Source organism: Homalodisca vitripennis, chromosome 5 (assembly GCF_021130785.1).
Source record: "Homalodisca vitripennis isolate AUS2020 chromosome 5, UT_GWSS_2.1, whole genome shotgun sequence".
In the NCBI taxonomy this organism is placed as follows: Eukaryota; Metazoa; Arthropoda; class Insecta; order Hemiptera; family Cicadellidae; genus Homalodisca; species Homalodisca vitripennis.
Window position 1 is genome coordinate 136,336,162 of NC_060211.1, and position 144,179 is coordinate 136,480,340.

Consider the following 144,179-nt stretch of genomic DNA (forward strand, 5'->3'; position numbering starts at 1 on the left):
TTGTATTTGAATCTCGTTTCTGTCGCATATGTGTTTAAAATATCAAACTAACATATGATCGAAAAACTATACGCCTGTCAAACGAGTTTTATCTACATTCATTCACTTTGTATAATTCATAATAGCCTGATTAATTACAATACATACTATATTGAAAAATATGTTGCAACTAAACGTTTTTTACAATTAAATATTAAACTTATTGTCTCAATCATAAACAACATTTTTGTTATGCTTATCACTAAACAAATTACTATGGTAGGCCTATGTTGTAAATTTGCATTTCTAGAAGAGGGTATTGAAACAATTTAAACACATAATTCTATACAAGTGTTTTTATTTATTTATCGTAACCATTGGTACATTATTCACAGTTGCAAAATATCTGTAGTTATGTCTACTTAATGACAGTGTACACTTATAAAACTGTATATACTTGTTTAACATCAGCTTGACTGCGAGTTGTTTATGGTGATATATAAATAATTTGAACATAAAACTTATCTTAAAATACACATATATTATAAATACACCTATATGCTAGTTTGCAGTTTCACTAATCTATCCAAACTGAAAACATCTAATTACGCACTATAAAATGACTATGCAGCACAAGTCTTCCACAAACAAAGACTCCTAAACTTCATATTATAGCACTAACTATATGGTACATTTAAATTAGCAATGTAATTACAATCGATATTTACTGACAGCCTCTGACTGCCTTTACACCAGTTCGGTGGCTATTTATAAGATTGTCCACTCAATAAATACAGAATCACTATAGACGGCTCGCACGACTGTGTGTAAGCCCGTATGGTAGCGGTAAGGTAGCGATTCGGCAGTCTACACAATGTCATTGACTCAGTCATCTTTGGACGGTTCAGTTCGTGGCGTTACACCGGCAGACGCAACAGGAAGGGAAGAGGAACCAGTCCATGAATATGCCCTTGCAGTCGTTGTCCGGGTCGTACGCCAACAGACGGTGCCACTTGTACTTCTGCTCACAACCGCAGTCGGACGAACACCGGTTTGTTTGGGTTTTCCTGTCGACAAACAACATTCGTCACTGTTAATATTTCACTCCAGAGTAAACTATCCAGATAAAGTTCCATGCTAATAAAGTCCAACAGACGGTGCCACTTGTACTTCTGCTCACAACCGCAGTCGGACGAACACCGGTTTGTTTGGGTTTTCCTGTCGACAAACAACATCGTCACTGTTAATATTTCACTCCAGAGTAAACTATCCAGATAAAGTTCCATGCTAATAAAGTCCAACAGACGGTGCCACTTGTACTTCTGCTCACAACCGCAGTCGGACGAACACCGGTTTGTTTGGGTTTTCCTGTCGACAAACAACATCGTCACTGTTAATATTTCACTCCAGAGTAAACTATCCAGGTAGAGAGAGTTCCATGCTAATAAAGTCCAGCTCGAAAATAAAATACCAAAATATACCAACTTGTAATATTGTGTCTCATTTAATATATCCACCCTTTACACAAAATAAAACATTTTACTGTTTAATACGACACCATTTTTAACCCTCAGAATAGTATGACCGCAAATTTCCGAGCTAACAAGTCTTTACTTGGGAATGGAATATACTACAAAACAAAATCTGGTAATTGTTTACTTTAGCCACTTTACACTGTTTGTCAAAATTTCAACTTTAAAAATAAGAAAATAGAAGTATATGAGAGCACTAAAAAAAGAATATATGTATATATATATAAAACATTTTTTTAAATATCGTACTCTATAATAACTAACAAGATGTGTGTGTGTGTGTGTAAAGGAGGAAAAACTAAATTATAACTGAAATTACGTCGGAAATGCATCTGACCTCAAATGCCTAACCCTTCTTGGTTTGTTATTTCCCAACAATACATATATGTTCAATGTGAAATAAAACTCCAATGGTCTGTAAATTTTACAAGGAATTGACCAAATGTTTCAAACGGTTAAAAAGAAATCTAATTCAGCGTATAATTCGAAACATAAAAAGAAAATTCATGAATTAAATTCAAATGTAGTGGCTTTATGTACTAATGTAAAATAATCTGTATTAAGCTAATATCCTAATGGAACTTTACAATTAATAAAAAAGTCCATTGATTCCACGGGAGAACAGCCAGATGAGTAAATTACAAAAGATTTGAAAAAAATCTCTTTATAAGTCGTCTTGCATGTTGCTCAAACTGCCCACCGTTGTACGGCGCAAGCGCACTTATAATAAAACAAGAAAGGAAGAAAAGCCAGGAAGAATAATGTCGAAGGGTGACTACTATGGATCTGCTTGAAGTGCTAGTTGTTGTTAATTGCTCAGAAAATCTGATACTCAGTAAAACATCCACATCGTTAGCTGCTCACCACAGCATGGCATATGAAATATTGCCATTACAACAAGGACAAGAAGAAATGCCAGGAGTAATAAATGATGCTGAAGGACTTACAAGCAAACTTATAGGCGGATCGCCTCCTCGAAGTGTTAGTTATTGACGATCGCTAAGAAAATGTTGTACTAAGAAAAATACCTACATCGTTAGCTTCTCACCACAGTGCGGCATATGAATATTGCCATTACAACAAGGACAAGAAGAAAAGCCAGGATTAATAAATAATGTTGAAGGACTTACGAGCAAACTTCTAGATGGATCAACTACTAGAAGGGCTAGTTGTTGATGGTCGCTTAGAAAATGTGGTACTCAGTAAAATACCCACATCGTGAGTTTCTCACCACAGTACGGCATACGAATATTGCCATTACAACAAGGACAAGAAGAAAGTCAGGATTAATAAATTATGTTGAAGGACTTACGAGCAAACTTCTTGGTGGATCGCTTGCTCGAAGTGCTGGGTGTTGACAATCGCTCTTATTTTACCCGCACTGTTGGCTGCCCAGTACGGGGTGACTATCTCCACTTTAGACTCACAAGCATCCACTCTGAAACAAGCGTCAATCTTTAACATCGCTCTTTAAAATAATACATTGATAATCTTTTATGATGGCATATAAGATAAATTGTACATGATAATTGACATACATGTTCTTTAATTCGCAATTAAAAAGTGTCCTTTAGGTTTTGATCCTATAGAGTGAACATTTACATTAAATACGATACACACGTTAAATACAACATTGCATGCAAATGTCTATGGCTTAATTATGTAGGCGTAAATAAAGAATATTCGATACCAAAATAAAATTAATGTTTTCTGGAACAAAAACAATCTGTTGATAACAAACACATGTCACTATAAGAAATCAAAATTTGTTTATTTAAGAGGAAAGATTAAATATGGTGGCTTCTACTCATAATACAAAATCCTACTACCCGCATTGATTTTATAAAGGAAACAATAATCATTTAACTAAGTATTTATTTACAAAAGAAAACTTATTCGAAAGTCAAGTATTTCATTCTTAGATAACACTCAACTCGTATAAAAATCAGTAGGAAATGGCTTTTAAAACTATCGTGTATTAATTCATAATTTGACAAAACTGTACTCTTCAAAGGGACCTTTTTTGAAATCACAGTAGAAAATTTAGAGTTTAAATCAGTTTTTAAATGACAACTGAACACTATTCAGGATAATCTAAGTTCATGGCGTTTTAAACACTTACTCATTATGAGTTAGTAACTGTTGGGTTTGTAGGATAAAATATAGTTTCAAAAGAACTATATGTCTTAGACTGTATAAAAGTTATATACCTTATGTCAATATCTCAATAATTGTAGCAAGTTATAATCTTTGCTGTACCACAGGCCTAAGTATCTGACAGCAGTAGAACTATCTTTAAAGGATAACAGAGCTGCAGAATGTTGGAAACGGACGGTGTAAACATCACTGGATCGCTATCCAATCCATCGGAATAATATAGGTTCTAAGCCAGAGACTTGGGTTACTCCTGTCTCTGTTGATATAGATCCCGAAACCTGACTGTCACATCGCATCATATGAGATTTTTCACTTATGCGTAAAAAAACCACCATTGGGCTATACATAAAATAAAATTTATAAGTTTCCCCATTCATATTATTAGAAATAAGGGTTATAAAAGCTTACCTTCCAGAGTCAGATGACTGATTGTTGCGGAAAGACTGCCTGGTCTGCCTTAACTTTCCGAAGTAAGTCTCGGTCCCGTCGATCCCCTCCTGTACGGGGTCAGGCGCAGTCGAGTTGTTTGACTTCGGTTTCTCTTTACTCGTTGACGCTCGTTTTTTCCTCGTTCTTCGCTGCGTTTCAAACACTTCCCGCGCCGGTGGACCATACTCTGTGCTCATCTGGAACTCTCCATACATCCGCTTCATCAGAGCCTTGTTCTCGTCTATGAACAGCTCGATTCTATCTCTGTAAACAACAGGATCACCAATGTAAAAATGTGAAAGTTCTGAGTTAAAATTTATTACAGATTGAAAAATTGTTTAAGCTCTTGCAGTATTAAGGCTGATATGAAACTTCGTTCAGTCAATAAGTAGGTAATACCTATTGGCTGTTGTATGAGCAATGTTTTCACTTATTATTTATAGTTCATTTACTACTAAAATACTTAATTACGAACTTGTTTGTACGCTTTCGGTAAAAAATCAAAATACTAAAAGGTTTTGGATTTTTCTAGTTTTAATTTTGCGGTGAACCATACTAGTTTGATATTGTGAAACCCAAAACCATAATACACGATGCATGGGGCTAAAGTAATCACGCTGTTAATTTTCAAATGGTCTACAATTACTTGAGTGCTTTGAATGCATGCACATTTAACTTATTCACAATTAATTAAATTTAAATAGTGTATCTTTTTAAAGTCATTTTAAACAATGCCTTTCACTTGATAATATCAAAAATATTTTAATTATTAATTTTGTCCAGAGTTAGAAGCACTTTAATAGTTCTGAAACCTTCAACAAATATAATAACAAAGGTGGAAGTTATTGAAATAGCCAAAGTTAGTTATATCTTGTGCCGGGCGTTTAACTACGTAGTGAAAGTCGTTCTCTAAATATAAACATCCCTTCAAACTTTCCTATTTAACCTTGAACTGCAAGAAGTCCGAACATTATTATGGTCTGCAGGTGTACTCCAGAAGAGTTGAGCTATTACTGTACTATTAGATAGATCTATTTATATCATTCAACCAACTATAATAAGCCTCTTTAACGCAATTATACACTATTAAGAGCCAGCTGTTATGAAAAGGCCTTGCGCTTTATCCTATTAGTACAATACGAAATCTCGATCACTTTTGGTTTTTATTTTTGAAGTACAATTATGGGAGATGTCTGTTTTAAATACATATTTAATACGTATCCAAAAGATTTCTCGTTTGTATAGTGAGTATTTAAGCGGTATAGGCTAGTACAAGTTTATTACATTTGTTCTGAAACACTAATAAAACTATTGGAAAACAATATAAAAAACGTTTGGATGTGCTTAAATACATATTTAAATGATGAGCCATGATTTTTTATCTTCTATAACTCAACGACCAAAATAAGGGCATATGCGTGTTAGAGGTTTAACGTTTTTTACGGGGCTAAGATCAAAATGGCTGCCAGTACAGCTGGATACAGATTCACCACAAAAAGTAGTTGAATACAAAAAGTTTCGATTTTATTTTTGAGTCATCATCATCATCATCATCGTCAGACGTTTCCGTTCTCACGGGTCGTCGTACACAGCCTCCTCCACTTTAGTCTATCGTTCCAGGTCTCCTCTTCATCCACCTGTATTTTCTGTAGTCCCCTTCTCTCTATGTCTTTCCACACTTGGTCCTCCCATCTTCCTCTCGGTCTTCCTCTTGGTCTTCTTCCTCCTTCCTCCTTCTCCAGTGCTATTCTAGGCATTCTATTATCTCCCATCCTCTTCACATGCCCCATCCACTGTATTCTTCTTCCTTCCATTGTCTCTTGCAGTGAAACTACCTTCAATCTTTCTCTAGTTATTTCGTTCCTTATTCTATCTCTTCTTGTAGTCTTCTCTATCCCTCTTAAAAATCTCATTTCTGCAGCTTGCAATCTGCTTAAATCATTTTTAGTCCACGTCCACGTCTCTGCTCCATATAATAAAATTGGTTGGAAATAAGATTTATACATCAATACTTTTGATTCTTTCCCAATGTTCCAACTCCACACAATCTTCTTTACCATATTGAAAAACTTTCCACTCTTCCATATTCTGTTTCCTATCTCTTCTCTTATTGTGCCCCTATCTGTTATGATACTTCCTAAATAACAGAATTCCTTCACCTTTTCAAGTCTTTTTCCTTCAACTAACACGTCTTTGTTATTTCCATCCCTTCTCTCTACTTTCATTACTTTACATTTTTGTATGTTCATCTCTAAACCATATTTCTTCGCCACTTTTGCCCATTTGTTTAACTCTCGTTCTAACTCTTCTTCCCTATTTTCCCATATCATTATGTCATCCGCATATGCTATTGTCTTAAGTTCTTCTGCTCCTCTGTTTCCTTGTACTTCTAGAATAATTTCATCCATTATAATATTGAAAAGGAAAGGTGACAATATGCTTCCCTGCCTTACTCCTCTCTCTGTTTTAAAAGTATCTGTATATTTTTCTTCAATTCTTTATTTTTGAGTAATCAATAAAAATATTGAAAACTAAAACAAATTCGGTTATCAGATGCATATAAATTATATATTTGAAATCACACACCATCCATAATTATATGAATTAAAAATGGAATAAACGTGTTTGAAGCTAAAGTCAATGTGGCTCTCAGAACAGCTCGTTCTTATCCGACTCTTTCAGAAGTAGATTTGTAAACTACATGACACAACAAATTAATCTGGGGCGACCAAGTTAGACACAATTAAAGTGCCGTTCTAGCAGACTGTAATTTTCTTAATAACAAATAAATTATTTTCTCTTTTCACAACTTTGCAAGTGGTTTATTGCCATGCCATATATTATATGTACGGTTTCAGGTGTATATAATATACGTATTGTTGAAGTACTATTAATATTAATAATTAAAGTCTGTATGTTTTTCTATAGCCTTCGATTTCAATGTCTAAATAGATCGAGCAATACAAATTTAAAGTCGTTATAATCAAGGGATTTCGAGTGTCATTTGTAAAAACTCAGCCATCAGTCTCACTTACCGATTGATTGATTGAAATGCCTACGGCATGAGAAGATCGGAGATTAATTAGTTTGTTTATTAAATTAAATGGAATGTTATAGCTTCGAAGTCGTCAAGTTAGTGTAGGGTTATAATCCAGCAATTCGCAGAAGGTATACATTTAGGAAGTTTGAGATGTCTACTGTTACTCTAAGTGTAAAAATTAAAAGTTACATCACAGACAACTTTTAATCATTTTCGGTAGCATTTATCTCAATGACAATGAATTCGGTCGTTTGCCTGAAAAGAGTAAAAATCCTACAGCCTTTAGAACAAAAATAACAGGTAATACCGAAAACGTGACGTGACAACAGCGATAGCGACAGTGACAGTGACAGTGACGAACTGGACGATGGTCACAACGGAAGCCCGATGCTAATAACGTGTCCGAGGAGCGCTTACTCATGGGCTCTCATCAATTATTTATAAGACTGTAACACTCAGCTTCCCGAGAACTGTTCGAGCCAGTGACTTCACGCTGATTGGGAGATTAATCTACCTGCGGTGACGTCATGCATAGCACGTGACGTCGGGATCTCCCGTCGATAAAAGGAGCTCCACCGTCATCATCCTGAGCATGGATGGGTGGATACAGAATAAAGTGTTTATGTTAATTGAAACGTAATTCAAGTTTTTTAGAGCGGAATTTAAACCAGGCAAAGCAAAAAATGACGTCATTTAGATCTGAACGACTCAATTGATGTACAGAAATAATACGTCACTGACCACTGAAGAAATGGCCCCACTAGGTCTTTATCACTGTGGTTGATGACTGTGGAGGCGTTAGGATTCTTTAAGTTCAAAAGCCTGTGAAGGATTACAACTGAAGAAGACGCATTTGCTTTCTGCGTTTACTGGTAAATACTGGAACAGCGATTGCTTCATTCTTCAATGGTGGCGGTAGTTAAGATCGAGATTGCTTCATAATCTTCCACAGACTGTGTGTCATGGAAGCTCAGAAGCGGCTACCCACCGACCCACCCCTCCGGAAGTAGAGTTCAATATCTCTTAGAGAAAGTGAAAGGAGGTTTTTTTAAGCTCCTCATCCTACATACCATGTGTCAATACCACTTTGTAATAGGATTCAACATTTCAATGGTTTGGAGCAAGTTCCGTCAAACCACGTGTCTCTAAAACAGGCTCAGATGAGATTTCTAGCGAGGTATCAAATCTGTATCTCAATTAATTCCAGAAATGTGTTTTGGAAAGATAGATAGACAGACAATCATACAGAAAAGAAATGTTTACATCTCCGCGGCAAAAAAATAGTGTCAGTCCACTGATGTTTCAACGATGCTCATCTAACTTCCATGGTTGGACATGATCTATCATACAACTATTCTTATCTACGTGGTAATGTAGTTTTATGCGAAATTTAACGCCTACAGGTGAATATTTCTTCTATAACTTTTCATATGATATATTCAAATTTTTGTTCATCAAGTTAGATTTTAAAGGAGAGTTAAAATAGGAAAATTTACAATGAGATACAGTGCGCTGAAATAAAATCATGTCATCTATACAGGAATAAAGTCACCATTGACAGGAAATAACACAATTATAGTAAATTCTGTTGCTGGATACTAGTTGGTAACCTCAGTGGGATGACTGAATATGTGTTGTATTAGGTCTTGAGTCTTTTAGAGAGTTCAGATTATTATATAGAGGTGAAAACAAGAAATTTGACTTGCAGAAATCAGCAGACCAAATGGCTAAGTCCGAAATCACTATGCTCAGATTACATATATGATTTTAGGGCTCCCTTTATTAACGTTGCCTATTGTCTTTTTTAACTAACAATAATAGTTCATAAGAAACTGTCTGTCGTAGTTAGTAACTGTATCTCTTTCATCAATCACACTGATTCTTCACTGAACAGTGTAACGTACTGGGGGTCACATATAGGAGATATTTGATATTTTGTAGTCATAGAATTGTTACAAATCCGTGATCTATTCATTATTTTCAAATAATTAATAAGCCTTCCCGCTTAGTCGGAAGAAATGTAAATTTCCTATATGGCTGCCATCTTGATAAGTAAAATTGAAGATAATTTATTAGATTCAGTGTCTTCTTCAATTGATCATCTCATCTTAGATGCTTACAATATTATATGAGGATCATAACGTAATCTTTATCAAATTCTCTCACGAAAGGTGACGATCACCATCCTAATAAGAAAGTAAAATGGCGTGAAGCAGACACAACAAGTTTTATAGGTGATCTAATACGAAGATTGAGTGTGAACACAAAACTATTGAACTATTCTTGTGGTGACTGCGGCCTTGAACTCTTAGTTTATATCGGTTTAGTTATTTGTTGTTGATTTTGCTGTACAGCTCTAGGATGTAAATATTACGAATACTTTACTTGGACCGCGACAAGTACAAATCCCACTTTCACCTTATTTGTAATTACCTCTTGTGGACTGTATTAAAATAGACTCATAATGTCTGCCTTCAAGAGAGACTGCTAGAAAAATAAACCACCCTTAGTGATAAACACAGTAAGTGGAACACTGAAATTTTTTATGCTAGTAATAAGAAAATAAACTAACGATAAACATTGAGCAACGATCATGTTCAATATCACAATTTCAGTGAATCTACGAGTAGTTTATACTTTAGTGATTGTTTATCATAAAATAGTACTAGTCGTATTAGTCTCACAATAGAAATTCATTTGAAGCTGAAAAATAAAATTGTACCAAAGCGAAAATATTGAGAGTATAATAATATAGTTGATAAACGAATTTTAAGTATTATTTTTAGTGTTGGAACGAAGATTTTACGCAGTATATTTAATTTAGGTTCTTTTTCAAAAGTTTGTATAATTATATTTTAATAATTTTCAAAACTGTTAATGAAACGTATGCTCGCTGCTGTGTATTTTTAAAAGACCTCAAATGAAAAGAGAGAAAAGACTGCGTGAGGAAATATAAAATCATTATATGTTTACATTTTTAGAAATGTGTTCTTTCACACATATTCTTATTCAGTGTTTTCTTATCTCAAACCTATCGTACTGGGAAATACAATCTGCCAGTCGCACACCTTTTTTGAGTAAACCTATTATTCTATTACCATAATCGATTCTCAAACTCAAACTTTGGTTTAATTTGTCAAGAAATAGTCTAATTTCTATATCACCGATATAGGTAATAATTGGTTTGTATTATTATGTTTCATGGAATGAGTTGTTATTACTAAGTAATTATTCAAATTTCGATAAGGCACTTTTCAAACAAACCCGAAATAGATGAAGAGTAACGGTAAGAGTATGTCACAATGAAGAAGTTACCTCTGATCTCAATAGAGACATCTAGAGACGAGATAACGGGCTAATGTATAGAAGACGAAGGTAACTTACATGGGGTAACTGTTTCCAGCGGTGGGGCAGAAGAGCTGATGGAAGCGTTTGATACAGGGCACTCCTCTGATGACATCTCCTCTGATCTCAAGGCCCAAAGCCAACGAAAGTGCCGTCCATAAAATCTGTAAAAAAAAGAAAATGATGATAATAATTTTGATTAATATAACGACTTTATATACTATAATCTACTTAATCTTCTAAGGTTGCAATTTAATTTATAAATATATACAGGGTGGAAAAAAAGTATGGAAACGCTTTCACTAATTTGTATGGCTTCACTTATACAAATTAAATTTTGTACATCACCACTTGTATTAAGAACCTAGTTTTTGAGACCAGTGGGGATATTTTATCTTTTCAGGGGACGGCCCGTGAGGAGTCGGACGAAAATCTTAAATGTAAGCATAGGCCGAGTTTGATATCAAATTAAAGGTCTAGTAAAAGAGAAACTCATTACCGCAAACCGCACTTAAAATGGTTGACCCTATCCAGAGTACGGACCGTATGAATTTCATGACAAAGAAATTGAGTAATTTTGTCTTGTGAAGTAACTAATTTACTTTCAGTAGTATATTAAGTCGGTTATGTAAATTTGAAAAACAATTTCCAACAAAAAATAATTTTTATTGGATAACACTAAATAGGGGTTTTCCTGTCTTGTCTTCAAGAAACTGAGAGTATTCAATAATACCACCGTAACTCCTTATCAACATTGAGGTCAAGGTCCAGTCCCTCCAGCCCTTTTATCTCAGGCAAACATAAACTGGTTTAGGCAATACAAACAGTACTGTCACATCAAAATTCCACAGTTTTGTATTTTTAATATCAACTTGGTTTTTTAGTCTACGTTATAATTTCGTCCACGTAAGTTAAAGTTTAAAGTCTTCACTAGAAGGTACTGCGATAGTTATAAATTTTTTTTACTTAAGTGTTTACATTTTATTCTACTAGTTTTAAAAGCAATGTCACTTAGTGAGTTTGAGACAATCACGCTGCTTATGATGCGTGGGTATGGGAATCTAGTTCGTCCCTATGAAGAAACAGCGCATTTGTTTAATGACACTTTTCTTGATAGACCCCCAATTAGTAAGTCAACAGTGTTTAAGACAGTAAAAAGATTTGAAGAAACTAGAACAGTCAAAGATCGCGAAAGAAGTGGCAGGCCTAAATCGGCTACAAATGAACAAAAATCTTTGGATGTACTCCAAACATTTGTTGAAAATCCCAGCAGCACCTCGGCCAGAGTGGCTGCAGAAGATCTTGATATGAGCCATAGCTCAGTGTTGAATGTTTTACACACAAAAACAAGTATCACCCTTTTAAAATAACCCTAACCTAAGAACTTGCAGAGGATGATTTTGATCGAAGGACTGAATTTTGCGAAATAATGATGAGAAAGTGTGACGAAATTCAAAATTTTTTAAGTTCGATATTGTTTTCAGATGAAGCTACATTCTTTGTTAATGGACAAGTTAATAGGCATAATTGCCGTTACTGGGCCGACCATAATCCACACTGGATGATAGAAGGCCAACACAAAGGCCTCAGAAAGTGAATATGTGGGCTGGAATAATAAACAATAACATTGTAGGACCGTTTGTGATAGATGGAAATCTAACAGGCGAAATTTATTTCAATATGTTGACAAATAACATTTTGCCAGCAGTGCGTGCTCTTCTTGGGGCAAATTTTAATGCAGTATGGTTTCAGCAAGATGGAGCACCGCCCCATTACTATTTGCGGTGTGCGCAATCTGTTAGATGAAGTGTTTCCTAACCATTGGATTGGTCGCAGGGGTACCGTTGAGTGGCCGGCTAGGTCACCGGATCTTAATCCACTAGATTTCTTTTTGTGGGGCTTCTTAAAAGATAATGTGTATAAAACTAAACCAGCCAACATTGAGGAACTGACAAATCGTTTATTAGAAGAAGCAAGAAGAATTTACACCCGAGATGCTTCAAAATGTGACTGCAGTAGGTTTTTATAATAGACTAGCTCATTGCCAACAAGTGTTCGGAGAGCAGTTTGAGCACCTCATTTAAAAGGTATGGTTATTTTTTGTAATACATAGATAATTTTTAATTTAATTCTTTTGGATAATTGTGTACCATAAAGTGTCATTTTCAGTCAGAACAGTTCACTTGAGACTGTGAAATTGCGGAAAAATAATAATTAATCAAAACGTTACTTCTGAAATTCAAACGGCCCGTACTCTGGATAGGGTCAACCATTTTAAGTGCGGTTTTGCGGTAATGAGTTTCTCTTTACTAGACCTTTAATTTGATATCAAACTCGGCCTATGCTTACATTTAAGATTTTCGTCCGACTCCTCACGGGCCGTCCCCCTGAAAAGATAAAATGTCCCCACTGGTCTCAAAAACTAGGTTCTTAATACAAGTGGTGATGTACAAAAAATTTAATTTTGTATAAGTGAAGCCATACAAAATTAGTGAAGCGTTTCCATACTTTTTTTCCACCCTGTATTATATATATATATATATATATATATATATATATATATATATATATATATATATAAAACTGTAATATAGCTTACTAAAATATACCATCACCCTCTTAGATGTCATATAATCTAAAAAAGCTGATATTAACAACATATTATAGTTAAAACATTCGATAGGCGAAAAATCGAGTTTATATACTATTCTATACCCTATCCAGAAGATTGAAGGACTCCTGAAGGATTATGGACCCTCGCCACTCCAAGCGCTCAACCACGCGAACTCGCAGTCCACTTTTACCACAAAAACAAAACACACCTAGGACCCACTGTAGACTACAAAATCAAGTGTGATCTATATCAGTAGTGTTTTCTACTGTTGGTGTCTCAGGTGTCGAAACGATGTAGTTTGTTTTGAGCTTCTTCGTCACCGGTTTTTTGGTTCTTTTCAGACGGACCAGGACTCCAGATTCCAGGAGTCAAGTCTATGACTGTGTCATATTCAAGACGCTGCGCTAAGAGAAAGGTGAAATGGATCTGATTAAATATGTTAATTAAATATGAAACAATTCATAACAATAAAGAAAATGGGTTTTAATATAAAGTTTATGATATGTCCCTGCTACATAATATCTCATTGAGAGTTAAAAAATACTTAACATTAACTTGCCCCATTGTTTTATACAGACAGTTCAATGTACTCTTACTGTACTAATATAACAATATTGGATTTAAGGCAATAACTATTTATACGCTGAGCGTCAGCGATGTCTATCACTCGAGGGTTCAAAAACTTTCAATTATTACTGTTTTGAGGAAATTAGTCTATAAGACTAGAATTTTTGCATAAAGCTTCATTTCTACCCGAAGAACATTCGAATTCGATGAAGGTGCATGTCAATCTAGAGAATTTGGCGTTTCAACCGTGTTTATTTAGGTCTTATGGGTAACCACGATGGCAACAAGACAATCATAGAATAAACCAGTTTGTACATAGGCTTGATATAACTGCATTATGACATAATAAAATGTGATATTTGGAAGATTAATTGGTAAGACTTGCGTTACGTTCTAACCAGTCCTTCGATACTCCAATGTATAAATTTTGGTTATGTAGATAAAGTTAGGTGAAAATTCATGTTCCTCCATGTTATTTGGCTGAGCGCTAGCAAAGCCTTTAACTCAGGGTGATATTTCAATAACGAATTATATGATATGGACTCGAAACTATTCATGTAACGCCATGTCTGTTTAGACAACGTCGTTTTTGAAGTTAATCAATTCCTCTGTAGAATTTAACTGAATATTACTCAGTAGAACCTAGCAGAAATTCTCTTTTGCCTGCCTGAGGGTTGGTTTTTCTTTACGATCGTCTGTCTTTACGCAGGACATATTGGGGATGAAATAAACTATTGACTTACAACTTCAGCGAAGCCTGGTATGGGGTACTCCTAGCTTGTTAATAGTTTTACCTAAATATTTTTCAACTTTTTATATATAGTATACAATAATTTTAACCAAATACACATACGTAATCAACTATTACTGTTCCATTACAACAAAGAAATAGTTTTATTTAAAAGTTAACACAAACTCTAACCCATTTGTGATTATTGAATCCATTTGATTACTTACGTAATCTGCATGTACAGACCTTTCAAACATCTCAATCAATACTGAATGCTGTAACGCTATCACTGTGAAGTATGTCAGTCCTACTTTTATTACATATTATAATACATTCAAATGTCAAAGAAGGACGAGAAATTGTAACTCGCCTTCACCTTCTTATGGAGATATTTGAGTGCCCGGTTTGGCCTTGAGGAGCGCTCAGTATCCATCCAAGAATCCAGAACGTAATAAGGCGAGGCGGACTTAGAGTTGATCAATTTCCATGTCAGGCACTACGGATCGCTGCTTCTCACTCCTAGGAGCTTGACAGAAGTTGTGGACCACACCCACTATAACGTTCAATGCCAACTCCATTACATATGACCATCAATGATAGTAAAACACTACTGGGCGGACAAGAGGTTTAGATCATTCTCATGACATTAATTTACTACAGATGCTTGTTTTACCCAAATATATAAATGAAGTTGTCTTGTAACGGCTACTGGCCACACGCCCACTATAACGTTCAATGCCAACTCCATTACATATGACCATCAATGATAGTAAAACACTACTGGGCGGACAAGAGGTTTAGATCATTCTCATGACATAATTTACTACAGATGCTTGTTTTACCCAAATATATAAATGAAGTTGTCTTGTAACAGCTACTGGCCCACGCCCAATAATGTCTTCCACTGCCTCTCCTTCCGGTGTTTATACCTTCATGTATTCCTTCAATGTTACAGACACTCTAATTGACAACTACATATACCTGTATGTAATTATATGTTTCCATCAGGATGCATCTAAAAGTTTGCCAGATGTTGGTGTTGGCTCACACCATATGATGTCTTCCGCTGCCTCTCCTTCCGGTATTTATACCTTCACGTATTCCTTCAACGTTCCAGACTCTCTGTCAACTACATAGATGTAGTGACATGTTTCCACAAGGATTCATCTAAAGGTTTGCCAGATGTTGTTGTTGGCTCACGCCCTATAATGTCTTCCACTAGCTTGTCCTTCCATTAGTTATACCTTCACGTATTCCATCAACGTTACAGACACTCTAATTGTCAACTACATAGATGTAGTGATATGTTTACACCAGGATGCATATAAAGGTTTGGAATATGCTATTGTTGTCACCTACCCTATAATGGCTTCCACTGCCTCTCCTTCCGGTATTTATACCTTCACGTATTCCTTCATCGTTACAGTCACTCTTATTGGCAACTACATAGATGTAATGATATGTTTTCACCAGGATGCATCTAAAGGCTTGGAATATGCTATTGTTGTCACCTACCCTATAATGGCTTCCACTGCCTCTCCTTCCGGTATTTATACCTTCACGTATTCTTTCATCGTTACAGTCACTTTTATTGACAACTACATAGATGTTGTAATATGTTTCTTCCAGGAAGCAACTAAAGGCTTGGCAGACGTTGGCTGTTGGCGCACGCCTACTAATCTAATGCAGGCCAGTTATCTATCAACGTCGTAAGTTCTCAGACCTTCGCAACATAACCAAGCGAACATAACAATTAATGTAGACGTCAACATCAATTGGTTGCAGTGCAAATTGTTTTTATACACTAGCAAAACTACAGTGTATGTACAGCCTATATTAAAATATGAAACATGTATTACTTTTTTGTAAGTGGCCTTCAACTAATGCCACATTTTTGTAAATATAACTAACAATCAACTAATGTAAATGTTTTGAAATGTGCGCTACTTTACCAGCACCCAATGTTATATTAACTTCCGATACTAGAATATTATCTTGCAACATTAAATAAAACAATTAATTGTTTTTTCGTGAAACAAAACTTTTGAATAGTAGTTCCTACTGTATTTAAAGAATATATTATATGTACTTTCAAAGGGTTCACAGTTCTTAATGAAGACACACAAACAGTTATTTTCACTTGTTTTACATCCAAAAATTTCTACAGCGTTGTATTAAATTTGTAACACAATAATACCATTAACTAAGAAATATTAATTACCAACGTTTATCAATTTTCATGGAAATGAACAATCCGACACATAACATATTTGCATAAAAATCTGTCTTTAATACTACGTTTCACATATTTAAAGATATGTTATCTTCACAAAGGCATATAAATTCTACAAGCAGGATTGAACTATCTGAAGCAAAGATAAAAGAGGAACAAAACATATCCGAATTGCCCAATAAAAAAGACAATGGAGGTCAGGAGCAGGACAGACAGAGCTGCAGGACACGGACCTGAGAGTGTCGAAGGCCGCGAAGTTGTGGGCTCAACAATGTATAGTAAATTGTTGCAAGTGAACAGTGAAGGAACTATCTGTCAGGTTGTCAGAACCTTATGTCTTCTGTAATTGTGTCAAACAGGGGCGGCTCAGGGTCCTTCTTACCGCGTTGTAATATCCGCTTTGTGGTTGGAACACATGCATGGAACTCTACAAGACCCTGGAGCCTTTGGAGGCTGACAAATAAACCACAAATAAAAGCAGTAGATTATTCAATTCAACGTTAGGCAACTTTCGCTCGTATGTTTGCTTATGAGTTATGGGCATTTTCTTAATCTAATGTTTTGACATGAATTTTTCCAGCATGTCTTGTCAGTTGACTTGTAATTTCAGTACATCACTATAAATCTGCTGATCTAATTACTTGATTACAATACACCATACGCTTCACTGGGTAACGATTCTCATCCTTTATCACTGAGCTGTTTTGTTGACCAGTGAACTTCCGTACATAGCAACTGTTTGTCTGTCAGTCTGTCTATCTGTCCGCACGATACCTAGACATCGAACTGACCTCAGTGCTTTTCCTTCTGGTCTCAGAGGGAAGTAAACAATCTAACAAAAGTAATTAATTTAGGTTGAGTGCAAGCATCCCACTCTTAAATCAACATACTTGTCTTACATTCTTGAAGCTCTTTTCTTATTGGAAATTATATATTAATTTAAACAAACTCTCCAATAATATAAGTTTTATTTTTGTGAGGCCTTTCGTACTCAATGAGAACATCTTCGGACCCACACAACTGAATACAAGTAATAATAACATCAACAATTTTGTACTAAATAAAAACATATGTAATTAAAAATACAAAGAGATAAAGAGATAATATTCTATGACAGCACAGTATGTTATATGTATATATAAAAAATAAAGTTGATATTTAGTTAGATCAAATAAAGTAACGGTGAATTTTGAAAAGGCCCATGTTCGTTGTTTACAATACTTGTCTTATTTTAGTTTTGAAAAAACTCATGATATGTTCGATTTAATTTACTGCTTAAGAAAGTATACCTTTGAGGAAACAGGATTTTGCTTTTCTTAGGTAATACTGTTGGTAGTGGAAGGGGCGGCGGTATGTCCAAGTGAATGCGCCAAAGCGAAAAACTAATCCTAGAATTTGGTATTTTATAGGAGACCAACAAATAAAATTTTACATAGTGAAAATCAAGTAATACTTAGTTTCATAAAGTGTACCTGAATGAAATAATCGACACTGAAAGGTTCTTAAGACAGTATCCAAACACGACATTGTCATCAAGATAAATACTCGTAAATTGAGGCTACGAAAATAAAACACAAGGTTGCAAGCAACTTTGTACAAATTAAGATTGTTAGGCGAGTAATGAGTATAAGGAAATGTGGTACAGCACAGGCCACCTGATTGATGATAAGAAGGGCTGACCACACAGTGACGTCATGGCTATTTACATTCCTATTCTTCTCGGCAGTAATTGTTTCTATTCTCTATTTATGTTTGGTCGACGGTGATTCTCTCCTTCCCTAATGACAGGTAGTGCTTCTATAATGGAGCCTGTTTTCTTGGAACTTTGTCTTCAGTGATTCCGCGGCACGGCTTGTCGCACACCGGTTGATATTAGAGTAGTATAAAACTGTAAGCTGTGATTGATACTCTTTGCTGATGTGTTCTTTGAATATGACGAAAATACAAAGAACGCGTTAGTAAAATTATGGCACCATAGCCAAGGTCGGGCTGAATTTGGATAGAATAGATTTCAATCACAACTGGTTTATAGCATCATTTGCTTTTGATACTTAGAAACATCAACTCTTTCTAGGATCTAATAATCTGTAATCTACTTTACAGGTATAAAAATCAAACGACGTTCATTAGTCTCGTTAAAAATCGAGAACGGCTGAAACGATTTGGCTAATTTTGGTTTTGAAATATTCTAAGAAGCCCAAGAATGGTGAGGAACATTGGAAAAGTTTCTCAAAATATTTAATAATTCTGGAAAATGATATTTACGACACGTAATCCAAAGTTAACTGACCCTAAACAGCTGTTAACACTTTCATATGAAGATCACCAAAGTGGCAGAAACATTTGTTTAAATTTAAATTTTTAGAAAATATTGAATAGTTATACCGTGCTTGATCAGCAGTGTTTTACAGATTGCAAAGCTAACTTAGTATCTAAATTTTATTTTAGATCGCACCAGTAACGAATAAACCATCTAATGCATTGAAAATAATATTTAAACGGCATTCTAAACCCACTCCCCATGATGAACAAAGCTGTTAATATTTTGCAGATAAGGTTATCGAAACTGGTTGTCTCCCGTAACAATTTTACTGTAATTAAAGGAAAAGCAAAGGGATGACACACTCTTCCCTTTGGTGTCGAAATATAATTCACTGGAACCAGAAGTACATATAAACGTGCAAAGCCTACGAAATTACGTGCGAAGACGCGGGTAACTGCTAGTTATTAATTAAAGCCTTACATTACATTTTATTGAAACCATTCTACATAACCCAACTAACGAAAAATATATTCTCACTGTTATGACCTATTCACTGATCCACATAAATGAATTTTTTTTTAATATGAAGCATTTCCTTGACCCGACAGGTTCTTCAAATCGTGTCCTTGTCCGTTCGTCTGTGCGATAACTCTTGATAAAAAGGTCCTAGATACTTAGAAAGATACTAGAACATTAGATGGGCTCCTCTTGGTCCAAGTAAGAATGCTATTGAATTTGGGCCAGAAGATCGAAAAGCAGCAAAGTATCAAATTAAATTACATTTTCAGTAAGTTACCAATACATGTAATGAAGTTACTTTGTTGGGTTGGTTAGTTGCATAATAGACGAGATGTTTAAATGAACCTGCATTACTTACGTGGTCTTTCACATATTCTGTTGTACCTGTATATTGTCCCAACCAGACACATATAACTCAGATAGTAAGTAGCTTACTAATAGATAAATGCTCTTAGCACGTTGTGTACCATCGCAGATAAATTATCATTATATGCTAGTAGGTACTACATTGAGATCATCAGAGACGTAAAAGGCAGTCTTAAAATATTAACAACATATTTCACATTGGTTGAGCGGTAGTGAAGCATATCAATCGGAGGGTTGGAAAAAAAAGCTGTATATCTGTGTAACGATATTCTGAATATGAACTGTGGACTTGAAATTTTGCATGAAACCTAATTTTTTATAGGAAACATATAGGCAATAAAATATTAGAGTAAATAAATTTGTAAACAAGTGACATTTTCATTTCTATACAATGAAACAATTATACTCAATGTTAGAATTCGAAGGTAAGTTTTTATTTCAGCACATTCTTGCGTTATAGTACCCTCCCTAGCTCATCTGAACTGCTATTATTTTAACACTCTGCTATGAAAGCTATGTTAATGAACCGAAATGTGAATGTATCATGTGGCAAATTATCTTGAGAATGATTTTATCTGTGACTTTAAGTTGTACATAATAAAACTTTATTTCGAGTACATATACAACCATGGAATATGGCTGAGCGTCATTGAAGCTTGTCACTCACTAGACTGACGCAATATTTGTGTTATTTTTCGGAAGAATGTAAAAATGTCTTTGCTGTATTATTGTCTGTAAAAATATGCATAGAGAAATAAACCTTTAGCTATATAACTTGACCTCGTATGCATATAATGATCCTCATTTTGACAGTTATGCCTAAATTTCACCCCAGAATAAAATTTCTCTACTTTGTTTGAAGTTAGTTTTTCACGATGACAGGGCTGTGAAAAAACAGGAGTTTTCCGAAAATTTGCCACCGTTCAGTGATACAAAAAATCAGTAACACTACGTTTCGACATCTGCAATCTGATCTCTTCTTCACGTAATAACTAACCTAACAAACAGATTGCAAATCTCGAAACGTAGTGTTAATGATTTTTTGTATCACTGAACGACGGCAAATGTCCAGAAGAAAACCTGTTTTCTTCAAATTTCTCTACTTATTATAGTAGGTAGAACTTGTTGAAGGAGTCTTAAAGTTCAGCAAATTACAAAAGACAATTCATTATTACAACACTGGCCGACAAAATTGACATCCTCTCGAGCTGTAATTAGTGCACTACCAAGGACGTGTAATTTATAATAAGCCTGATTATATCAATATTGCGTGTTCTTTAATAGCGAGTTGTTACGAGCGATGTCATGGGCGTATATAAGGAGTTGTCTCAGGGGGCTCAAGCCCCCCCCCCTCAGTCATTTTGAAAGGCAATTATTAAAACTGCACCCAACTATAGCAAATTTATAAGGTCTTAAAGCTCAAAAATTCTAAGGAAGAAGATTCTTGAGCTCCTGTTTTTGAAGCGTATTTTATATTTGCTAAACCATCCAGTGCGTCAGTTCCCCCGAAATAATTTTCTATATACGCCACTGAGTGATGCGCTTCGAAGAATTTGCTTTGTCCTTATACATACATAGAACATTAATGATAAATCTTAAAAATTCAGTTATGTTTTAAACATATACGGTATGTAAAAGTAAAAAAAACCATATTTACCTGTCTAATATAACCCATCCATTCACAACCAACTATATTAGTTCTATTATAATATGATAATTTGTAGTCTGTTATTTTCATACGTCGCATAATAGGGATCTTTTCTAAATTTGGCTCATTTTATTCAAGAGAATTTATTGTCATAGATAGTAGCATATGAAACTGCAGATGATGGTGGCAGTTTTTATGAGTCGCCATTTTATGAATTTTTTATATCGGTTAGGATTTTACAGGGTTTATTCTAATACTGATCCATGATAGTTGAACCTTAATGTATTCTGTTACATACGTTTTCATGTTTTTGTTTCTTAATTTATACTTTTGTACGAATTCATTAATTTTGAATACGTACTAAATTGAAATTTTCAGGAAGGCGACAAACTTACTACGTTGTTTACTACGTAAATAGGATAAAACTAAATATGAGCTAAACATAGTTCGTTCGCTATCAATTGTAATAGGCCTATTTGTTAGTAACTTGTAAATCACAATCAAGGTAATGATTTTGTATTTTCATTATTGATTGTACAATTTATACACTTGAAATGATTGAGAAATAAATACATTTAACAAACAATTATGTGGAATTTTAGTTGTATCTTCGCTATATATTTTTATTGGAGGTGAAATATTAGCATTTAGAGATGTAGCTTGATAGAAAATACCTATATACGATAAAACATATTTAATTTATTTAAAAACCTGTCAACATAATGAGTCAGTGTCTTCAAGTTTGGTTTTCTATAAAATAATTATTTATATGTTATTATTTACTTTTATATTTTAAACTTGCTGTATACTTATATTTTCATTTTCTTCAAATTATCTATTTGCAGGTTATGTTCAATAATTTATATTTGTATAAATTCATTTGTTATAAGAACATGTTTACCCTAGTGTTAGTGGGGAATGATTTTTATGCTTTATTAGATGGGATTTGAAAAACTGGCTTTGCACAAAGAGTCCTGTTAATAAAATTATAAAACTTTGCTCTAAAAAAACTGTCTAAAATAGAATACTAGACATATAATATTCTTAATGAAATAAAAGAAACGAGTGTTAAATTCGTTAAATATTAAATATTTATGCTAACTTTTACATTTATATTTTTGAGTTGTTGACTAAAGGAGAAAAATGAGGAAATGCGATGTTAACGGTAGTAGTGGGTAATCAGTTGCGTATGCGAGGCATTTGTGAGATTTTCATACCAGATACTATATTCTTGTATTGGTTGTAGACCTTGGCTGTATACCGCCTTATGCCAGGGGCGTATACATAGAAGGATCTGGGGGTCGGCCCCCCTCTTTACTAATTTTGCCTGAAATGGTTGCAATTGGTATAACGGTCGAATCGTGGAATCGTGGTATTCGGAAGCAACATAGAGTCTTCGGTGATTAAAACAAACTATCTTAATTATTGGCTTGAATTTTGTTATTGTTATAAGGAACTTAAAACATAATTGAATTCCTTAGAAGCAAAATTATACTTTACTTTGTACTTTATACTTTTACTTACTTGACTTAATTCTTACTTATTATATTTTATTTATACTTGTATAATTATTATACTTTATTATCTGGAGTTTATTATAATGTTGCACGCGTTTAGGAATTTTTAAATCAGCTGGAACCCGATTTGAGGGTGTTCTTAGAACGGGTGCCATTCATTATGGAGGATAAATATCCTATTATTTGATTTTATTAATAAAAAAATAGTAAATAGGCTACACATTTCCTAAATTGGATAAGAGAGAGGACATATAATGACAGAAAACATTTTACTATCCACACAAATTTCTAAACACCCTATTCATATAATACATAATTTAAAAATAAAAATGTCGGTCTACTTTCGACCCTCGTGAAAAATGAATAATGAGTTAGCCCCTCTCCAACGTAAATACCAGATAAGATACTGGTTTGTGTGTAGCCAAATCCTATAACCCACAAGGTAGGATTCCATTTTGAACTGTGGGTTCCTTTATTTCCTTGGGATGTTGATAAATTATCCTTTCTAAGGAGCAGTCGTCCTTCGTGCTTACAGGTTATAGCCAGCCACTCTACACTTCATTCATACACGTCTGGAGTGTACGCCCAGCGCCGCTCTTCCTTATAACGAGAGTACAGAATACACTGTTAACACAGATAACTTGTGTACTTAAAATAAACATTCACTTTATTTTCTTGTTCGTTATGTACCATTAATGTATAAATAAATGAAAAAGATAGAGGGAAATTTGTGTTTATTCAAAGCAAAGACAATCCACTGACTGTTATGTGGTTCAAAGCATTTAATACTGTTGCTAAAGCAACATTGAGAAACAAAAATACACTGAGGCATATGAAACATTGAACAAAAGATGCACATTCCCATAGATCGATTAGTAGGCACGTTTCTTCAACTGACCGAATATGTTCGACTGGATGAATAAAATCACCAACAACTAAAAAATGTTATCTCATTGAGAACGAAGTTAAGTCACAATTAAGCATGTTGACAGCATATTAATTGTACAAAACCCGATTTATGCCTAACCCAAATTTGTTTAAATAAAATATTTAAATTTATAGTATTCTTTATTTTTATTTCCAAATAAATAGAGCTTTAACGGGATTTATAAACCAGGGCAATTTAGTCGTTCGCAAGATGAAAACTTTGAAACCAGAGTGTTGTTTACTAAATCCAAAAATTGAAATTCACGTACCAGAGTGGGCGGCCGAGGTGACATCGCGGTGGGGAGCATCACTGACACGAACACTCGACGGGTCACAGGTCCGACACAGACTGGCGCGACTCGTCTGTCTCGCGTACAACAGACCGACACTGCCACGGACACCGCCTGACTCACTGAGACGACTACTCCACTACGACTGACTCTGTCTGTCTCCACTCCAACTTCCGCCCCCACAGGATGACACGACCGGCGGTTCCGCTCCCAGGCGATATCCGGTCCTCGTCCTGTTCTGCTCAATGCCACCTTTGTCGTGTCACTCCCTGTCAAGATTTTGTCTGTTGCGCGATAATTCGAATCAACACCGAAACACATTTTGTTCCCAAAATACGTGAGTTTCTGCGTATTCATGAAAGATCTGTAATCGGCCATTGTGACGTGCGGCCACAAGGCTAAAAGAAATGGAAGAAACTTGTCATGGGAAATTGTATTTTCCCGAAATATCACACGACTGGTCCTTCTTGGAACTATGTCGTTGGTTGTTCCTGCGCGATGCGTAACTCTTGGTAGACAGGCTCTATAGACTCGAAACTTGGTACTGTACCTAGGTTCTTCTTAGTCCAAGAAAGAACCCTATTCAATTAGGGTCAAAAGATCAAATGACAGCTAGTTGCAACTAACTACGTATAGAAGAAATGCAGTGAAGACGTTATTGTCGGGTCCTTCGATACTCTGTTTTTCGGTTAATATTTTTTTTCGAATTTGACACATCTGTGGGATGTGAGGTAGAAAGAACAGAGCCCTCTTTCTCCTTCAATTTTTAAAAGATATAAACATATTTTTTTAATATTCTCTCCTGCACATCAATATAAAATATAAGGTACAAAAAACCTAAACGTATTTGTCCCAAAGATATTGTAACCGTAACCGAACTAGTAATTCTCATTAAATAACTTAATAAATACGTTACGGCTTGGGAAAACACGTGTCAGTGTCACCAGAAGAAAAAATACCTTTACCAAAAGGAGGAGAAAGAAAGTTAAGTAACAAAAGTTTCAAGAAAAGAACAACAACTATTTTAACCGTTGTTACTGAGAAAATAAAGATACACTTAGAAAAGGCTCTAGCTAAAATATGTAAAGTGAAAAAGGAGAAATCATTGTTTTTGAAGAAGTTTCTTTAAAAAAAGTCTGCTTAAGGTAGTAAAAATACCTTACAGGGAAAAATATTCGAGAAAATTAGTGGCTATCAAAAGGGTTAAAATTCTGGAACGATGACATTTTTCTCAGATCATATCACCCTTGACATCCTTAAAACCAGACACTTAAATAAATGGTAAGTCTACTAACCATATCCTAGACCAATTATTTGTCTGAAAGTGGTGAATTTCAATCTCTTTGTCTAGTTGTCTGACGGTGATATGAGTTTTATTTATGTGTCTGATGGATAGTTGTAAGTGAGTCAGACTAAGAAAATCATTAGCTGTTATTTTTAACACCTTTATTACCCACGAATTTTGACAGCCCTTCGTCGAGATTGTATGTACTGGTCCAGATGGTATGCTATGCTGCGCTCTTGGATAATAGGCTATACTGTTAGGGTGGGTACTTCCTAGGTTTGTGCGAAAAACAGGGGCTAGCTATGAATTAACCCCGTCTTTATAAAATTTGGAGAACGAGAGATTGTTTTCATTTATACGGCTGCGATTTCCCGTTTCTGCTTGGAACTTTGGGCAACGATATGTAGTAAACGATACATTAAGAGGAGTATTTTATAATACCTCATATGGCCGTGTACCGGTTGTTATAAGAGCTTAGGCACGCCAAGGCGAGACAGTGAGGTGTCGAAATCTGTCTGCATTGTTAAAATAACCTTCAGTTCTCCCTTTGCTGACGATGACACCAGTAACATTGAAGAAATATCACAAGCACCTTGACAAACACTCTTCCCTCCAATTCATGTGACTCACTTTTGTTATTACTCTATAACGTGCACCGGCGTATTCAGAGGAGTGGACGAGGGAGAGCCCCCAAACCGTTTAAAGAGCGTCTAAACGCTCATTTTGTGGATATCTATCACTATAACAGTCGTAATTTAGTATCCTAATTTAAATCATTAGCCTATAACAATGTTGTTTATATTATAAATACATTTACTAATAGATAAATTTTTAGAAACAAAATTATACATCGGGTAAATCTGCCATAATCTATTACCTGCTTGTACCATGGAATTTTCTATCGCAGCTAGAATCCTATTGGTGGGTATTCTGAGAGACAACTACCGTTATTATAGGGTTAAGAAAAGTAAAATTGATTGTTAGTTCACACTATCTATCGCAAAATATTATAGAGAAACTTCGCTACATGCACTTTATTAAGTAGGTATTAAGAACGTACGTAAAATGTAGTACGGTTGGTGGATACTCACCTTCGTTAACACAATTATGAAAATTTGGATCCACATTTTTCAAATATACTGAATTTTTGAAACATTATTGAAGAAGATTAAGTTGATCCGTCCTTTTTAACCGCTGAGGAATCTTAAGTTGACAATTATTCCCTCCCCCAACCAAAACTCAATTCCTGGATATGCCACAGCTCACATATCAGTATTGTATTGCTAAGACCACAAGTCTTAATATTAACAGTTTGGAAATAAGTCTACTTAACAAGAAACATATATTGTATTTTATATTGGAACTCTTTAACTCACCACAATCAGATGTTTAAGAACTTCTAAGACTTCCATTTGTTTTACTATGGCGTCCTCACGAAACAAAATGGTTTGGACACTTATGGGCAGCCCAAAATTAGAGTTAAGAGCACACTGTATCTGACATAGATCACCATCTTCACTCAGTAGTTCTCCATAGTTACTGAATTAATTGAAATATGGCGTTTACAGTATATAACTATATATAACTCAAGGGGTGCAACAATACTGTAACAAGCAAATTGACTTCCAAGCAATATTAATTAGCAACATTATCTCTTAGACCACAATTATGGAATGCACTGCTAAATAAATTAAGATCACTGTCATTTGGTAACTTTAAAACAAATTGGCTTTTCCTTTTGGAACACCCATTTTATGAAGTGGATGAGTTTTTTGGGATTAATCATGACTTAAACAATTATTGTTGATCTTAGGAAATTCTTGTATCTGTACTGTAATTAGTTTTTAATTAATTAATTGATTTGTTTTAGTTTATTTTTTATTTATTTAATGTATTGCTTCTTTTAAAGATCTGGACGAACTGGAGGATTTCATTACTCTTAACATTGAAGTGTACGATGATTTGTTTTCATTGTGACAATGTATGATAAACTGCAATTTAATCTTTACCGTAATAAATGAGTATCATATGAGTTGAACTCCAGATTCTCAATATAGGTTTCTTTAAAAGAGTCAATTAACCTATATGAGTAACGCAATATATAGAATTGAAATGCGAAGTTAGCTGAAAAATGTCGATTTTCGCGTTATTACAAAAATAATAAACTAGCCAGTAATAAAAATAAAAATCATAAATAAATAAAAATCATAAATACAAATTTAAATGATTTGCAATATTTTAACAATTATATTTTATCACAGTGGACTATTAAATAAAAAAAATATGTTGACAAACCCTGAAAATAAAAGTTATTTACAAGAACACTTTATTTCATCATATTCATCACTCTATAATACAGTGGCTTGATAATACTGATATTACTCTGAAATATGAACACTCTTGATATTTAAAAGTCTGATTCAACTTTTATCTGTACTCCGCCAGTTTCTTCCACAACCGCAGAGGAAAAGGTTACTGCAAACCACAATAGTTATTTACGTGCTTGGTTTGTTTCTATAATTGCTAGATCGGCTTGTTTATCTCTATAACATATTGAGTCAAGGATGAATATGTGAGGAATGAAAGAGGAAGCTGATCAGTGCTGTATCCAGTATTTGAGTTTGGTGGTCCAAATATATTAACTTTATATCATTGACCCTCCGAGCGTCCATCATATTTTGTAAATGCATACACATTTTGTGAGGTTTTGCAGACTGTCCTTAAAAATGTATAACAAATCTAAATAGTAACTTAAATATGAAGTGTTGTGTACCACTTTTTTTGAAAATAACTGTACTTTCAGACTGAGTAACTATGAAGTTAAAAATCAATTTCTTTGTTTAGAAATCTAAAAAAGTTAAACAAAAACTAAAAATAAAAACAAAATTGGCTAGGAATATGTAGGACCTAACACATTGATATAAATTGTTTTTACTTTTTAAGCAATAAAACATTTAGGACAGCTTACTTGAAACAAATTTTGCCATAAACACATAAAAAATAAACATTGCTGTAAGTTTTTTTAGTAATTCATAATATTTACGTATGTAGAAAAATTGAAAATAATGATTATCTTTTATGAAAAACATAAACAATATTTACAGGCAATAATATAATTTCTAACAATCAGTAACTAGATAACAACAAATTGAAACGAAAACAAGGACAAAAAACAGTGAAATTCACACGTTTGTATCTGAGCAATAACAAACAGTGCAAACACACTTTGCTGGAAACAACAGCTGATGAAAATAATATAGACCAATGTTTGGTACAGAGTACGATAAATCGAAAAACCACTAAACATAAAGAAAAACTCATGGGGTTTCGAACAGTATAGGATATAATGCGATTTGATCGGTATTAGTATCCTCAAAATGAGTTTAAAGACATGAATGTTTATCATAAAAATGATTGATGACGCTTGGAGGATTTTAATGTTAACTCTACGATTCTCCCGACCGACTATTGATATCCTGTTCTCTTCGTTTCAGGTGACACGCCGCGATGCCGCAGGAAGTGCTGATGTTGCCTTCGTCCCCAGTTTCTCACCTTCCCTTGTGCGGCTAACAAGTGTTGTGTAGTGATCTTGGTACTGTGCAGTAAGATTGTCTGTGTTCATCTTCACCATGGATTTACAAGTATGTGCTTGTGTTTGACGCACCACTTATATGGCAAGTTGGACTTTGGCAAGACTTAACCTTGTTTTAAAATTTTGTACACCTGAAAAAGAAGACAGATTCTTATCCTTGAAACGTTGAGTTCTAGTTTTGTAACATGAAGATGGCCAATCTCATCCATATTAAACATACGAATGTCTGGGAAAATTGGATCTAAACGATCGAAAAATCGTTATATAGATTTGGCTAAACTGTGATGAGCTGACAAAGCCCAAAGTCCGGCCTTGGTCACCCCGCTCGGCCAAGGCCAGCGAGTACCTAGCCAGCGTAACATCGTGTACCGTGCCGTGTGGTGCTCACAATTAACCTGTGGGAACTGGATTTGTTTCCGGTGTCTAATCACTTTATCACTCATCGACGCGACGCGCCGCTCTGCTTTTCGTTGTTTTCCTGTCTTCTGTACTTCACACAATTTGATAGACGATTACGATGTGCGAGTATGCTTGGAGGGGGTTTATGATGCGATTGCGTAATTTGTAAAAGTAAATAGAAAATGACAGTAATAGGGAATATTTATGCTGGCTTAGCCGGTGTGCGATGTGGCTACTCCTTAGGTGTGTAATCCTGTTCAGGACAAACGTAAACGTCCTTACCAACTATTATTCGAAGATTATCTTTAACAATACAAAATGCTCCTAGTTGGCGAATGCTGTATACAAATATGAAGTACACAGTTAACTATCGCTGTATAACAGTATAAATTACATTTAGTTAAAAAATTTTAAACTTATACAATTAAAATTAAAGTTTTGATCTAACTATGTGTTTTGAGTTGTTATGCACTATCACTGCATAACAACTTGTATTATCCCTACAAGTAGCATAGAGAAACATAGTTATTTTCCTATGCTTGTAGGCAATCGTTATATAACATGTAATATATGTCTAACTGACTATAGCTGAATAACAACATTCATAGTTACTTTACTTAATATATCAATTTGTTTATGAATTTTATAATCATTTTTGTTTAAGTATAGGATCAAGATTTTGTTTACTAGTTGAACCGTACGAATTCTAATATGTGAGTGAATATATGCGTAATAAAACGCAAACATCTTTCTGCAATGTTTGCAGTTACTAACCGTCCTTTAATAAAACGGTAAGTGTGTAATAACAGTTATTAATTACGGTACCTCAAGAAGAATTACTGTGAAAAAATTGTTCATTACATAATTATGTTGAATTTATGCTTTTAATATGCAAATTTCAAGTTAATTTTGTTTATTTGTAATGAATATTTCAAATAATGAATTTGTAATGTACTGTTAATGACACTGCACATTCGAAGCATGTAACAATGCATTGACTTTTCTATGTTTAAGACCTTAACGAAGTCACAGGATATATAAATTATGGTAAAAGCTGAATTGTTAATATAATGTAATTTTAGTTCATTATTATTTGTTGGCCAAAATTGTTTATTTGACAAATGAATAAAATCACGCTTTAATAAGAAACCATGTTAGTTATTTTGAATGAAATATCAACAATTGCAACTGTTTAGTTTGTTCTTAAATTATTATATTGTTACTAGAGATTAGAGGGAGGAAAACTGCTGCCATCTTCTGTTCATCAACATTATTGTATCATCTGAGGAATGTTCCTCGACCTCCTGTATTTATCAGTCCCTTAAAGTATGGAACTAAGGTTTTGTTTGATGAACTTAATTCTCCATCTTGTTCTCTTGGGAAATATTTAAAATGTTTCTTCAACACTTTTAAAGAGAAAAAGCCATAAATTTTATGTCAGATAAAGATACTAAAAAATTAAACACCGTTCATAATACAATTTTCTAATAATGGGCTGTAAATTTTGTTGCACTTTTCTATAATTCGTAATAGTGGCGTACATTTAAAATTAATTGGGGGAGGTTGATTCACTGGGTGGTTTAGGCAATATAAAATACTTTCAAAAAAGGGATAGTAGAGCTCAGGAATCTTCCGACAGAACATTTTTGAACTTTAAGACCTCATAAATGTGTTCTATCTTACAATAAACTGCTGGGTGCAATGTCTTATGTACGCTGGGTCCCCCTTTATGTACTCCCATGTGATGGATGCATAGTTGATGGTTATAAATCCTCATCAAATAATTTAAACCATCTCCGTTCGACGATACATTAGACTTAAAGTAAGTGAAAGATTAATAAAACTCACAAACCCCTACCTTCATTTGAGAGGGCGAGAGGATATTTTAATTCCAGAAAGGCGCTGGACTGGATCTAATCCCAAGATACACTTAAACTCCCTCGTAATAAATCTAAGAAAGATATTTAAATTAATGTTACGTTCAAGCATTATAGTAAGAGCGAACATTATTATCGTGGTCAAACATAGAACATTCTTGGGTTGTCTGCCTGTGATATTTTCTAGTGCATGAATAACTGCTGAATTTTTTTATAAGGAACTAAAATCAATAAAAGAAACGCCCTTAGTGATAATTTCTTGCTAAACCCTCTACAGTTGTATAGTTCCAAAAGGCACAAGATGTCCTAGGCACTAGTATTTCTATTTATAAATCATTTCAGGAGTTGTCAACCAAACAATTTAAAATAGTTTTTCTACGTGATAATATAATTTAAAAAATACTTAAATTATATATAGCTACTCAGTCAATGCAGCTATAACTAACGAACAATGAACTACCCTTGTCTTCAAAGATGATGTGTGTTTCGACATCAAAACACACACACACATATATATATATATATATATATATATATATATATATATATATCTATATATATATAGAAAATAGACTGGCCATCTGGAAGAGTGACTAACTAGCTGGGAAGAGCCTCGGGAAAATAAACATGATGAGTAATGGGAAAACAAGGGTTGTTTCTACATTAATAGTACAGGTCTAGGGTGACAGGGGTGAGTCAGATACGTGGTGGATGAGAGAAGCGACCTTGTTACTTTCTCTGAACGAACAGTCTAGTTTCTGGTAAAGGATCTATGGATGGACGGAAGAGGTTAACAAACTCGATTCTCATTTGAGCGTTCCTCAAAACCACGGCATCGGCTCTATCCTGTAATTGCAAACTGGAGAGAGGTATCCAAAGGTTATACTAGGTCATAAGGAAATATTTTACTCTCTCATCCCTGAGCAAGCGGTGATAGGGTGAGGAATAATTGTGGAAATAGAGTCCAGTACAAGTTGATCCATTTGAAATTTATTACATTTTCAAGATTGTTTGGTAAATATCTGTATATTTATTAATTACCGAATAAATTAAATATTCCATTGAAGCAACTACACCTTATCAGAGTACAAAATTTCAATAAAAGGTTTTACCAAAACGGGTTTACTTATCTCACATTTCAATTTCACAAACTGATGTGTTTAGGTAGATATACGGGTGAACATACGTTAGTGTTAACATTTTTTAGTATAAATGACATAACACTGGGATATTTATTTTTCTTATCCCAACTATCTATGCTTAATAAACATTTTAATCGTTTTGTTTTAGTAAAAGTTAGTTTCACCATTATTTATTATTTTTCCACTTTTCAAACAATTTTTGAAAAAATCAAAGTTTTACATAGACATAGAGAAAAACTAATTGCTTTAAAAAAGGTTTAATACAAAACCATTATGGCAAAGTAACATTTTAAGTTTTTGTTTGTTTGTTAAGTAAGTATAAGTAACAAAACACACAAGTCGATGACTTCCTTACGGTTGAACCTGAAAATATGCCATACAAGAAAAACTTCCCAGTTTTTTATGCTTTAAAATTATGTAATACAATTTTACCTTTATTCTCTTCTAATGGTAAATACAGATTCTATCCTGAAACTAGTTGTGTAAAACGCCACAGTTCCAAGAACAAAAATACAGTTTTAATGTATATAATTATAAACCTTTTAACACTTTTTAAACTTTTTATTTTCATACTATGTACATTTTGAATTCTGGGAATTCATCTTCAGGTACTAAGGTTAAGTTAAATTATGAAAATAAATAATTAAAATCAAATTGTCTTTGTTTCACTACCTTGGTGGCTAAATTTGTTGTATTTAATTTTATGTGTGATCAATGCATATTGTTTAAAAGTCTGTAGAATAATACATTTTTTTCAGAAAATCTTTGCCATTTAATAATATATTATGATTAATTTTGGCACTTTCGTAAATTTCAAAATGTTCTAAAGTAGACAATAGGCGATTTTTTGGCTAGTGTGTAAAATTTCAGGATTGTTTTCGATGTTAGTGTATGTATGGCCGGTGTTATTTAAATGGTCTGCATATTTTGAATTTGATGATGTTTTCAATGCTCTTATGTGTTCATTAAATCTAATTTTGAAGGATCGGTCGGTTTGTCCAATATAGTGGGATTGACAATCGTTGCAATTTAATCTGTATACTCCACTATTGTTGAATTTTGATTTTGGTTTCTTGAATTGCTTTAGTATTTGATTAAAAGTCCGAGGTTGTTCGAGGTTTTGAAAGCCAATTGATACCCTTCTTTATAAAATGATTTGTTAATTTTGTGACAATGTTTACTAAGGTAGTCTGATTGATTAAACATTTTAATCAAAAAACAAAAGCAATTGTGTAGAAATGGTGTAAAATCAATTTTGCTCAGGTTTGTGTCTTCGAGCTGGCATTATCTTTTCAGCCCATTTCCTATTAATAATTGTTAGTAGAGTGGACGTTGTCACGGTCTTATACACTTAACACGTAAGTATGCGGAGATACATTTTTTGTCTGGGTTTTGTGACGGAAATGTACTGGCTAATCAAAGAGAATACCATTTACGGTATCCAGGTCGTAGAGTTCCTAGTACTCATGTATTTCGAGGCTACATCAGCGTTTGCGAGAGAGAGGAAGCGTGCTCAGGCAGCAAAACGAGATAAGACCTGCCTTCGAGATGCAGGCTTGGATAAACGAGATATAAATTTCGTTCATCAAATTCCTGAAATAAGCAGTCGAAAATTTGCAGATGAAGTTGGTGTTTCTCAGGACAAGATATTAAGTATTTTACACGAAAATGTCTTCCAATCTTACTACTTTACAACAGTTCAATCGTCAGAACCACATGATTATGGTACAATAGTACCGTCTGTCACTGACTGTTCAACATTGATATTGAGCAATATACTTGACGCATTATATAGTGAGCGATATACTTGCTCCTCTATTGAACAATATACAATATAACTTTTTGAAAAACATCCTGTACACTGATGAGTCTACCTTCACTAGGTTGGCGTTATAAACACGCATAACAAGCAACAGTTCCGCCGAAGAAAATTCTAGTTTCCAGAGAAAGTTATTTTCAAAAACGTTTCCAAATCAACGTATGGGCAGGAAACCGTCACCGGAAACCAACTTATAGGTCTACACAATTTACCATAAAATTTCAATGGTCTAAATTATTTAAATTTCTCACAACATAGCTTACCCATAATTTTGGATTGGCTACTTGAGTGGTATTTTTACATTAAGCACAATAGTTTTCAGACTAGATTGTGTATTAAACATTAAAAGGTAAGAACAAAGGTAAAGGTTAGTTATATTATTTTAAAGCTTTAAAACAGGAATGTTTTTCTGGTATTGGCTTCTCTTCAGGATCTACTGTATGGAAGTCATCGGCCTGTATATCGTCTTGCTTATTAAAAAATTTACTTCGCCATACATTGTTTAGTAAACTTAGTAAAAGAACAATAGGTTTCCCTTATTCTTATATAAAATGCCGTGTAGATAAAATTATTTCATATTTAGAAAAATGTTAATAAATAAAGGTAAAAGCAAGGTTTTACTCAAACAAAACACGATTTTCAAAAATAAAAATACTATTACTATTAATAAAAATTAATATTAATCAGATGTGGTTGGAGTGGGAAAAAGTATTTTGAACACACATTTTTATTCACTCTGTATTAAAAAATTTAATTTGGTACAATATAATTTAATTTCTTATATGCATAAGAATTTATCTCAGTAGCTAATTGCTGAAAATAATATAAATGACATAAAAAAACAAACATAAATTAATTTATCAAAGCGAATGTGGAATACTACGAGGCCGTCATAAGTGAGCGGTGATTTAGATACAGCCGTGTACTGCATGTTGCCGCCACAATAGGTACGGCGCTACCAAATATGCACAGTCAAGATCGTGTGAAAACTTTAAATTTATTGATACCTTGTTGATCAATCATCCCTTTCCTTCGAAAAATTACTATAAATTACTCATAATGTTACTTTTAAAATGATGCCGCCGATGAGGAATGCCGCATACACTAACATTTTTGTATTAATCGTTGTCATATTATTTTGTTTGAATTAGTAAAATTCATACTAAGTAGGCCTACAATTGTTTAATTTTCCATTTTGGGGTGAATTAATAACTAAATACCGTATTCAGGGCAGCAGTAAAAATAAAGGCTTCAGCGATGTTCTGCTAATAGGTGACTCGCACATGAGATATTCTAGCAGGGAATGTGTTTCTTCGGGGAGCTTATCTTGAGTGCTGCCCTGGAGGGGAAAATTTTAGACAATTAAGGACCGATTGTTGAACTATATAGGTGTAGATTTAAGTGTAATTTATATTCATGTAGGGGTGTAATAATCTTCGACGAGGCTATCGGGGGGGGGGGTTCGGGGTACAATGGTGGGCATGGGAAGCGTGAGGCACTTCATGCTATGGCGGATCTGCTTTACACTGTTAGGACTAGATTCCAAAATTCAAAAGTTTTCCTAGACAGAGTGTTTTTTAATTCGAAAAGATATTGGCTACACAGGGCCCTCTACGACTTCAACGCCCAGTTGGAGCTCATGTGCAACAACTTTGGTGTTGAATTCGTGGAGGCCAATACTTGTGTGGGTAAGCGGGGATCTTCACCCGGGATGGCGTACACTTCAATAGAAGAGGTGTCGCCCGCTTAGGCTCACTGTTTGTGGAGGCTGTCTCCGCAGCTTTGCAAACTTCCCGATGCACAAAACACCTGTCCGCCGTGTTTTCAGGATGAAGTTGTCTCAAATCTCGGCCTGAGTCCCGAACCCGTGCAGGACATTGATGACAACCACGATGCCTGTGGAAGTTTGGACACACCTCGCGGGTGTCGGGAAACTAGCCGAGAGGGGGGGTGAAAGACGTCTCAAGGTCGCGCATCTAAACATGAGGTCTCTTAATACAGGCTTTGATGAGATGAGTTCTTTTCGTGCGTGACTTTGATTTTGATGCGTTTGGGGTTTCTGAGACCCTGGCTTCGTCCTGAAACCTCATCAGTTGGTTTCAATATACCAGGGTACACGCTGCTTCGTTGTGATCGCCAAAGTACCCTAAAACGACTCCTCTATTGATACGACAGGTGGAGGTGTGGCCCTGTACGTGAGAGAGAGTATTCCTTTCGAGCGATACACTCTAGCGGATGTGGGCCCTGGGAGTTGAAACTCTTTGCATTATTGCCAAAGTGGAAGGGGTGAGGTTTGGTCTGTGTGTGGTTTACAGGCCGCCACACGTGAGGTACACTTCGATGTCAGCTCTTTCTACACTCTCTCTTTGTTTGCCTGGCTATGGAAGTAAACACAGTAATGTGTTTCGGGGATTTTAACATTAATTTATTATCAAAGACATGCCATGAAGCTAAATGTTTACGCCGACTCTTGAAAGAATCAAACGCATTACAACTTATAAATGAACCAACAAGAGTTACTGCAACTTCAGCCACCTTGTTAGACCACATAATCGTGGACAGGTCGGCTGAAATCGAGAGGACCGCGTCATAGACGCACCTAGTATTATAGATCAAAGAGGAATAAAAAATAACGGATCACAGGCTTATTTATTGCACGGTTAAAGTTCCTAAATATAAGAAAAATACGCCTAAAATGATTATCTACAGAGATTTTAAACATTTCAATGAAGAAAGGGCTATAGCTGCAATCGCAAATGTTAACTGGAATAGTGCAACGCAATTAGATGGAATAGATAATATTGAACAATTTATTTCAAGGAATATTAAAAGGTATTTGATGAACACGCCCCTCTTGTTTGTAAAAGAGTCACAAAAGAGAAGGCTCCTTGGAGAAATGATGAAATAATTAAGAATAACAAAAATTAAAAATAAACTGCATAGAAAATATTGGAAGTCCAGAACTAAGGAGACTGGGAACTGTACAAAGAGGCACGAAATAAATTGAACCTGATGATATGGAAAGCAAAAAAGTCATATTTCACTGAAAAATTATCATCTTCAAGTAACCCAAAAGATTTCTGGACGTGCCTCAAGAAATGTAATGTAGTTGGAAATTCTACCAATAACTGTTTGCCTCAAAATTTGAATATAAATGATATTAACAGATACTTTGTTGAGATGGGCAGTGCAAATGAGGTAGCGAAGAAAAAGTAATTTATTTGAACTCGAACAAGTTAAATAATGATGCCGTTTAATTTTAACTTCCATGCAGTCACTGACAAGGAAAAAGAAATCAGCAATGAATGAAATAAAAACCAGAGCAGCGGGCAGCGATGAAATTACTATTCAGATGATTAAAGCCGTGAGTCCATATGCACTAGGTGCCATCACACATTTGATAAATTGAGTCCTTGTCTGAAGGCATGTTTCCACAAAGATGGAAAGAAAGTATAGTTCATCCCCTACCTAAGGTACCCACCCCTCATAGTGTTAATCAACTTAGGCCAATATCGATTTTACCAGCGATGTCTAAAATATTGGAGAAAATTGTTACTAAGCAATTGATGAAGCACATGGATGATAATAACATTCTTCCTAAAACTCAATCTGGCTTCAGACAGACATAATCATAGTACTTGCACTGCCCTGATGAACTTATTTTTCAGATTTTATTGACTCTAAAGACAGTGGAAAATACAACTCCATTGTTATGTTGGATTATTCGCAGGCATTTGACTCAATTAGTCACAAAATGTTGTTGTTGGCCAAGATGCACTATTACAGCTTTTGGAAGAAAACGCTATTGAGTGGGTGAAGTCTTATCTTGGAGGAAGTAGCCAGTTGACAAGGGTTGAGGGCGAGACATCTGCCTCTCTAAGTAGGGAGCGAGGTGTGCCTCAGGGAAGTTTGTCTTGGTCCCTGTACTGTTTAACCTGTACACCTCTGACTTCCCAAAGTGTATTAAACATTGTACGGCTCATATGTATGCTGATGACTGCCAGTTGCATTTGTCTATGACCCTAGCTCAGTTCAGGTGGCTTTTGCCCATAACAAAACTCTGATCTTGAAAACATCAGTAAACGGTCTGTAGACAATTGGTTTAAAGCTCAATGTTGGCAAGTGCACTGTCCTTCATACTATACCACACAACACAATACAGGCCTTGACAGACAGTGGTGTGGGGATTGCTCTTGATGGGGAGTTTTTGACCTTGAGTGACAGGGTGAAAACGCTCGGCATCATGCTTGATAGCGATTTAACATTCTCTGAACACGTCACTTATGTCATACAACGTGCACTTGGCAGATTAAGAGGTCTATACAGATTCAGATCTCTACTGCCGGAATTTGCGAAGCTTCAGCTTGTGCAGTCGATGGTTTTTTCCGTCATTTATTACTGCTATTCAGCCTATGGTAACAGCATCTCGCGGGGGGACGTAGAACGTATTCAGAGACTTCAAAACTCTGCGGTGCGTTTCATTTTCAACTGAAACGTTTTGATCACGTGTCCCCCTTTCGAGATGCTGCCAGCTTGCTACCAGTGGAGTCCGTCTGCTGGATGTTGACTTGCTCATTGGTCCACAAGGTCCTATCACACCAGGAACCGCAGTACCTGAGCGAGCGGTTGTTGTTCCGGGAGGGGGTCTCGCAACGCAGTACCCGCCATGGCTACCTTCTTGACTTTCGAAAAGTCAGGCATGAAGTCGGGAGAAAAAGTTTTTCGTATTTCGGCCCTAAATTGTACAATGACCTCCCCCTTAGCCTTAAGCAATACAGTTGCAATTCTTTTAAATTAAAACTTAAGGACTACATATGTGGTGATAAATAACGTATTTAAGTTGTTAGTGTATAAGTTTTAGTATTTAGTATAATCCAATGTTGTTCCTTTTAGTTTTAATCACAAGTCTTTGGTATTTAGTATTTAAGGCCATTTAAATGACTTGAGTTGTTCTGCAAAACAGTGTATATACTGAGAAACGCTTGTAAATAAAGGCATTTTGATTGATTGATTCAATTGAACGCCTCGATTGTTAGAGAATTGCATTCAGGAGGTAAGTTGATTCGTCACAGTAGCGGATTTAACTTTTCTGGGCCCTAGACCCAAAAGTTTTGCTCTCTAACCTTAAAATATTTGTTTGTGAGTTTGAAAATATATCTCTACCTAAAGGTGACAAAAATAAAATATTTTTTAAACATGCAAACGATGACAAATTTGTTATTGCTTGCTTATCAAAGTATAAAATATGTCAATACACTGTAATATTTCTTTCTTTCTTTGACAAAAAATTCTTATTAGGGTCGTCAAATTCCAGTTCAGATTGTATTTCTACATTTGCATTGACACTAGATATAAATTAAAACTTTCTTTAATTTACAGTTGGCGGCCCAAGCATTGGGGTCCTTTATTATTCCAGGACGTCAGCACAATGAGAAACCTGGATAATAATACATCCCAGGTGATGGAATCCATGAACGGATTTTCCCAACCTTTATCCTGCAGTAGGCCTATATCAGGGGTATCACATACAGCCTCTTTATAACAGGTATCTCAAATATTTCTGAACTAAATATTTGAATTTGTTATCGAAGTCGATATTACAACCACTTTCGAGTCGTTGAATGTTTACTTTTTAAAAGCTTCTGGATGATACAATTTTACAATTTACATTATTATGGAGCATTTCTTAACATTTCGTTGGGTGAAACCTGTGATTTCTCTAGTTAATTATAGATCTTTTACGGCCAATAGGGTGAATCGTCAGGTCGGGAACCATAGCCGGCTGGCTCAAAGGAAGAGCGTATCAGGTACCGTAACCTAAATGTCTATGGTCAATTAAAAGACATTTGTTCAGTAATATTTGAGATTTAATGACAGGAGAGGATGATGACTGAAGTCAGAGAACATTGTTTTTACGTGATCAGTGAAAAATTACGAGTATTGCTGCGAAACTTCATACGATTCGTGCAGAAGTTTATGAGATGTCGTTTGTCCACTAAACAACTTTGAGGGATAGTGGAGTAGACCACACAATTCTGAGATAGAAAATATAACTGCGGTCATAACGTGAATTTTTGTCCAAAATTTATGTGCCCAATATTTTTATATATTTATACTTTTAATATATTTAATATTTACTGAAATTCATAGTTTCAATCGAACCCTTAAAGACCAGTTGAGTAGAGCCTCGAGATCGAAGAGGAGAGCTATTTTTGAGCATTATGAGGTAGTTCACGGTATCAGTTCATTAGTTCTGAAATTTCGTGATAAGGTATTTTTTACATAAGATAAATAATTAATTCTTTACCCATTAGAACTGGACAATGGACACAACTGGAGTCATGTATAGATTTTTCACAAAACTCTAAACTCAAAACTTAAAAATATTTTTAAAATAGTTGAAGTCATATTAATAGTAACCACAGTACTCTGGTTATCGACGTAATCACTGTTGTATCGATAAAATACTATGAAAAAGTAGGATTTTTTCATTCTTTCCGTAAAAGCCCGATCGTCCTCTCTTGCTTTTTATTACGTGCTTGGAATCACATAGTACAGACAGAAAAGTCTGCGTAACATTAATGTACTCGTAAGACGTATCTTTAATTGCAAATGTGCTGTAAATCAGCAGACGTTGGCCTTACAGCTGGCTATAAACATGTAGCCTTACAGTTTATGGAATGCAAATTGTTTAAATGATGTAAAACTTGACTTACGATTGCGATTAAAATTTTCCCCGGTCTCGTCCAGAATTAAAAACTACTTTATAGCTGCAACTATCGGTCAAATTTCGATTATAACTAAAGATATCTTAATGTGTTTTTGGACTCTCCAAACGCTCTGGTGAACTGACGGGTTTCAACTAATATTCTTGTCAGATGGCAACCGTCATTCAGGATAGAAAGAGTATGTAAATACATTAAATTGATTTGTAATATTTTTACAAATAGAATAATTAATAGCAGCTACTTTCACTGGGGTGACCCAAATATAATTCAATTGATATTAATGCTTTTTATAATTAATAACCAATTAAATATTGTTTAATAATAGACCATTTTTCGAAGTCATAAGAGTGTTGGAAAACATTGCCAGTCTGATGGTAATATAGAGAAAACATACACAAATGTTGTGTTTCAATATTATACCTCAAATAACCATAAATGATGGTGTTTTCAGTTTTTTCGTGCATTTAAAGTTTTATTGTTATTGCAAGGAAACATATTTCCTAAATATCACTACTATATGCCCATTTCAAGATCAAGATCTTAATATGTTGTATACATTAACAGCGATCTAAAACTACTGACATAGTGACATAAAAAATAATTCTTCATGATTGTTGGTGTCTAAACGGTCTGACGAGAATAACCCCTGCAATCACGGACAAAATAGACCCCTTGAGGTAGATCATATCACGTAAAAGAACAAAATTATGGAGGATTTGATCGCAAATAAAGGCTGAGAGAGCTATCGATACTTTATATTTATTTGCATAGATGTATTTTAAAGAAAACCATTGGAATCCTAAACACGGCTGACCAGTTTGAAGTCAATGGTCCGGAAACCAAGAAAACGATCGTTAGGGCGAGAAGACTTTTTGATAGTTTTACTGATAATGCTGTAAACCAATTAAGTAGTCGTAGCAATGTAGAATAAAGTATGAAACTGTTTTAGTGTTATTGTTAAATTTTTTTAATATTGGACATGTTTTGGAATTTTAATAGAGTAGGTACAGAATTGCATTTATAGAAAAACAATGCGCAATTTGAAATCAGTGAATACAGTTTATTATCAGCAATAAGTTTTAAAAAATTCCCAAAATACTTGGCATATTTTCAGTTTTGAGCCTTGGAGATAACTTTGAAAAACTTTAACGTTATATTCATATTCAAGTAGAATGTGATTAACCCAGACATATATCTTCCGTAAATGGTTTAAAACTTTAATGTTGAAATATTCTTTTTTCTGGCTTCCTGTACATTTCACGTTTTAATTAGCAATGTCATGCATTTTGTAAAGTTTTAATTGCCTGCATATTTTGCAAGATATTCTTGTAAGAATTCCAGTACTTTTCTGAGATAAATGAAAAACTATTTATTTCTTAATTTTTCAATTAAGTATTATATTTGAATGCTTTTGCCCTCTCCCTGTACGCCCTTAAATATATCGATCATTTCAAATTTTCTCGCTGTTTATAGCGTACACGGCTAGGTATGTTCTGGCTAAACAGGAAATGCCCTATATCAGAGAAAACATATTTAAACATTGTCTCTGCTCATACTCAAAGTGAGTGAATCCCTCCCCCCCCCCCAAAATAAAGAGTAAGAACTTTGATGTTTAGGTAAATTTTTGGTCATTTCAACGTCTTTTACTTACATTTTTGTCTACGAAATTATTCTTAGAAAAAACTATTTGCATTTTCCTGAGAGTTGGGAGAGCAAGAAAAACCAGCCTTCAAGCGACATTTCCGAGAATTCCACCATCACTCAACCGTACGATTGACGGAGAGAGTTGCCGGCCATATCCTTGCTCACTGTTGACCGTTCAGTCATCCGGAAACTTCTGGATTCGTCACATTCCTGACCTGACCTGTAAAGCTATAATTGAGCCTTCAACTTCCTGGTTGATTGTTATCTCTGGTAGAAACATTGATTAGTATGAACTTGATCTAACAAGCTTTAAATAATAAAATTGGAAAGTTGGAAATTGAGTTATATCAAGAACAATATTTAGCCTTGTGAACAACGACCGGTTTCGTTCCCTAGGTGTCCAATCTGGTGCATGTAGGAAAGAAAAGGTGTGGTTGGCCATGGATAAATTATGGAGGCAACATAAACCATTATTAGAAGTAAAACACTACAACTGACTTTGATTTACAATCGTAGATTTGTCATTCTACGTTATGTATATCATATTGTATTGGTTGTTATCGTGTAATATTCAGAAAATATAGCATAAAGAATTAAGGTGGTGCAAGATACTTTTCGTTAGGTTGCATTTATTTAATGTCCGAGTTTCAGTAGTTTAAGATAACGTCTCTTAAATATTTGTTTCGACTGTATTGCTATTGATGAGTGATCTGTAAGATGAGTGTTGCCGTCGTTACATGTTGCAACGATATAACAGTACGTTTCGAAGATTGAAATCTATCTTCAGGTGTCAAAAATCTAAAAAGGGATTAGAACAAGTACCAATCATGTTACTGCACAAACTAAAGAAGGTGAGAAACTAAGGGGAAATTTTTCTATAAAGGATACGAAGAAATAATAAATTTGAATTAAACATTTTTTTATTCAAATAAGTGTCATGGTATTAAAGGATCAGCTATACATGAAATTACCTCCAGAGCTGTTGGAGTGAGCAAAATAAACATTGCAATGATAAAAGCCGTCAGTCCATATGCCATAGAAGCTATAACTTACTTAATGAATGGGTCATTGAAAAATGGTAATTTGCCACGATCATTGAAAAAAAGTAAAGTTCATCAATTGTCAACTATATACAATCCTTCAAAAATCAGTGAACCGAGCCAATATCAGCCCAGCCAACGATTTTGAAAGTGCTTGAAAAATTAGCAATTCGTCAAATCGGTGGATTTCAAAATTCTGAAAATCCTTTTCTAAAACTGCAGTTAGGGTCCAGAAAGCACATCAGCACTGCTAAATATGTTTGCAGGAGAGTTTGTGGTGAGGGACGCCGGCAGTTGTAGCTCTCTAATCATGATTGATTATTCGCAGGCATTTAATTACATAGTTTGCTATTTGCGTAACCGAAGCTCTTTGGCCTCCATGAGAGTGCAATTGTCTGGTTCAGGTCGTATTTGAAATAGAGTGCAGGCGTCAATAGTTAGGGCCCATATCTTACCTCTCCTTGATATATTAAGGAAGGTAGCCCAAGAGGTATTTAGGATCTATTTTTGTTACTATTTACACTGCAGACCTGTTCGGCTGTGTAAGTAAAGGTGCATGAATATGCTGATGTTGTCAATTGCACTTTTCTTATGACTTAAGTTCCATCGACCAACTTTACGCTGGGGTTAACTCTAATTTGGAGAGATTAGAAGACAGGTCACGGAAACACGATCTCAAGTTGAACGCTGGAAATGCATTATTCTCCATATTGCTCCACCTACTATCTATAGAGAAAATGGTCTACACTTGGAGATATGCACGTTGAACTTAGCGATAAAGAGTTGACGGTGAGTGACACTGTCTAGACTTTGGGTGTAGTGCATGACAGGGACCAGCATTACCAGCATTACACAGCATTACCAAGGAGAAAATGTCCCGAGTGCAGATGCTGCAGACACTGCAGTGCGCTTCGTTTACAGTATAGCATTCGTAGGCAGATATATTTTGCCTACCGTAGGGCCGACGGTCTTATACCAATGCCGTGCTCAGAATGCAGTGTGCACCTGCAACCTCATTCATCATAATGTCTTGTACCATTTCACAATAATTTTACTTTAAATTTAAGGCAATGTTTCGCATACATGAAGTTGGAAAATGAAGTGGTTTTTACAAACACCAATAATTTGACTTGAATTTCTGTACAACATTCCATGATATTTGACTGAATAGCTCCAATGATTTCAGCATCACTTGAACTATTTCAGGCGAGTGTAGAGGAATACAAAGCCTTACTTCCTTAACTTTCGTAGTGTAGGCACTTATGATGTAACACGATGGAGTCATACGATTATTTTGAAGCGGAAGTAGGCATATTATTGACGTACTCATTTTTTAAATTGTTAATTAAAAATATCAACACCACCGCATATAGTAGCTTATGCGTGGCAAAACTTTCAATATTGAAACAATCCCGTATTGCATGTAATATTTAAGATTACATAAATTCCTTAATAAGGCACATACGCCCGATTCGAAGGCTAGCCGGCTTGGTATTTATTTGTTCTTGGAATGTATGAATATTGTAAACATGATAGAATACAGTATATGCCTTTGTTTTACAATATTCGTACATGTGCTTTTACTTGGTTCATTCTAAGAATTATATTAATTTTGATTAGTCTAATCGTTATATTATCAATATCATTGCAAAACGGACCTGCTATACATTCGAGAAAAACAAAAAATGCTGCTCCGCCACAAAAAATGTTCTCTGTGGTATCATTGGTTTAATATATCACCGTGCTTCTTTGTTTCGTATTTCGGTCATGGAGAAAACGATTCGTTGAGCTATATTAATATAATAACCGGTCCCTCAGTTTTTATTACCTCAACTATTGTAAATATGCCGTTCCACAATATCAAAGGAAATCAATTTTGAGTACTTTACTTGTAGACATCCAAAGTTTTGTTCATTAAATATCAATGTTGTATTAATATCCAAAAAAAAATCTAAATTGTTTGAATTTATCTTTGCCTTAATTTATATTAAAAGTTAGATAATGCTGCTGATTTTGCTATTCGTACTGGCCTACAACAACTAGTATATATATATATATATATATATATATATATATATATATATATATATATATATATATAAATGAATGTTTGTGTTTGTCCTTTATAGAATCGTAAACTATTTGACCGATCATTACGAAAACTTTTTATGTATATGTATTTTTCCACGAAGAAGGTTTCTATGCTATGTCTATTAATTGATGTAACTCGCCTCCAAAGCGCCTGCACATTATAAACTGCAATTACGAGACAGTTACGAATATTTAATAGCCAAACACTATTTGAAGACGCTAAGTTATGTTGTATATTTGTCTTGAAGATAAATTTCTGGTTGAACTTAAAGTTTGAGTGTTAGACCACTTTATAATAAAACACATGTACGTGTACAATGGCTATAAACATACAGATTTACTTAATCGTGGCAACAAAGCAAACTCTACATCGGCGTTGGAAATATAATTTACTTGAGCCAGAAGTGCACATACACGGGTTGCACATAACGCTTACGAAAAGCGTGCGAAGCCGCGGGAAACAGCTAGTTTGTTCATAAAAAAAAAACAAAATTCTGTGATACTTCCAACATCTGGTGCCCATGATCAGCTGTTAGCAATTTCGACCTTGTTCACAGTACATAATATTTTACTATCGGGTACCTAAATCATTATATGGGTAAGTAAAGGTTTTGATGATGAATGTAGTTTGAATGATGAATACATCTGCGAGGACATACAATGGCCATTCGGACCAAACGGTTAAGCTGGTTCCATTGTTGCATGGAACATCTAATGATGCAATCTGAGGAGCTCTGAAGTACAGAGTGGAGAAGTTGTGCTGATCTAGTGACCTCAGCAGTACAGGGTGTGACGGCGACCTCACACTGTGGCCTAGATATGACAAGTTGAAGGTCTACACTCACATGTACTCGAATACCACACTCGACTGTCTCAGGAGCAAACTCTGTTGGATCATACAGTCTCCGCATCCTAGAACTGTGCGCCTCCACAAAACATATTTTCTTGATGTACGATTTGTGCCGTATGAATGTACTACCGCTACTGAGAATTATATGGTTTTGGGCAGTGTCCGTTTTATTAAAAACGTTATTAAGATATAATTATTAATTATTAATCAAACTGTTTTATTTTTTTTAACAGAGCATGTTATGTTCAAAAAGGAATGCAGTTAACAACTGCTAACTCCGGTTAATGTATGATCATTTCACTAGTTTGTAATAGAAATCAGGACACTATTTGAGAGGTTGACCTAAAAGATATGCTATAATTTTAATTGTGAAGTTTTATTACGTTTAATTATTTATTTTATTAATTGCTTCTAACAAACCTCGAAAACCTTTGTTATGTTTACGCTGGCGTATCTTCCTTCAAAGTTATCGTTTACACAGCGTCAATACATTGCTGACACAAATAATCCTAACACATTTTTAGTAACTTAAAGTGGTTAATCTAAGAAAACACGAGCTTAAGGTATATGGAAAGGATCGGTAGCGATTGAGTACAGTTCAACCAATACGACTTCAATAAGTGATCAATACGACTTCTTTAGCCATCTTTAAAATTCTTGCAAAATTTTCATGATCCAATTTAAAATATAATTTATTAAAGTTGACATCCATAAAAGATTCTGCTATTGTAGGTATAAGGGTTTTAAAGAAAAAATATGTTTTAGTTCAAAACAAATACATAAAGAACACCAAAACTTACAAAAAACCATATTTAAAAATGAGTTTACTATAACTATAGGAACGATCTCCAAAAATATCGTAGACGAGTTCTCAAACACGTTGTATAATTTAGAATGAGTGTTGAGTCAGTTTTGTTTGTAGTAAATCTCGACATTTCTTTGTAATTGTACGTTAAATATATCGTATAAAGAATGAAAACAATCAGGGAAATTCCGAATTGTATGTGAAACACAACTGAATATATGGGGGCACACGGATAGCTTATTGAAATCTAGTACGGAATGCTGAATTCCATCCCTCCATCATCAAAAGGTAATCCGCTCACCTTTACAAGGCTGTGTTATTCATGAGAATAGTGTGGGCGTCGTTCGAGTGACGGGAAGACAGATTACATCAAATCCTAACCTCAAAATCCGCCTCCAAACAGGTAAGTAGCGGGAATACGCTAGCAGTCACAGAATATACTCACATAGAGGAATGACTGAGTTTATATATATCTGGATCCCTGTGGAGCCAGGGGATAGAAGGAGGTCCACTGGAAGCTTTCTCTGATTACACGCCGCGTTTAGCAAAACCGTCACTAACTGGTCGTTTCGTGTGCAAATGTTGGTCTGGTTACGCAACGGACAGGTGACATCTTGATAACGCTCTGCCGCCGCGCCGCGCCGCTGCCGTCCATTGACGTCTCGTCGCACCTGCTCTTGATCATGGACAAAGGTGTCTCATTTTGGCTGAGCGTTAGCGAAGCCTATAACTCAAGGGCTTGGAACATTTTAATTTATGTCTATCTGATTGGCTGTCGGCACGATATCTAAAAACCGAACTAACCTATATACTTAAAATTTTGCATGAAGAGTCATTTCCGTATAAGCAACACGGAGTTCGATGGGATTTGGGGATTTGGCTGAGCGTTAGCGAATATTTTTACATTGGTCTTATACGTAACTATAGTGGCAACTAGAAAATAGCAGAATAAATACAGCAGTGTAAAAACTCAATACAAGATTCAACACATCACAGATTTAAACATCTGATATATATTAACATATGTAACAGTCCCAACACATACATCATTATATAGTGATTGGGAGCGTAGATTTTTATTATTTAAACACGTAAAGAACTAATTTAATGAACAAAAATGTGAATGTATCATGTGGCAGGATATATCGAGAAGGATTTTCTATATGTAGACTTTAAATTTGGCATCAAATACATTTCTACACTAATAAGGGATTTTAACATGTGACATATTAACACATGTAGCCAAACTATCACGACACGACATCATTTTATGGTGGCTTAGTGAGTAGACTTTTATGATTTAAATGCTGATATGAAACACAATTTGACGAAGAAAAATGTAAAAGAATGTGGCAAGATAACTCGGAAAGTATTTCATCTCTAGACTTGAAATTCTTTATGAAACGTCATTTCTACGTAGACAAGAAACAATTCTATGATGATTCTACCATGTCCAACCATGGTATTTAGCTAAATGTCGTTGAAGTCTGTTGCTCAGTAGGCTGACGCAATTTCCTCTTTGTTTGGATGTAAAAGTCTTCTCTTCCGTGTGATTGTCTGACGTTTTGTATTGATTCTCAGCGAAGCCTCTTACGCGACACGTGGTGTTGCGTATTCCTTGTGCTATAAAAGACCGTAAATGATTTTCGAATGTTTCTATAATAATGTCCACACACATATGAGGAGCTCTTTATGAGGACTGTTGACATTTCGTTATGTAAACATCATCCATTCTTGCTTCCAGATATAATAATAAAAGGCATATAGCCTAGGAATCTGGCAGTGTCAATACTCATTAATTCTTTCGCAGGTCTGGTTCAAATGTTGCGCCAAAACTTTTAACCCTTATCCAGAAAATGTTAACAATTACCATACTCTGAAATGGCTTAACTGAAATATTTGCTCTTTTATTTCAGACTTCGTACTTCAAAGCTGGTGATTTTTTCAAAATCACGCCAAAACAGTTGAGTAACTTATAATATACTAACTTTGCTTAATCACACAACCAATTTATGGCAGGGTTGATGTTGAACATGTATATTATATTATACATTTTTAAATGGATTTATATTACATATTATAACATTTTGCAATTTCAAATTAGTTTGTTACAAAGCTCAGTATCTATTTTAATCCAAGGCTTCGCATGATCCTAGGTATGTGCAAACAGAGAAAAGTTAAAGGTTTGCAAGCATTATTTTGCTTGTCTTGTCGTTGTTACAGTTAATGACTGATAATTTCCATCGCATATCTTTAGTTAAATCTTCCATTTTCGTTGTTAAATGACTAGCTTCACAAGAGTGCGAAGACCAGTTACGCAAAAAATTGCAACTACAGTCTTCTAGGAATTGCATCAATAAAATCAATCGCGGATAACATGGCCATGGGTGGCGGCCTTGATAGTGACTACTCTACCACTAGATACAAGCGGGACTTTATTAGGAGAGTAGCCCGCTGCATTTCAAGTTACGTAGGCCAACCTGTTTACGCTTGCGGGAACATAATTTATGTTGTTTTCGTTACAAATGGTACGAGAGATCGGTGTCGACTCGAGTGACAATATAACAGGATGTTATATAACATTTGTTTTTGCCACTTTGTACTTTATGACCTTGCCGAATAACTTTATACGATGCTGACAAAGTTTAAAATTTAACCCGACTTCCCAAATTAGGTTTTGTGTTCTAGATGTAATACTGTTAGCCATTACAACTTTTATTCATTTAGTAGCTGGAGATTAATGTTAATGGTGATATTTATACTCACATTTACAGTACAAGGAAGTTCCTTACATTTTGTTTTGAAAATTTCTTTTATTCGTGATTCTATCTGTGTAATGATACTGTGGTTTTGATTGTTTTCTTTACGGTGTTATTTAAGATCAATCATGATTAAAGACCAAGCATGTTATCTCTTCTTCCATGATTTTTGATTTTGATAACCTTTGTTATTTTCAGTTTTCAAATTTTCTATAATAATTGATAATAATAGTTATTTCTAATGTATGCGTTGATTTTTATATTTTTAACTTTATTATTAAGTATAGCTATTTTAGGTTGCAAAATCTGTATATATATGTAAAAGGGTGTCAATTAAGTCTGGAACCTCTTTTTTAATTTTTGAACCATAATAGAAAGAAATACCAAAGTTCACACGTGCTTAGTGGTGATAGTAACGCACATATCTACCCAATTACCGACCGGATAATCCCTTTGGGGGACGGTCCACAAGGAGTCAGACAAAATTCTTAAATAGCAGCATAGGTCAAGTTTAGTATCAAATTAAAGGTCTTACTTATCAGAGTACAATGCCTCAAACCGGACATAAAAAGGTGGATTCATTCAGTAGTTATAGCTATTTGTATTTTAAAACAATTGAACAATGTAAATTATTAAGTATTACAAGTAAATACCAATTTTTAAGTACCTGTGATCAAAGTAAGTGTTCAAAATGTTCCCCTACCATCATCTGACAATGTAGTAATCGAAGCCAGGAACCAATAATTATTACCAATAACACAACTACTGTTAGAATGTGAAAGTGGCAGATTGAGTCATACACAGCATCTATAGAAACTTAACGTTTGGGCAGGTATTATAGAAAATCAAATTATGGGCCCAATATTTAGCAATGGTAATTTAAATGGTGACTCGTATCTAGCAATGCTCCAAAATGAGATAATTCCTGCACTGCAAGCTGATCTTGGTCAACAATTTCAAAGAATTTATTTCCAACAAGATGGCGCGCCACCACACTTTTCTCTCCTTGTTAGAGAATACTTAGATACAATATTCCTTCACAGATGGATTGGAAGACGTGGTGCAGTAGAGTGGCCTGCTCGTTCCCCTGATTTATCTCTGCTGGATTTTTTTCTTTAGGGATACCTCAAAGATAAAGTTTATCGTACTGAGCCTCGAGATTTGGCGCACCTAAGAAATCTCATAGTCCAAGAAGCTCAAGATATTCCTCGTGACTACCTTCAAAATGCAGTGGATGGCTTTTACAACCGCCTAGGACATTGCCAGACGATGGTAGGGGAACATTTTGAACACTTACTTTGATCACAGGTACTTAAAAATTGGTGTTTACTTGTAATACTTAATAATTTACATTGTTCAATTGTTTAAAAATTCAAATAGCTATAACTACGGAATGAATCCACCTTTTTATGTCCGGTTTGCGGCATTGTACTCTGATAAGTAAGACCTTTAATTGGATACCAAACTTGACCTATGCTGCTATTTAAGAATGTTGTCTGACTCCTTGTGGACCGTACCCCAAAGGGATTATCTGGTCGGTAATTGGGCAGATATGTGCGTTACTATCACCAGTAAGCACGTGTGAAATTTGGTATTTTTTTATATTGTGGTTTAAAAATTAAAAAAGAGGTTCCGGACTTAATTGACACCCTGTATATATATATAATTAAAATAAATATACAACTTGCAGTTGCTTATTCGCATTGGAATATATGAAAGCGGTAGGTCCAAAGAAAAAGTTAATAGTTGTAATAACTTAACCAATATTTTGTTTTAACTGAATATTATTGCACGTAATTTTAAGAAGGTGTACAAATGACATCATTTGACCAAGAAATATTCAAGCCTTTATATTTTGGAATTTTACATTTACTTTAGTCAGTTTATGAACATTCGTGATCAAACAATAATACTTCTAAAAATTCGTTATGAAATAATGCAAAATATTGTAAGAATGTTTCTTATTTAAGGTACATATATGCAGCTAAACAACACGCATGGAGTTAATGATAGAGCGTACAAGGCACTGCCGGCAGGACGTTACGTTCTCATTTGAGGACGTAATTCAACTGCTTACACGAGGACGAAAAGTCCTGCTGGCAGGACCGTTCTTGGTCCCATTAGAAAGAGGGAAATGTAACGAATTAGCGCATGCAAGTCTGAAGTTGGTAGCTCTGACCGTTCAGAAATGGCGGCGATTATAGGAAAGGGTGACCGTGTGTATGTTTTCGCTACTTATTTTGATACTCCAAATAGTGGAAATGCATGGAGTCGCTCGTTATTTGGTAGTAGTTATGATACCACTAAGTGTAATGGTACTGTAATTAAAGTGACGTGTAGTTGTGCAACAGTTCTGTGGGACATTGACAAAAGCACAACTAGATGTTTGCTAAAAGACTTGTTCTCGAGTGATGGTCGAGCTGTCATCGCTGTCGGTGTGACGCCTGCTGCCAGCGCCGCTATAGACCTACCCCGCCAGCTCATATCACCTGCAACGCTATCAGGTAAGAGAAAACTTTTCACTTTCTACCATTTATTAATAGTTGATAAATTAAAACTGGGTTTCTTAGTATATTTTGGTCGTACTTGAATAGTAAAGGTATTCATTACCAGGATAGTTTCAAAGGGGACAAGTATAGATGACGGACTTTTGGCACACGTAAAACTCGTAATATTTGTCACATTAAAAGTTCGGATAAATGTTTGTTTATTATTAAAAAGGCATCATCTGAAACAATTTCTTTGTTTCAGATGATGCCCAGAAAAGTAAAAGGAGGAAGACTACCGTTCAACTGACCAGTGCTGAAAACAGTTCGTCGTCATCATCATGCGATGAATCTAATGATGAAGATGAAGACCTTGATAGCGGATCAAACAATATTATTGATTTACCTGCAGATGCAGAGGAAATCTATAATAATTCAAACTTAGTTTTAGTTAATGACACTGAGTGGGACTTTGGTAAACATGTAAATATTGATCAATTCAAGGACCATCAATACAAACCTCGCTTTCACTTGCTCAATACTAATCGAGAAAATCTATCCCTCAATGAAATGGATTTTTTGGCTAATTTTTTCCCCCATTGATGATATAAACCATATTTTAGTTTGTTCAAATGCTCATTTGAGGGATAGAAGAAAACCAATTTCGAGACATGAGTTTTTCAAGTCAATTAATATTTTGTACGCCATGAGTATAAATATGTTAGGGGTCCGCCGCAACTACTGGTCTACGGAAACCGACGGCCTCTTTCCTGCACCTTTACAAAATTTACAGTAGTTTATTTTTCGCCCAACACCATATCTAAAGTATTACTGCCACTAATGCGCTCTGGTTACCAAAAGTACTGCCGGAAGGACGCGTCCTGCTGGAAGGACAGTTCAAACATTCGCCATAAGTGCCTTAAGTCCTGCTGGCAGGTCGCAACGCTGCGTACAAAAGTACTTCCGGAAGGTCCTTCCAGCAGGACGTGGGACTGTACGCTCTATCATTAAAAGACCATCATCTGTAGGTACAATTCATTTAAGAATAGATGCCTTTAATATTGCGACTATAGATAATTTAGGCACCATCGAATATATTTAAATTTGGAAACCTGACTCACCAAATAAATAAAAAAAAGACAGTATAACCTTTTTGGTGTACTTTGGAATACACATTTTATGAGATATGTAGGAGAGTATGTAAAGCATGTAATGAACAGTATCCTACTCATAAAAACTGCTACCTATTACCATCTTGATCAGGTGACATACTTGAGTACTTATTATCAATCGATAAGGATGAGTGTAAGTATAGAAAAATAAATATTATAAATACTAATAACAAAAAATAAATACTGAAAATTGATAAACGAGAATCGTATATAGATGTTGCCACAAGAATAGCGTTAGTAAATTAAAAACAGCTTAATCCTAACGCTATCTTTAAATTAGTACAATAAGTTTTTTGGTTGGGTAAAACTTTTTAAATTTTAACGCATTCTTATGATACAGCTTTTGTACCTTCACTGAAGACAGGAAAAACAGAACACATATTTTGATCATGCCATGAAGCTGTATCGAAATAAATAATATTGGCGACATATTCAAATCAGGCCCACTGACACCTTTGACTTGAAGTTTATGAAAAATTACCGAATAATTTGACACAAGTAGAAAGTAATATTTTATTGTAAAAAGATCATTGGCTGAGCGTTAGCGAAGCCTATAACACGAGGAACTCGTAAATTTTTTTTCTGTCTGTATGTCTGTCCATACAATATTTCGAAAACGAACTAACCGATAGATTTGAAGTTTTGCATGAAGCTTCATTTTTACAAAGACAAGTATGATGGTACATGTCTAATAATGAAATTTGCTGAGCGTCATTGAACCCTGTCACTCAGTAGGCTGACACATTATCTGTTACGTATACCAGGGGATGTCAAGATTTCTTTCCTGACTTTGTTCGCAGGACATCTCGAAAATGAAATGAGCTATATATAGACTTGAAACTTTTCATCCAACCTCAGCGACATGTGGTGTGGTGTATTCATGCCCTGTTTTATTAAAGTATACTTCATTGAGGTCAGAAGCATCAAAAGCTATTTCATTCACGGAGGTCATAATTTATAAGCATGTTATAAAATATTACACCCATTATCTTCAAACGCTTTACTAGTGGGCTGTTTACAACATTGTCCACAATTATAAATTGATATTTATAATAATTTCCTCGTTGAGTGATAGTTTAAAGACCTGAAATATAATAAAATAATTACCCAACCAAAACCGATCGCACGATATCTCGGCTTCTGCACTCTTACTATACGCTCGGATAATGCACTGTATAAAATTGTCACGTCCGCGCCCGAAGTAGAGTGCTGTCTTGATTAATAATCCCAAGGCCAAGCGTAATCAAACCATGGAAATTCTGGTCTTACTATGTAAATGCATTTCTCAATGCCAGAGCTCCTTTTGCCACCCAAAGACATCGTGCGCAGACGGATCCTGTTAGATATCCAAGTGGGATTTTAGGAATTTTAGATGAAACACATTTCCACTAAATTCTAGCCTCCAGTCATTTCCAAAATTCGAAATATGAGTAGGAGGATTACGAAATTACACCATTAATCTATAGCGTTCTTTCCCCAATACACCTCTAGGCTATCGACATTCTCAATTCGATATGGGTTACTCTTGAATGGTGGAATCGGCCTAGACCTCTAGTAATAATTACAGCTACTTTGACATGTTCCATAAAAACAATAAAACACCTTGCAACTGTGAGAATTGATATCTTACGTGGATGAAGACACAGCACACCGGCTTCACCGTATTTGGAGGCGATTATTTATATTTATTTAGAGAATACAATGGAGATGTTTCTGATAACATAGCGGCAAGATATTAGCCTATCTACAGTGGGATCGGCGGGCGGCGCGGGCGAAAATGATTGTTTGCCTTACAAAGGCGAGAGGTCAACTCTCAAGTCAAACATGATTTGCCAGGAATGTAACTCTTAAGTGTCGGTCTGCGGTCTGATTGTGATTCAGGCCAGTTTGAGTTTGCGAACACAACACGAGAACCTCAATTTTTCATCATACATTAAGTTCATTATGAAGTGTAGGAATCTTAATTTTTAAGTGACAGGTTAGAATAAGAGAAGTTCAAAATAGAGTTAGAAGTTAGATAGCTTCAATAGTCAAAGTAATACAGTGTAAAACATTGTATTCTCTGAGCACAATATATAGACTATACGAAAAAGTGCTATTACACCATACAAATCAAACAACATAAAAACAAAAAAACCTGTTTGTCTGATAATATCAAGTTCTGTTTATACTACATCGTAGTAAAGCATTGGAAATGCCATTACTTTCGAGGATTTGAAGGGTGAACATATCTAACGCTGGGGTGGAAATTTTTGGAAATTCGCATCTACGTTCAGGAAATTAAAACAATTATTGCACAAAACAATTAATACATATCTGCAATGTATGCAATACTATCACTAAAACTAATTTGTGATAGTATTGCATCACCTTTGCGGTTTCAAATTTTATCTGTTTCTTGCTATATGTGGGGTACTCCAAGGCAGTGTGTTGGATTCTATTTTGTTAATAGTATTTGTTAGTAGTATTTATAAATATCCTTCCAACTTTGTTAAATGTTTAATTACATAAAATTATTCAAAATAATCGTTCCATCACAGAACAGAACATCAAATTATTCAACAAAACATGTGAATATAGCAAACAGACACAACTATTTAAATTTCCAGAAAAGATCTGAACAATTCCATGCAGATTGTGATAAATTAATATGCTTGTGCTGCTTATAAAGTCTAAAATTTTAACGTGGACCTTCATTTTGAATTTATAAAGGATGATAACTTCAAAATTTCGTTATATAATTTTTATCATTTTTAACGTATTGTAAATAAAATAATAATCCCATTACGCTCACATATATGCAATCGCCAGTTCATTCAAACGTTTATATATACCTTTGCAGAATACAAAAAAATAAATAAATAAGGAAGAAGAGGAAACTTCCTAGTCAGGAGGGTGATAGGTCAAAATTAAGGAACACAGGTAAAAAATAAAACAAAACAGATTCGACTGTCAAAATGTGTTGTGCTTAAATGTGTTGCGTAATCATTTACTTTACAAGATTCTTGAATGATAACGTTTGACGTAATGGATACCTCAAGGTGCAGAACATTCGGTTTATTTACGTTTATTATCAATTTAAAACGGCTATGAAACGTCGCGTATAATTACAAGATGCGGAGAGTAATGTATGGGAGATACTGTAATTCGGTGGTGAGAGGAGAGTAAGGAGGAGGCGATGCTCAAGGCAAGCCAGGAGCGACCTACTGACGGTGTGGCGCGGCGGTTTGGTTGTCGTGCAGTGACATTTAAATATGTGGAGCTTGGACAGTGACAGTACCGAGCCGCCCGTGATAACGTCCTCACCTCCTCACAACTGATCATAGTGATCTGAACACGACCAGGCGTGATCTCTGCAGTGGAACTCTTCCGAGTATGCATTTCTGCTGCTTTATTTTTTCGTTAAAAAGGCTTGATTGTTTGAGCTTGAAAATTGGTCACTCGTTGGACTGGAAAAAAATTCATTTCTGTCTGTCTGTCTGTCCCTCCTGGTGATATCGAAAGTGAACTGACCTATAGATTTTAAATTGTACATGAGGCTACCAAGAACGTAGCCAGGAAACAAATTGGGGGGGGGGGGGGGGGGCAGACAACTGATATTTTCCCGTAGTGGACAGAGAATAAAGCCCCATCTTGCTCCTTAAAAAGTGCTTGGTCCGTTTCTTTGTTGAGAACGATCTTTCAGCAGTGCATGTCAGTAATAGCCTATTGAATTATTTAAATAATAGTGTTCGTTGACTAAAAAAGTCATTAAAAATTGAAAATTGGGGGGTCTGAACGCTTTGGACTCCCTCGCTAGCTACGTCCTTGGAGGCTGCATTTATATATGAGGAATACTGAGTTAGATGATGGTAAATGTCACTCTATGGGATTTGTCTGAGCGTTAGTGAATATGTTTTCCTTTATGGCAAGGAGAAAATATCAGAGTAAATGTAAAGAAACTCAATAAACCCATAAGAGATTGACGTAGGTACGTTATTAGTTTATCATCACAAACTTTGATTCTTGTAGAATAAACAACTGAGTGTATGTTGCCAGTTCATTTTATTGCGATATTTTGTAATGTTGTGTTGTGTTTTCGAATTTTTTTATAAATGTTACAATCGATATTCTGGCTTACTGAAGTCTTTGGATTAAGTTAGGAACGACGGTAAAAATTAAACATGTGACATATTAAAACATGCAGTCAAACACGATGTATCTTGTCTTGTATTACATTGCATAATATGTGAGCTCTATATAATGAAAAGTTTGATAGTTATTAGTATAAAATACTATTGTATTATTCTAAGTTCATAAATATATAAAAGTATTTATTATTGACAAGAAATTATACAATTTTTAAAATTAATTTTAAAAATAATTTTTAAAATTATGTATACCATATATCAAGTTATTACAACTAATTTTGATCCTTTTCATCATTTTGTAACTATAATTTTGTATTTTATTGATTACAGTACTTATACCTATGCATTTTTATAACGATGCATATAAAATTATTATTATTAATATAAGTATTGTGTAGATAATTGCTTTCAAAAATACACCTATTACTTTTAATAGGTGCATTTTAAAATTATTACTTGTACGAGTCAAAGACACCTCGTTACGATTAGTTTCAATTAAGTGGACTTTTAATACAATAATTTTCAACATGAAGTTGACATGTAACCTATGGAAGTATTACGTGTTATGAAACCGCTTCGAAATGTCACGGTCTCGGTGACAAATGGTGACATAGTGGGAACTGTTCTCGGGGCCATGAACAGTCTAAAGATGTTGTTCGAAAACAAGCTTAAAAGTCACTTGTCTTGAGAACAACTCAATACCTAGAGGAACCTTCTTCCTCATTCGACTGGACTGACTCAATATGCAATATTGTAATTTGCGCTTTATATGTTTGTAGCTTCTCACCGTTTAAGTGGGGGAAAACAAGGCTTTTTAAATAGAACAAGTATAGGTATTATTTATCTACTTTACTTTTTATGGGAATTAGTCGTTCACAGATTATACAATGTTTGGGTGTTTCCTAGTTTTCGGATCCTCTATTCAATTTGGATTTAAAGTATCCAGTAACATATTTTAAAAATATGAGTATTAAATCTTTTACTGATATAAATATAATATTTTACTTATAACATTATATTTTCCACCTAAATGAAGTATTGGGATCTGAACTAGCACTGTGTGATTATATTGTATTTGGCTAAAAAAAAATACAAAAATGACTTAAAAATTACAAAAGATTAAGTAATTTGTCACGAATGGAAACAGATGCACAATTTTATAATGAAACCATTGGTACATGCAATTTAATACATTATGTTATTGTAAAGTGAGTTATTACTAAGCAATTTACCATAGATTGATAGCGTTGTAACATATATTTATCTGCATGGTTTGCGCATCACTGAAAGGTGAACTAATTGAAGGCTGAGCGGAATGCAGTTACCGCCACAAGCATCACTTTAATGTGGCTGTGTATCGTAAAATACCGCTTTATCTCTGATGATAATAATCGTAGTTTATAATTTTAAAGACGTTGTTATAAAACGTTTGACTTTTTTTGTATTTTTTTTACTAATTTTGGATTTTTCACTAATTTTGATCTGTTGTAACTAATTTGGAAACAACCATTTTTAAATGGATGAACAAAGTAACAATGAATTACCCCTTTTTAACTATTAATATTTGCCTAGTTGTGTAAATTGATTTCATTTCGTATTTGAAATAAACTTCTTTTTCAATAAATTTTACTATTTTTACTGATAAAAATATTGTAGCTGTGTTACTATTTTGATTCTGCTTTGGTGTTTGCTAAAAGGATTTATTATAATTTTAATGCTGTTATAAGTTTTTTTACTAATGTCACTTGTTTTAATGCTGAGTATTTATTTCTGTGATATTGTATATGATTGTGAAAATAAAAATAATTATTTCATTTATATGTTTTAATCTAGTTTTTATTCTTAAACTATTTATATTAATTCTTCTTTTTTATTATATAACTGTAGTTTTCTAAGCCGTTTGTGTTTATTGTTGATATTTTGACATGCGAGCTAATGATTTTTACTACAATTTTTATTATATTTAATCACCCCTTCTTGGTGTTACAGAAGGGTATTATTTTAATATTTAATTGGCAGAGACTATGAAAATTCACCAACTATTTTTCACTATCATTAGATTGGTATTCAAACTAAGTTATAAATTACTACATTTATCATTGTTTATCTTAATATAGCATAAGATGAAGATAAGCTATAAAATAAATAGTTTAAAAACTGAACTCTCTCAGTGTTACTGCTAATTATATAAGATAGGATACGTTGTATAAATTATTTCCACGCGACCTATGTCGAGCTCAAGGACATTCAGGGTCCTTATAATAATTTAAAAAATCGAACTTTGAAGAACTTTTTTGAAATTCAATTTCAATTTGAAAGTAAACATGTCTTACAAACTAACGATGAATATTTTAAGTTTATTTGTAATGATCTCATTTTTCCAAAAAATATATATTCAATTTCCTAAGAGAAAATTTTTCCAGTTAACCGAGCTCAGGTACTGGACGGGTCACGTGGCGGATGGTGGACGTCCCATCAGTTATGGTGGGCAGCTGCGAATAAGGGGCAACAAATAAGCAGTCCCGGACGAGGCTGGCGCATCATTACGAGGGAGTGGCGAGGGTAACTCGTGGCGGTCACACTCTTCAAAAACCACAATTCCAAATGACAATGTTGTGTATGGCGAGAAAAGTCTGCCGCACAGTAAATAAGCACTGCCCGTACTGCTCTTGATCGATAGGGTTGGCTCCCGCAATGGCCAGTATCGGGCAGTGACTATTTACTGGCGGCACTTTTCGCCATGACACACCATTTTCATTGGGATTTGTTGGTTTTTGAAGAGTGTGACCCGCACACGAGTTACCCTCGCCACTCCCTACGTAATGTTGCCGCCTCGGTCCGGGACTGCTTGTTTGGGTTGCCCATTATCGCAGCTGCCCACCATATCTGATGGACGTCCACCATCGCCACTGTGACCCGTCAGTACTGAGGCTCGGGGTTAATGGAAAATTTTCTTAGAAATGAATATATATTTTTTGGAAAAATGAGATCCATTTACAAATAAATTTATTCAATTTCCTAAGAGATAAATTTTCAGTTAAACGGAGCCTCAGTACTGGTACGGGTCACAGTGGCGGATGGTGGACGTCCCATCAGATATGGTGGGCAGCTGCGAATAAGGGGCAACCCAAAAAGCAGTCCCGGACCGAGGCGGCAACATTAGAGGGAGTTGGCGAGGGTAACTCGTGGCGGGGTCACACTCTTCAAAAACCACAAATCCCAATGACAATGTTGTGTCATGGCGAGAAAGTGCCGCCGTAATTAAGCACTGCCCTTACTTGCTTGTACGATAGGGTTGGCTCCCGCAAGGCTAGGGGAAGGTACCCCGATAAAGAACAGGGCCAGGACAGGGTTGGAAGCTGTGGTGAAAGCGACTGTCATAGGAGAGAAAGACTCTACCACAAACCTCCTGTCCTCCAGGTTGGGGGTTGGGTCGTTGGGAAACTACCACACTCTGGAAAAAAACAATTGTTACGAAAACGTTTTAAGGGAGCTCGGAAACTGGACTGGAACTGAAGAGGCAAAGACCAAGCTACGTACAAAGGATTTGAGGACTTGGGTACATGGAACATCAGAACACTAGCGGTGCCTGGTGGGTGTGATATTTTAGCCAAAGAATTAAGTAGGTATAATTTAGACATAGTGCATTGCAGGAAACCAGATGGCCACTGGCTGGGAAATTTAATACCAAAAGAATATGCAAATTTGATTATAGTGGTACGGACGATGCAGTTATTATTGGAGGGGTAGATATGCGGTGAGAAAAATATTATGCATCAGTATAAATGTTTTACACCCAATTAGTGAAAAGAGCTGTGCAATATTAGGTTAAGCGGGAAATTCAGAATCTTTCGTTAATAAACTTATATGCTCCTCTAGAGGAGGCTGAAGATGAGGAGAAAGAGTATTCTATGGCAGGCTCGAGGAAGAGATAAATAAGCTGCTCAATATGATGTGAAGTTGGTGATGGGTGATTGCTAATGCAAAGTGGGGCAAAGAAAACTATTGGACAGAAGTAGCTGGAAGGAGAGTTTACATGATTCAACAAATGAAAACGGTTGAGACTGCTCACTTTATGCTAGTTAAAAAATATGAAATTATGGTAGCACAATGTCCCAAGGAAATGAATTACAAAGCTACATGGGTTTCTCCAGATGGGAAAACAAGCAACCAATTGATCATGTATTAGTAGACAATAGACATTATAGCAGCAATTACATAAATGTGCCACAGTCAGAGGCGCAGAATTTGTGTACAGGACCACTATTTAGTCTTAATTAGATAAGGACAAAGAATAAATGTGAATAAAAAGAGAACACCTAGGAAAGAACAATTAGCGTCTGACAAAATAACCAAATACCAGAAGTGCAGAGGGGAATTTAAAATTAAATTGAGTAATAGATTTCCAAATATTGGAAGATGAAAGCATAGAGAACAAATGACTGAGTCAGACAAGATTGGAAAACAATGGAAAAAATACAAACTATAGTCACTGAAACAGTTTAAGGAGTGTGTGGCACAACGGAAAATATGAAGAAGAATCCTTGGATTACAGAGGAATGCGGACAGTCCGTAAAAAAGAGAAGAGAAATAAAGCAAGGTGGTTAGCAAGCAGAAACAATGTGGTGGATGAAGGCAGGAAGAATGACAGAACGACTTAGGACAGAATACTGTGAAGCTTAACAGAAATACCGAGTGGTACTTTGGACGAGCGAAAAGGAGACTTCCTAAAACGGAAAAACTTACAAGGCCTGAGATGGTAACAGTACAGCAAATAACGCAAGAGATTTTTACAGAAACCAATCACGTTTTTTTCAAACAAGCGTCTCAGCAAAAAGCTATGGCATAAAAGGACAAAAATGGACAGTTAGTGATGGACAAAGAATAGGGGTTAAAGTGTGGAAAGACTACTTTGAAGACTCCTGAATTGTGACACTGTACAAACAGATGCGTTGACGATGTAATTAAATTACCAACATGTAACAACCGGAGGTGATTTGCCACCTCTACGCAAGAAGTAGAAGAACGCGGTAGCGAAGCTTAAAATCAATAAGGCTCCTGGTGAAGACGGAATTAACAAGTTGAGATTATTAAAAAGTGGAGGGAAATTCCTGAAAAAGGAATACATAAAACTTATTAACAAAAGTATGGTGAAGAGGAAATTATACGGAGGTATGGAGAGAAGCAGTGGTATTTCCCTCTGCACAAAAAGGGGGATAAACAATTATGTTCTAATTATATAGGGAATATCCTCTTTGAAAACCGTCTACAAGATATTTTCAAACTAATATTTACTGATCAGATTAATGTCCTTATACTGAAGCAATAATTGATGATACAACAATCAGGATTATGAAAAGGCAGGTCCACAATAGATCAAATTGTTCCTAATTGAAACAGGCAATTTCACAAAATATTATGGTTCAACAAAGGCTTCTATGGAATTTTTATAGACTTCAAGAAAGCTTATGACAGCATCGATAGGAATGCTCTATTCTAGAAGTGGAAAAAACATGGAATCCCGCAAAAACTGATAAGACAGTCAAAAATGTGTATAAGTGACTCAAAGGCCAAAATAAGAATAGATGGAGAAATGTCGGAAATCTTCCTTATCAAACACTGGAGTAACAGGGAGATGAGGATTTCTCCCACTCTCTTCAACCTGGCTGTGGAAGAGGCATTACAAAAAGTTAAAAGGACTACAAAGAGGGGTTAATTTAGGAGGGACTGAACTTACTGGCATTTGCGGATGATGTGTGATCTTGATTCAGAAAGTTTGGATGACCTCTCCACACTAAACAAAATAGTTTTATTAATGAATTTGTCAACAGTAGGCTTAGAGCTAAAATGAGATAAATCTAAAATTATTCTTTTGGAAGACATGCTGGAAATGTGGAGAACAAACTTTAAGCGATTGCAACTACTCGATTTGACTGTGTAGAAAGTTTAAATATTTGGTGTAACAATAAAACAGCAAAAAAAAGTGAGGTATAGAGATACAAAGCAAATTAGCTAATGCCAAATAGGTGTGTGGGGCGTGTACATAGAATCATTACGTCATGATTGTCTGTCACAATGCTCCAAAATTAAGAATTTATAATACAATATTCAACCAGTCCTAATGTATTGGAAGTGAAACATGGACATTAACGAAGAAAAATGAGGGGCGGTTGATTGTTTTGTGAATATTAGTTCTCCAGAAAATATTTGGTACCAATATGTGATGAAGGGGTGTGGCGAATAAGAAAAAATAGAGAATTACGCATGGTAATTCCAAGATCCTGTTATTGTGGCTTTGGTGAAGGGCAAAGAGAAATTAGCTGGCTAGTCATGTACATCGGAGAAGGAGGGCACAAGTGTTAAAAGGAAGGTCTACAGGCGGTACCGACAGGAAGGCGCCCTTTGGGTAGGCCAAGATAAAGATGGTGCGATCAAGTGGACGAAGATGTGACCCGGTGGGGAGTGGTCTGTGGATCTGGCGGAAGACAGGGTGGCGTGGAAGAGGGCTCATAGGACGAAGGCAAAAGACTCGGATGAGATTTGTTATGCCCGGCAGTAAGTAAGTAAGTAAGAGAAAATTTACGGCCAACCCAGTTGTATAACTGTCTACATATGTGTCGAGGAAATTCCAGTAATGTTCAATATTGAATCAATAGCATTCTGGTGATCCTATTATATCTGGTGACTGGGAAAGTAAACCTTTTAAATAAAAAATAAAACATCTCGTATTACAACTCTACGTCAAAGAAAACATAGCGTTTGAGCTTTACAACGGTCACTTCACATTCTATGTGTATCCTACTGCGCATGCGCATTGCCTATCGGCTCATCAGAGCACTTCAACTGGTACAAAGGAGACAGCCGTAATTTATTTGTGCAAGAGAGTATGAATATTCATTGCTGACCCTGTTTTCCATACGCACTGGCCGATTGAAGTGGTGGCTCTAGAAAAGAGAATCAATAGGAGTTTTGTCCTAGTATGGATAAGAATGTTAACTGATCTTTTGTGAGAATCGTATAATAAGCTAGCTCGAGGCCGGAGTGAAAATAACAGTACGTTTCAACGTCATTTTCCGGGTACGGTCGTGTCGGGAATCGGAAGGCTCGGCAGACGTCGTCGCGAAGGATAAAAAGCCTCGTATGGACAGAGATTGGTAGTAAAATGGTAACAGGCGGTAGTGCTTCATTCCGTCACTGTTCCCATTACTGGAACAGATTCCGTGGTTGTAAATACTCAGTAACGGTCGATACAGCAGAAGGCGTGTAAACTGTGCGCGCGACTGAGCAGGCTAAACGTTTAGTCATGCGTAAAAACAAGGTCTAGCGGGGAAGGTAAGCGGTGGCAGTCCACAGTTTGCAGAAAGGCAGGCATTTTTTTCCGCGCCAACCCTCACTGTCCAAGGCCGCGGGCACAGTTACACGTCTTCTACTGTACATTCTTTATTATGTATGATTGGTTCATTGTTACATGGGTCACGAAACCACGAGTGTGTAGGCTAATAACTAGACGGATATTTGCGATTTACAGTAAAATCACAGCGATGGGTGAGCATTAGCGAAGCGTATTTCTCGAAAGGTTGTAGAAATTGTAAAAGGAGTCGAGTGCTAAAACATTTATTTGAACTTATAAAAAGGAACTGTTTCTCATATTGGACAATGACCGAGTCTTGTAGTTATAACTAGTATTGCAAGATAACCAAGCCACGCAACCTTGGCTGCTCCTTGGACAGGAAATTATTAATATGTATTTATTCCAACGGATTAAACCAACACTACAGTAATCATACAATAAAACATTTCTGGCGTAACATAATAAAAACTGAGTGTTATTTACCATGGACGGTAAAATCATCTAATTGGAAAGCTGACATTACTGAAATTCCTTAGAAATGGCATGTTTGTACAAAAACGAACAGAATTATTTAAAAATAAGAGCTGACAGTATAAACAGCAATATATAACAAAAGTAGTATCACGTATCAGGAATAGACAATACTAATAAGAAAACGAATTAGAACAAAATATATCAGCAATAAAACACTAACAAGAACAGCTGTATTCTGTATAATTAGTTTTAGAAGTGCATTTAAGTATCAGAACTTATTGTAGAATAATGTCTCTTTTGCTCTAAATGGTAACATATACTAGGTTTTTTTTTTTACAATATCCAGGTTTTTATGAAATCTCCTGCTTTTATAAACTGTATTTGAGCAATATTTCTTCTCTCTTTGGACTCATGTGTTCCATACTGCTTAAGGCTAAAACTTGTTGGTTGTTGTTGCACTGGTGTAACCTGTGTTTTAAATCTAAAAAATTAATATTCACTTATCTTTCCTGAATAACTTAAGTGAAGAGAGAGAAAAAAACAAATAATTTTATCACTTTATCACTATACGAGGATAAAGTTTTAAAATTTTTTGGCAGTTATTTAACTAAACCCAAGAAAAAAAAAATTAAAATCCGAATATTATTCGAGGTATCAGTTAGAAACAATTTTAGGGCGTTTTCAATGATCTCTACATTTAAAGAAATTACATTTATATGAATAAAATTAATTTCTTTAAGTTATGTGTGAAATTCATACATATTGTAAAATTTCATATCATTATAAAAACGGGTTTCTCTATGGGCGTGATTACAGGACACCTCCAAAATACTACTTTAATAGCTCACAGTTCCTGTTGGACTGATCAAAACATATTTTTTTCAATATTTCTTACCTACATTATACCAACGGAATTTCATTACACCTAATTGCATTACACCTAATGTCAGTTTCAACGCCAAGTACGAGCTATATATACTCGTATACATACTTCAAGAGCGTTTGGCTGCGTTAAGCTGACATTTAAGATGTATACGTTGTTAAAACAAGCAGGAAATTTGGGTTTCAAACAGGATATATCCCTTATTTGGAATCACGGAACAAAAACCTGTTAGACATTTCTGATGGATCGTTAATCCCAAAACAAAATCAAGTAGGTCCTGGGAGATGAATGAAAAACTCGATAGCAGTGTGTACTAATCACACAAGTGGTCGAGTGGAGACGCGGACTATTAAATTAATAACGCGAGCACTCCGTTGTCTGTCCCGTCGTCCTTGCTGGCGGCAATGGTGAGGCAGCAAATCATCAGCAGTTACCGACATTCCTGCAGAGTGCCACTGAGTCTGCTCTCAGCACCTGCATGACTCAATCATGCAGCTGCAGCTGCCACAGAGGTGAAGAGAATGCCAGAGCATACGCAAATGAACTGTTTGCGTACTGTAATTACAGTTGCAAGGTAAATTGATTAGATAGAGACAGAGATTTATAGCTTCTTTAGTGTATCTTTAATTATAGCTTGCAAGCTGTATCTTAGCATCGACATTATGTCGTTGCGTGATAAAGACCTTTTAATAACGCTAGTTGAGATGTCAGCAATAAAAGGGGTTTAAACTGTTATTGACTGAACTCATTGTTGATAAATATGGACCATCAACATAAACATTATCTATTTTTTTCTCGCACACAGGTAATCATTGAGAAAGTCTATCAAGGAAGGAACATACTTTGATTAGTCTTTGCATGAGACACTGGTGCACTCATAGTCGGCATTGAGCCGCATACGAAAGGAAATTTTTTTGATGGTCTTGTCAAACACTCTTAACTGTTCATTAAGTGTAACTTTAAAAAAGTTAATAAAATGGCATCTTTCACGTGGGCTATAAACTGCAGTATAACTGTCACCCTTCCCCACAACATTTTAACGGTTGAGAAATAGCAAACATTCTCTAGAGATATGAAATAATGTATAATAATAAATAGTGGTGGGGGCAGCTCAGATATTTTAACTGGGATGAGACAAAACGAAGGACACAATTTTATTGGGTCCAATATAGATACCATTTGAGCAACCATAGAGTTCTGGACGCTATTTTGGATGAATTCAACTCAGGTTCCATAATGATTATCATTTCCTTTCATCAAATTATTAAAAATAATGTTTCATACTATAGCGTTACTATTAAAATTCATTACTCTTAGAAATTTCAAGTTTTTGGTGAGGGGTTGACAAATTTTAATATTCACCCATTTAAAAATGTTGAAAATCTTGGTGTAAAAGAATAATTACAACAATGTGAGTCGTCAAAGTTAACAGCATTTAGCACAACGTACAACTGGATAAAGATTTTTCGAACGGTGCCCATTTTACTCGTAGATAGTCACACATTGGTTCTCATGGCATCTCATTATTTTCAGATATTACTCAATGCCTCATCCCTTCTAAAATTTATACGCTCCCCCTTACCACTTTTGGTGAAAGGGGGTTAATTGTTTTTAATCCATAAGGGTAAACTACTGCACTACAGTAGCGTACACGGGAATTGGGAGGAGAGGATACATCCATATATCCATGGGTAGTTCGAACTCTTTTTTTCGTAATTGTGCATTAGAGATTTGGAAGATGTGGACCAAAAAAGTTTCTAATAAAGATCAAACAAACTTGCTTTATTTATCAATATAGATGTCAACATGAGCTATACAATTATTTACATCCCCTAATCTTATTTAAATAAGTGTGGGAATACCTCTATTATACTATACATGATAGCGACAAAAAAGAAGATAGCATCCGAATAATTAAAAGTATGTGTAACCATAGCTACCAAGATATACTTATTTATCGCTTCTATATAACAATTCGTAGCCATGCCACGCCTGCACCTAGGTCGCTGGTCTGGATCAAAAGCTTTGTGTACGGTCTTAAAGTTGAATGAAATAACCAATGTAGATTTATCACTCTAAAGTCAATAGTATACAAGTTTTTGTTGATTAAAGAAATTTACAATTCGATTTAATGTTAAAGCTATTAGTAAAACGTTTATCAGAGTATGTTACTACTTTTCTCAGAAGTGCTCGAATCTCCCCCTCTCTAACTACCAACCACTGACTGTTTACAAAATTTTCGCCAACTTCATCGTAAAAATGATGATATTAACAGTGAGTACGTGGCTGTAGCTGAACACTCAAAAATAAATATTTATATTTTCACCGTTCTTAAGATTTCACATTCTTTTAGACAAAAAAATGTTTTTATTACACAATTTTTATTTCATAACATGTATCTATTTTGGCTTCCCAGTAAGGGCCTCCTCACCAAACTCGTCTGATATTGTCTCATTATTATAAACGATGGAAGAACCGTATTTCTCCAAGTCGGCTGGTAGTAAACAGTTTTCTGTTTTTCTATCTAATCTTGTTATTTTGGTTAAGCAACCTAAGTAGAGCTGTTGTTTGTTGAATTAATGATAATTTTGTTTATGTATTCGTACTTTGAGCATTATGTCACGTATCATTTGGAAAGAGAAAGTTTATTGGGAATATCCAAACCTTGATAATAGGTAAACAGAAATAGAACCCAAACTGGATTTTAACACGTAACTACTTTACATAGACCTAGGCCTGATCGCCAAACATGTACTTACTGGATGATTTCAAAAAGAATAAAATGTATAACTGTGTGATAAGTAGTACAAGTACAATTAATTGTGACCTAAATATTAAAAAAGTATGTATAGTAATTTTAAAACTTATAGTTATGCAATCGATTTTCTGTTGGAATAAATTGTTTTTAAGTTAAAAAAATTTTGGTTATAGCTTTTAAGATACGATTTTTTAAGATTAGAAAAATAAAAATTATTTGATTATTCTACAAGGAAAGTTAGGTATTTGAAGTAGAATTAGGGACATATAATAATAAGGTCAAAATATGTTAAAGATAAGGATATTCTACATACGTATATGCAATATATCTGGAGAGAGTAAGATATTTTTATGTATACAAAAATGAATCTTTTTAAGATAATAAATTATAAAATGGCATTTATTTAAATTTAGTTATGAATAATTTAGAAAATGTTATTTACTTAAGTTATAAATGAATAAGAAACATTCAATAGCTCTTAAAGCTATAATTTAAGGAAATGCAATACAAATTTAAAGTTTTTATCTTCAGCTGTGTTTTTATCTGGGTTGATTACAAAATAGCCTGAAAATAGCTGAATTTCCTACTTTAAGTGCGTGTAATTCCTCGTTGAGCGATACATTTTTTACTCTTACTTTATTTAGATAAGTTGTTTTAAAGGACCATGAATTTAAAACAGAAAGAATATTTTTCCAACCGAGTATTGATAACACCACTTTAAATATTCATTTATATGATGGATCCACTGGTACATTAATAAGACGGATTTGTCGTATATTTAATAGCACAAACGTTATATACTTTTTGTAAATACTACTAAAAATAATCGATATGGATATACACAAATATGTTTATATAAATATTCTAAATCTTATTATTTAGTCATAACAATGTGTATACAACTCTGTAAAAACTTATAAAATGTATATGTGCGTACAAAATTTAAATTTAAGCGAAATAGGAACAGCAGGGTTGCCTTAAGGTGGTGCCATCGATTTTGGGTTTGTAAAATATTTTTTATGTTAAATTCATTGCTCTTTCAAATAAATTCTTTGAACAGCTTTGAAAAAAACTCTTCTTGGATCGGATGATCGCAGCTGATGAGACCGATGGCGTGAACGTTTACGTAAGTGGGCCGAATGAATGACTGAATGAATGGGTTTGAAAATATATATTCTTTAATGCAGTATATATAATTATTCTGAGTTTTATTATTATTAATTTTTAATTAATTTTATAAATATTATAAATATAAGACCTACGTTTGAAACGTTTTTATGCAATCTTTTTATGAAAATGGATTCAGTGGTAAATAATCGTATAAACAGAGAATAACAAGCCTAAATAAAAAACAGTCGAATATAATTAAATATTAAAAATCCTTGAAAATGCAAACAAAAACTTTGCTTGGTTATTATCAAGGACATTTCCTAATAGCAGAAAATACGATTTATAAAATTGTCGACCTCCAACTGCAGTTGCACGTACTTCAAGCCACAACTTCATCCCGCGAAATAACAGCAATGACCTCCAAGTAAGGAATCTCGCCCTGACAAGAGATTACTTGTCGCCTCGATACAGGATTACTAGTAACCACTTAACAGCTCAACCTTGACACGACTGCCACCGCCGCTCCTCCTTTTCATTTTAAATTCTCTTACAAGGCAGTTTGGTTGAATTTTAAGCAATTACGAAACCGTGTTTTTATTTTTTGTACACCCATTTCTTCGACCAAGTAAGTAAAAGGCGCATAAATTATACGTAAGAGATTATAATTCGACACTTTATTCAAATGTTTCGATTACTTATTGGTTCCTGTGGATGAAGTCTGGTAAGAAAACAAAAAAATTCACCAAGGAGGGTACTGAAGCACAAGGGTATGCTGAAATCAAATCTTGTATTCGGATTCTAATATTGACTTTCACTCTCTTTTTAGTTCTTGAATAAAACAGTCACATGTTAAAATCTCATGATTGTACTTAATGTATTTACAAATGTATTTATTCTGATCGTGGTCACCCATAAGGACATTTTAAAAATATTCGCTAACGCTCAACTAAATCCCATGGAGTCACTTAACCACCATCATCGAAGTCAGTGTTGCATATAGAAAAAATGCTTCATAAACATTTTAAACATAGAGGTCGTTTGTTTTCGAGGTACATGACTCGATCTAAATGTACACAGATTTTTATAAATTATGTACTGTTACAAGCGTTCGAAATTTCTCTGTATATTTATTATTGAAAAGTTTTCAAATATTGGGTACTCAACTTTCTCCATGTTACTGTTATTTACACAAGCATTCATTGGTACGAGACACATATGAAAGAATGATGAATCGTATGAAGATTTACTCAACGTAAAATGTTTACGCAAAAAAACATGTAAAAAGAAGACTGACGTGTCTCCCACAGCCACCAAATAAGACAGACAGACAGAAAAGAAATATTTCTAAGCCCACGAGTGATAGGATTCGCTAACGCTCGGTCAATTATTATAATTACTATGCATATTCCCAACGGATTACACATGTTTAGTATCTATAAAATGCAAGAAATATATGTTTAAAAAGAAATATATTTATAATCAACAGAAAGAAAAGACATCAATCTGCAATTACTGAACACAAAGTAAAAACTACAAAACGTACACTTGACTTAAAACCAAGGAAGTAACCAGAAAGGGGGTCCAAGGGATCCAGATCCTCCCCAAAATTTTAAAATTTTCAATTACTTTTTTAGTAAACGTTTATTATTATTTAAATAATAATTCAGTATTACTGATATGTAATGGTGAAATATCGTTCTCGACAAATGAAACGGGTCAAGAACTGTTTAATGAACAAAATGGGGCCTTACTCTCTGCTCACTATGGAAAATATCAGGACCCCCCACCAAATTGTTTCCTGGCCACGTTCTTGCTTAAAAAGTAACAAAGCAAAGTGAATTATTGAACACATAACTGTTGACAATAACAGCGATATATAACAACAGTAACCTCGTGTATCAGGAATATGCAATACAGCACTAGCAAGAAAATTAACTATAACAGTAAATATCTACAAAAATCATATCAATAAGAATAAACAAAATTACATTATCATTATTAAAGTCTACATAGGTACCTGCAATACTGTGAGACATGGTCTCTTCCTCTTACTAATGGATTCTAATTTTAATAAGTTTAGATTCTAAATATACAAAAACATGACTGAATTAAATTTGTATAAAGTTGTATTGAATAGTGTCTACCCATTATTTTGTGACCTCATGTACTTTTTATTAACAATAACATGGAGCAGAAAATATAATGTCCATGAAGTACTTTTTACTAATCTTAATTGTAGAACACTCGTGGGCTAGAGAAGTTTCTTTACTGTCTGTATGTTTGGATACATATCTAAAACTAACGGCCTGTATACTTGACATTATGTATAAAGCTTAATTGAACAAAAAAGTATTTTGGTTGAGAGCGAGCTTAATGTCAAATCAGACTGAGGTTATGTTTAATCTAGTAAGTATAATGGAAGAATCAGAATTGTTTCCTTTTGCGTTTGTGATTCACTAACTTGGTTCTGAGTAAGAATCAGTATTTACTAAAAGTCCGCTTATAGCCTACAGTTGCCTGTCTTTTCCCCTCATTTTGGGAAGGGGAAAATCTAAGTAGTCATGTTGAAGTAACCAGTTGTAATGTTGTTTATGTACTTCGAGCATCCTGAACACTTTGGGAAAAGAACGTTATTGGGAATATCCACAACCCTTCCATCGTCAATAATAAACTTCAAACAAAAAATCCACAACCTGATAAAAAAGAAAATAGAAAAGGAACTCAACATATTATCTTTATATAAATAGTTTACATTCGCACCAAAAATTGGACTTACTGGAAGATGTAGAAATGAATGAAGGAGAAATGAAGAGGCTAACTTGCGTCCTACACATGCTCGTATACTATACTTTATTGACTATTGATTGTGCCCATACATCATTATCTCATTCTTCGATTCAAAACCATTAAATCTCTTATTACTCATTGTGTTTTATATTTTAAAATACTCAAAGATAGCAGTAAAGATAAGTCTGGAAATTGTTCACTTATGCGATGGGGCACTGTTTAATATACTGTATACAGTTTGGGTTACTTATATTAAGTAACGTCTTAAAATAACCCATTGAATTATAGTGATGTCACTTTTTCAATTTGGAATAAAATGCTAAAAATTAATTTTCGGGATGGTAAAAGCGCAATGAAAACACTAATCTCGTTCGGTGTTGGAGAGCAACTGCAGCTTCGGTACAGTTATTTAATAGATAACTGTAACATAGTTCGGTAATAGATATGTGTAACATAGGAAATGCATTGCACAATATAAGTAAAAATAGTAAAAAACAGAACGTGGTAAGTAATAAAAACAACGAAATTGTAAACTGTTCATTTTTTGCATTTCCTCACTTTAAACCCTCATCATTCCTTTTTTAGACATCTAGGTCATATGTTGGCATATAAGATTGGTAAAATACAACATGCACAACCACATTTAACAATCTTAAAATAATCAACTATACGGTATTCAAGCCACCTGGTCTCGTAGAAAACCTTCTCTTAATTGTTACCGAACTATTAGAAAATTCCATTTATTTACAGATGTGTACCATTAATGTTCACACCTCCGGAGTGTCATGGTTTGTGTCTCTGGCTTCGAAACAACTTAGATTTCTATGACCAAAATCTCTCATGACGTCTGTTAGGATTTCGTTCCATGTCCCGTTTAAAGATTCATATCCCAGAGCTTCGAAATTCACTTCATTCAAGTCACTGGTCTTTTCCTTCTACAATTTACGCTTTAAAGCGAGATACATTTTCTATTCACTCAATATCTTTTATGGTGGATTTAGAGAATATGCACTTCGTATAGAGTTAACATACCATATTATCGTCATACAAATTTATTACCGAACTCTAGCGGCATCACGTAGAAGTTACTGATCTAAATAATGTATTAAGCGACACTAGCACTATCTAGTTTCACATAGGCGAACCTACTCGGCTACAACGGATAAAATGTGTCATTCTCCACTCCCTGACAAGTCGACTTGATATAAGAAACATATGTCTTCTCTAGAACTATATACTAGGTTATAAAAAGCAAAGTAGTAACATCGGGTAAGAAGAAGAAATACCTAATAAACGAACATATTTCACAACGATATAACGTTTTCGTCTTTTTTACTGTTTCAGATTTGTTTTATTTGTGGCGCTTATAGGCTGATAAATCAATGAATAATTTAAGAGAGTCACTTAGGTCATCTTTCCGAATGTTAACATACGTACATTCTTCCTAAAAAAAGGCCAAAGAGCCAGCCAATGCCTTATGCATTATTTATGAGAGGTCAATAATTGCCTGCATACCGTCGATGTTTAATTATATATTTTTTTTATAACAAAAAAAAATATCAACATAGAGTTTGTTTATTTAATCTACTACTTTCAACTTACAAATATCACAGAAAACCTTAATAAAATACTCACAGTGTGATAAAATGTTTTATAAAACTTCCTGGCATCGTGGAAACATATGTTTTACATAATTTATAGGGGTGAATTCTGTACTATAATTGTAAAGAAACCCATAAATTCCATGTTTATATTTTTGTACGCAGTGGCCGCTTTAAAAGGCCATTTTTAATTCTCTGAGGCAATTTTAGATACATCAAATTGTTCGTATATAATTAAACCTTCCTCGGGTTTTACGACAGTGACATTATCAGAATTGCAATCCGCTTATAAAACTTTATTGCTGTGTTTTTTCACCTCAAGAAAGTTGCAGCATCTAAGTAATTTGATCTTTAACGCCCATCGCGTGCACAGAACAGCAACGGTGGCATTTATACGCGCGCAATGGCCGTTACAGCCGAGCTGAGTGTCTCATCATGTGAGGACATAGAGACATTGAAATATACAGTTTGATATGCGAGGGAGGAGGGGAAAGGAAGGAGATTCCCAAGGTCACATGACGTAACTCTCTCACAACGGCAAGTAGGTCACATACTGCACATCTCTTTGTCAGCTTCCTGATCCGCACCGTTGCGTTGTGATCATCGTTTTGCGTTTCTACACAGTACGTATGAAATGTTATATAATTTATTTTGACACTTGAAACATTTTGCGGAGGCTACATGACGGTACTGGGCAGCGTTACGGATTCTATATTTTTTTTTAGCATCCACTGTTTTGTTAAATTAGGACAAGAAGTTAGTATAGTGTTTGTTTATAAAGCCTATACGCATGTCAAATTCAATATTAATTATTTATGTACTTTTTGGAGTAAATTAAATAAACATATCCGTCACTCTTCCAACAAGAAATACATAGAAGTACTTTTGATAAAGGGAGTAACGATTGAATTATAAATTTTACCACCTCTAGAATGATTTTTTAAGGTTTTTATACCACAAAGAGATTAAACTGTTATTGAATAGGTACTTAAATTTGATGTCAGAGTTTATATTGTGGCTACTTGGGATTAAATAAGAAAGTGTAACATCACAACACCCAATAACCACAAATTTCTTCCGTTTTAATTAGAATCCATCCCCCACCATTTTTGGTAATATCTCCTATTCTTTGACTTTTGGTACAATTTTTTCCATGGTTTCAAATTTTTGTTCATCAAGGGTCATTAAGAATTTTAAGTTCCATAAAAAATATATATTAAAGAATTACGTTAACATGATCGGATAACAAATTTGTGTATGATTGATTGAATATTAATATTATTTTAACCTTCAAATATAGTCAGTGCCATCAATAAAAATTCTCTACCTTAGTGTATCAATAGGCATGTTTATAAACCTTGGAGGGCGAGGGGTTATTTTTCATTACTTATTACAAGTTTACTCTGTACGAAATGGAAATAACTACAACTACAGTTGTAAATAAAAAGTTTTTAATGTTTTTGTCTTTAGCAAAATAACTGTAAAATTAAAATATCTTTTTAAATTCTAGAGCAATTTCTTTAAAGTTTATGTCAAGTTGTAATAATAATTTGTACCATGCACTATTATCGAGAATGGTTGTCTCATATCCAGAGGAGATAGCGTCAGGCTACGCTAATTTACTTTTTGGCGTAAGTGTAAAATCAGGTTTTTATCTTGATTGTTGGTATAACAGTTAGCCTATCTTTTTGAGATATTAAAGAATTCCATGTAAAATTGGTGGAACTTATTGTAACTAATTGCGTTTCTTCCTTTTTGTGATATGAAATATGAAAGATGTGTAAAATCTTTGTACACTATTTACTACCCAACCCCAACACCTTATATTCCGTTTGGTTTATCCCATAAGAAACTCGATATTGAACACACACACACACAATTAGTATTAACAGATAATCGTACTTTTAACATCTCATTAGCATTGAGATACTAAAATCCAAGGTTGTATAATTAAAAACTCTAGGATTTCATGGATTCATAGGAGAGACTGCTTCCTATTTATTTCGCAGTTTTAAAATTTACGGCCATGTTAAAAGTGGAGCTTCTCAAGCGTGAGGAGTAGTATATGATATGGTGTATGGTAGTAGTAATAATAGTATTAGTATGTATATGGTAATATGATAAGCATAAAAAGAACATTATAGTCCTAGATATGATCTATCAGTCAGTCAGTAAGCACCAAGTAAGCAGTAACATTCTAACTACATAGCAATGAGGGTTTACGTTTGTAGAGCTAGTTTTTACCCTCGGACAATAAATGAGTTTTTATGGCTACAAGGACGTGTCTGATTAGATTATCGTTGTAGCTGTCAGTACTCACGGTTAGCTAACTATATGCATGTAAAATAATTTCACTGTGCATTTTTTTAATTTGACATTTAATTTTTTTGTATATGTGTTGTTTAAATACTCGCTTTTAAAGTAGTAAGGTTTTCACTCGATAATTTATGCAAATTAGCTTTGTGCATTAGGTGTATATATATTCCACTATAAGCTTTCAACTCGAATTAAGTACTAATTAAATACTGCTAGGTTCCTAGAACAGACAATACTTCTACATGTTCCATTATTCATGTTGTTAATTAACCCTCTAATCGTGTCGCCAAAGATGACCGTGAGATAAGAACTACAAGAACGGAAGCGTGAAATTCGAGTGAGTGGTGGTGATTCCGTGAACTCCGTCGGTAGTTGGCAGTATTGGCATGACTGGCGAGGGCAAGGCAGAGCAGGGCGTGGCCAAGGTCACAGGTGCGATAACACGGCAATCACTGCCCTTTGATTCCAGCCCAGATATCGCCCACGCTGCGCCGCCCGTGGTCGCGCCGAAGACAGCCGCACGCGAGTCTCGAGACTCAGGCAAGGCGTACAGGTGTCAGGAGGCGCCGCCGCCCTGTACAGAAGCTGCGCCGCCCGTGGTCACGCAAAAGACAAGCAGCACGCGAGTTTGGAGACTTAAGCGAGGCAAACATTGACTTTGTGAACTATCACATTGATCATGTTTGCCCAAAACTTGAACATTTATGTTTTGAGGTTTTTATTCAAGTACCGCGCCATTCATGTACTGATGACGTCGTATTGTGACTTGATCTACCCCAAACTACCAGTTCTTCACAACATTCAAATCGCAGAAGCAAACGATTCGAGAAATTTAAAGTTCAGAGAAACATACAGAAAGCTTTTAACAAACTGCAACTGTTAACTCTGCCGAGTCTCTACATTTTGGAGACAATCTTATTTTGTATATCCGAATGTGGAATGACACGTTGGTGGAGACATACATTCATATGAGACAAGAAGCAGATATATCTATTGAACTGAATGTCAATACAGGACGGGAGTTTACGAACACTTGCCCTCACAGAGAAGAATTCGTTTCATCACGAATTCCAAAACTCAATAAAAAATGCCACACGCTAATCTCGAGACTCAGACGAAGAGTACAGGTGTCAGGAGTTGCCGCCGTCCGGTACAAAACGCAGTGCCGCCCGTGGTCGCGCCGAAGACAGCTACACGCGAGTTTGAAGACTCAGGCGAGGCGTACAGGTGTCAGGAGGCGCCGCACGGTACAGGACACTGCAGACATCTCCGGAGACAATGGACCGCACCTCTACTTTGTCATCGCGTCCTGAACTATGAGAGAAACCTCGATCAAGGCTCAAGGAACTGGATGATACGTCACCTCCATAGTCTGTTGTTCAGAGGTTGTACGTGCTACTTCCGTGATCAGTACCCGTGACTAACCGTTTTCAGTGAAACATGAACAGTGAACGTCTCAGACTCGTAGATAAATCACTTTGTTTTTGTTGTTCTGTAGTTTCATTTTTGATTTCTGAAGTTCAGTTGCTACAATGCAATAGTGCCACAGAAGGATAGAATATAGTTTATCACGTTCACAATGAATACAATTTTATTGTAAAAGTCAAAATAAATGTGATAAAAAGTATTATATTTTAGACACTCTCTCAACACCCACGCATGTGCACGTAGGAACCACATTAATACAATAAAACACAAAGTACGGTTCACCCCGGTATCACAAAGTGCTTTAGGTACTAAAACTCCCAAGTGTGATCCATGAATTCAAATGTGTGAGAGATGTATAAGTATCAAATTCTACCTTTGACCTAAAAACTGCAGAATCTTGTAGCACCAAGAACACATTAAGGTTAAAATGAGACTTTTCCATTATAGCGCACAGTAAGGTTGCGGCCAGGTTTCGACAGTTTTCATTAAAAATAGTTTTTAATAAATCAAACAAATTCCACTTTCTTAGAGAGAATCCCCTTCAAAATGATAAAATATAGAACTATAAGCGATTATACTGAAATAGACGATACATTGGTTAGTGAATGTTATAATCAAGCTGTTTTTAAGTTTGCGACTGGTTTTAGAATAACTACCTGGGCAATACGTGTGTTTTATTAATCAGTTGGTTTAAATTAAATAAAAAATACTCTCACGAGATTAAAATTGGAACTTTGGAAGCCCGTGTCAGAGCCCTAGAGTGATGTAAGTCACTTCAAATCTACAAAAAGGCACATTTAGTTCAAAAATCTAAAGTTTAATGTCAGAAACTGTCAAATTAACTTAGTATTCTCTTCAATAATTTCTCTATACTGTGAAGACAGATCTTGTGAACACATCAGATAAGCGGATCAGGAAAGCTATTAGTACCCAAGTAAAGAGGTGGGCCGGAAGCAGTGGGAGGGACTCCTACTCGCCACCACTACTTGTAGGGCCAGGAGTCTCTGACTGCCCCAGGAGTTGTGTTATAGTTCTCGTGATGAAAGGATGACCTAGCGCGACCAAGGTCTCGTCCTCATGTACATAAATACGCATATATCACAGTGTGAAACGTGAACTCATGGTACGGCTCTGGCGCCCTGTATTATCGGCACGTACTTTTCTGCATCAGGATATCAACATGTCCTTTGGCGTCTTTCCAGAATAATTAGATAAGGTCTAGTGGATACCAGCCCATACTGTACATGACTTACAGATCGAACACTGGTGCGAAAATTGAACAATCCTACATAGACCGCAAACACTTACAACTGGGATTACCTAAGGATTTCTTGCTATCACAAAAATAAATTTTAGCGATCTTGTAAATTAAGCCGCGGCCTCTAGGCTGTTTAGCAGCTACTACTAATCAACTGCTGGTAATATTGCCAGCGGATCTGTAGGGTTCTAGGGTAGCAAATTTTAAGTAAGTAGCTACTAGTACAGTAAATATATATAAAGTGTGTTATTTTAATGTTAAACTTGCAGATTCGATGATGAGTCACGATCAGCAATACTACTGTCATAGAACATTTGTGCTGCTGAGAACCACACCAGTCTAGTGTTGTAGACGTAACCTGCTCCGGCACCACTCTTGTTTTATTTTCTTACAGTGTAATCCTCATTTCTATATGTATTACGTAGACTTTTTTATGTTTCCCTCCAATTTTGATCCTCGCTCTTCAAATCTTTGCAATAACTCATTATAAGCTGCGTCTTTGGCATTTCTGTAAATGTAGTCTGTAGACTAAGTGGCACACAATCAAGAATAATTTCGGAATAAATTTAGAAATTCTATAATGTCTTTGACCGACCCTTATTGGTGTCAAACATATTCACTATTATTCACAGAAAGAAGTTAGTTAAAAATACAGAATGCGAAACTAAACACTGCTTAAAACCAAGTAGACATGTCTTAATTCACCAGTCTCAAGCTACTAGGAGTTCACATTGGCTGGCAGCGGAGGGTAGGCTGCGATAGAAAGTTGAACATAATCAATTTCTGATTGTGGCTATAAAAGACTAGCCCACTGGCATTCACCAGCCGCTGGTTCTGTTGATGAAATGTACAAATATTTCTGTACTGTGGAAATATTTAAATTTTGTATATTATTTGAATTAAAATGTAATTGGCACGTATTCATTATAAACTTTTTCACTAGAGTTGCTCCCAACAGTGACATTATTAAGAATTAATAATTACCTTCTGTAATAGTACTAATCTTTGCTAAATTGTGTGAGATGTAAGATTCTTCTACCAACTGTTCAATAATCCATAAAATGGAGCGAGAGGGGAGAGAGTAGATGAGAGAGCGCGCGATAGGGGGGGATGGAGATTCGTCGAAAATCAGTTTGAGATTAAAGAATGCAATTATAGTCCCAGAAATGAGTTTTGGGCTGACCAACAACAGTTTTGAATTACATCTGCGCAATGCCATTTCATCAGATCATATCGCAAGACTCATAGCAACACAAGATATGTGTGACGCAACATCGTGCAATGCATTCCTTTCCTTGCATTCCATAAATATTCAGTGTAGCGCATTATCAGCATTTTCTGTTCAGTTATGTTGTAGCAATGTCACGGTACAATAAACTCTGACGGCAATGCAAAAGACACGTGGGAGAACTGTAATTATACCTAGACAGCAAAGAAAATACTGTTCTCTTGTTGCTGATAAGTTGCGTGCAGACCTAGAGATCTCCTAACACGTGTCATCCGATAGAGCTCGGTTTGAACAAGCCAAGGAGTCTACTAATGGGCGGTATAATTTAATATCTCTGCATTCAGGTTTATGTCTTCCTCTGAAAGTAGTTTGTTCCGTCGAGTAGGTCATTCGCAATAGAGGTTTCAAAAGGTGCCGCCGCCGCCACCGCCACCGCCGCACCTATATCAATATCTAGGTCAAGGTTTGACTACATCAGTGTGAGGTGATACTTCAAATTAGTAGACTTCAGGGGAGAAAGCTTTGGTTTAAATCATTACAATTCCTGCTGTGCGGAGATAAACGTGGGGAATTTTCCAAGGTACGTGGTGATTTAATAGGATCATGCAGATCACGAATCTTAAGTGAGCGCCGAGAGTTGACGGCTTCTGGTCTTTCCTTGACGTGATATTTCACCGTACCTCGAGGGTCGTGAGTCAGAACTCTCAGGGCACCCAGCAGGTTCCTGGTGTGTATCATAGGCAGCACATTAGCCGGGTTCCAAACATCGTTGCATAATGGACAGTTTCAGTTCAACGATGACTAACATCTTTCTAGCTCTCCATTAGTTATGAATCATCCAGTTAAGTGGCATTACAACATGCCGTTACGGTAAGCCGTACTGTAACTTCTCTTTACTGTATGAATTATAGGCTTTGCTGACACAATACGGGGTTTCTCTGAGTGAGAGGCATAAAATAATAGCTTAAATTAATTGCAGACAATGAAAGAAACTGAGTATAATCTGTATGCATTGAACATTTTGTATTACAGAATATATAGATTGACTAGAAGTAAATAATTAAATAAAAACTGATTTATATATAAAGTATTATAGATTTTCTAAAACAAAAAGAACTAGGGAATTTTTGAGTGGGATTTTTGTTTTTGTTTTAAATTTGTTGACCCCTAAAAGTACGGTCTCCATAACATAGACCCAATTGACCTACAATCAAGTTTCTTTTTTATATTCCCTAACGCTGGGGAGCTAGTAGGGATAACTTGTTTTATAGCTTCTAGAAAATTCAAATAACTCTTTAGGTAATTATCACGGCCTTTAACAATTACTCGCGTAAAACATAGTGGCTTATACTCGTACATTGTTTATGAGACATACTTTAAAATATGACATATAACAAAATGTTTAACATGTATACTTCCAGTTACTAAGAACAATCATAAAATATTTTAACTTGAAATCCATTACCAATTATTTTATTCGAAATATACCTTTATAGTCTCAAAATAGTAATAAAAGACTCAAATTAAAACAATTTTACTACTGAAATGCATGTGGATCGAGAAATGACTGCAGCATTATATCACACACAGTATAAATCAATGATTTTTCTTGTTGCTTGTTGTTCAAACAAAATAGATTTAAGGATTTCAGTATTCTCTGGTTCCAGTATGACAAAGAAATGAGTAAAGAACAACTAAACCAAAAGTGAAGGTCTATTATAACAGCATTAAATAACGGATACGTAATTAAGATATTTTAACAGAACACAGATGAAAATGTTAACACATACGTAAAGGGTAATGATTTCATATGATTAATTGATAGGTATATTTTATCTTGGCATTACCAATAAGCAATAAAAAAAAACATTATCTACACTAATGGACAAAGAGGCGGACGTACAGCTCTTTAATTTTTAAAAATTACTTGAACATCAGTAATTTTCTCCCTTGAACCAAAAAAACCTATATACCAGGTTTCAAGATTGTGGTACCTTTCTAACAAACCTTATTGCACGGACGGACAGATAGACAGAAGTCTTTGAAAATGTTGTCCTGAATACCAAAAGAGTGGACTAAGAGGAATTCAAGCCTCAGACCAAAAATATTTCTTGTACCAAGTTTCTCATCTCTAGGTCATTTCTATTAAGAGTTATTGCACAAACGGGCAGATTTCGATACGATTTTAAGAAGTAAATCTGTAATAAATGATCAAATATGAGCATTCGATATGTAACCAGCTGTTTCTCGTGCATGGTATTCGATGTTGATTAATGCATGAATGTACACCAGATGGTGGTTAAGTTATGTTGTTACTACCTAATGTATCAGGCAGCAGATTGTATGCATAATGTTATCCATGTGGGTGACTGCAACCTCCTGTAACATGTCCGATGTTGGTTTAAGCTTATCTCTGACCACGTCTGGCCATGCCCTCTGCGTATATTCATGTTAGTGAAAGTGAATTTATTACACATAGTACCATTAATGCAGTATGTATATTAAGCAAGTAATACATGCCATAAATTAAAATGCAAATTTGATTTATAACGATTTAATTAATTTGTTGTGAAAGTAAATAAAATTCCTAGCTTAAGGAGGATAAAATTAATGTATCAGTATAGTGGTATAGTAGTGACATGAACGCTAGGAATTCAGGAAGACTCATTCTAACTTAGATTATCATATTGGAATAATCCAATTCCTTCACTTAAATATTATCTAACTAGCAGTTACTCATGGTGTTGCACGCAATATCTAATTGGATAATACTAACGTCATTCATACTGTTAAATAGCGTAATAAACACTCCTAAGATAAGTATTGTTAATTGGAAGATGTTTCATTCCCTCAATTCATTTCAAAATAATTTTATAATATTTGAACAGGTCTAACAATTGCAATTGTAATTGATTTTTTAGACCTGTTGGAGGGAATCTGAAATTCTGTAGCTTTCTTAATGAAAATACTTATGATGACCCCTATGCTAATTTTAGGAGGGAAGACGGCATATAGAAGGTATGTATTATTTCAGCGTTAATGTTACTGACCCTTATTTCAAGTTTGTTTTTGTACTGGAGCACTTCTGGTTCGAATCAATTATATTTCAGAAGCTATAATAAAGTTTAAATTGCTGCCATGATTAAAAGAATATATACACACGTAGATCGGCAAAGCTCACTTCATCCAAAAAGCGTCCATTTCAAGCCCTCGTAATCTGCTTCCAGCCAACGTTATTTCCGATACCTCAGAAGAGTTAAAATTATTGCTCTGATATAGAAAATATGTATATTAAAAAAGGTAAATATGGGAAACCTATTTTTCTGTAACAAATCGCCTATTTCCAGCCCTTATTTCCAGCGCAGTAGCGTTTGCCCGATAAAGAAAAAACTACTTTAACTTTACTATAAACAAGTAGATTTTTAATCTCGACTGAAAGGATGGTTTTTAGTGTAAAGTAAATAAGCATATCGATTCAAGAATTAATATGTGTTTTTTATTTTATACAACTGCAGAATATTTGTTTTACACAGTTATATTTATATAGTTTAAACTCTAAATGTTATTGCTTTTTAGTTGGTTGTATTATATATTGTAGATAATTGGCACTTCATTACAAGCCCAATGTTTATTATTTTATCTTATTGTTTTCTGATTGCTGAAAAGCCAATTTAATTTATTTGCAGGAGCCCAAACATATGTTTTTCCTGAGTTCCTATTTTCTTGGATTTATTTTATATTACACTTTATATATTTAAAATAATTTGTATTAAGCTGTTAAGAACGTATAGATAATAGACATTTTTTAATGGATCAAGATTTTTAATTACAGGGAATAAATGAAATTTGTAAACTAAAAGAAATGAAACTTTTCATTTTAACTTCGAATTTCATTGTAAATAAAATAAAATTGTAAATAAAATAAAATATATTCTATTCTGTATTTATAATACAAGGGAAGTTGAGAGACATAAATATAGTTCTTTTATTACGAGATATCCCATTTGAAATCCTAAAGATGTTTAATCTCCATTACATTCTATTTCTTTTTCTATTTAAGTAAAGCAGCACGTGTGTTTTAAATTTAATCTTTCTAGGCCGGGTGGAAAAACATAGCATAGGTTTTTTTAGGAATTACAACCCAAATTTCGTATCCTATGTATGATCGATTTGCATGAAAGTATTATATTTATCTTGCAAGAGCTTGTGGCGCATGTGTGTACACATTTCATCAATGTAGGACTTGTTGAAACCGAAAAACAAAAACATAATTCATCTAGGATTAAAATCCAGTTTCTAACCGTGTAGGCGTGTATCTTTATGAAAAGTCCTTAATTTATCTCTTGGGAGTATGAGACGTGTGTGTTAAATTTCATATTTAACAACACCAGGAGAATGGAGACACCAGGAAATTGAAAAACATAGCATAGTTTTTTTAGGGTTCTAACCCCATTTCACGCTTATGTATGGTTGGTATATACGAAAACGTTTGAATTTTTCTAAATTAGTAAAGAGGCATACGTGTGTCAAATTTCAATATTCCGATATACTGGGAAGTTAGAGAATTAGTGAGGAATGGGTTAGTGAGGGTTTTGCCTCTCAGATATACAGATGTGTTATTGAAAACCCTACAGGTGCTTCTTAAAAATCGTGCTGTTTTCTGTTTGTGCTTGATAAAATAAGGTCTCAAATACATAAAACTTGGAACTCTTGGTCCATGGAAGAACCTATTGGTTTTAGGGTGAAAAAGTCAAAGGGCATGGGGTGAAAAGTTAGAGTCAGTTTTGTCAAAAGTTAGATTAGTCAGAATATGAAACAACTATTGCCAGTTAGCCTCATAACTTTTATACTCCATCCGTGAGCACAAACCGAACCCTCCCACAAGTACAAAAAGGAACATTTTGAGCAATTGATCATCGATTTTCACTATTCTGGAAAAAGCCTGCACTCTTATTGAATACAGAATTCCACGTAATCTACGTCTATACACGTAATGGATATCTTTCCTAGGAACTGTTAAACTATTACATAATTCCTACCTCAGGGTCTGTCATTCATAATGATTATAATTTTTAACAATTATTCTTTAGATTTTTGGTACTACATTAAAGACAATTAAGTTGGTGTCTGTGCTGAGGGTAAATAACTGGGTATCCTCGAAATGTATAAAATGGAGAGATGTTAAAAGACTGAAATTTATTCTGTATGAATACAGACAGTCAGTCGTCGACCTTTTTAAAATTCCTAAACGATGCGAAGTCAGCGGGGAACTGCGAAAACACTGTACGATGGAAGACTGATGTGGTAGTTTGTATGCGGAGGGGAGAGAGAAGTTGCTCCTCTCTTGGCAACCGACAACATTGTCTAGATCTTGATCTGACACTTGTCACACACACACATGTACTTGACCTTTACTTTGGGTGTAGTAGATTCGTACATTCGAGGTTAACGAAACTGATGCAGTACTAAAACATATATATGAACATTATCTTTGGTTCGCATCGTGTATATTAAGTATGGTTTATAATCCTTATTAGTTCTTAGGCTCTATATATGAAGTTTCTCAGTTAACACTTCATCAAAACATAAAGTACGCAATTCCTCTATATACATGTGGAGTTTTCTGAGTTAGTGTTACAGTGTCTCTGTTTACATTAGGCAAACATTGTGCTTAAATAAGTACGAGTCCGTCAACAGATTAGACTCCCAAACAGCAGAATACGAAAAAAATCGGTGATAGCGGCAGAAATTTTACAAGGTAAGCAAAATATTCTTATAATAAGAACACTTATAGAAGAATCAGGAGCACTTTTGTCCCTAGCACAAATTGCTAAAGAAACCTCTCATTGAACTTTGGTATAAAGGGACCTACCTATACGCTTGCTTCCGGACTAACAGGATATTTATGATGGTTAAGGTTGGTGGTAGGTGCCACCTCAAAATCTATCAGGAGGAATAGCAGACAATTCAGTCATGTAATGGAAGAGGAAAGGATAGCTTTGGTTCAGCAACTTCTGGCAAAGCGGGAAGGAGACAACGCCACATCACGCCCAGACTAGCGTTTAACATTAAAGCGTTCCACCCTCTCCAACAGACATTCTCCAGCGTAGACTAGGCCTATCGATCCACTCTTTTAAGGAAACCCAAATCATTGACACATGAATAGTCTTCAACAAATAAATTAGCATTATTTCATTAATAAGTTTCTAAATTGTTCTAAAGAAGTCAAATTAATCACTGATTTTGAGCTTTAGCCAATCACAACATAGCTCCGCCACTCTTCGACATACCTTTATAAGCAGATCTATATGTGTAACTCTGTGGTAATGAAACCCAAATTTATTATCTTTGCCTATAACTTTGTTATTTTTACAAGAAAACATGTACCTAACTGCTATGTTAGTTTATCACTATCGCTATAAAAAAAGGTATGAATGCTAGTTTCCGAAAAAGTTAGGTTTATTAAAATATTTTTTTATTGGGTGTGTAAAAGAAAGTTGTTATATAATAAACATGTTATCCATTCGAGTATAACTTAGACTTTTAACCGCAGTACATGTAGCCCCACCATTTAAAAAAGCCTAAGTATTTCCTGTTTTAATATAAATTGACTTTTATAAAAAAAAATAAAATAAAAAAATAAAACTGTTGGACGAATGTTGAGCTACATGAGTGAAGAATAGTAATAACACATTTTGACCGTCACCTTTAAAATCCAGTATGTGAAAATGGTTTTTTTTGCAATTTAATTCTTTTATTCGTTTATTACGTAATAGCACAGGAAATGGTCGTCCAAAGTGCTCGCTGTGTTTGGAGGAAAGTTAGATAACCTCTCTATTCACTTATGTAATCAACAGAATATGACAGAACGAGGCTATGACCTTCTTAAGAACAGTACAACCACAATAATGCAAGGGCGTGGATCCATTAAAACAAGGTGAAAGTCTCGGAAAAGTTTTCGAAAGCCCCAGTTTACCTTCGAGTGTTGGCAAATCTGGAAAGTGCAAGTGATTTACAGACCCCACGGGAAGGAAAACACGGACTGCAAACATCAACAGTCGGGTTTGCTTTGTAGGTGAGGCTGACGCAACTGTTTGCAGAACTTAGAATAAATTTGTGCAAGTCTCCAGGCTCAGCCTTGGGCGCTGGTGGAGACGATTACTGGGGTAACGGTGTCAGCTAGCCGCCAGCCGCCAGCCATCACCCGCTAGCCGCACGATAACTGGGCCGGCTGATATTATTACTTACCGACCCCCAAGGCCATATCATCATTTGTCGACGAGGATCGCAAACTGTAAAGAGCAGTTGATATATTGGCACATAATTACTCCAAGAGTAGTCCGTAAACGCGGCTTAAGATATACTTCTTAATTGCAGACTTATAACTGATATAAAAACACGTATGTCTGGCTTTCTTGCTTTGATTAATGTATATGTGCTCAATTTTTTTGAATATTTGTATTAATAAAAAATCTGATTGTTTTAATCGTTTCAGATCATGAAAAAGCAAACACCTTTACGCGGTCCAAACAAAACATTTGATACTAACTTGTTACCCGCAAGTGTAACATAACCTCTGAGTACATTCCCTTTGAAACGGCAACCTAACTAATACAGAGATACGGTATGTTATTTTTATTCAATATTTGCTACATCAAAAATGACTATTTCATATACCGGTGTGATGAAGACCTGAAGTCTGACAGCAAAATCTTCCTTCGTGAACATCTGCTACGGTAAGTAATATTATCATATAACGGTGAGATAGAATCACTACCTCGAGCATGATAATATCCACCATGCGAACTTTCATCTTCATAGGCATTGTCACCTCAAAACATAATAATGGAGTGAGAAGGTAAATTCTAAAATTAGATGTTTCTGACAGTTTTATCATATTCAATGTATTGATATTACCTGGCTCTATTCTAGAAAATGTAATGTTTAATGAAATAATTCGTTCATATCTTAGATGCCCGTAAAAAATGTTTAGTCCATAAACTCGTTTATAATTTTTAAAAGCAAAATATACAGACTTTAACTAGGAAGTAGCGATTCCACATCATTTTAGCCGTTCCCTTTAATATTGTTGCAATTTTTGAGCTTTTAGTTTCTTTTTAGATACAATTGTTTTTTTATTAAATATAAGAGTTTTGTCATCAAGACATCCGTATAAATCTAAATGGAGAGTTACTATAATAGCTAAGTTTTTTGTAGGAAACTTTCATGAGCAAATATTGAAATTTAAACCATTTAAATAACAATACTATTTACACCCGATCTTACACATAACGTAGCTACGGTGCGAAGGGTTGATTCAATCCAAATGTAGACTTCAGCCCACTTCAACTTCCGCTCCGATGTCGAAATGATGCAAAGATTAGTTAAAGCTCGCAATGTACTTAAATAAGTTTTAAGACAGGCGTTTACGCTATATAAGAGATGGGCCCTAAGAAACTTTTATAATTATCAACTTCATGGCTTTAACACTAGTCTTACAAGTCATACAAGACGTAAAATAGTTCCGAACAGGATTGATAATTCTCGAGCGATTACAGGTAAAGCAATAAAACTTGGCATATCATTACTGCACATATAAATAAAATTTTTTAAGTAACTGCCATTTTTTGTCATGTCAAGGGGTGGTCTGAAAGGAGTCAGAAGAAAATCTTAAATAAGCATAGGTCGAGTAGAACTTCAAATTCTTTCTTAGTCTTTATTAGTAAAGTACAATGCCGAAAATCCGACCTGAAGGTTTCACTCTTTAAAAATTTACGCTGGTTTATGGTTCAAAACATTTACAATGTAGGTCCTGTTCTAGACGGTTTAATAGTCTTGTCTTGGCTCAAGTTACGAAAGTTAAACCTAGTAAATGAATACTGGACTTAAAAAAAAAAAAGTTTTTTAGGTGGCTCTTCACATTCAATGGAGGAAGGTCTATAAGGAGTTCGGCAAAAGCAAAGCTCAAGAGTAAAATCTTTTTAAAGTGTAATGTAAGATGTACATCAAGTGAAATCTAAAGCCCAACCTAAAAATTTTAAAAAATCACTGAACGATGGCAAACGTCCCGAAAATCATGTTTCCTTCATAATCCTTCTATCTTCAAAAACAAACTTTAATACCAGGTGATTCCCTTTAGCATTCATCTCTGATAAACAACCCCTTTATAGTGATTTATGTGTCTCGTGCGTGACTTTTTACACCCTGTATAATATTAACAAGTTAAATCTTAGAATTGCACAAAAAGGTGATATTTTCCACACAGACATTGTTTCCAATTAGTTTATTAACTATTTTAATTGCTAACTTCATGGATCAACCCACTTAGAATTAGTTTCGAAGATGTGACACTGAGGTCAGAACTTACATAATTATTATTCTGGAAGTAGAGGAGAATTAGCTTATACCACAAGGAGCATAACATTTTTGAATGTGCTAACACTGAGATTATTTAATCATTACAGTAATACTATTGAACAAATCTGATAGTAGAATCAACATAAGGACTTGTTATGAAAACAATGGACCCTGTGATGGAATGGAAGGTGTGGCTATAAGCCGATTTGTCGGCTTCCTGACTACGGTGCCAAATTGCATAAGGAGACCTAGACAGGTCGCGACAAGCAAGATTCACTCTCGGCTGAGTGTGAAAGTGCGATCAAAACAGAGCGAATAAGGTCGGTGAGAGGCCAGTCCTGGTCTAACCTTCGTCTGCAGCTACTCTGTACGTCATAGGTCGACACCGGCCGGGCGATGCGACGTGACTTTGGCAAAGTTGAACCTCACTTGACTCAGCGCTCAGGATTGTTCGTTCCTTCTGAGCGCTTTCGTACAGCTTTTGAGATATTCGTATTTCTCATTTACTCGTCATACTGAAGAGTTAATAGTCACTATAGAAGAATTTTGAGTCAGGAATTTCAATTAAATCAAGAGGTTATATGTAAAAATTTAACTAGTTGCAATTTTGCTTTCTTCTTCAACCTCTTCAAGAGAATAGTTTCAAAGGAAAGATAATTTTTATAATCAATTTCTGTCACGTCTCTTGTTTAGTTCAAGCGCACAGAGACAGCAATTTCCTATTTTAAATATTTCATCAGACTCGTAGCAAAGAAATTTACAAACGAAAACAACTTTAAACTAAAACGTATAGATAAATGTTTATTTTTCAATAGTAAAAATTAAATTCAGATTCTTTTCATTCAATAACGTATGCAAGTAGTGATGGTGCTTGTAGATTAACATACAAAATTGAGAATAAATAAATTGTAATTTTAAATTTAGCAAATTGTTGTTTTCAGCTAAGACATAACATTTAAAATAAAGCTAACTAAAATAAAGACTACGTGACTCTAACTGAGTCCACACGTTTTCGATTCTATGTGAAGTAAAACACATTGTTTCAGAAAGCGCTGACTAAAAACTGTTTAGTCATATATGTATACTTCAAAATATCACGTGAAATTACCACAATCAAATCAAAACAACTCATTCAAATTCAGATAATGTATCATATTTTCATCGTTAGATATATTTTATCTCACCTGACCGGGAAGCCTCAAAAAGAATAAAAGCTTACCCCACTTCTTAAAAAGAAAAAAAAAAATCATTTTAGAATAAGATACGGTCTTTTTATAGATATATCTATTGGAGCATGTATCTAATAAAAACAAACAATTGCAATGCTGTAGAAACAACAATGGACAACAATACAATATTCAAAACGGAGCAAAGTTCACACTACGTCGACTCCTCTCGTGCGGTCAGATATCTTTTTCTGAGTGACAACATAACATGTACCATGGGTTCGCATGAACATCGGTTGAAGCATGGGTTCGCTTGATAAACCAGAGGAAACAACCTTACTTGTTCTATAATATGCATTTTTAGTTATTACTCAATATTTGATAGGGTTATGTCATTATTTAAAATGTTTTTAAAAACTTATTTATTATTAAATTTATGTAAAATAAATGACAATGAGTGGATTTTAATAGTTAAATTCTTACAAGCTGTAGGCTATAATTTACAGATTTAAACTGTATGTAAATGTGTTTTAAATATCAAATTAATTAATACTTAAAGTTTAATTGTTTTACTTTTTTAAATATAGTAATGGTAAGTAATTTAAGCTTTTTAGCACTTTCGAAATATTTATATCAAATAGCTGTTTTTTGTTATGTCTATATTTAACTATCGATATTCAACTGGGTTTTATTCATACCTGAATAACTAGTAATGGTGACGCCTGAATACTATATATCGTGAACTGGTAAGAAAGAAGGCTGTTGGTAATAAGAGGAAGATCTGGATACGTTACCAGAAGAATTGAGTCTGAATACAACGGAAGCATGGAGAGATAAAGTATTAACAAACCCAGTTCCTAATAGGCATTTGGATAAGGTTGCAAATCCTATAAAACGTCTGTATGTATGAAGATTCAGACTGTGGTCTGTGATGATGATGATGATTCAGACACGTTCCCTTCCAATGCAGAAGATGGGTGGAAAGAGAGGCTCCCGAAAACATTGTTGAAGAATTCCTTCTGGACTCCTTTGTTCGGGGGATGATCTTCAAGCATGCCAAAAGTCATGAGATCCGAAGAAGCGTAATGCACCATCGAAGTTACTCATAATGATAAAATATCTACAGCAGGAAACTATTGCAGTTGACAATGGGTTCAAAGAAGAAATATACTTGCCTGGGTCGATGGGTGACATTTTTGCACATTATTCAGAACTATATAGCATTTATCCATCGTAAAAAAGTAAGATTCGTATTTAGATTATATTTAAAGATTACAATTAAAACAGGAAAATAACCGTTATTCTTCATTTATTACGGCTCATATTAATGCAGGTAATAAAAATAAGAAATAAGGCCGTAAATTACATGGGACAAGTCCGAACCAAGAAAGAAGAAAGGGGACGATGACTAAGTAAGTTAACTCTCCAGCAGAAAGATGAACTCGGATTGAAAATCGAAAACTTGCATTGAATGGAAGTTGAACATTTGGGGAGATTACTCATGAATATTGGTGGACAGAAAATTTTTTAGAAAAGTTGGGGTCTGTTTAGACAACAAAATATTCGTAAATATGATCAAACATTGCAACTGAGCACCACTTCTTGCAATATTGAAGCTCACTATTCGGGATGGAGTTTATGAGAAAGGAGGACACGTTGAATGTGGCAAAAGCACCGCATTGGATGGTTAATACGAATATATTCAAGATACTCAAGATACACATAGTGTAAAGCCGGAGTTAAATGGCATAAGATAAAATAATGAGAGTGCCAGTTTAGAACTCAAAGAGAAAGCCTCAGAAAAGAAGAGGAAAGTTTAAACACAAGCTGGTAAACAAATTGACATTGACAAATGCTAAGTGAGTTGAGTGGAACTGTCTTGCATATTAGTATTACATCTTGGACTGATGCGAAAATGTGTAAGCCTTAGGTACAAGAGTTCAGGGAAAATAATAAACTGGAAGAAAGAAACAATGTGATAAGGACGTCTGGCTATTTAAGTCTCTAACTTCTCCGGAGGTGGAGAATGGAACAAGGTCTGCAGCCAACAACTAGACAACGTTGACTAGTGCAACTAGCGCATACGTGCGGTATGGAGCAGAGACAACTTGTACTGTGACCGAGGTCTATTGTTTTTTGTCAGAGGCCTTGAAGTGTAACAAGCCCTGTTGCCTTGGGGTAGCGACATCGCGTAAACAGCAAGAATAATTGTTGTTATGTCGCTCGTCGCATTAAGCATGGAATGTTGGTGAAGCTGTAGAAAATGGGCGAGATGATCATATAATAAAATATAAGTCTAATTTAAAACATCAATACCCCTATGGAATGTACACAAATAATCTTGGTATATATTATAATCATGACTGGACATGGGTTCGTTGGAATACTGCCATTTGAAATTTCAGATCAAAATTGGCTTGGTAAAAATAATGATAACTCAATGACTATTGAACTATTTGGTTCTATAGTTGTCTTGATTCCAAATTACCTAGATTTTGATCTCAGTTTTATTGGTGTTAATCTCAAGATAAGGTTCTCACCACTAACTTTATTTTTAAAAGGAGAGATTTGTCTTTTTCATAATCTTCCTCTACCCGTCCCCTTGAGAAACGTGTTTGCGTGAGGATCTTATCAAACAGCATAAGGGAAACAAGCTGGTACAACACAAGGTCAGGAATACTGATAGAAGGTCACAGACAGGGTTTGAATTTGGGATGTCTCCAACTTTGATCCGACGCCTTTAAACCACACTCTCCCAAATCATTCTTTTCATACTTGCTGACTTATCTAAAAGATAAGATCTCAAATCATCATTATAACCAAAGTACAATGTAATAAATTAATAGAACTTCGACTTATAGAACAATGAAACATATCGACCAATAGATTTAACGTGACTAACCTTTTTAGTAAATATTGAAAAGCCTTGTAAATTTTATTTGTAATAATTAAACAACGCAAAACTCCAATATAAATAATATTAGTTAACTATTTGCCGTTGGTTAATACAAAACTTATACTTATGAAAAGTATAAAATAAAGCGATGAGTCAATGAAACCCTCAAAATGGATGTATGCATAATTCAAAAGTAGGCGCTAGATGATATGCTGAAACCTAGACACATTTACATAAATACCTGCTAGTTGAAAGGAAGACATGTACGAGTCTGACTAATGACAGTGGACAGACACGTGCTCGTCGCATTATACATTAGGTGAATGACTGGCAACATGTATGTACTCACGGGAATTTGGACGAGCGAGCCGTTGTTGATGGTGGGGTATGAGTATAGCGGTACCACAGGGACGCTGCCGTTCTTGACGAGTATGGGTCCCTGGATGGGGGTGACCGTAGGTACGGGGCTGTGGCGGAGCGAGGAGGGCAACTCCTCCAGGTCGGGCTCGTCGTAGTACTCCCCGTCGTCAAAATCATCATCGTAGTCTATCACCGCGTGGACCGACGTCTTCCCGGACCCGGGGGTGCCACTGCTCACGCGCGTGTATCTGGTGTCCTGCCCCGCGTACCCCGAGTACCCCTTGGACTGGTGCGGGGGTTGCTGGTAGGGGGAAGGCGGGGGCTGCCGCGTCGTCGGCCCGTAGGTCTGTCTGTTCTGACGAGGCTCCGGAGGCCTGGGGGGTTGCAAGTTGGGCTGGAGATAAGGGGCGACAGTGGGAGTGTGAGGAAACAACCCGGGGAACCCCGGGAACGAGGGGAGAAACGGGGAACTGAAGTTGTGGAGTGCCATCACTAAGGGGCAAGTCCGGACTCAATGAATGGAACCGCACTACACTACACTCGTGGCGCGCCGTCAACTTGTTCGAGGTTCACTGCGCGTGCGCATGGTGCCCGGCCTGGACTGGTGACTGACTGGTGACTGCGCCACGGCCACGATCTCCCCACACCACCTTCCCGTTCCCTGACCACTTTCTCGATCTGCATGTGTCTGTGTCCCCGGCCACCGAACGTTGCACAACTGCGCTGGATGACTCGGGCCAATCTCTAAAGAATTGCACCAAATTATACTTATCAGCGGTGGGGCCTACCATTACTCTCATTCATTGGTCGCTCGCCCGCGGTGTGGTTTCTGCAACACCATTCACAGCTCTGACTTCGGGCAACGGTTTTGAAACAGTTAATCGGCTCGATCTTGATCTGACTTCCTGTGGCCTTTTTAACCTGTGGTTTGAAGCTCAACCATCACTCGGCAAATTATTCATTTGGACATTAAATATTCAGACTCTACTTTTAACAACAATTTTGTGGCCGAATTTTTCGCTCGGATGGACACGATATCATACGCGAACTGAATAAACGATACCTTTAAAAATATTTACGTCATGTAAACTTATTTAACTTTTTTTTATTAATTTGTTATTTAACTTGTAATTTTTATTCTACTCGTATTTCAGTGAATTCCTTTTAAATTAATTATGAGTTAACAGTTTACTAAACTAACGAATACTGGATGAAATATCTCAGGTGTTCTATGTCAATTATACCCATATCAATCCAAGACCTAGAAGACTTAAAAACTATCGGCAACTTTCTGAAGCTCGGAGGTGCCCCAATATTGGTACTATGGGCACACATGTTATAAGGATATAAGAAATATAAAAAATGTGTCTTAAGAACATCTTTAAGTATGATGTAACTCTATTTCTTAGAACTCTGCCAGAAAACTGTATTCAGACAATTACATGATTTAAAATATTCTTTGGAAGTTGCAACTTAGTTTTAGTTATTTTTAACGATTTCCTTTTGGACTCCATATACGAGTACACACGATACAGATCCCAAAAAATAATTAAATCGTTTTGTTTTTAAATGCAAATAATATGTACATGAAAATGTATTACTTATCAAAAAACAAAGGAAGAGGGCAAAAGCAGGAAACCCAGTATCTGAATTCATTCCGCTCTTTCTACCACCCTGAACTATCATAAGAGCAAATTAAACAACTAATCATGTGAAGGTTGTCCAGAATCAGGGAAACATAGTTTTTACGATGCCGTAAAACTGTGAATCCCATACTGTCAGAGGGCAAAGGCCGGAGAAATCGTGTCACCTTTCAACACCAACACGCGATGAGAGTTCACTTGTAAATAAATGCGTCTTATTCCTATTATTGAATTAGAAAATATTCAATAAATACAGTCATTATTAAGGAGAAAACAGGACTTTCTTAAGAGGTTTTACTGCCTGGCTGTCCTTAATGAAATAACTCTTGATATTAAGATGCTACATAGGTTAGTTCCTCTTGATGCAAATAAGATATCTCTTGACTTCGGGTCAAAAGGTAAAAGGGTAGTTAAGCTTCCCTTGAGAAGAGGACATATAGAAATTATGAGCCATGTTGGTTGCCATATATGTATATGATTTTGATGTACAGTATGTATGAATGTGTGTATAACTGTATTGATTTTGGGATAAAATGTCAAAGAGCAACACAGTTGCCTTTGGGAAGAAGCCATACAGATACTAAGAGTCATTTTGGTTGCCATATACTTATGTCATTGGAACGTACGTTATGAATTTATGTTAAATAATTGTACTAATTATCGAGTCAAAAATTCAAAGGGCACTAAAATTGCCCTTGGGAAGACGGAATATATACATTATGAGCATGTTGGTTGCCATACATGTATACAATTTTGATGTACAATATGTATGAATGTATGTAGGACTGTATTGAGATTGGGATTAAAAGGTCAAAGGGAAGCAAAATTGCCCTTGAGAAGAAGGCATATCACCTAATATTATGAGCCATGATGGATGCCAGTATATGTGTGTTGGAATGTACAGTATTTATGAATGTATGTAGAACTGTATTGATTTGTTGATGAAAATGTCAAAAAGCAACAAAGTTGACAGCAAAGAGTTAAGAAGACGACATATAGATATTATGTCATGTTGATTGCCATATGTGTATATGGTTGGAGCGTACATTACGTATGAATGTATTGCGATTTTGGGATCAAAAGATTAAAGGGCGGAAAAGTTGCCTTCGGAAGACGGAATATATATTTTGAGCCATGTTTGTTAATATGTATGTATCTAGTTGGAATATACAATATTTATCAATGTATGTAAAAGAGCTGTATTAATTTAGTGACAAAAAACGTTACAGGACAGTTATATTTATTGACTGAGGGTTAGTAAAGCTTATTATTTAGTAGAGATGGGAAAATTTGTATTCTGTCTATCTCTGTGCAAGATATTTCGAGATCAGATTGAGCTATGATCTGAAAATATTCACGAAACTTAATGTGTATATAGTCAAGCTCGAGTCATGATGGTACATTTCTCTCCATAAAAATGTTATACATTCCGGCCTTTGTGAAGTGTGCTACGCGACACGGTGTCTGGTGCACAACTACCTTGTATATAATAGGCTATGAAAAGAGTCCGATTTAAAGCAATGAGTTTTTTTAAATCCCACTGTTCAACGTTGTGCATCGTGTGGATGATGTTTCAAAGTACCTTTACACCATAAAAATGTTTTAAGACACATGGTGAATGCTTAAAATATATATAGTTATTAATACATTACATAACATTTAGGTTTGATCAAATAACAAAACTACTAAGTCTATATATTTCGAAATTAGTTTTTTAAATAGTTGAATACTCGTAAAACAGTGAACTTGAAGCTGAAACAGATAAATATTTTTGACATTGTTTGAGTGCTTTAAGTAATGTACTGAAATATGAATGAAATCTGTACTTGTTTCATAAATATTTATTGCTTTTCACCACAAAATGCTTCAACGTCGAATTAAAAAGAATTCAAAACTGCAATTGAATATTAGAGTTTGATCCTATTTAAATTCCTACTATTACTTTGCAAACTCGTAACCCCAATGTAAGGTTACACAAAAAGTGTATGTAAGTATGAATCCTTGGGCACTAACAAGTATTTTAGATGAGCTCTGAATGGTACGGAATTGCTGGATTTAAGGCACGAATATGACAGTCGTAGAACTATTGATTTTAAGCGCATATAATTTCTCTGTATATTCATTTTGATTCTCCTTTTGAGAAGTGTTACAGCATTATTTGGGATGAAGTATACGATGATACTTGCTTCATATACATCTGGACAAGGTATAACACAAAGAGAGCCGAACGCTGGGTTGTTATCTACACGACCATTTGTCAATTGTCCAGGACACGACGTGTAGATTGACCATAATTTATCACAAACATGATGTAAAGCATTAAATGTTGGCATATGTGTACGATACACTCTAATACGGCTGTAGTATTATATTCTGAGATATTACCAGGTTCGCTAAACACTTTCGGAAGCTTTATTTGCTCTCAGAATTACAATGTAAATAGTTTTATATGTATTTTGGAAAACAGATCTTTTTGTTATTATAACGTTTTAAGGTGTGTTTTTAAACTATAAGTTAGCATATGTCAAATAATGATTGATGATAATCACCACGCTCTTAGCCGTAAACTACCCAGTTATGATAGAAATCGAACAAAAGAATATAAGTGTTAAAAGCAACTTAACATCGCGTGCCACACTCTGAGAAAACCCGTTCCACTGCTTAACAATTTGATAAATTCTCCTTTTAAATACCGATGTTTCTCTTATAGGACTAGGAGTTTAGATTTTAAAAGTTTTAGAACCAAAATTTGAAGAAGTGGTGCTTTAAACACCTATTGCAGCAAAAATGGATTTCAAGAGTATATACATGACACCTGAAGATTTATGTAAATAAAAGAAGTATAACTTTTCACTTTTAGTATCTTTGCTTGCAAAGAACAAGTTGCGATGACCCATACAATTGAATTTGCATTGTCTTAGGCAAGGTTTGGCAAAGGCTGTGAAATTTGTCGTGTAGAAGCTCTCTCAAGACACAAAAACTCAATTGACTAATGAACGATTCTTACTAAATGGTAATTAATTTTGAATCTGAAAAATAATAATGAACTAAAGACAAATCATGAAATAGATATTTTGTATACGTGTTACACATTTTTTAATTCTAGCTAGCATAGCTTTTTAAATTACATTAAACTGGAAATCCTAAACTTAAATGTCCTATAACATACACATTTTTAGCTCAATTATGACAATAAACTGTCTTAACCGACGTCTTTACATCCTCATAGAAGCCGGAACCAATATGTTATCGCAGTTTCCAAAATCATTGAACTTCTTTGCTCCAGGATGTGTGATAAAATTAATCTTTAAAGGATTACTTATTAATTACAGGTTGTGCGAGTACGAAGGTCAAGTTTTTATTAGAGCAGAGCCTTCCAGGACCTCGGCCTTCGAGTCTGTCGGCGGCTCCTGAGCTTATGTTCAATGCTGATAAGTTTATTGATTACACGTTCATAGCCATTGTAGAGGCGTGAATGGACTCTGAACCGAGGGCGAACATGAACAACAGATAATATTGTTGTACAAGTAACAATGAAGTGACACAGTTCTTGGAAGTCTGTTCATTCAACTTTTGTAGCTACTGACCTACAAGAAATGTGTTGAACGGCTAACAACATTCCACCTCATTTACTTATCCTTCTAGATTGAAATTGGATGTTAATGAAATGAAATATCACACTACCTCTGAAAAATCCTCACGTGTTTTCCAATCTTAAGTAACACCCAATCAGTAGATAAGTGTCCAAAGAACCTATAGGTTACATCCAAAACATTCTTAAAATGTGTTTTAGAATAAATACGCCACCACAACTGTTCAGTTGCCTAATAATTTCTAAGCTTTGATTGCTTCTAATATTTGAACTAAACACACCTATGTGAACACATTGGATAAAAACCTGTTTACATTACCGGTATATAATGGTAGTTTTTTAATGGAATGAATATTTTGAATACCTATTAAAACACATAAAATTTAAAAATCACTCAGTAGCACAATATTAAGTGAACTGAAAGATTACCTGCTGAATTTTACATTTTACCACACATAACTACGAAAACTACCAGATTATTCACAAGAAAATATACTCTGGCACAGAAGCAATTATTGCTACAACTTGCATAACTCTTGTACTCGTTCTGTACAGTACCAACATACTTCGAATAACATATCATATCAACATTAAAACAGGATCAAGTTTTTGTAAAATCTAAAGAAGTCTTTATACCGTTAAAATAATCTATTATTTATATAACAGTATATACTCTCTGTCTAAGTATAGTACTCTATAATTATTCAGAGGAAAGCATTTGAAAATAAATCGTCGATAACATGCCAAACATTTTCTTAATACTACAGTACCGCAAAAATTAAAAAAGAATTAATCTAAAAAGAAGGAGAGGCCACCATTTTAGAGTATTATTCCAATGTTGAACCATTGCAGAATCAATGTCTAAAGAAAGGCTAGGTAAAAAACATAGAATTGTGGTGAGGAATTCATCGGCATAGTGCTGATTTTTGCAGTTTAGGACAGATGATGTTTTGTTGAAAAACAATATAAAAATAAATGTCCCAAGTGTGTATCTTGAGGAATTCCTGAAATAATATTACAACTCTGGCAATGTATACCTCTTCATTGTATACTAAAATATCGTAAAAAAATAGCATTAGACACAGCTAATAATGCGAGAGAAACCATATAACAAGAAGTTTTCATGAACCCCGTCTAATTTAAATAGAGAATAGGCGAACATTAACCTTACCTTAAGTAATAAATCATGTTTATTGGTTGAGCTTACGCTAAGCCTATTACTCGAGAGGCTGAAGAAAATTCATGTATGTCCGTCTGTCTGCCTACACGATATGTTGGAAACGAAATTATCCATACGCTTTTGTCTTTTGAGTCAGATTTTGAACGACAATTCACTTCTATATATGCAACACTGAATTGAGTTCAATGACTGTCGTTGTCTCTCCACGAGACTTGACTGAGCGGTAGCGCATATACTTACATTGATCTTATGGGAACCATGATGCTATAAGATAGCAGAAGGAATAAATTTGTAAACCAGTTGAGTACAATTTGTAAGATTTTAAATGTCCAAAGTCGAAGCCAAGATTTGATTCAAGCGCGCTCTAGCGTTGTAGTACACTCCTTAGCTCACCGAAACACAATTTAAACGCTGCTTTGAAATCTAACTTAATAAACAAAAACGTGAATGTATCGTGTGACAAGATATTCTATGAAAAATGTCATCCTTATACTTCAAGCTTTGCACGAAACATAATTTCTACATAAACAAGAATGTGTTCTATGATGGTGGATGTTCAACCATGGAATTTTACTCATCGTAATTTTTCTGATCCAATCTGTCTCTCTGTCCTTAAGCAACCCGAGAATGATATGAGTTATTTATTTAACATTTTGCCTGCAACTTCAGTGAAAAATGGTGTGTTGTACTCCTACCTTGTTTAATAATAAACATGCTAAAAAGTGGTTTATTAATTTGTAATATTATATTTTTTCAGAAATGTACCTTAAAATTGTATTCTTACTTTATCGTAAAATAGGCTTACTCAAAATTTAGAATTATTTAAATTATAGAAGACTAATACCTTAGAAACAGTAATTTTCAATCAATCACAATCTCGTTTTCGTTGATGGTGATCAATCAACTTTCGTATTGGCTGCAGTGAATCAGGATATTCTAGGTGTGTTTCGATAAAAAAGTAAATCACCACATTGTGATCTCAAGGCTTCGTGAATTATAGGTTGGCCCCGTGTAGTTTACGATGCACCGAATCTGTAATGGATAATTGCTCCAAAAAGTTCCGACGTCCTGCCGCTCAGTGGTAGCAAAAAGAAGGACAGAGCTTGTTGGAAGGACAGCAGTAGGATAAATAATAATTCTGAAATACCGGCCGAGTCCGAGCGAACTGTAGCAGTATCCAAGGTCAGCGAGGGCGGCGCAGAGCGGCCAGCGACTGGGAAAAGTGGAAATACCGAATGTCAATTCTGTTGAAGGTAAGGGGAGGGCGGGAGCGGCAAGGCAGGCTCTGCGACCAGTAGGTCCTGCACACAATAACGAGCTGATTAATTGATAGAATCAATAAGCGTGGAAGGTGATAGAAAGGTTAAGTTGTCCTTCGATCTATTGATGCAGGGTTAAATCCAAGTATAGAACTGCATTGATCTATAGTCCTTTTACATGTGTAGCATACAATAGAGATAAATCAATTTAATGTTGGAAACTGGCATATGCTGAACTCAAATACCATTGGTAGATAATGTTTCAAATACACACAATACAGTCTTCCTACACCCCATTTTTTCTGAACTTATTTAGGAAAACTGCCACTGGGCGCCCGAATCTCCAATTGAACGTAGAGTAGAAGTGTAAAATATTATAAAACTGGATTAATTTTACTTCCAATCATGATAGGCTTGAAGGTGAGATATTTCCTAATCACATCTTCTTAAAAACAAAAGTTATTAATTTTATTATAATTTCAAGAATAATGTGTTGTTAAGTCTCAAATGGAATTTTTGCGCGAAATACATGGAATAGATTACACTGTTAGTGACGCAAACATATATCATATAACTAGATAAATCATCATAAATTCGTTCGAAGATATACGGGATAGAGGGTGAACAAAAAGTTCATCTTTCCTATTATTTTGTCAATGGCAGATAACAACTGAAATTGTAAAAAATATTTCGAGATCAATAATACATACTTTTTGGTATATTCAAAGTTTTAAAGTGAGTGCACTAAAAAACGAGAAACCCTAGCTCAAAATATTTTAACTGAAAATCTCTGTTACCCAGAATTTGCCATCAATCATTATTTAGATATTCAAAATAAAGATTTTAATACGACAAATCAAATATTTATAAGACGCCTTGCGCAAATGACAGGTTAGTCAATTTTGTGAGTGATATCGAAATGTACTTAAAGCAGCGCTTAAATAACTACACAGATATTCCGTTGATGTCACCAGAATTTTTCGGCTTCAACCCCCGTATAATACGTGCCAACTTCGCCTCACTCACAGGAGGCAGGACCATGGACGAGGCCGATCCCGTCAATGAGTCCTCTCGAGTGCTGTTCCCATTAAAACATGGGCACAGCAACCATGGAGAAAAGTTACTAAACTCACTTGCAACTTGAAACGTCTGAGCTTAAGTTTCAAATTTTTGGGGGTTGTATTTGAGTTGTTGCATTTTAAATTATATATTACGCACATTTAGAAACTTTTTCAGTATTCATTAGTTTATTTTCGATATCCAAAGCCTTAGCGGTTTTTATTTCTTTGCGGTGATTTAGTTTGTATGCTCGAAAGAAATTTTTGAATTCTTCACTTTTCGATTCAATGTAAATTTAACAATACAATTTTACAGTTTTGCTTAGGCTGAGAATTGTTAGATTAATCCAAGTGTTGTTTTTTTTCTGTTCGCTTTTTTTGAATGATGTATAGGGGCAACTGATGTTCAAATAAAAGTTCAAACGTTCTTTAAACACAGTAAACGTGTCCTTCGTATGATTCGTATGATCGAAACTATCCAGAAACAACCAGGATTCTGCCTGGTTAAATCCGTTTAGAATCTGGAAAGTCGCCATAATTTATTAACTTCAACGAATTAGAACAGAGAAAATTTAGAAGGAATTTTAATTTTTTTTATAATTTATGGAGCAACCATATGATAATACAACTTAAGCATCATTATAAATAAATAAAAATTTATGTTTTTAAGACTTTTTAAGACATTAAATGTAAATGCAGATACGTTATAATATGAAAACGCATAAATTAAAAGGTTCATATTTTTTAAATGTTGTTTTTTTATTAACATCCCCTAACTGTAGTGCTCAATCTAGATAAAACAAAAGTATATGAAACCTTTTTCCGAAAATTTACCGACGATTTTATTCCACTAAATATAATTCATATAACAAATATAAATTTCTGCTGACACTCAATCTATATTCAACATGTTACCAATATACGATCAGTATTAATCTTCTTTGATCCTGTACAGTTGAATTTAAGTATGTCCTGATGTTAAGGCAAAATTGGAAATGAAGAAAACTAAAACGTTTAGTGTATAATAGCTAATAAATAACCCCAACTTGCAATAAATAACTCAGCATTGGCACCATCCTTTATAAACCTAGCTACTAATGACAGGTATCAAAACAACAGTGCAATTCAAATATGGTGTCAATCTAGGAGCAGTAAGTTAAATATTCTTTAGATTAAACACCAATTTTTACGAAGTGTGACAAAATGTAGAGATATTTTTTTAATACCTCTCCTTTATTTGCAGAGATTAGGAACTCTCTGAGGCCAAGAGCTTTCACAGGCTAGGAGGTCCGTAGACTCTCAAAAGCTAGGAAATCTAACAGACTAGGAGAATATGGAGTAGCAAGAGACCGGAAACTCCTAGAGACCGAAAGTTCCAGAAGTCCAAGAGCTCCCACAGCCTAAACCTTAGAGGCTGGATTTCAAAGAGACCAGGCGATGTACACTAGGAAATCTGGTGGATGGTCGATCAATGCCCGGAGGTTTCAAAGTTATGGTTTCTTTTGGATTAAAAGGAAATGTATTAGTTGAAACTTGTGCTTATAAAGTGGTGTGTTATTTCCTGTATAGAAAGCAATAAGAAATAAGTTACTGCGTCAAATTCACAAAAAACTGTTTTGCAACAGCTAATAAACTGATCAAATAATGCTAGTACGTTACAAGTTCTAAAAAATTATTCCGGTCGACAGTTGTTTTGTATTTGTTTACCTTTAAAAGTGTAGAAAAAACTTGTCAACCGTTAATCGATGTAAACCGCTTCTGCGTCAGCGTTCCTGATCCAATTTACAGGAACAATAGCAGACAAGGCAAGCGAGGCAAGGCAGGGCAGCCAGACAATGTCAAGGCCTGGTATGTAGGCCCGGCATTGGCCTCTGCTTTGTAAATATAGGGCCACCAACACCATCCATTGACAAGGCTTGAGCTCGCGGGGCGAGGCGCCTTGGTGGATCGTGTAGCCTTGGTGCTGCTTGCCTGTGGCTCTTGTACAGGGTGTACCTAAACAATGTGACAACGTGTTCAAGTCGATGAACTGTGGGAGGCAGTCTGTGGGAGTCAGCACGCGTACTGTGTTACATTGTATTACAGTTGTCAATACGCGTATAAATCGTAGCTAATACATTTGTGAACGCAAATTAACGAGATAACAAACTTAAATTACAAAAAAAAAAAAAAAAAAAAAAAAAAAAAAAAAAATGGTCATTTACAGAACGCGTAGACTCTAAGAGTTGTTTTTAATTCTACCAATCATTTTATTGGCTCAAGAAGAAATTGTATTAGAAACTAATAAAATAAAATTGCCTTAAAGGTTTCAGTGGAAAATGTATATTGTAATAAGTGTCAGAAATTCCGATATTTAAACGACAAAATATTAAAAAATTTACGACTATTATAGCAACAACATTTTTTATTCCTTGTAGTTGTACAGAACAATATTTTACTCAAATTCGTTACATAGTTGTAATGTAAGAACTTATAATTACTTTAATATGTTATGAACAACATATGTGGATGCTATGTGAGAGGTAGCATAGTGGAATTGTCATTTTAAAATTGCTTATTTGAATAATTATTTGGTGCTATTATTATGTCTGTAATATTCATATTATCACAGACAAATGATGACGTATTTTATGTTAATTCTTTAATTTATTTAGTACTACCCGTAACCCTTGGCTTTGAACATACAATATTGTACTCTATTGTACAGTGTGTTCCACATTTTATTGAAGAGGTATTAGAAACTAAAAGAGATATAGTAAAGAGTAAATGAACAGAGTTGATCGCAATAACAAGGCCAATAAATCAACCTGGTTAAATTAATTATTGGTTGCATCGTTCACTCGCTGCGCTAAAAAACTTTGTTTCTTAACATTAACATTTTCAAACTGTCACAGCTCTTTTATTAGTACCTATAATGGAACGTTTTTTAAATGAAATCTGCTTGATTGGTCCCTGTTACGGGAGTAATAACGTTTTATAAGCCTTTGATATATAATCATTGACTGTTTACTACCTCGCTGAAGTAATACAGGAGTATCAATTATTCAAAATACAAACGTACAGATACGCCACACCACATCTCTTAACAGGCTTCATTTCGTAGGTTGCGTGCAAACTTTTAAGTCAATAGCTCATTTTATTAGGTTAGATGCGTGACTGAATCACGTGTAAAATCTTATATTATTACACTCAGTTTGTTTACGTAGTTATGAATTCTGTGATTTTTTCGTTATCATACGGTAACCCATGAGACAAAAAGTGACCCATAAAGAGATCCGTTCTTAACTAAGCTTCATCCGAAATTCACGTTTATAGATCGTTTCGTTCTCTAGACATCGTGTGGACAGACAGACAGACACATAAATAAAATGTTCAGCCCTTTAAGTAATAGGGTTTCGCTAATACTCAGTAATAAAAATGTTGCATTTGTTTCCCAGAGTTCATTACTGTAACAGTTCTGTACCTAATGGAAGTAGTCAATCTTGATCATATTTAACAAAACGCATGGAAATTTCAAAAATTGTACGTTCTCATAGTGGTTGGAGGAAAAATTACATGTTGTAAACGTCAATCTGAGAAATGAAACAACATTAAACTATATTAAACTAATATAATGTTACTACATACGGTTTGAGCACTGTCAACTCGATGAAATACAGATTTAAATACCTAAAAATTATATTCGTTCTAAAAGTATCAGGGAATATGCGTCACTACTAATTGTTTAGTTACCCATCGAGTTATGAATCTAAATTTTATACAATACTGAATTTTATTACAATCAACGTACCACGTTTGTAAAATTTATTCTTGTGTGATTATACAATTAAGGGCCTAGTCGTATTTTATTTCTTATTTATTAAACTTCAAATATAAACCATTTTGTTCCTTTTCAACATCATACTAATGTTTATTCGCGTAAATACATTTGGCCTTATCAGTAAATGTTGCCTTTAGGATCCTAATAAAGTGGTTAGAAAGCGTGTTTTTATCTTTTTTTACATATTTTTTGCTACGCTTATAATACGGGTGTTCAATTTATACTAATCATATTAAAATTATTACAATTTTTACATTTTTTATCTGAAAAAAATAAGATGGTAACCTTATTAGAATCCCGTAAAAACTGGGATGATAAAAAGGGAACTCAAATCTGTAATATTTTTCTGGTGTACTTCTCGTCTAGTCTAAAAAAGGTTCAGTTGTATAAATTGTAGTTTTTATGCTTTTACTTAATGGTAATTTATTCGGTCTACAAAACTGAAGTCAATTCGTTTCGTTTATTTTATTGAATAAAAACGCGTGAAATCGTATCCACATTGCTAAGTAAGAAACGAAACGTTACTTACATCTTCAACTGGTGATAAATCTACTCGCTCAACGGACAATTAATTAACTATATCAACTGGTGTCGGTGAATGGTATAATGGGCTTTCCATCAAAGTAATGGTCCCTCAGTTATGTTCGTGATCATTATAAGGCCTGTGTGTTATACCGGGCTGCTAGAGACAGTCGCAAATAACTCACTCACACACCCAAGCACACACATTACCCTGTGGGATTCCCACTTTTCCGAGCGCCCTCTTTATGTCGGCTTGAGATCCTATTGTCAACCGGATATCGCATCTGGAAAACTCCGTTTAGTCATTACAATTTCAAAAAGAGCCCGTTGAAAATTCTACATCCGGTGTAAGGAGTGGAAATTCCATTCGACACACGCATGTTCACTGTAACGATACTACTGTTCCAGCTCCAAGAAAATTATAAACTTTAATTTCCATTCAATTCAGATCCGGTTTACAAAATCGGTCTAATACCTGCATTGTTCTGGTTGAAATTTTAAACTTAAACTTCTTCAATTAAGTAACGGTCATTGATAATTATCTTTTGTTATTCTCCAACTCGTAAATTTTTTTTTTTAGAATTCTTAACAAAGCCATATCTCGTAAACAAATGGTTTAAAAATAATAGTAATAAAACAAAATGCATTACATCACCTATCGGTTTTATTAAATGTATTATCCACAGATTGAAAAAGTTAATGTTGTAAACTGAGTAATCTAGTAAGTAGAAACTCTGATTTGTTTAATTTACTCTGTATAGAGAGAACATTGTGTTTATATGATATAATGAAAATACAAATAACGTTATAGTGCACCTAGGAATCGAATAAAAAGGTACTCAGACTAGAAAATATCAGAAAGTATAAGTAAAAGGTATTTGTATATTATTATAAATTTATGTTTAGAAATGAACTAAACAAAAAAGTTAGAATATTTAAATACGGAATATTGAAGGAAAATAATAAAAAAATCAATAACTTCTCACTAAAAATAACAGGCATTATAAATAGATACGATTTGATAGTTGAATGCGTATTTGCATAATACTATGTGATAATATGATAGTTTAATACCATACTAATTAGTTTTAGAAAAATACAATAATTACTGTTTAGAAACAACTTTTGTTTAACATTAAATTAATAAAAAATAAACACTTGTTATTAAAAGTGTATTATAATAATTAAAATTTTATAGTATAAAGTTTTATAGGAATAATTTTTATTTTTATTCTTGTACGATATAACATAATATATATGTTTATATTTGAAATCAGGTGACCTCTTGGTGGCATTCTCTTTTTCCCCCTTTTTCACTAATTGAATGTTCGTTTAAAGTAAAGAATTATTAAAAAAGGTTGACAAATATTTCAACAGGTCATTATGTTCTGGTAGTTAATGTGGTTTCTTAGAACCGACACAGCTGAGAGAAACGTGACTTTCATAATAGATGCGAAGAATAAAGGCAAGTGTACTTCGTTTAAAAAGCGTGACTGTGAAAAGGCTTCTGACGTTTTGGACACTGACATCTTAGTTAGCAATATTAAGATGTCCGAAAACTGTACCAACATTTTTAGACCTTTTTAGGACTGGAAAATCGTTAATGATTAATTGTAAATCACTATACAATTTAGGACGCAAAAACAGCGTTCCTCAAGGAACAGTACTCATTCCAATGTTTTTTAATTTACGTAAATTACCTGTTGAAAATCTTGTTTATAATATGGATGATACCGCCATAGGTTTATAATTAGTTGTTAAATACATACTTTATAGAAAAGGTTGATTCAGTATTGTAAAATGTGTTACAGAGATAAAATAATAAGTGAATTATCTAAGGCCCATCGGAAAACTGTGTTATTTAAAAAATTTTAATAATATTCAAAAGAAAATTTTCAAATATTGTCTGGTTATAGATATTGTACAAATAAAAGTGTCAAAATATCGAGGTAGTTCTTATTATAACTTTTTTGGTAGTTAAATAGCCTAGAAAATTAAAATATTACTATATGATTACTATAGCATAGAATTTGGATAAAATCCACGGATGTCTCACATAAAAACACATATACAATCAAAATATATTAAAATATCTACACTGCAGGGTTATGAGTACGCCAACGTATGGTTTAATGTACTATCACGTAATGCATATCCGACTCCTAAACTTCCTACTTTTATGGGACGAACAAACCCAATGGTAAAACACACACACACACACACACACACACACACACACACACACACACACACACACATATATATATATATATATATATATATATATATATATATATACATGTATATATATAATGTATAATAAACAGATTGAAAAATTAATGTTGTAAATTGGGTAATCTAGTAAGCAGAAACTCTAAATTGTTTTAATTTACTCTGTATACAGAGAACAGCGTATTAATATAATATAATGAAAATACAATTAACATTATAGTGCACTTAAGAATTGAATAAAGAGGTACTCAGACTAGAAAATGTCAGAAAGTATAAGTAAAAGGTAATTGCATATTATTATAGATTTATTTTTAGAAATGAACTAAACAAAAAGTTTGAAAAGTTTAAATACGTAATATGGAAGGAAAATAATAAAAAAGACAAAAGATATATATATATATATATATATATATATATATATATATATAGACATATATATAAAACATATAATAAGGTATAATATAACAAGGTAGGATTACACAACACCATGAGCCGCGTAATAGTCTTTGGTGAGGTTTCATGCCAATTTTAAGTCTATAGTGAATATAAATTTAAAAACAAACACACCAATAATTTTTTATTCTTTTTATTTGTTATTTTCTATTTGTTAATTATTCCAATAAGGAAAGAGCTTCTAGAATCTATAGTTAATGTTATTAGACTACATGTAATATATCAGATGTTAAAATGTCATATAATTTTATTGTATTCAGTTAGTTTGGAAATTTATTTATTCTGCGGTTTTCTCGTTACAATCATGGTTAATGATAAGCCTAATGTAAGAATACTCGCTATCGACCAGACAAATTCCACGGATTGACATGCACCATCATCGAACTCGATGTTGTTTATAGTTCCTTCTCGAGATGTCGTGCGGACTGGCATACAGACGGACTGGAATGGAAACTTTCTAGTCCCTCCAGTTACCGTATAGGCTTCGCTAATGCTCAACCAATTATCTAACTGATTTTAGTTTTAGATACATACTTAGAACAAAAGGAAGAATCTTCGTTATTTTATGTAAACATTTTATCAAAAATCACCTCTTCTGCATATCGCTAAGAGGGTATAACGTTTTTATTATTACTACAGCCATATTTTATTCGAAAACAGATTATAGTTAAGCTAAATTACTATTGAATTAGTTGTTTAAAAGTTGTTTCAATATACTTTATTATGCTTTTCCCCGTTATAAACAATAAATTGCATGTATATACCATTGTATAAAAACATGTTTTGTAAAAATATGCGAAAGTTCGCCAAGTAGTCTATGTCAAGATACAAAGTAATACTTAAGTAATCCAAACATTTAAAATGTAAGTAAAGTATCTTCAAATCTTTCCATAAATTATAAATTTTATACAATTTTAGTATGGTAATTTTCAGGTTTAGTTGTGATAGTAAATATGTAATTTTGTTTCATTAAATGTGGGGTTGCATAAAATTATGCATCCAAAGTAAAACATTACATTTTTACTTGAAAAAGATATGATTTGGTCGTATGGATTCCTGTCTGGCGTACGTAAAAATGTCAAAACGGCTCAACTCCACGGTAGGTGGGGAGAGGGGGAATCACGAGAAAATATAATCAGTTAGCAGTATGACTTTTATTTAATTAATAAAACTGCAAAATATACTTATTTTCTACGCTATCTAAGTTATTTTCTAAATTCTATTTCTATTCTATATTCTAAACATTTTTTAAATATTTACCTCAAAACTAGCCAGAACATACATTGAACCTTATAATTCCTTTTCTTTACTTTTCAATTTTTTAATTCAATTAATATTTTTTATTTTTAAACTCCCCAATGTCCTAAAAAGACTGCATTTCACACACACACACACACACACACACACACACACACACACACACACACACACACACACACACACACACACACACACACACACGTGCCTCATAGCTTAAATACAGTAATACATTAGACTGGAAGTAGATTACTACAAATGGAAATAGACTCCTTTTGACCAATGAAGATTTTTAAGACCTATGTACACCTGTATATTTATATAACGGAGCAACATTGAAAACACTATTACGGCATCGTAAATAATTTTTATCGGAAGCAGATTACGCTTTTTTACAAAAGAAATCTTTTCAAACCTACATATATTATTGATGCGGGCGACAGTGCAAACGCTACTAAAGCACCAAAAATAAGTCTGAATAAGAATACAATGAAAACCACGATTTAATAAATTTAAATACATCATTAAAATTTACATAACAACTAATTGTGGAATTGCCATAAGAAAATTGACAAATTAGCTTAATCTTTCAAAAATATTTAAATTTGTCTTTAAAATTGGTCGTACGCGTAAAATTTTAAATGTAAGGGAGAGTTATGGAACAAATTAGGATTGAAATGGGGAAAAACTCCTTGCAAACTCCAGCCTCAATTTTATAAAATGCAAAAGTCTTGAGAGACCTCTCCTTCACACGAAAGCTTCTCTCATCATTATAGGAAGCTTCTTGATAATGAAAACCTCTAGAGCTATGCAGCGTTTTAGCATTCCACGCACAGTCTCCACAAACAAAATTCCACCATAACATTGAAAAAGACGATAATGTTGAGAAAACCTCTCCAACCTGAAAACGTCACAGGATTTGAAGACTGGATTCGTTCTTAATTCTCTCTAAAGTTACTTTAAGCAGGATAACTAATTAGTAGAAAACAGAAAATATTATTGAATGACTAGGCATCTAGTCCATCTAGTCCTCCTCTGATACCACATGTACGACTCCTCAGCTTTTTCTAAAGCACGTCTAAAGAAGTGAATGATTCACTGAGGGCGAGGCCATGATGCCGAAAGTATCGCATTGTACAATACGTCCAAGCTCCTGCAGTAAAGCACGTCACTCACTCCACTTTCGCCGAGGGTTTGCACCGGGCCTTGTGGCGTAATATGCAGAACAGTGCGCTTACTTATGGCAAGTTCCAGACCATTTACAAGGCCATCCCAGTTCTGAGGTCGTCTGATAAATGGCAGTCTTTATGAAGAGGCAGGGTTATTTGACAAGTACATCGTCTATGAGTAATATTTCATGGTATTAGGTTCAGTAGTTACAGTAGATGGTGTAGTGTACTAGCTATATTAACATTTAACCCACGCACAAAATATACATTTAAAGCGCAAAATATTTACACGTAAAACCGTGGTGTCATATAAACAATCATAAAACAGCCTTTAAAACCAAATACATACCACTATGGTATCCTCTGATGCTGATTTGCAGTTTGAAAAACAGCAGAGTAGCGAAATTTCTTAAAAGTAACAGTTCGATTACGGAAGATCTATTAATTTTCATTAATGGAAAATACCAATGAAATTAACTTTTACGACCGCTTACCTGAGCTCATCATTGGAAATTTGATATATTATGAAAAAAAGGAAAATTAAACTTATTGGAATAGTACAGTTAAACCACCTTTAAAATTGAAAGTTGTAGCCTTTATCTATTCCACATCTACACCACAACAGTAATGACCATTCTACACTTACAGTTTTCTTTGAAAAGCAGAGATAATAAAATGGCTCAAATTTACGTAAAATATTTATCAACAATATATATTATAGTTTTAATACAGTGTACACACAGATAACAGTTTACGTTAATTTATAATCCTAAATTAATTTTTATATTGGTTTCATATTTTAAATTGAGTTTTAAATTTAATTGCTTTTTTAATTTTTAAACAGAAAATTCACCAAGTTTTATAGTAGCTTTCAAAAATGTTAAACTAGTTACCAAAATCTAAAGTTATCTATGTCAACTGTAGACCATTTAGAAATATATAAGAGTGTGTAAATTAGTCCTAACACATCATAAAAGACAAATTTATCAAAAAAGTATATTATTTAACAATTTATCGACAAAAGTACTTTTTAACTCATATTAATTTATTTCAGTTATTGTCTGTATTACTTTTATTAGTTACATAGTTACTTATTTTTAGTTATTAAGAACCTAAGTATCTGACGATGGTCTCTTTGAAATTTAACTATGCATGTTACCCTACATATCAAACATAAGTTTACATTGTTAGTCATATATATGTATAATGACTAACTAATTTCATTACCAAACCTAGTACTAATTTCATTCTCAAACTTATGACCATGATTTTAACCTTAAATAATTTTAAATTTCAAGACCAAAATTACCTTAAAACAAAAGGAACTGCTATGGGCACACGGATGGCTCCTTCTTATGCCAATATTTTTATGGGACTATTGGAAAAGAATTTTTTAACCAGTCAAAATTATAAACCTCTAATTTTGGTTCAGGTACATAGATGATATTTTTATAATATGGCAGCATGGTATCAAAGAACTTAACGACTTTCTTTTTAACCTCAATAAATTTAGCATTTTAAAATTTACATGGTCTATCTCACCAGATTCAGTAACATTCTTGGATACTGATGTATTTATTGAAAATCACAATTTGAAAACAAAAATTCATGTCAAAGACAGTAACAAAATGCAATATTTGCATTTCACCAGCTGCCATCCAGTTCACATTAAAAAATCTATACCCAAGAGTTTATCAATAAGAGCAAAAAATCTTTGTAGCAATCAATCTGACTTCCATAACTACATAAACAGACTGTCCCATGTACTTTTTGAAAGGGGATATCCAAAAAATCTTGTTGATAGACAAATCAGAGCACCTAAAAATATTTCCAGTGCTATTAATCCTAATGATCCTAAATTTATCACCCAATATTTTCCTGGCCTTCATAAAATCAACAAAATTCTAAAGGTTTCTTTTCCTATTTTGGAATCTTCCCCTGAAACTAGAAATTTATTTTCTAAGCCCCCCAAAGTAATTTTTAAAAAACCTCCAAATTTACAAAACATTCTCTCTAGACCGAAATTAAAGTATGAAGGCAATACAAAAAGTAATAACATCAAATGTAACGTGTGCAATCCTTGTAACAAGCCAAGATGCGGCATTTGTAAGATGTTAATAAATTCTAAATCGTTTAAAAGTAGCACAACTGAAAAAGAATATCCTATTAAAGGTAACATTGATTGCACTACAAAAAACATAATTTATCAACTAACCTGCAAATTCTGTCCCAAAGACTATATTGGAAAAACCATCACTCCATTAAGAGTGAGAATGACCAATCATCGATTTGATGTTGTTCATCAAAATTATGAGAGACCATTATCTGCTCATGCGATTCAACACAATCAAAATAAATTAGAAAATTGCTTCAGCCTAAAAGGAATTTACCATTTAGAGCCAAACCCCAATCAAAATACCAATCTGATAAATTTAAGAAATGTTGAAATCGCACATCAATTAATTTTAAAACCAAGGCAACCAGATGGGTTGAACCTAAGATGATTCTCTTTTCCTTTTTATAACAAAAAAATTTTTAGTTCTATGTAAACATTTACAAATATTCTACACACAGCTGATTGGGATCTTGTTGTTTATGGTATTTATTTGTTAAAATTTTATTTTGGTTATGTCTTATTTTTTTGGTTTGAGTTCTGTTTATATGTTTTAATTCAGTGTGTTCTGATGAAGGGTTGTGTCAACTCGAAAATTAAACATGAGCACTGAATTTTTGTTTCTGTTTTTGTGTACACTTTAAAGTACTTCGAAGAGTATATATATATATATATATATATATATATATATATATATATATATATATATATATATATATATATATATATATATATATATATATATATATTTGGGAGGCTCTAAAACAGACTTAGGAATTTGCCAATGTAAATATTTAAATAAATGTGTTAAGAACAGAGCTAATTTTTATATATCTGTCTACCTGTCTATCTGCCCGCACGTTATGTCAAACGAAGTGACACATAGATTTGAAATGTTGCATGAAGATTAATTTCGTTATAACACTGAGTTCGGTGATGGTCACTCATGGGGTTTGACTGAACTAATATTTCTACATTGATCGTATGGAAACAAAAAAATAGCAAAGTAAATACATTTGCAAACCGGCTGACTACAATTATATAAGATTTTAAGATGCGACATGTTAAAACATGTAGCTTATTAATGCAGGCAAAAGAAAAAAATAATGCAGTGGGAAATCGATGCCAGAGGTTGGATATTTGATTTCAGCGCACCCTTGGGATCTAGTGGCCTCTCTACCTCCAGAACTTTTATTATATTAACACTGTTAGGAAACCTAACTAAATGAACAAAAAAGTGAATATATAGTATTGTAAGTTACCTCAAGAATGATTTTGTCTATACGATTTAAGTTTTGCATGAAACTTCATTTCTACAAAGGTGAGAATGATTTTTATCATGGTGCATGTCCAGCCATAGAATTTGGCTCAGCAACATTGGTCATGCAATAGGCTGACACAATTTATCTTTTGTCTACCGGAGGGACAAGATCCATTGAGTAATACCTCATTTGAAAGGTTGATAAAAGAAGAAGAACATTTGTAACTAGGGCTTTCTATCTCAACCCAGTTCAAAATGGCAGCTAATTGAAATTAATTAAGTTAAAAGAATGCATACCAACCTCAACCTTCAATGGATAAAGATAGAAAAATAAAAACTCAGGAAACCCCTCTAGCAAACAAAATCGAACCATTTTCCCAAAATGGGCTTTTTGGGGGTCAGTTAAAAAATTGTAAATGTAAAGTTACAGTAGCACTAGCAATTACAATTATGTCAAGCAATAACACGGCTAAAACTTACTAACCTGTGTTTTTTATATAAAATGTTCACACTGCTGTCCCACGTCAGTTTGAAAATGTCCAAGCCTGTTGTAGAAACTTGAAACGGCACGCTGTATGAATTCACGCGGAATTGTTTAAATTTTCGCTAGTATTCTGTCCCTAAGGTCATTAATGCACTGGGGTTTTGTTTTATAGACAATGTTTTTAAAGTGACCCCATGCGAAGTAGGCAAGCGGAGATAAATCTGGCGATCTTGGTAGCCACTCGATACTTCCTCATCTGCCTATCCAGCGATTTGGAAAAATATTGTTTAAATGCTGGCGGACATGCAGACCGTAGTGTGGAGATGCCCTATCATGCTGGATCCAAACTTCGTTACAGTTGTTGGTTGCTACTTTGATAGCTGGATAAACCTGATTTTGCAAAATTTCTTTGTACACCTCGGCATTAAGGTTTCCATCAACAAAAAAGTTCCCAACGAACTGATCACTCACAATGCCAAGCCAAACGTTTAATTTTTTAGGGTGCTGGGTATGTTGCTCTCTCATTCAATATCAAGCATTGCTAGTTAATGTTACCGTTTAACATGAAAGTTGCTTCATCTGAGAAAGCAATGCTGTTTAATCTAATTGTGTTATTATCAATTTTCCGCATCATTATTTCACAAAATTCTACTCGACGATCAAAATCGTCCTCACTACTAAACGAATTTTGAATATTTTATAACCACTGTCATGTAAAACTTCACAAACATGTTTGAGATATACCTAATATTTGAGCAACATTTCTTGTCGAGCCATGAGGATTTTCTACAATAGACTGTAAAACGTTAGTGACAATGTTTCATTTGTAGCTGATTTAGGTCGTCCAGGTTTGGACTGGTCTTTAACGCTGCCTGTTTCCTGGAAAAGTTAGATTGTTTCGAATAAAAGATCTATACCACTGACTGGCTCATCACTAAACCTTTGAAACTATAGAAAGAATATGCATGAAACTTTGTAAAAATATTTGTATTACCTTTTGGGTGCTCACTAGGGTACGATTTTGAAAATTCGCAGCCTAACCGCCAAAAACGTTCTGCATTTAATGACAATTTCAACAACATTCAGAATTTTTAAAACGTTAAAACTACCATTACGGTCACATATGAGTAGGCCTACTGTAGATGCGATAAAACATTTTTTTCGTGTTTTCATAATCTATATTGGGAAACCGCAAATAAAAATGACGTGAACTCGAAACTCTTCGTAAATATTGGATACTAAGAATATGAAAAAAAATAAAAAAATAAAACGTTTGCTTACAATAATCAATGTTACGGTATTTGATAATATTTATATTTCAACCTTTTCGGTTAAGGGATTGATGCTGCAAAATGGCTATCACAGATTTAATCGATTTTTGGGGACAAGTCAACACCGACTTAAAGGTTCCTGCCAATCCTGCAGTGTTGGAACCGCTTCGTGCGAAGGCACAATGACCCTCTAGTGCCGATGTAATTCTCAATCTGTTAAGGCAGGTATAGGCTGAACGGTGACTGAATAGGATATGATTTTTCCTTGACTTTCAAGCAAGTGGGGTTCAGATTTGCCAATCTAAAGAGACCGTGTCTATTGAAGGTCTTACAAGTTGCGGTCATTCTTATAGGTCACAAGTTGTTAACAACTCACCAGTAGTCACGTTGCTGTGGCTGTCTGCTACAGAGTAATGTCACTGTAACATGCTGTGTAACACGCGAAGCTAGTTTTCCATTCATGTAAACTAAGTAATATATTAATGGATGAACTTAACTATAATTGAATATTTTAGTAGACAATACTCTATTAATGGTTTTTGACAGATTTGGGAATAATTAGAGTTTGTGTGACCTTCTAGTTAATTCTGACCATGATCATAAGGAATTCTGAAAATAATAAAAACGTCAAAGTTTTATAAGTCAAGCGTCATATTTGTACACATCGCTCTCGGGTTTATTCCACAATACGATGCTGTATTGATGTATTTATGAAATATGAGTAGTAACAAATAATAATATTAATAACAATGTATACACAATAACAATATTAACGTAACATTAATAACAAATTAATATGCCGTAAGGGATTACCAACTGTATTTTCCTTTTGATGCTTCATTGGATCAGATTAATTCACTTTTTTTATCAACTAGGCTACTTGTTATAGGTCGTTTTAAAATTCATTTTTTATGTTGGGTTGGAACACAAAATTGTACAACAAATTCATGACTTAACTCTATAACAGATGTTTATCTATAATTATATTCAGTAAGGTTCGTTCATAATAATTGGCTGAGCTATAGCGAAGCTAATCGGTCGAGGTGCTGGGACCATTTCATTTTTGTATGTCTGTCTGTCCGCACGATATCTCTAAAACGAACTGACATATGTATTTGACATTATGCATGACGCTTTATTTTTATATGAGGTACACTGGTTCGATTATGGTGCACGTCACTCCATGGAATACGGCGTAGCGTTAGTACATATTTTTATATTGGTCTTATGGATAACCATGGTGGCAACGAGAAAATAGCCAGATAAATAAATTTCTAAACAAACTCAGTACACTGATAATACAGTTGAATATGTGATATGCTAACACGAATAGGTAAACTAACTAGCCTAACACTAGATGTCATTTTATGATGACTTGATGTGTAAACTTTTATTATTTTACATTATTACCTGTAAACACTGCTTTCAAACACAATTTAATGAACAAAATGTGAGTGCATCATGTATCATGACATCTCGAAAAATTTTTGACCTTTAGACTTGAAATTTTGCATGATACGTTTCTAATTCTACATAGACAAGAATAAACTAATGGGTCATCTCCAACCATGGAGTTTTGCTGAGCGTTGTTGAAGCTATCACTCAGTAGGCTGTCACAATTTCTTACCTGAGGGTGTAAAAAGTTCTTTCCCGTATGACTGTCTGTTTTTCTATGTCTCAATAAGAAAATGAGCTATAGACTTTAAATTTTGCATTGAATCTCAGCGAAACGGTACGCGACACGTGATGCATACTCCTTCTTTATTTGTATATCGTATCCAAAACGTCCAGAAGAGGGTAGAATAGGATACATCAAGTTGGTTCTAGTGAAACCTAAATGCCGATGCTGGACAAAGTAATTGATTTAATTGACCGATGACTTATTAAATAGATCTCATTAATTCACATGGTCTTTAAAGTTGTGTTCTATTCAGTACCGATTATCGATACGCATTAAGTATCGATTATATTTGCGAATTTCGTTGTCCGTAACTTGCTTCCAAATCGAATAAAATGGAAACTAGTTAAATAAACAAAACAGAAATGTCAAGATGCAAGAGAGTTGATACAAAACCTATTATTAGTGCATATATTAAACTGCAGCTTAATATAAGCTTAAATCTATAATACCTTTTGCGATGCGTATCTATCCTAAATGTTCATCCTTGTCCGTATAAGACACTTAAAACGGTATTATGTGAAATCTTTATTTCTACATCAACATGTCGATTTAATGTTGTTGACGGTTCATACAAGAACTTCACATTTTGAACTCAGTTTCATACACCATAATTTTCAAACTCTTTTTTAAAATCAGGAAATAATGAATGTTCCAAAATTAGAAATAGGAGTTCCAATTAATTTATTGAAGAGCAACCACTAATCTCCAACAAGCCACTAATTGTCATTACAAGATTAACGCGATATAATACAATTTATGTTGATGGTTCATCCATAATAATAGGCAATAATCTTAATGGTTATGACTTTATTATTTATTTTTGAGTGATAATTTTTATCAGGTCTATAGATAAAATTAAAAGCTATAAATCTTTTTAATGTAGAATATTGTCATTGTTTCATTTTGGAGTGTAATTAACTTGACTCAGAATTTAAGTAAGTCAAGTTAATATTTATTTTACCTTTCCGTCTAAATTAGACAAAGTTCTCCTTTTCTTCCAATAAATAGAAAAGGTATATCGTGTATTTTTGTAATAAATCACTCGAAACACCCCCAAAGTGCAAGGATCTCTAATGATAATCCAAAGGTATGCGTAAATAAGTAGTTTTATGTAGATTTCAAAGAAATCTGCCAATTGAAATCAACCTCATGACAGAATTTTCGGGAGATTTTGACTCTCTCCGATCACGACCCACAAAATAAAAAACTACCATTGATATATATTTCACTAATTGAAATAAATTAACACAGAATTGAATAGCTTCTATATTTCGGGATTTTATACCCACATCTTCAGGAAGCATAATAGCAAATGTATAAAAACAATAAACACGAGAAAGAACCATATAAACACAAAATGTAAATAGACAGCTAGGAAAAAAGAAGTGGCACATATAGGAATTTGGAAAAGTATACATTTAACTTATAACTAAGCCAATTGGGTATTTAGATTTAAGAATTAACTGGTAGGCTTGCTCTATATTTTTTAACTGTAATCTATTTAAGTTTTCTTTAGGATAACGTAAGACTTTATTTATTCCTTTAAGTTCATAACAGCATGTTTGGCCAATGACTTCTCCTTATCTTTATGAAATATATCAAATCTATGCCCTGTTATTCTAATTCAAAGGTGGTAGATGTTTGCCTAGTGTGTTGCTTGTTACAAAATCCACGATTAATTTAATAAAGTACATTTTTAGAGTCAAAATTCAGTCTGCCAATACATATGTTAAACCAGTTACGTTACTTTTGAATTCTCTGTAGTTTTTCTTAATTTTGCAAGAACAACGAAGTCCATTGGCCGGTTTACATCCGTTAGCAAATGGTTGCTTTACTTTAGATAATTTAGGATTGGATACATTTGTTATTCAAATTTGGAGGTTTGCGAAATATTACTCTATGTGCTTTAGCCATAAATATATTGAGTATCTGGAGAAGAAAGTAAGACATTCTGTGCAATATTCATAATATTATCAATTTTGAGGAGTAGTCCAGAAAAGAATTGTGTAATACATTTAAGTTGTGTTTTATAGTTGAGGCTAACTGGCTGATTTTTGGCTTTATAATTTTATTTCAAAACTTTCCTGAAATTTTATACTGCTATAGTATTGTTTAGTTTTATAATGTAATTCAAGAAATGTATACCATTACTGCATAGCTGCTTAGCTTATATAGACAAACCTTTTTGGAATAGACTTATATATATATATATATACACACGTAAACAGTTTTAAGGATTATAAAATATTGCGGAAATAATTGTGAACAGATAACTACCTGTACATAGATAGTATAGCTTGAATGAGTTCGTTAGCCAGTTTTAACCAATAAAAAGGTTCAAGATGATGGCGACCATTTGGGCAACATTTGTAACTCAATTAATTCCCAAAACAGAGCCAAACCGTTACGTATATTACTTAATTACAGACAATTTTCACTCTTACTTTTATCGACCATCTCTTAAGGTTTCAAGACTATCGCCATTCAAAGTTTGGGAAAGGAGTACTGGGAAAAGTTTCAATTGTTTTGCATTATAACGCAAAAAGTTCTTTAGAATTCTCCATTTATTTACAATAATGTTGGTTCTTAAGCGCTATTTGACATCACGTACGGCTTTCAAACAGCGGGAGTACAAAGTTTAAACTCGTATTATATATAACATTACAGGAAATGTTGTAAACACGGTAACTATTGTAGTTATTAAATAGATACAGTCTAAACTTCGTAAAGAGGCTATACTTTTATATAGTTTGGATGAGTTCACTAGTCAGTCTTAACCAATAAAACGTTTCAACATGGTGGTCATTCGTATTTGGGCAAACGTTTCGAGTACTTCACAAAATAAATACAGTTGATACTTTTCATAACAATTTCAAGTAATTCCAAGCAATTTATACTGATTTCTCGATGACTTTTTCAGGTCTCAAGATGATGTTAACGTTATAGTATACAATTGAACCGTTTATTAGTGAATAATTTTACAAACATATTTTCCGGTTAGTTGTAACTATATCAAATCAACGTTTTTAACAAAATGTGCATAAATATAACACTTTTGGTCTTGTAAGGTTTCAATATTATATACTTTACAAATGTTTCAAATTGTTACGATTATATAAATATGTCGACATTGAGGGATATTGTCCCATCAATGTTGTCGGAATCACACATCTAAACTAATAATTCATCTTCATTTTGACATTTCGAGATGACGGCCTCTTGTGAAATCTAGCTTTCAACTGACTGAGCCGGAGGGATATTTTATATTTACATTGAATGAAAGTAGTATTAACCGAGCATAACAACGTTTGTTAGTTCATCATTCCATCCCTTTAATGAACAGTAGAAAATTCAATAACATTTTGAATATTTGGGCACGTTATTTAATGATTCCATTTGCCTCATAAGTTTGAGGAATCCTTTTTTATATGAATGATCTTAAAGCTCTAATCTGAAATCGTGTCCCACATTACTTCAGGCTAGTGTTAAATAATTGTCTGTTTACGAGCAAATATGCCATGTCCTAATCGGGGTTCGAACCCGGTTCTCTGGGATGATAAGCTAAGACGCTAACCACTCAGCCACCAGCGACGGCGACGTTGGTGTCCCTTACTGGACACATAAACATAAAGGGAGTAACAGATAACAACGGCTCTGCTATAACACATAGTACATTACTATAACTAGACTGAGAGCAGACTTGGACCAGTCACGATTTATATTTATTGTCTTCAGACTCCGACGGACTCAAAATGCGGTTGGTGAAAGGAAGGAGTTGATATCCGAAGGTTAGGCAACGTCACTGCATGGCGCAGTGCGGCGCGGAGTTCTGTCCCTTAGTACTATATGCACTTTATTTGGAACTCCCATGCCGTTTAGAGTTAGAAATAGGGCGGAGGATAAAACAAAGAAAATTAACCTGAAGAATTTTTAATTCGCCTGTCTCTATGACACCCGTCTCTAAACACATACAAATCCTGTCTTATATTTTAAAGTTGAGAAAATAAAAGAAAACTACTTTCACGAAAATTAGAAATTATTTATTTATTTAATTATTTTTTTAAACTTACAGAAATAAGTCTAATGTCGTGATGTATTTTTCAGTTTCCAATCTTTTGAAAGATTAAATTTTCACAGTTTTAAACTCCTTAATTTAATTTCACGCATGTCATTAATTTCACTCGCTTTCTGGATTGCACAACCTTTGTAATTATTTTCCTCATTTATTTATCACCAGAAAGTTCCTTTCATTCAAGATGATGTTTTGTACCTAATCATTGGGCATAGAAAATAACAGTTCCACGTACCCTTTGAAAATGTTTCCACTAAGTTACAGCTTGATTGATTGTCAGGGATTTGTTTTTAATTTTTAGGCGTGCGCTTTAAACTCTCTCTTACTAGTTTTCTATTAACCTTTGGAGTACTTATCGCAAAAACGCTTAATACAAAAACTAATTTTTATTATTCTTTAAAGTAGGTAAACACTTTTTGCCACTACCAATTAGAGTGAGCTCGTATTAAATAAAAATCCCACTAATCCAGCAATCTCTCTCGGGAGTTCCTTCTGTATCGAAGGTGTTGTTTACACTGCGTAACATAAACGAAAACGAAGGTGAGAATTATTTTAATGAGAAAGGCAAATAGGAATAGTGCTAGTACCCACAATACTGACTCCTCCTGATTCATCCTCCTCCAACTGAGGAGTAGGAGGATGGAATAATTTGACACTATGCTTTATAGCTCTGATAGTCTTTTGTCCCATATACTGTACGAAATTCATAAAGATGCCTTGAAAGATCATATATAGGTCTTCGGCGTTGTTCATAAGTACAGAACTATTAGTTCCAATGATCTTATCAGTCAAACGAGCACAAGATAATATAGCTACAACCAAAGTCTCGCATACCATATTATGTCTTATGCAACCATCATGGGCTCAGCAACATCACTGAATTAAGTGAGCAAAAGACTCCGACACATGGAAACCACCTCAAAACTAGACATCAAAATGACCTTCCTCTTTTCGAGAATAATTTTTTGGGAGAAAATCGATACAATCTAACTATACTCTCGATCTGGAACACTAATCGATGCAAATTTTACCTGTGCGGCTATGGAAACTCCAGTTACACCCGAAAGTAAATCTGGACAAAACCGATGATGCTTTATATTTATCATTCTTTCTTGGTTTTCTATGCCCGTTGTATAGAGAGTGAGAGTAATTGATTCAAACCTATTGATGTGATCGTATTTAGGGAATATATCCTGTAGCTATCTCAATTATCCTCTTTCCTCTGAAGTTACTTGCACCATCTGAATCTGAAACCCACTAATTCCTAGTTTTGAAACATGCCATCTTAATTAGATAAATATTCGTGGCAGGAAGTTAAAGTAAAAGTAAAAAAAAAGTAAAGAATGTCTTATTTTACCAGGCGAAGTTAGGGCTAAGAAGCCCTCTCTAACACTTAACCTGGGGACCAACGGTTTAAAGGTGACTTCCGAACCACCACCAATGGCCGGGCAGGCGGGCCGCTTGCAAGGACAGGATCGCTCAGCGGTCACCTGTCCAAGCAGCAGCCACGCTCGGCGTTGCTTGATCTGGTTATCTTGCGATAACCCCCGTACCCACTACACTGCGCCACTGCTAAAGTTAACCATAACATAAGTTATGAATTTTTCTTCATCCAATCTTGTGTCTCCGATTAAACTTTATGGCCAATGATTTCCTGTCTCTCACTACATCATCCCGGCTAACCCTCTGTGGTGAACATTCTCTTGTAAACCTGCTTTTTCTAAAAACAAGAAAGCCCGTTATGATTTTCGTTACCCTTTCTTTTCACTATCACAATCACGAACTTGTAGCGTTTATGTCGGAGCGCGCTCGCCTACATTTGAAAATTGAAAAAATCTATCTGCACTAATCAATTTCTACAATTAACCAGTCAACTACGCTTTTCACATGTCTGCTTTTTTCTCAATCTTTATTCAACAATTACATATTTAAAACTTAAAAATTGTTAAATTTAATCACCCTTAAAATGTAACACCACTATTTGGCTTTAAATATCAATGTACGCGGCATATTTTAAGCTTCATGAGTCTATTTAGACTACTCAAATCTTTTTTTAATCTCTTTTTCACCACACCAAAAACCACCCAAACCTGATTGCTATCTTAGGCATTTGTGATCAAATTGTGTTGTCAATGAGTGTTGTTCTGTTACGATATAAACATTAACTCGAAGGACGTTTTTCTTACGTCGCCATCAGTGCAAAACCTGGTATCTCATTAGTAGATACCGGAGGCATTAGTAGATAAGATAAGACAGGAAAGTTAACCGATCTCCATTTTTGTAAGATATATTATACTTTTACAGAACATAATACATACTCATTAATAACGACTACAATGTGATGATAAAGTTTATAAGACTGCAAACGAAATGAATGTAGACACAATGTAGACAGAATGTCGTTTTTATTCCCTAAAAAATAAGCTATTCAATTTGTAGTTTTTAGAGAAAAAATTATTATAAAGCTAATTTTCCTCCCATTGACTATTAACATGTAGGCAAGTATTTGGATAGAGATCCTCACCCTTACCTTGCTCACCAACCACCCACCCATGAAGGCAGCGTTTGGAAGCTTTTGGTTTAAATATTTGTAAATATGCAATGTAAAAGTATAACCTTTTACACTTATATTGCTATTAAAATTTTCTACAGATAGATTTACATGATACATATTGCTTAAATTGATAATTGTGCGTGACATTTACGCGTTTTCATTTTCCATTTTTCGTGTATGTAAACATTCACTGTAACTTCTTCTTTATGTACAAAATGCCAAAACTCTTTAGATAATATTTGTGGCACAACGTATAAGATATCCATCGATTAAATAATAAAAGAAACAAGCGCCGCCTCATATACAACTGTAAATGAATCATTTAAGTTAGTAATGATAACTAATAACCTAATATTAATACTAAATTATTCGAAAATATTGTGTTTGCAGTAAAGGCCCACTACACTGATTTGTTGATAAAATGCTCATAATAATCGTACAAACAAAATTAATCACTGAATATGTTATTGCTATGGGCTAATATTGAGAACGGCTGGACGAATCTGGCTAATTATTTTTCTAAAATACTCATTGTAATTCGAGGAAGGTTTATATGAAGAGAAAGATTACAAAACTTACCTGATATATTTTGGAATTCAGAAATATTGTTTCATTTCATTTATGTTTCATAATCGAAATTTAACTGACACTACACAGCTTTTGACAATTTTAGGTAAAGTTGAACAAATCGTTGAAACATTGGATTACCTTCAAATTGTATTCAGTATTAAGTATACAATGCTTAATCAGTAGTGTAATGCAGATAGAAAAAAGTTAATATTTAAATTTTACTCTAGATTTCACCAGTAACGAATAAAAAAATTTACTGCATTTTAAATGATTTTAAACACTGTTACAAAAACAACCTTAATTAACAAAGCTGAGGATGTTTTAACCTAAGGTCCTGTAAATTGGTAGGCTTCCTTGACATCGTGATATGGCGTTTTAACGGTGGCTTAGGAAAAACAGGGAAATTATCACTAGCATGCTTCAACGATCCATTTTTCCCAGTCCAAAAAAACTAGAGTCCAAAAAACAAGACTTGTATAACTCAAAACATGTTAAACGATTATTTTGGAACTTCGGTCCACAAGACAAACTCAACTATAACACTGGAAATATTTTAGACCGAAAGTAGATTATAAGAGGCGGAAGTAGACGATTGTAGGCGGAAGGAGATTTCCGATAAGCTACATATCTACACAGTTTTTGGATAGGGACAATAAGGCAAACAAAACTGTGGGGTCGTAAATGAATTTAAATGGGCGAAAGTAGATAGGTACTTTTTAACTTCCTTGGTTTTTCATATATTCCTAAGTAAGTAAATATTTTTTCTTCGTCGTTGGCACAACAATGCAAACACTACTATGGCATTGGAAATGTTTTTAAACCAGCAGTTTATGAAAAGGGCTAGAAGTAAACGTCTTTTGACCGAAATAGGTTTCTGAAACCTGTGTAAATTTATTTTCATTCGGGGTAACAAGGCAGACTCAGCTGTGTCGTTGGAAATATAATAAATTAAAATCAGAAATGTTCCATTTTAAACGTGCATTGATAAAAGTTAACATTGGTACTTAAATACTAGGTACCGGTACCTAACATACCGGGTGTCCCACGAAAAGGTTTAAACGTTTGATTTTATATTACTTGCCCAATAATGCACCGAATATTTTCAAACTCTACACAATTCATATATATTAAATACTAAAAATCAAATATATACATATTAGTATAGGAGTATGTACTATTATATTAGTATTAGTACCCACAAATGCTATTATGAGCTGACATTTTGTTTATATCATTACCTGTTTTAATAAAAAGGTTGATATAAAGTATAAGTGGTTTCATATTTAACCAAATATTATATTATTAAATTTTGCATGGTTAATAAGAAGTCGGTAAAATGTATTGAAATCCCGTAAACGTTGTTAGAACGCATATGTTTTTACAAGTTTAGGAATAATTATAATAGTAATATCATATAACATCTTAACGCTATTTCAAACCCGATTATTTTTCATAATAAAATGTATCGAGAATTATTTTTGCATCTTAAAAACCTATTATTGTACGATTTCTCAGGGTCCATAATGCTTAATATCATGTGAAAATTAATAATTGTTAAACAGTTATAACTACAGTTAGAAGCGTTATTTACACATTTTTATGGTGTTTGACATTTGACACAGGTTATTAACATATTATTACACAAGAATGCAATTTTAAACGAACGTTATGTATAGTTCGATAGATGAACCACTTTCACTTAAAGATATTTTGTAATCATTTTAATTTGCAATCTTAAATCTTTGGAATCAAACAATTATAAAATACAAATAGCATAACAAGATACACAAAGTAAAAATATAACACAAGATTTATACATATAGAAGAAAATATAGTATTTGCAGATTACTACATTGCCTGTGACATAAAACAATTAAGGTTGACTGAGGTTTTGAGTAGGACGTTATGGTGTTAGCTGAATTATTCAATTAAAATTCAATTTAAATAATTTCGATAAGATATTCTTTTCAAATAATCTATAAAGAATAACTTTTATAAACTATATCCAGGACTCATCCTTAATACAAACACTTATTCATTGATATAGAAAATAATTATGCAATAAATCTACACTATTTAAAGATTTTGTTATTGTTTGGACCACAATAAAATCGATACTGGAAGTATATGAGATATAATCTAAATAAAAATATATTTTAAATGATCAAGAATAAGTGCAGATTCTTTATACCAGTTTATTCATAAAAATATTTCTATGAAATATAAATATTTAAATTTTGCTTACGATACTTTGATAAATTTTCTTTTAATGCATACAAAACAATCAGGTAATACAGTTTTTTATTTGTTAAGTAAGCCTGACCGTTATTTGGAAGCAACGAAATATATATTTTTATTTTAAACATAGCTCTGTGGTAAAATAGAATTGGATACAAGCAAAATATAAACATCAACTGCGATGTGTGTAAACTGTTGATGGTTTTTTGAAATATCAAGCAAAGAGAATAACAAAATAATAACAGGGTATAAGCAATTTAAAAAATATTACAGATTTTAAAAGAAAACTTAATTTTAAATTTAAGAATTATATCAGATTATTGGTTTTAATATCATACACATTGTACATTTCTGACTACTACATTTTAAACTCGATTTAATATTAAATCTACTCAAATCAACAGTTAGACCAGTGTTGTAGGTTTTAAATTAATGAAATCGCTGATTTTGTTTTTATATAAAAACATAAGTAATATATAGATCTTTTAAAAGCGTTAATTCATAAACTGGCATCAACTGGTGAAAAGATTGCAATGCATATATAAAATTGTAATACTAAATCTTAGAAATTAAATGATAGACGTTAATTTTATGGAGAGGCTGGTCTCTTTCGAATCCTTATTCTGCTCTTCCTCAGGTGCCATTGGCCTTTACGAGGATCTTAACAAAGATTATAAGGGGAAGAGTCGATATAGTACATGACCCACAGACTGGTTTAAATCTTACTTCAGTGTATCTTGCCATTTAAAAATAGATGTCGGTTTCGTTTTGAATTTTGTTGGAAACTAAGGATTTTAGGGGCTGACGAAGCCAAACTTATTGTTTTGTAATTACGTCATCTATCAACGGCAATCACTGATGTCAATTGTTATTCAAGACAATTATGAATTCAAAATATAGCAATGGAATGTTTCCAACAAAACAATTGTGTTGGTGTGAAGGTTCCTGTGCTTTGTGCTTGAGATTGGACGAATGAAGGGAAAGAATTTCAAAGCTCGCCAGCCATAGTTTTATGGATCTAAAATTATTATTATGCCCTCGTTCCCGGAAGCCAGCTTATCCGTGTGGCCTTACACTTACTTCCTGGTCTCTGTGCTATTGTCTTGTCTTCTAAATCAATCTGCTCTTCTTCGTTTGATTGACAGAACATGTCATCACAATTTATTGGGACTAGGGAAATACTTCAGTTCCTCGATAAACGGCTCCGTGAAATCATGCACAAACGTGATGGAAATATTAAAAAACATCGAGATTTTTTTATTAAATTTGTGCCTTAAAAAATTAGGCCTATGTGTTTTAATTTGTAATCAAGTCTATTTACAAATTTTGCTTATAAAAATATTTTTTTCGTTTTCATAGTGGTTTCTCGTAAGATAAAATATAAACATGTTTCCTACAGGCAGCATCATCGAAATCCAATGGTCATGCATCTTATGCAGAAATGAGGATTCATGCAAAATTTCAAGTCAATAGATAAGTTAATCCTCACAAAACATTATGCACCCACTCCCATTGCCATGCAGAGGAAGTTGTCCGAAAAACATTTATGAGTCTTGAACTGCGCCCTTCATCCAAGGGAAAGGGGATTAAATATATCGTCATTTATCCCATCCAAGGTCTCGTCATGTCAATTTTTTTTAAATCCATGGGTCCACTAAATCCTCTAGGATTGTCGTAAAGAAATGTGGAGTTGGCCCTAGAACTTCGTATCTATAGTTCAACATTTGGACCATGTCAGTGTTGGTTAAAATCTAAGGATCAGAACACGTCCGTCCAGCAGTATTGTTCGAATATGGATTTAGTTAGAGGGGATTTACTATACTTGAAATAAGAAATAGGTTTATGATAATATATATGTATGTGACAATAGTTCCACATAGTTCGGTGCCTCGTAACGAGGGTTTGTTGTTATTAAAGACAGTTTACTTTGTAATATTTTGAACAGTCTATCAGTTATACTCAATAAATACACATCTCGTTAATCTATATACAAGTATTGATTATTTAATAGGCATCAACCTAACGTTTTCCAGACCAGAAGGTTAAGTAGTCAGATCAAGTCGAGGTCACCAATAGGAATAGGTTTGGTTGATTTCTATTAAATAACAAAACTTGTATATAAATGGTAATGAGATGTGAATACAGACTTTTCAAAATCTTACAATTTAGACAAAAAACTGTCTTAATAATAGCAATCCTCGTTGCTAGGCAACTGAACTATGTTGAAAATAAAACCACATGTATATTATTTTTTATATTACATATTTCCACTGTACTTTGCACCTGCAGCTACGCTCTCCCCTCCACGTTTTGCTACATTTCAAGAGCTCGACAACCCTAAATATAATCAAAAACACACCAAGAGTAGTGGTGTTCTTAATAGATGTTTCTCTACATCTATTTAGGTGAGATTTCACATATAATATGAAAAAAACCATTTAAAGCAAAACTAGATGCTCAAAGATTAATTTTTATAGTAATTTGTTTAAACAATGTACAAACCTAGATAAATAATTTGATAAACATTGCAATTTTATAGTCTGAAAAACAAAATACCATATCGACCATATAAATGCATTCACTGTAGTAGTAATCCGAGGTCAAACCCACAGGCGTTCCACTAAAAAGTCTGTTTGTGGAATGAAAGATTGACAAATCAAGTTCGAGACAAGTCAAGTGCCTATTTTTCCATTCAATTTTTGCTCCATGTTAAAAATAGAGCCTCGGATGAGCAGGCAGCAATCCACACTAACAACACCAACACTAAAACTGTTTCCGTCTTCAATTTCACATAGAGGGTAACTACAAAGGTTTCTTGTACTATATTCAATTTACCTAAGGTTTACGCTGACACTCTAAGTAATGTTTGATATGATAAAGGTTGAAATTTAAAGTGACACAAAGCCTGTTTTTATGTATTTTTTTGGCTCGGTTTCTGTAAAGTAATTTATACACATTCTTGTAATTTTTTTTTCTTTTAGCCGCCCCTTAAAGCTGCCGTCCTCGGTGGCCGCCTAGTTTGCCTAATGGGCCACGATTGATTCTCCTTCTGTACAGGTCCACTGCTTCACTGTCTAAGTCATACTGGACAATAATATTATAGAGTTAATGTAAATAATGTAACCCAAATTTTAAGGTTTTAAAAAATTTCATAGAACACTTCTCGATAGTTGTTAAATAACCTTAAATACTAAAACACGAGCTATATGATTTGATAACATTTGATGTGTTGTGCAGTTTACACCTCGTCGAAACGATGCTTACCCAATTAAATTCTTACAATGTATCGGTTTTTATGTGGAGAACTATCTTAAACAACAGATCTTAAACCGGAACAATATTGTGACGGAGGGTAGCTTTCCACGGTAAGGCCGAACCAGTTGGTTATGACACTGGCCGTGTAAACCGAAGACCTAATCCGTTTGCCATCTTTTATGATGTAAATTAACTGTAAAAGTAAACCACCGGGCTCAATGAAAACTGAATAAACTCATGTAAATGACTGCGACATCATATTACGGTCGACAGTTATCACTATTCTCATCAGCCATCACAGCGTACAATGCTACAATGAAGACGCCAAAGAAAACGTTTACTTCACATTAAAACTATTATTATAACAAGGTTTGTCACGGAGACATCAATTCAAGTTTTCATGTTTCAACTTGGAAAGAAACTGAGGAAGACCCCATCAAAAGAATAATGTTGAACTTATGGGAAATTAAAGCTCTAGTAGTACTGTACTTTCACAGTTACATTCTTTTCAGTTCGAATTCTTTTTGCGACATCACTAATAACGTATTTCTAATATATTACCACAAATTACACTATTCTACTTATAACTAAGAGTCTAACAGCCTGCATTACGCTTATAGATTACCTCATATAGAATACCCGGTATAAGATAATGTGATGCCTTCTCTCACATCCCATTAACAATCAATATACTTCTTCAGAGGCTTCTGTTTTAAAGTTGGCTACATATTCTCAATTAAGCTTTAATGATTGATAGTTATCTTTAATATGTACTGTAAATGTAGTTTTATATCCATCTGAAGAAATGTACCAGATACTACAGTGCAGGAGGAGCGGCTGACATACCGCCTGCCCTTGTCCATAGTGGACTAATCGGTCAGTGGAGTAAATCGACCCTTTTCATTTGAAATGCAATGTTTTATTTGATCGGGTCGTTGGGCCAACGACCCAGTGGACTAATCGAACCTCTATAAATTATAAAACGGGTCCGTTGGCGCAACGAACAGTGGTGTAATAGAACCTGCATGCTACAATTTAACTTGTTACTGCAATAGGGTCGTTGGCCCAACGAACATATACACTATTAGTATTTGTAAGTAAAGTTTGGATCGTTGGGCCAACGAACCTTGATTGTAAATTTACTCTTTAAATTGTAAATACGGTTGTTGGGCCAACGACCCATTTTAGTTATGTTTCACTTTATGAAACAAATCAGTCCGATTACACACTGATCGTTGGCCAACGACCCTCTTATTTAAAACTAAACTAATGTTTGGGTCGTTGGGCCAACGATCTGTGGAGTAATCGAACCGGACCCTTGAAAACAGCTGTTTGATTGAAGAATATTACTTGTGCCATACAAACATAACCTAACCTCCTCCATTGCAGTTTTACTGATACTGAAATTCGAGAAGTGGCTTGGATTACTAAACGACAACCTTCATGGCCGTTGGATTGATCGTGGAAGTGATTTTTTAGATTGGCCACCCCGATCCTCAGATTTAACTGTATGATTTATTTCTATGGGGTTACTTAAAGGGATAAGTTTATACTCCTAGCATTAATAATGATGAGGAATTAAAACAATCAATTGAAGAGGAACTTCTCCGGATACAGCAGAATTTCTTTGTAAGAGTTTACGATTCATTTGTTAAGCACTGTTATCAGTTTGTCGCTGTGGATGGATTATAGTTGTGGACTGGAATTGTAGGTTTTTTAATAGGTTATGTTCTAATATTCTGATTGAAATGCTTTATTTCTCTAGAATATGGCAATAAATAATTTTACAAAACAAAAAATTCTGTTTTTTTACTGTTTTTAAAGTATAGCTGTTCAAAATGCCACTATTCTGTTTCAACAGATGCTAGTGAGCTGAAATGTTCACAGAATATTTTAAAAACCTATTTAATGAATTGTGTAGACATTGAAAATGTTCGATGCATAAATGGGCAAGTAATATAAAATCAAACGTTTAAACCTCTTCGTGGGACAACCGGTATACGAGTAAGTGATTTGACTAAGTAGTACTAGGAGTTTGATTTTGAAACTTGCGTGCAAAGCTGCGGGTGACAGCTAACCTGTAATATAAAATATTTGTAACGAATTTAATCAACAAAATAAACGTAAGAAACCCATACTTCTATAATATTTATATTTACAAAGATAAGGGTTGTAAAACCAAAGCTTGTAAACGGTATCCTCAAGAATGGTTGGAGGAGAAAGAAATAGGGTAGAGTTGAGGACTTGTAGCTAGGTACTTATGTACATGATAGTAGTCAATTTAAAACCAGTACCTTTATAATGTTATTTTCTTTTATTAGCTGTTTTACAGACCACGTTGCCTGGACTAATAGGTGTGTTTTACTTCAACAGGTTTATGTAACCACAGTAGAGTAGCAACGGCTTATGTCAGAAATTGAGCCTCATAAAGACCACCAAAAAGTCAAGATCGTTTTACAAAAACTCGAAACACAGCTTTGTCTCTTTATTTTGAGCATAAATTAGTTTCACCAGTAACGAAGGCGAGCATGTGACAGCTAACAATGTGGTGGGGTGGCTTAATTCTCTAACCGCCTTCGCTGCTTACAGTGTAGACCACGCAAATCTTATAGGCTATGTGCGCCTCCCACGAACCACAATCATTTCTCTTTAGATTATCTCGATCATGTGCCACCCACAAGCAGTCCGCGTCGCAGGGGGCCGTCGGCTATTTGTAAGCTTTGCCACCTTGAATCGATCCGTATTTAATGGTATTCAGTGTAAACACAAGAGCGATCTGAATATTTGATTGAAGGAGGCGAGTGAGAATAGTGGCGGAGCTGAGCGGTCGCTGACGTGGTGAACAAACAAGTTCAATGCCGGGCCCCGCCCCGAGTCTCGCCGCCACGCCACGCCGTGCTGATGCCGATGCTGCTCCCGGAGATTGTCCTACACGGAAGTCATCAGAGCGCTGAGGTGGCTAATATACACCGAAGTTATTACCGTTTTGAAGGAAGTCAAGAGGACATACTTTCAAGTGGTTTATAGTTAGCCGTAAAGCTTTCAACACGGAAGCGAGCGGCATATCGTGCTCCTAACAGTTTGTTACAGAGGTCGCCCCACCCACGCCCACTGGCTTGGGTTCACTCCCTGCCTTGAACGATATCGCTACACCGGCTGAATATTGATCCGCTTCGAGGATTCCATTAGGAACTACTTAGGGCATATCCGGCACGTGGAGAAACTTGGAACTAAAGATCAATAGCTAAAAGTAAGCTATAAGTTGATATTAAAAGTTGTATAAATATAATACATTTAAATAGCAAGATAGCATCACACATTACACTTGTTGATCTTCTATAATCTACTTGAAAGCCCTTAGATAAATGTTGAAACCACTGATGATGGTGTTTGGTCAGAGTCAATATGAGATTTGATATGAGAGTAATTTCAAACATTTGAGATGACCTTTTGACTTATTTGTTGTTTTGCGCAAGGTTTTTTGTCTCTAAGGACAATAAGCTGAGAACTCACACCTAGTCCTAAAAGGACCTTTACGCTCCTTCCAGAGTGACTGGATATTCCGGCTAGATAAGATTGGGGCAGAGGCTGCATATCGAGACCAATAAGGAAAGAGCTTGGGCATTAATCCGTCATATCCCCTTGGAAGAAGGGGAGACCAACTCTGTACCAGCCCCTCCAGCCAAAACATGCAGGACATGTCACATACTTAGTCTAGGCTGGCAACAGCCCTTAACACTTAGGGAGCCCCACCAACTCCAACAGTCATCTCCCGCAGTAGACTAGACCTATCGACCTACCCTTACAACCCAATATCGCGACATTGCGGTTAGTGGTGTGCATAAGGTTATCCAGTTTTAAGTGACACATCGGTTTTTGCTATACCCAGTGTACGTTATAGCAAAAGCTTAGACTGGTACGGAATACATATTCTTCTTACTAATGGGAAAAGGGTATTTTAGAGTGCTCTTCATCAGGAAAAAGGGTTCTATACAAAGATGAAAAATATTTAGGTATAGAATGTAAAGTATTTTTGCAAAAAAATTATGTTACAGGTACAAAGTTACAAATCTATTTATTTTATTAAATATGCATTGAATCAAAACCTAAAAATTGTGTAATTAAATGCCTAATGAAAATTTTAAAATAATAATTCAATTGTCTTTTTTACATATTGATTGTGTGAAACATATTTATTTAACATTATGAAGAACAAGAAAATTACCAGAGCAAGTTCTCCATGCACTTCAAACTAAAACTTCAAACTGGTACGTTACGGAGCACCAAGCCATAGATTTACTGAGCTTGTATATAGATAGTGGCATATACTGATTTAATAAGGTCCACAGAATCAGCTGCCGTCTTTAGTGAAATCCCAATTCAACATATGTAGTTATCGCAAGGACTTGCTGTGCATGACCGGCTCGATCGGAATCTAGCTTGCTCAATTGGAACAACCTTGTCAATTATCGGTTCAATCCTGTTCAACAACAATCTTTCCAGGAGCTTAATCACGCTCAACAATGTAATAGGGAGATCGATATAGCTTCCGGATTTGTCAGACAGCTTATCTCGCTTCAGTAGTAACTTAGCACTTCTTAAAAATTCTAGGCAAATGCCCAGTTTGAAATAAGACCGAGAAGATACTGTATTCTTGTAGTTCTTCTGTATTCTATCTAGTATTCTTGTCACAGTACTGGAGAAATTTAGGAAATATGCTGTGTATACCAGTAACTCAAATAAATGTACTCATAAATATCTCAGTATTGATGAAATTATATTATTAATTTCCCTCGCTGTTAAAAGCTTGTTCAGAGGTTTAGAGTTAGGGATACCTATTTTTCTCATTTGAGTTATAATCTTACGTTTCTTAAATCTGTCAATCACGCACTTGATTGTTTGATAATCATTTGAGCTGCATAGTTTAAATTAACGCCAAATATTTTGTTGCTTGATCGGGATCCTTCAACCAGCCGTCGCAGAAGTGACTTAGTATTTAGACTGGAATGCTAAATGCGAAATTCAGATTTCTAACTGTAGACATCCGGTGTTTACTGCGAGTCCCATCAAGAGGCCTAGTAAATTCAGCTCTGACGTTTTGATCCCCAATTATGTTAAATCTTTCAAAAATACTTCTGGATTTAGCCCGGGGTGTTTACAGCGTTCAGAAACTCCGTGAAATACACTTCTTTGCCGTCGATAGCATGTTGACAAATCTGCCACTGTTCTCACTTGATTGTGGGGTCCATTGAATATTGAAATACTGACAATCATGAAAGTCTTTTTTTGTAACCGCGTGACTTTCAAGCGGCACGTGGTTTCAACTTGGTACATTTGAATTTATTAACGAAATCTTTTTACCCAACTCAGTCACAACCGGCCTGCACTGACTATATCCTTTTGTGGTAAAGACTGGCCGTTCTAGGACAAGTCATGAAGATGAACGTTCCTGCTACATAAGTGGTGGTGGACTGACTCGCCTGTCTGTGAGGGCACTGTAACAGATCAAACAGTGAGTCACATAAATTCTAAATGCCCTTTATTGGCTGGGAGTTGGCGAAGCTTATCACCAGAGGGGCTGGACAAATTTAATTTCTGTCTGTCTGTCTGTCCGAGCAATACCTCGTAAACGAACTGACCTATAGACTTGAATTTTGCAAGAAGCATCATTTCTACATAGGTAACACAGAGTTTGATGATATGGCATGTAACTCCATAGAATTTGGCTGAACGTTAGCGAATTACATTGGTCTTTCATAGGTACCATTTCAGATTTTCATCACTACTCTAAAATGATTTGCTACTCGAATCTTTTAGTACCTAACAAAAAATGAACATTTTAAACGCTTTCTGTGCAATACGTTTTATAATTTACGACATAAATATACTAATATAATAAATTAATGATGTTTACATATTTGTAAATCGTAAATTACGAATAAAGTGCAACATTTAATATTTTATGGTATGTTAAGCTTTTCAAAATAGAAGGAGTTATTTTGAATTCCGCCTTGCCATCAGATGTGGTGAGAGTTAAAAAACGTAAATGTTATAAATATATCTGTTTGCGTGATTACAATATTCAGTATGTCAATCTTAAATATCTAATCTTATGTCTTGAATATCTTTTACAACACAGTTTTATTACATAGATTTGAACTAAAACATTGAAATAAATCGACGATTATAATAGAATGTTTAACATACTTAATACAGCACAATAATAACCAAAAGATTTTAAGTTGCGTGGCTATGTATATTTTAATTAGTATTCTTGTGATAGAAATTGAGTACCGGTACTCAGCTATTTCTTAACTTTTCATCAATGAATAAAATCATATAGAGTGAATTGAATATTATAAGTATAAATCAACATGCAACTTTTCATTACACTTTACATATAAGAAAGCGCAATATATACAATATATTAGTGTCTTTGTGTTTCTATTGAAAATGACATGTCACAAGATAGGGGTTGCAATCTGAAAATTTAAAGTTACCTCCTTCTTCCCTCCTTTGGAAAAGGGAGTAAAATACTTTTTACTTACAAATCCCAAAAAAGTCATTTAATAAGTATCTTGAAGGTTGTACATTGATATCACAATCCGTTTGGAATATATCCAGGCCTATCAGGACGTAATTTACACCCTTAGATGTAAGGGGTTGTTTACCGTTAATTTTTGCTAGGATCTTCGTAGAGATGGTTTTCAAATAACATATCACACGATAGAGGTTTCGATTGAAAATTTAAAGTGACCCCCTCTACCGACCTTTGAAAAAAGGTGGGGGATATTTTTATCCTTCAAAAAGTCCAAACACTTATTTTAATAGGTATGGTGGAAATTTGTACATCGATAGTTCAATTAGTTTAGAATATATCTAGACGTATCAGGACTTAATTTAGTCCCTGTGTAGACAAAGCAAAGATTACGGAACGCTTTGGAGAAGAGGGAGTGAGAGGTGCCACGGAGCATCGCGCTCTCTGGGAAGGAAGCGCGGAACTAAGAACTTTTACTGCGTGCATTTCGAAACATAACTGAATATTTTGTACAAAAGCAGCAAAGTTTTGGTATAAAGGTTCAAGGGAGAAGGCCTGAGAGCCTTGTCCAGGATCTGAGGGCCGAGTTCATTGCGTCACACCCCGCAGTCGTCATTGAACACAGGATACTAATATTTTGTGCAAAAGCTGCTGTTCTTAAAGCAAAGTTTTGCTATCAAGATTCAAGGGAGAAGGGCTAAGAGCCCTGTCCAGGATCCGTGGGCCGAGGTCAGTGCGCCACGCCGCGCAGTTGTCATTGAACACACAACACTAATATTTTATTGTAAATAATCACTTTATTCACAATAGTAAGTCCATACATTTATATAGTGTTCATAAATAATTCAGAAAGCGGTCTATATTACCAGCCAACCAGTGCTGTAAGTGTTTGTTACCTGTTGGAAACCAGGTTCTAGTTACTCTTGATTTGGATTTATTGCGTGACATGGTTACAAGTCACAAAGAACTCTCATTAGTATATTTATCTTTCGAGATAACTGGTCTCCACATTTCAGATACTTTCTTAACGAAGTTGAATGCAGCGACGCATTCACCATCGCAGTATACGAGTAAAGGGACATCAAGCTCCCATCTAGATAGCACAAAAAGTTATTATATACCGTTATACTCTGAAGGTAAAAAAGTTAAAATATTCCATGGGTGTCTGTTTCTTTTTAAGGCAGTAAAGGCGTATTTCACATATGCCACTTAAAGCGCACACTTAAATATTAAACACATAACAAAAGCACGTTAGCTAAAAATATTCCAGTACAGCCGAAAGTTTTTAGATTACTGGAATGGCTGTCATCTCAAAATATAAAACTGAAAGACGCACTTAATTTTGAATGTTAGTTTTGGACACAGCTTATAATGTGACTGTAGTTTGCAAGTTAATAAAACCACTAATAACAAAAACTTATAAAATTGTTCATCTTGAAACATTATACGAATCAATTCGTTTTACGCATTTTAAAACTATTAAAAAAATTAAAGTCAATATGGATGCAATTATTTGTAATTAGATATGACTTGTATTTGTTCTATGTTATCTCATACTTCTCAAAACATTGTATTACCACGATCTTAAAGCGTTCTGTATACAAGGTAGGAGTACGCCACAACAGGCTTCGCTGAGGTTGCATGCAAAATGTTAAGTCTGCAGCTCATGTCATTCTCGAGATATCATGCAATCAGGTAGACAGGCATAAATCATACAGAAAAGAAATTTTTTACATCCCCCAGACACGCAAAATTGTGTCGACCTAAAAGTGAGGTTTTAACGACGCTCAGACAAATCTCATGGTTGGACATGCACCAACATAGGACCTATATAGTGTCTTATGTCTATATAGAAATTAAGTTTCATGCAAAGTTTTAAATCTGCAGATGATATTTCTTGATATATCATAACAAATGATACGTTCACGTTTTTACTCATTAAGTTAGGTTTGATATCAGAGTATAAATAATAAACTATATATTCAGGTGAGTTAGGTAGGGTACTGTAACACAACAGTGTACGAAAATCAAATCTTGTCAAATTATTTTTGTAATCTACTTTCTACCCTATTTGTTCACTGTATTAAATAAGGCACACGTTTTAGTATATTACATTAATCTTTCATGTTAAAATCTCATATTACTGTACTCAGCTCTTTTTTATTTTTTCGGGGTTTTTGTCGCTATTATCATGGTTGCACATGAGAGACCAATGTAAAACTGTTTGCTAACGCTCAGTCAAATCCCATGGAGTGACATACACTACCATTGAACTCAGTGTTACCTATATACTGTAGAAATGCAGCTTCATGCACAATTTATATCTATAAGCAGATAAGTTCTTTTTCGAGATATTGTGTGGACAGATATACGGATAGACAGATAGGCAGAAATATAAGTTTACAGCCCCGCGAGTGGTGGGCTTCACTAAAGCTCAGCCAAAAAATATGTAAAAACATTTATTAATGACGTATGAGTTTAAAGTGGCGCATAATAAGCAAATACAACAATTTTTTCAAAGCTTTGAGGATCAGTTATTTTGAAAGTTGCTGTAAATTGCATGAAACCTCAAATGAATGTCATTTTTACCTGTTATAAAAAAAAATTGAAATAAAATGTTTGGAATTCGAACGTACATTGTTTTGCAGGTGCAGGAACGTACATAGTTGGTGAAAAGTTTTCATTGCTTGTAACTGATTGACCAACTATAAGCTATGTGTAATTGCTATCCTTTTACAAAGCTAAGTAATAATCAGTTCGAAATTGCAACAATCATCCTGTCCACCCAATTTCCTGAATTGTATTGTATAAATCTTAAAGTTTTGAATGACACTTATCTAAAAGCTTTGCGAGATAATCAACGACTAAAGGAAACACAAATTTTTAAAGGTTTTTCCGTTTAGCTTTGCAATGCCTAATAACCAAGATATAACAATTTCTTTTCAAGACATGGAACGCTCGCCAACCTGAAACCTGACGAGATATCGAGAAGTGGGCAACTATAAATAATAATTGGAATATGCATTTGATCTGTGATAATCCTAAAAATCTCCATAACCTTCCGTCATGAGAATGATATAAATTCTGCCATCAAGATCTGCGGGACAAATGACGAAGAGTGTCGGCGCAAGACAGGGCGTGTTGCGAGAGTGTCTCTAGGCTCTTGAAGGTGAAGGCCAGACCAGACTGTTACTGATCTATTTGATAAGGCGTGACTGGTGACTGCCTCTTACTGCTCAATGGTGGTTTAGATGGAGACTATTACACAAACTGCACGTTCAAGAGCGAAGTGATCTAAACGGCTCACTGCCGCGGCGGTATTCTCTGACTCAGGACGTAAGATGTAGTGGTAGGAATGGAGAAAGCCTTAACCAGAGCAGGCAAGGTGATGCAGACAAGGTCTTGTGTGTATTGTGTTCAAATCAAATGTACGTGTACAGCATCCTTCCTGTAACCCATTCCCATCAACATAACAAACAGTCTCTGGCTGGTGGAGAAGGAATTGTGAACAACTAGAACAGAAGAACAATTTAGTTGCTAGAATGATGAAAGGTTGCTGCTCATCAAACAATATAGATTTAGATTCTGCTCTAAAAACGCCACTGACCTATTATCAAAACAGAATTTACAAGTGATGCGGAAAAATGAGTAGATGTATTTTGACTTCATTGTATTGAGATCTGATATGTATGTCAGCGTCCTTTCGACTTTCTTTTACTCAAATAAAATGATGTCTAAAACGCGTTGACGAGGAATTTAAAAAAAACGAAGGTAGGAGAAGAATAATTGGAAAAGGGCTGAAAAATTGTTTTTCGCCATACAATATTAGCTATTTTATTCTATTACAGCTACAGCACCAAAAACATTATTATGGGCTTCTGGCCTATTATCAAAACAGCGTTTACTGAAAAAGATAATTTAAACTAAGTAGATATGATTTTGGGTGTATTGTGGCCAAATCAAATATATATATATATATATATATATATATATATATATATATATATATATATATATATGATGTATCAGTGTCATTTTTTTATGTTTTCTCAGTTCATAAGAAAATCTCCATCAGGTTGATTGCTATGGCAAAAGACCCTACTGTTTCATTTTATTTTGATCTGTGCTTATTATTTACAGTGTATAAAAATACTCATCAGTCCGTAAATCAATTGGGGCGTTAATGCCATAGAAAGCAACGCTACTTGTGTAATAATTCGCACGGACCGGTTTTGCAAAGCGGTCGGGTTTTGATGGGTTGACGATCATTTAATGCGTGATTATTAATACAGCATATGAAAATATTTAACGTTCCGTAAATTAATTAGGACGTTAATCACATATAAAATACTACCAATTGTGATATGTGATAATTCGCTTCTTGAACCGGTCTTGCAAATAAGTCGGGTTTTTGGAGAGTTAACGATCGTGATTTTTAATAACATAGATTAGAAGAGGAATAGCTGACATTACGTAGAGCTGGCTTAGCGGTAAGTGATGGCGATCAACAGCTGGCTTAGCGGTAAGTGATGGCGATCCCGCAGACTGGCCCGGCCCAACCCACACTTGACATCTGGACTAGATAGATGCTAAGTGAGCCGGTCAGTGTCAGAGTCACTCAGCGATAATGATTCTGACAAACAATCGGGCCTGGAACCCGGATGTGGTGAGTCCTTGGTCAAGTCAAACTGCAGTGAACCCTAAACTGGATCGGAATAAATCAATCAAAGCTCCCGCCCTACGTTGACCACGCCTAGAGACGAAGGCCGCCCCACTGCTCGGGCGCTACAGGTAATGTACCTCAACAATATCCATGTTCACCAATTCCTTCAACGTGAAACTTGGTTGGGGTAAATTATTTACAAATAGGTGTTGACTTGGTAGTTTGTATGCAGCATTCTCGCCCTGCTTCTCACCTGTATGTGACTAGTACATGGGGGTTTACGTACAATGCCGCTCCTCTTTACATGTGGATGTTAAATTGTACATGCAGGTTTCCATGCATTCCT

General features: G+C 34.6%; 1 protein-coding gene across 1 annotated transcript; it reads right to left on the reverse strand.

Moving 5' to 3' along the window:
• Window positions 1–320: 320 nt before the first annotated feature.
• On the reverse strand, window positions 321–95,574 carry LOC124362922 (protein spaetzle 3). The gene is made up of 5 exons (XM_046817815.1): window positions 94,938–95,574; window positions 10,522–10,646; window positions 4,077–4,361; window positions 2,824–2,949; window positions 321–1,046 (listed from the first exon to the last, which is right to left on the reverse strand). Exons 1-5 carry the CDS (start codon window positions 95,436–95,438, stop codon window positions 884–886), a joined length of 1,200 nt encoding a protein of 399 aa, XP_046673771.1. The 5' UTR covers window positions 95,439–95,574; the 3' UTR covers window positions 321–883.
• Between the last annotated feature and the right edge of the window lie 48,605 nt (window positions 95,575–144,179).

Bases quoted from the DNA above. Each gene is read 5' to 3' on its own strand.
- LOC124362922 (XM_046817815.1), bottom strand. From the start codon at position 95,438: ATGGCACTCCACAACTTCAGTTCCCCGTTTCTCCCCTCGTTCCCGGGG. The intron at 10,647-94,937 runs GTGAGTACATAC...TTTTTTTTACAG, and splicing joins GCTCGCTCGTCCAAATTCCC to ATTTTATGGACGGCACTTTC. The intron at 4,362-10,521 runs GTAAGTTACCTT...TGTTGTTTACAG, and splicing joins GCTGGAAACAGTTACCCCAT to AGATAGAATCGAGCTGTTCA.